At 52.0% G+C, this 138,436-nt stretch overlaps 5 protein-coding genes and 2 long non-coding RNA genes across 18 annotated transcripts; 3 read left to right on the forward strand and 4 right to left on the reverse strand.

The window, feature by feature from the left end:
* Positions 1–8,228: 8,228 nt before the first annotated feature.
* Positions 8,229–43,479, forward strand: MED24 (mediator complex subunit 24). 5 transcript variants are annotated; one of them, XM_030540945.1, is made up of 26 exons: positions 8,229–8,268; positions 8,891–9,029; positions 13,245–13,327; positions 13,906–13,944; positions 16,747–16,820; positions 18,882–19,105; positions 19,717–19,828; positions 20,610–20,760; positions 21,245–21,358; positions 22,649–22,696; positions 24,284–24,366; positions 25,524–25,610; positions 26,144–26,255; positions 27,018–27,160; positions 28,998–29,035; positions 29,817–29,899; positions 32,986–33,164; positions 33,491–33,590; positions 34,440–34,615; positions 35,050–35,314; positions 35,636–35,817; positions 36,322–36,415; positions 36,839–36,938; positions 40,132–40,212; positions 40,822–40,970; positions 41,855–43,479. In XM_030540945.1, exons 2-26 carry the CDS (start codon positions 8,900–8,902, stop codon positions 41,969–41,971), a joined length of 2,964 nt encoding a protein of 987 aa, XP_030396805.1. In that variant the 5' UTR covers positions 8,229–8,268; positions 8,891–8,899; the 3' UTR covers positions 41,972–43,479. The 5 variants fall into 5 exon arrangements, with proteins under 5 accessions (XP_030396805.1, XP_030396804.1, XP_030396806.1 ...); XM_030540944.1 differs by having other exon boundaries at positions 8,230–8,306; XM_030540946.1 differs by having other exon boundaries at positions 8,230–8,306; positions 40,135–40,212.
* Positions 43,480–49,393: 5,914 nt separating this feature from the next.
* LOC115638900 lies at positions 49,394–50,963 on the forward strand. Its single transcript, XR_003997540.1, has 2 exons — positions 49,394–49,687; positions 50,810–50,963. It is a non-coding gene; the product is annotated as an uncharacterized LOC115638900 (long non-coding RNA).
* A 4,314-nt stretch (positions 50,964–55,277) lies between these two features.
* On the reverse strand, positions 55,278–62,720 carry CSF3 (colony stimulating factor 3). 4 transcript variants are annotated; one of them, XM_030540954.1, is made up of 5 exons: positions 62,109–62,720; positions 61,224–61,393; positions 59,206–59,313; positions 58,092–58,238; positions 55,278–57,650 (listed from the first exon to the last, which is right to left on the reverse strand). In XM_030540954.1, exons 1-5 carry the CDS (start codon positions 62,263–62,265, stop codon positions 57,477–57,479), a joined length of 756 nt encoding a protein of 251 aa, XP_030396814.1. In that variant the 5' UTR covers positions 62,266–62,720; the 3' UTR covers positions 55,278–57,476. The 4 variants fall into 4 exon arrangements, with proteins under 4 accessions (XP_030396814.1, XP_030396817.1, XP_030396818.1 ...); XM_030540957.1 differs by having other exon boundaries at positions 62,025–62,112; XM_030540958.1 differs by lacking the exon at positions 62,109–62,720 and adding an exon at positions 62,037–62,107.
* An 8,601-nt stretch (positions 62,721–71,321) lies between these two features.
* PSMD3 (proteasome 26S subunit, non-ATPase 3) lies at positions 71,322–81,725 on the reverse strand. Of its 2 annotated transcripts, XM_030540950.1 has the most exons (12): positions 81,530–81,725; positions 79,916–80,106; positions 79,279–79,416; positions 78,591–78,727; positions 78,186–78,376; positions 76,238–76,341; positions 75,641–75,755; positions 74,403–74,522; positions 74,033–74,136; positions 73,328–73,483; positions 72,276–72,326; positions 71,322–71,905 (listed from the first exon to the last, which is right to left on the reverse strand). In XM_030540950.1, the coding sequence occupies exons 1-12, from the start codon at positions 81,708–81,710 to the stop codon at positions 71,828–71,830; spliced, it is 1,566 nt and encodes a 521-aa protein (XP_030396810.1). In that variant the 5' UTR covers positions 81,711–81,725; the 3' UTR covers positions 71,322–71,827. The 2 variants fall into 2 exon arrangements, with proteins under 2 accessions (XP_030396810.1, XP_030396809.1); XM_030540949.1 differs by lacking the exons at positions 71,322–71,905; positions 72,276–72,326; positions 73,328–73,483 and adding an exon at positions 73,491–73,899.
* A 254-nt stretch (positions 81,726–81,979) lies between these two features.
* LOC115638899 lies at positions 81,980–88,743 on the forward strand. The gene is made up of 3 exons (XR_003997539.1): positions 81,980–82,246; positions 82,979–83,124; positions 87,160–88,743. It is a non-coding gene; the product is annotated as an uncharacterized LOC115638899 (long non-coding RNA).
* Positions 85,395–98,341, reverse strand: GSDMA (gasdermin A). Of its 3 annotated transcripts, XM_030540951.1 has the most exons (11): positions 98,115–98,341; positions 93,493–93,733; positions 93,067–93,256; positions 92,549–92,714; positions 92,351–92,444; positions 92,076–92,117; positions 91,482–91,511; positions 90,117–90,262; positions 89,514–89,664; positions 88,750–88,823; positions 85,395–87,231 (listed from the first exon to the last, which is right to left on the reverse strand). In XM_030540951.1, exons 2-11 carry the CDS (start codon positions 93,704–93,706, stop codon positions 86,989–86,991), a joined length of 1,350 nt encoding a protein of 449 aa, XP_030396811.1. In that variant the 5' UTR covers positions 93,707–93,733; positions 98,115–98,341; the 3' UTR covers positions 85,395–86,988. The 3 variants fall into 3 exon arrangements, with proteins under 3 accessions (XP_030396811.1, XP_030396812.1, XP_030396813.1); XM_030540952.1 differs by lacking the exon at positions 88,750–88,823; XM_030540953.1 differs by lacking the exons at positions 88,750–88,823; positions 89,514–89,664.
* A 3,472-nt stretch (positions 98,342–101,813) lies between these two features.
* Positions 101,814–120,891, reverse strand: ORMDL3 (ORMDL sphingolipid biosynthesis regulator 3). 2 transcript variants are annotated; one of them, XM_030540959.1, is made up of 4 exons: positions 120,817–120,891; positions 112,306–112,511; positions 108,812–108,963; positions 101,814–107,218 (listed from the first exon to the last, which is right to left on the reverse strand). In XM_030540959.1, the coding sequence occupies exons 2-4, from the start codon at positions 112,477–112,479 to the stop codon at positions 107,083–107,085; spliced, it is 462 nt and encodes a 153-aa protein (XP_030396819.1). In that variant the 5' UTR covers positions 112,480–112,511; positions 120,817–120,891; the 3' UTR covers positions 101,814–107,082. The 2 variants fall into 2 exon arrangements, with proteins under 2 accessions (XP_030396819.1, XP_030396820.1); XM_030540960.1 differs by lacking the exon at positions 120,817–120,891 and adding an exon at positions 115,907–116,005.
* Between the last annotated feature and the right edge of the window lie 17,545 nt (positions 120,892–138,436).

Consider the following 138,436-nt stretch of genomic DNA (forward strand, 5'->3'; position numbering starts at 1 on the left):
GGGACTGCGGGTCGGGAGTGAGGGGCACCGGCAGAGCTGGGGTAGGGGGGAGCCCAGGGCTGGGCTAGCAGGGGGCTGCGGGTCAGGATTGAGGGGCACTGGCAGAGCTGTGGGGGGAGCCCAGGGTCTGCAGGCAGTGAATGAGGGGCACTGGCAGAGCTGGGGTGGGGGGAAGCCCAGGGCTGGGCTAGCAGGGGGCTGCGGGTCGGGATTGAGGGGCACCGTTTCCATTTCCAGAGGCCATAGCTGGGGTCCATTTCGGGTGGGCTCAGAGATCTGGTTCCCGCCCCAGCCTGGACACTGACGCTCCCAGCTCCTCTTGGCTGGTTAGTGCTGTGAAATCCCAGCCCCCAGAATGAACCCAGGACCCCACCCCCTTGTTCCCCCACTGCCAGATCCACGTCAGCCCCTTCGGCTGGTACCCTGTGTGGGGCTGGGGTGACCAGAGGTGTCACCCTGCCGGCCACAAGAGCTGAGGAGGCATTTTCCCCACGTGTCCCAGGGAAATTTCCACCCAGAGCGATGTGCTGAACGGGAGTGACGCCCCTGGGAAATAGGTGCTGCCCCGAACACCCAGGCACAGCTCACCAGCAGGGTCACCTCAGCACTGCTCATCCCCCTACAGCCTGGGCTGGCCGAGCCCCACGCCTTGGGGACCTGCTCAGTGCTGGAATGGGGGAGCAGCCAGGGAAACCCTAGGGGCAGCCAAAAACAGGGTTGGTGTTTGGAAAGGGGGCGCTCTGCCCTCTGAGAGGGGCTGACCCCAGAGCCGTGCTGGGGGGCGCTATGCCAGGGGAGGGGGTGTCTCCCCCTAGCAGCCAGGCCCAGGGCCCAGCACTAGTGGGTGTAGTTTGGCAGCCCTCTCAGGACGGCTTTGTTCATCCTTCCTGCACTGGGAACAAAAGCTTCCAGGCCCTTTGCGTTTTCGATGCCTCTGGTTTTGTTTCTGATGCCGATGTTGTAAACGACCCAAATATTTTACCCCCGGGCTCCGCATCCGGCTCCCAGCTGTTCGGCTGCTGACTCTGCGGAACACGCTTGATGCTGGCCAGCTGCTCCCAAGCTGCTGACCCCGGCCCTCTCCTGGGTGTTGGGGCCCTGGATCTTTCGCAGGCTGCCAATGCTCCGGGATGGCTTCCACCCAAAGGGCTGGTGGGTCAGCCAGCGGCCGGACCGCAGCAGCCCAGACAGGCTCTCTCCTGGGTGAGACCACAGCTGGGTCATGGGGCTGCGCCTTTCCTGTCCCTGAAGCTGAGCACCGCTGGGTGGGGGCAAGGACTAAGTCTCATCAGGACCCCTGTGCCCGGCTGTGGTGCTAGCAGGCACCCACCTCTGCCACTGTGACTGCATGGGTGAGTCCCCCTGCCTCAGTTTCCCCATCTGTAGCACTGATACGGTGCCACCTCTGCAAAGCACTTTGAGATCCTGAGCTGCTTCCATAAATGCAGGATCCTGAGTAACTATTCCCTCTCCCCTCTCTCTCCAGCTGCCCTCGAAGCTACGAAGGGCCCAAGGGTGTGGTGGCGAAGGGGGGGCCCCTATTGGGCATCCGGCACCCCTTTTATTCTGAAATTCTTTCCCTGTTGATTCAGCTCCTCCTGTCGTTGCCACGGCCTCTCCCCCCAGCACAGATCCCTCCTGGCATTGGGTCCCTCTGCCACCACGCTGGCAGCGAATCAGTCCTGGAGCCGGAGCAGACGCTGTGCAACAAAGGGCCAAAAGCCAGTGTCACTTGGGGTAAATGTCTGCCCCCCCCCGGCCTGGCAAAGAACGTGGACGGGGGGAAGCACCAGGGGCACCTGCTCACTACCTCTTCTAGTCCTGGCTTGCCCAGGCGTTGGGCTCCAACCTGCCGCTGACATGGTACAGCCGGGAGATCGGTCGCCCTTAGCCCTGGACAGAGGAGCAACAACTTCGCTGAACTTGGCTGGAGATCTAGTTTGTGCAGATCCATGTAACACAGGGCTGGGGTAGCAGGGGTCTGCGGGTCAGGACTAGGGGGCACTGGTACAGCTGGGGGGCTGGAGGGAGCCCAGGACTAGGGTAGCGAGGGATGCTGGGATAGCAGGGGGCTGCGGGTCAGGATGGGGGGGGGGCACTGGTACAGCTGGGGGGAGCCCAGGGCTAGGGTAGCGGGGGGTGCTGGGATAGCAGGGGGCTGTGGGTCAGGAATGGGGGGCACTGGCACAGCTGGGGGCTGGGGGGAGCCCAGGGCTAGGGTAGCGAGGGGTGCTGGGATAGCAGGCGGCTGTGGGTCAGGACTGGGGGGCACTGGTACAGCTGTGGGGCTGGAGGGAGCCCAGGGCTAGGGTAGTGAGGGCTGCTGGGATAGCAGGGGGCTGTGGGTCAGGATTGGGAGGCACTGGTATGGCTGCGGGGAGCCCAGGCCTAGGGTAGCAGGGGATGCTGGGATAGCAGGGGGCTGCGGGTCAGGATGGGGGGGGGCACTGGTACAGCTGGGGGGCTGGAGGAAGCCCAGGGCTAGGGTAGTGAGGGCTGCTGGGATAGCAGGGGGCTGTGGGTCAGGATTGGGAGGCACTGGTACGGCTGTGGGGAGCCCAGGCCTAGGGTAGCGGGGGGTGCTGGGATAGCAGGGGGCTGCGGGTCAGGAATGGGGGGCACTGGCACAGCTGGGGGCTGGGGGGAGCCCAGGCCTAGGGTAGCAGGGGATGCTGGGATAGCAGGGGGCTGCGGGTCAGGACTGGGGGGCACTGGTACAGCTGGGGGCCGGGGGGAGCCCAGGGCTAGGGTAGCGGGGGGTGCTGGGATAGCAGGGGGCTGTGGGTCAGGATTGGGAGGCACTGGTACGGCTGGGGGGAGCCCAGGCCTAGGGTAGCGGGGGGTGCTGGGATAGCAGGGGGCTGCGGGTCAGGAATGGGGGGCACTGGCACAGCTGGGGGCTGGGGGGAGCCCAGGGCTAGGGTAGTGGGGGTGCTGGGTAGCAGGGGGCTGTGGGTCAGGAATGGGGGGCACTGGCACAGCTGGGGGCTGGGGGGAGCCCAGGGCTAGGGTAGTGGGGGTGCTGGGTAGCAGGGGGATGCGGGGTGGGCTTGAGGGGCGCTGGGGAGATGGAGGCAGTGCAGGGCAAGCAAGCTGCTGGCCCAGGAGCCCTGGTGAGCGCGGGCTGCGGATTCTGGCATCGCCAGGGGCAAGCGGATCCTTCCGGCCCAGGCGGGGCCGTCGGTGCCGTGGCACGAGCGTAGGCTGTTTCCCGGCCTGTTGAATGGCCCCCACAGAGCCATGCTGGACAGACGCCAGCTCAGCTGACAGCTGCTGCCTCTCCGCAGAGGCTCTCCCCCCGCCCGCCCCGGCTTCGACAGCCTCTTTGGGAAGGAGCTGGGCTGAACAATAAACAAGGGCCCTGTGTATGTGGATGTGTGTGGGGGGGTACAATGGACCGGGTGCCAGGGATGGCCAGGGGCAGCCCAGCACCCTCTGCTGGCCAGAGTGCAGAATCCCTTGGCCGGGACCCATTTGGGGGGGTAACACTGTGGATTACAGCCCCCCCAGGGCACTGGCAGCGGCTGCTCACGTGCGGGCAGCGCCAGCATGGTGTCAGCTTGGGGCAGGGCTGGGCTTCCACAGGCTGCGGCGGAAGCTGGCGTGTGCCAGAGCCTGAGGCCAGGGCCGTCGCTTGTACCCCCGTGGGATCCCAGGGGCACCCCACGCTGGCTGGGGGGAGCCAGGCCAGGGCCCTGGCATAACGGGGCGCAGGGCCCCCCCATCCCTCCCTGCTGTTCAGCAGCAGCGGCTTTTCCAGGCGAGGTAACGACCTAACCCAAGGCAGCGGGGTGTTGCCTTCACATCACAGCACAACGGGGCTGGGCCCTCAGCCCCCCGGAGAGATCCAGGCTGCTCTGGCACTTGCAGTCCTGGGCACAGGCTCAGCCGCCTGGGAGGGTGGTGCCCTCTGCTGATGGCAAGGGCAATGCAGGCCGTGGCAGGGCCAGCGTCCCCTAGCCTTGCCGGCGCACCCCAGGTCGAGGCGAGACGTTGCCACAGGCCTCTCCGCTGAGGCTGCCCAGGACGGCCCTGCTGTGGCTGGGGGCTGGGTCCCATATTCACATCCTCGCTGCAGAATGGCACGTTCTGAGCTGGGTTATTATGGGATCGGGTAGCAGCGCGCTGAGCAGGACTCCTGGGTTCTCTCTGACTTGGCATGTTACCTCAGGGGAGTCCTTTGTGCCTCCGTTGCCCTCTGGAACAGGGAGATCACAACGCTCGCCAGGTTAGCCTGTGAGCACTTGGGTTGGGGCAGCCTCTCCACTTATGTGCTGCCCGGCACGGCAGGGCCCTGGCCGGGTCTCGGGGTTGTGTTGTCATACAAGCAGAAGGGGACAAGGCAACGTTATGTGCAGTGAATGGAGACAGGCCAGGCCAAGCCTGCAGGACGGTCAGGGCTGTTTGAGGATTCCCTACGCAGGCTCTCCCAGCCATGCTCTGCTCCATCTTCTGTGCGTGGACTGGGTGGGGAGGAGGGTGTCCCAGGGCAGCAGACAAAGACCCTGGAGGGAAGAGAGAGGGTTTCTGAAACCACATGTGGGCTGATCATTATTCTAAGCCTGTGTCACCTGCTCCCAGCCACTGGGGAAAGAAAAAGAACAATGTATTGCTCAGCCACAGGAGAGGAAAAGAGAGGCGAAGAGGTGAATTGCTGCTTTCATGGGAGAAAGGAGCTTCCTAGATAGCTCACGGGGACTTGGAACTGCCTGGGGCTAGATCTCAGAGCAGCACCGAAAGCCCTTGCACGGCCGCTCAAGGGGAATCTCTGTCAGCGGTGAAGGGCCTATGACACACAGCCGAGAAGTTTGCGATTCCATCCAGCAGGGGGCACTGGTGAATCAGCCACGCCCACCGGTTGGTTGCCGTGCTGTGCACGGCCATGGTGCCGTTCATCCCATACATCCAGCGCTTCACAAAGGGAGCGATCAGCCAGCAGCATTGTCAGCATTTTGCAGATGGGAAAAGTGCAGGTCAGAGGAGGTGGGACTCGCCCCAGGTCATGCAGGGAGTCAGTGGCAGAGCCAAGAATAAAGCCCAGGAGTCCTGGCTGATGGCCCCCAGCTCAGTCCACTGCTCCTACAGCCAAGCTGGGAACTAGGTCAGACTCAGCTGGCTTCAGCTGTCGTTGCAGAGAGACAGGGTCCGAAGTGCAGAGAGACAGGGTCCGAAATGCTGAGCGCCCGCAGGTCCCGCCAGAGCCAACAGAAGTGCCAGGTGTCCGGCACCTCTGAAAACCAGGTTGTGAACTTGTGCTCAGAGGCCTTTTCATCACAACCCAGGCCTGATTCTGAGCTGGGCCCAATCTGCTTCTTTGCCTTGCCGCCGGGTGGAATTCGCTCAGCCGACGGCGCCTGTTCTGCACGCTCGAAATGCAGGCTCCTCGGGGACGACACTGCAGCGAGGGGCCAATCCCACCCCTCACTGGCATGCCCACGGTACCAGGGCCTGGCCTGGCCCAGCCCAACACATGCCTGCAGCCATGTAAGTGCAGAGCGCCCACATGGAGCTGGCAGCTCACTGGGTTAACGCTGCCAGGAACGCAGCTCTTCCTCCAGGTTCCCTTCCAAGCCACTGCCCAATGACCCTGGCAGATGGCGAATGGCACAGTTCTCTGTTGCGAGTGCAGGGCACATGACTGGGAGACACTGGGTTTTGCGGGAGGGGGATCAGGTGATCTGGGCACACCAGCCAGCAAGCCCGGGAAGGTGGGTGGCACTTTGTGGGGAGAAACAGAGGCCAGGAAAGAGAGAGAGAGGAGAGAGAGCTCAGCTCCCGCTGCCGCTATCCTGGGGGGAAAGTTCCCTGTTTCAACTCCCACAAGGCCAGGGAATCCCCCTATGCAGCTTCTATTGCAGTAAAGAGCAGGGTGCGCGGGCACGGACCATCCAGGTGCACCCTAGCGGAGCCTGCTACGGGGCACAAGGCCACTGCGGGGCTGGGGATGGGCCCTGCTGGCGAAATGCAGCTGTGGGGCTCGGGGGAAATCTGGAAGGGGCTGCACTAATCAGGGGTGTGTGTGTGTGTGTGTGTGTGTGTGTGTGTGTGTGTGTGTGTGTGTGTGTGTGTGTGTGTGAGAGAGAGGGAGAAAGACCATTGCCCCCTACTGGACTGAATCAGAATGACACAACTGGTGTCATAGCCCCCCCTACATAGGTCTCCCCTAGCTTAAGCCCTCTGGGATCTGGGCCCCCCAATGAGCTGATAGTCTAGCTAGACTAGGAGTGGGGGGACCAGGCCCAGAGAGGGAGCGTGTCACGCAGCAGGTCACAGGAAGGGACACCCCTCTCCCCGCAGCTCTTTGGAGTCCCAATTCTCTGTCCTAATCACAGGATTATCCTGGATCTACGTCAACCCCCCTCCCCAAAACACTCTGACCAGGAGCCCCAACGAAGCAGTAAACAGCAAAAGGGCTGGGGCTGGGGAATGAAGAATGAATCAGGTGCCCGTCAGCCCCGAAGCCAGCCTGTGCTGGGTTGCACCTGGGAGCGGGTAGCCAAGAAGGTGGCTTTGATTCTGTCTTCAGCGCCAGGGTTGCCAGCTGCAGCTCCCAAGGAGAACATGTCCCAGCCTGAGCCTGATCAGGGAGGCAACACACTGCCTTGATCTGATTGGTGAGGCCCACGTAGACAATGGGTCCCCGCACGTGAGTCAATCTGTGGCTTTGCACAAATATTTTGATTGTGCATGTGGCAGCAGCAGAGCATTTCCATCCCAGCATTGCCACCTCCCCTCGAGACGGGGAAGGGAATGAAGATGATCCAAAACCATCTGCCAGGCCTGCCCCTTCAGATGGCCTCCCTCAGCCGGAGGGCTTGGCTAGAGATGTGAGCGCCAGGTTGGAAAGAGAGAGCTTTCCCCTTACAAACCTGCCAGTTGTCCCAGAGAACGAAAGAACGGTACCTCTGTATTTGCAGTAAGTAGAGAGAGGTGCAAGGGATTGGTGCAAATACTGGAGTATTCCAATTTATTTCGGAAAGGGTCTCCCAAATGTTCCCTCTTGTGGATAGCCCTCCTCCCTCATCGTATTTATTATCTGTATGGCCCTACCACCCCTCCATGGTGCTGGGCTCTGTACAGACACAGAAGGAGATAATCCCTCCCCCAAAGAGCTTACAATCTAAGTATAATATAAGAGACAACAGATGGATACAGACAGGAGAGTATAAGGGAATCTCTCCTCCCGTTGCTCAAAGCCTGGCCCCCACCTCCTTTCCCAGTCCCTATCACATCCATCATTGGCCATTTTAAAATCAAGCTTGGATGGTTTTTTTTTCTAATACAGCTCCTCTAGGAATTATTTGGGGATGCTCTGTTCTGTTACTTGTTCTGTTCATTCCCTCTGGGGCACTGGCACTGGCCACTGTCAGAAGACAGAACACTGGGCTAGCTGGACCTTTGGTCTAACTCAGTATGGCTGCTCTTATGTTCTCTGGCCTATGTTACACAGATGGTCAGACTATATCATAATAGTCCCTTGTGGCCTTTGAATCTACGGATATTGAACTTTACAGCTGCCAGAGTGACTGCTTGCTTGGGGAAAGTAACATTGAGTGAATTATTAAACATGCCGCATCGTTTAACATGGTGTAGCTGTTGGAAATGAGGGGAGCCCAGCCGACCCCAATGCCCCACCTGCCCAGAGCTCTGCGCAAAGCCAGCGCCAGTGCCCAGCCCGTTACTCGGGGGCCACGGTTTGAAACCCACTGACTGGAGGAGAGACAACCCCTCAGAGAGTGAGCAGGTGCCCGCCTTCCTGGGTGTTTGGGACGTGCCTGGCACTTGGCGCACACTGCCGTAAACGAAGAGTAAATAACCGTAATTAAGGATGCATGCTGAATCTTTGCTGGGGTGGGATGGGGGCAGGTCACAGCCCCTCTGGCTGCAGCGCCCACCCAGGGATTCAGCCCCATTTCTCCGCAAGCTGCTGGGGGGTGGGCAGCACAAATGTCTGTTTATAGATTCCTACTGGCAAAGGGGCACCAATAAATAACCCTCCAAACAACAATAAAAAAAATAAACCCCACCATTTTCTATAGGCTGGAAAATACCACCGCCCCACCCGCCACGTTAGAGGGGCAGCCCCGGTGTCTCTGGCTGGGACCGGTATTTGTAAGTGTTGAAACACCCCTCGACCCCAGGCGAGAGCAGCCAGCCTCAAAAAACTACCGCTCCCAGCAAGCTCCGCGGCGGGCGGCGCGCTTCCAGCCAATCCGTGGAGGGCTTGTTGGTGGGTGCCAAGATGGCGGGGCCCAGGGGCTGAAGGAGGTGCTGTTTGGCTGCTGGGTGCGAGGGCCCCCCCCCGGGTGTGTTTCCAGATGGGGGCCCCGGGGGGGGCACCTGGGTGGACAGACCCTGGGTGTATTTCCAGGGGCTGCCCCTCCCCCATAAGCAGGTTCAAGGGGTGCTAATAGGAGACGGGCTCGCCCCCCCTCCCTCTGGGGTGCCCCACTGGGGGGGTGGGGGGCTTCACTCCCCCACCTCTGGCCACAGGAGCCTGCCCCCTCCCAGGGCTGGGAGCGGAGCCCAGGCGTCCTGGCTCCCATTCCCGTGCTGTAAACACGGGCACACGTGTTCCCCAGAGCTGGGAGTGGGAAGGGAACCCAGGAGTCCTGCCCCCCAGCACCCTGTGCTGCCTCCCAGTGCGACTCGAACCCAGGAGCTACAGTCTCTCCCTTATAATGGGAATAGAGCCGCGGAGTCCTGGCTCCCAGCCTCCTGCGTGAACCGGCTGCCCTACCTCCTGCTAAGTGAATCTTTTATTATAGAAATAAAAGATGTTTAATTTATAGAGCCCCAGGGGTGATCTGCGGGGGAGCTAAGTCTGTGAGAGGAATGGGTGCGAAATGCTGTTGTGAACAAGCTGCTGTATCTTCTCTCTCCCTTTCAGAACGGAAAGATGAAGGTTGTCAATCTAAAACAGGCCATTCTCCAGGCCTGGAAAGAGCGGTGGAGCGATTACCAGTGGGCCATAAACATGAAGAAATTCTTCCCCAAAGGAGCCACGTGGGACATACTTAATTTGGCAGGTCAGGGTTTGGTTTTGTTTTATTGCTTGGGTGCACATGTCCGTTTGTGTTATGTGCATGGTACAAAGTGAGACAAACATATGATCTGGAAAAGCAAACCACAGCACTTGTATTATGTTCAGTGTTATTTCTCTGCCCTAGTTATCAGGGCTGAAAAACTTCCCAACTGCAAACTTTGGAAATGAAGGCTCCTGCCCTCCAAAGACTTATACATGTGTGGAGCCCTTCACTGGGGCCACTCGTGCTTAAAGCCAAGTATGTAAATCTTAGGAAGAGGGGGGTATATAGCATGATTGTTGACTGCAATAACTTGCTGAGCTATTACTGACACAGAGATGTAGCTTGGCTTAGTGGATAGAACACTAAGTGGGGACTAAAGAGACCTAGGTTCTCTTCCCAGCTGTGCTGCTGGTTTCCTTGGAGACCTTGTGCATCCCCTTGTGCCTCAGTTTCCTCACCTGTGCAGTGGGGATAATGATCCTTATCTCCCCTGTAAAGTGCTTAAAGATCTGCGGATACAAAGCGCTGTATAGGAACTAGGTATTTCTGTTCTTATAAGCGTTAGGGATTATTGTTTGTTAAGAAACTGAAAGCATCTTCCGGCCCACAGATCTTATTAGAATTTGCTTTTCTCATCCCAGTTCAAGAAGGGAGATTGACACAAATCCTGCTAAATGGTGGTACCTGCTGAGTATACATAGGTAAAATAATTGCTAGGCTTTTATGCCAATTATGGTAATGTTAGTTTTTCCTGTGTCTGGTGTGTGTTTGAAAGTCCTTTGTAAACTAACACAAATCACTTGTTCTTGAGTTGATGTAAAGGAGAGGTTTTCAGGGGAAATATTCCCCATTCAAACCAACACGGAGAACTGGACTGAACGTCGGAATTATGCTAGATGAGAGTTGGCTCTCCCATAACCTAAGATCATATCTTCCCCACATGCGATTCCATTCATCTGGGTCCATTTTCTGTTTAGTGAAGGGTGGGGAATCTCTTTCACTTGTGAGATCCCATTTCTGTTCCTTTCAAAAGTTCTTTATTGGTGCATTAACATAGTCTTATAGAATTTACCAGACACCTACTGGCCAGAGAACTAACGTGGAATCTGGATTGCAGGGACACCAGTAAGGTCCCAAGGCTGTGGGTGGAAAGTCCAGCTCAAACCTGCTGGGTAGAAGGAAGGTACTGTAATGTTATGCCCGGACATTGCCTGAGAGTACCATTTTTGTAATCTCATTCTCTGGCTAGAGGGTAATTGCTAAATTTTGAAGCCTCACCTTGCCTGCTGGTATGGAAAAGAGTTCCGCTTTGCTTGCCCTCCAATTGTAAGCTTTCTGTAAAGTGAGGTATCTGCTACCCTACCCGACCCCATCTTCTCAGCTGCTGCAGAGGGTGTATTCTTCTGCTACAGTCGCTGTCCCCAGTGAGTAGCTCCATTTTCTGCTTCTGCTGTTAGCCATCTTGAGCAGCACAAGAGTAAAATGGCCATGATTATTTTCACAGTTCTGAGCTGCTTGGAAAAGCTCTAAGCAGCAGCAGCGGCACTGGGGCAGTCTGCAGGCTCAGGAAGACAATGCTGTATTTATATTTGGCGTGTGTTCTTTACAACTACTAGGATTAGAAAGGTAGTGTTTTGAGAGCTGCAGAAATTTATCATTTAGTGCTCCCCTCCCCTAATTATAGAAAGCTTCCCATTCACCAGTGGTGAATAGATTTTTGGTTTTAAAGACCTGCATGATCTGATACTTCTCATACAAAGGAATTTACTGGGTACCACGTGATCCACATGGAAGATCTGTGACTCTGAGTTACCACTTATAACTGTTGTGTACTGCAAATCAGTCCCAAGATAAAAATCATTCAGATAACATTGTGATAGGATATAGCTAACCCCTTTCCCCCTCAAGTTCTGAAAACATAACTGTAAAAATGCACCTATATTGAGAGACTAACCCGAATCAGAGCTCTGCCACCCCCAGCGGCCTGTATTCCTCCTCCCAAGCCTACGCTCCTCTCTGCCTATTGTTTACTGCCTTCACTCCTTTGTCTGTACTTTATCTTCTTAGATGATAAGCTCTTTCAGGACAGAGATTCTGCCTCCTTCTAGGCCTTGACCATATTTAGCACCGTTGGGCACGGTGGCTAGGGTGACTAAAGGGCAGGGGGTGAGGGGTAATAGGTGCCTATATAAGAAAAAGCCCCCAAAATCTGGACTGTCCCTATAAAATCGAGACATCTGGTCACCCTAATGATGGCTACTATTTTCAAACCCAGGTACCTAAAGTTAGGCGCCTACGTCCAGATTTAGCCATGTTACATCAGCTCTGTTGGGGTAGGGGAACTGCAGCCGTTCAGAATTGTTGACATTCAGGGCACTTCCATGTGGTTGCCAAAATCTGCATGCGGGAGCTTGACTCTAGGCTCCTGGGTTTGAAACTTTTGGCTCATGTCAATTATAACAGAGTCTCTCTGTCATCTGTAGAGTTTGTGTAGAAATGAGGCAGCCCAGGTGAACCAGTGATTCCCTGTTATGAAGACGCTGACCTGAGGGGGGTGGGTGGCAGTGGAAAGGCACTAAGAAGACTCTGGAGACTTTGGTTTTAGCCCTAGTTCTGTCACTGCTGTGCAGCCTTTGGCAAGTCCGTTCCCCTCGCTGTGAACCTGTATTCTCTTCACCCATTGTAGGGTAAGGACTGTCTCTCACAAGGTGTGCGTAAAATAGGCCGTTGGTCTCGACTGCAGTTTCTAGTAGTGCTACCTTAATACAAATAATGACAGGGTTGCGGGAGTCCAGGGAGGACTGGTTTGTCACTGGGAATAGCTCTGATGATCATCCTTGTCTGTAATTTCGGATGAGGTGATTTCCTTTAAACCCCCTGTGCATTAGCCCTAGAATGGGTCATTTTTAACATTCAGACACGGCTTTCAAATCCGAAGACCAAAGGAAAATATCTGGCAGCGAGATGCCAGAACAGCCCCAGTGCCTGGCGGAGCTGTAGTGATATGTACGTGATGGATCATAATGTCTCGTCTCGGTTGTGTCCTGCTCCCTGGTTACAGGATGACAGGAAGGGGAAAAGTTACCATTAGAATTCTCTCTCTCTCTGGTGAGCAGAAAGATGCATTTGGTTCCCAGTGTTTGTAATTGCAGCCAACAATTCTTATTATTGTCTGGGGATTCAGACTGGTGCACTATTTTTGAGCAGTTGCCCTCCAAGAAAGTGAGGGATGCACTTATTTAGAGATTCCCAAACGGCAGCTTCCACCTCCAGCGTCTGGGTGTCTCAGACTAATTAAAACAAATGCTGCAAAATATGGGTCTGTCTTTGTGAGACAGCCTCCGTGCTCTGCTGCAGTAGTTCAAATGATCAATTAAAAGCTTGACTGAACAGATAGGACATACTCTGCTCCCGTGAGCTGCCAAACCCAGGCGCTGGCAGATTGCCCGGGGAAGTGGGTGCCAAAAGTGCATGGGCATTCTCCACAGAAGGGCCATTTGCCAGGCCTGGAGAGTTCAGGAACCAATAGCAAAAGCCATCCAACTGTGGCAGCAGCCAAGAGATGTGTGAGCAGAGGTTGTCTCCCAGATCACTGGGCCCCAGTAAGTTGGAAGTAAGTGATGGGATGTTAGATGGGATGATTCTTTCCTGGGTGTCTGGCTGGTGAGTGTTACCCACGTGCTCGGGGTTTAACTGATTGCCATATTTGGGGTTGGGAAGGAATTTTCCGTCAGAGCAGATTGGGTTTTTTTTCACCTTCCTCTGCAGCGTGGGGCATGGGTCACTTGCTGGAGGATTTTCTGCACCTTGAAGTTTGTAAACCATGATTTGAGGACTTCAATAGCTCTGACATAGGTTAGGGGTTTATTACAAGAGTGGGTGGGTGAGATTCTGTGGCCTGTGTTGTTTAGGAGGTCAGACTAGACGATCGTGATGGTCCCTTCTGACCTTAAAGGCTATGAGTCTAAGAAGGGCCCAAGATTCTCTGCAAGAGCAGAGTTAGCGGCAGGATACTTTATGCTTCCTAAGTTATTTATTGTCCTCTGCTACTGGGAATGGACAGTTGTAGGATTTAATTTAAAGAAGGTGTTGTGCTAAATCTTTGGGATCAGCAATATTTTCTTTGTCTCCCTTCCTGCTTGTGGAATGTGCTGACAATGAGAGATCATGTGTTAGCTGAACTGAAATCTCCGGCCTTTCTTGTTTTCATTTCAGAAGCTCTCCTTGAACAGGCCATGATTGGCCCATCACCCAACCCACTGATCTTGTCCTACCTGAAATATGCAATCAGTTCCCAGGTAACAACCTCCATAGCACTTCTCCTTTTCAAGTGCCTTACAGACACTGAGGAATTACCCTTCCCAACCCCGAGTTAGGGGACCTGTTGCTCCCGGGAAGCCAAGGTTCAGAAGTTAAGTGACTTGCCTAGATCCACAGAGGGAGTCAGTGTGTGAGCCAGGATTGGAATTCAGAATTTTCTGTCTCCCAGTGTGGTACTCGATCATGCTTCTCTCCTCTGCAAGGAGATAATGGCGGAGCATCCCGCTGATCAGTACGTGCCAAAGCAGTGAAGCTTCTGATGGTGGCCCAGAGGCGGGCATAGAGATCCCTTGCCCTCTAGACAGTTCCTCAGCTGCCAGACACTCTTGCTTTCCTTAGCTTGTTATTTAAAATTGTAGTTTAATGTAAAGTTTGTGTAAAGCAAATCAATGATTACCTAAAAATGTCTCTTTAATTTGTGCTGGGTCACTGCCAAAGCCCCGTTTTAAGAGACAAGTAGCGCAGCTGTAAAATGACCTCATTATGCCTTGGCAACAGCAGTTGCATTTTAAAATGTTAGCTAATAACTTTCTTGCTCTGTCTTTTTTGTTCCTAGATGGTGTCTTATTCCACTGTCCTGATGGCCATCAGTAAGGTAGATCTTGACGGATGCTGTCTTTCATTTTACCTACAATCTATGCATCCATTTTTGTCCCACTAACTCCTGCCAGATATAGGTCAAGCGGGGAGTGACATCCTTTGCTGAGTCAGCAATGATCAGATGGCACAAATCGAAGAGATTACTTTTCTATGTCCCTGCTCTGTGGAACAGGCTGTACACCATCAATGGAAAGAGATCACTTTGCCTTTCCTTTGGGAAACTGCACGCAGTTCCTTGCGAGAGAAGTTTAAAAGCCTAATCATCTAACGTGGGTACAACACGTTTAAAACCACATGCTGGCACATCCTTCTCACTGCAGTCGACCACTCCAGCAATGGTGGGGGAATTCAGAGTTAATACTTAAAACCAGCAACATGGAGATGTAGCGCTGCCAGTTAATGCAGTGTCATAGCCAGAGACTGCTGTTTTTTCTCTTTGAATCAGTATTAACATCTTAGCCAGTGTAACTTGTATTAAATGTCCCAGGACCTGAGGTTACACATGAAGGGTCAGTTTCACAAGTACTCAGCATCCAGCAGCTCCCGCTCTTCATGGATGATAGGTCCATCAAAGGCTATTTGCCAGGATGATCATGAATGCAACCCCATGCTCTACGTGTCCCTAGCAGGGGCAGCTCCAGGCACCAGCGCACCAAGCACGTGCCTGGGGCAGCAAGCTGCAGGGGGCAGCCTGCTGGTCACCGTGAGGGCGGTAGTCAGGCTGCCTTCAGCAGCATGCCTGCGGGAGGTCTGCCGGTCCCACGGTTTCAGCAGCAATTTGACGGCGGGTATGCCGACGGCGCAGGCACGCTGCCGAATCCGCATTACCAGCGGACCTGCAGGTGCGCTGTCGAAAGCCGCCTGACTGCTGTGCTTGGGGCGGCAAAATTCATAGAGCTGCCCATGGTCCCTAGCCTCTGACTGCCAGAAGCTGGGAGTGGACGACAGGGGATGGATGACTCAATGATTGCCCATTCTGTTCCTTCCCTCTAAAGCACCTGGCATTGGCTGCTGTCAGAAGACAGGATGCTGGGCTAGACAGACCATTGGCCTGACCCAGTCTGGCCATTCTTACTGGGCAATGAACCATTCTGAAAATCTGTCCATGGCGACGTTGTGTTTTAGTGACAGAGGGAAATGCACTCCCAGCACAGGCTGCTGTGGGTAATAAATGGTTCATATGAAAGATTGCTAGTGGTTGCTAGAGTAACTTAGCTGATCAGTGTTCCTCAACCTTTTAAGGTGGGGAGCCCTTGTTCTCAGTCAGAAATTTTTCACGAGCCCTTATGTTTACTGTAGGAATAAAGGGAAGAAAGGATCAATGATGATGATGCTTTAATATTTATTTGTGTGTGTGAGAGTCGAGAGGTTAGGTTGGGGGGAGGGATTGCTCAGTGGTTTGATCATTGGCCTGCTAAACCCAGGGTTGTGAGTTCAGTCCTTGAGGGGGGCCACTTAGGGATCTGGGGCAAAATCAGTACTTGGTCCTGCTAGTGAAGGCAGGGGCTGGACTCAATGACCTTTCAGGGTCCCTTCCAGTTCTAGGAGATAGGTACATCTCCATATATTCTGAGGTTGACAGAGATCACGTGAAGGGTAAGAGCATGTGGGCAGTGGAGGAGTGAGATTTTCTTTGCTTTAGATTGTAATAAAACTTCCAACCCTTGGTGGTCCCCTGACTGCCTTTAATGATACCCTCCCAGCAGGTCGTGACCCACCCATTGAGAAACATTGACCTAGAATCATAGAAATGTAGGACTAGAAAGATCTTGATGGGTCAGGTGTACTGAGGCAGGACTATGTATTATCTAGACCATCTCTGACGGGCGTTTGTCTAACCCAGTGATAGTCAGACAAGGCTTGTGAGCTGCAAGTGGCTATTTAATGTGTCTCCTGCAGCTCTTTGCAGCACATGATATTAAAACACTGAGTGATTTAATTATTAACCAATCAGGGTGCTTTTACTGTGTTGTTAACCAGTTAAGTTATCAACTTGTACTAAGTTATTAACTTATTTGCTATGAGAATAATATATATAAATATTTCCCCTGTCATACTGTTTACATCTGAATAGCACTACAGTAAATGAGACAGTGAATTCACATGATTGTGGGTCTTTTGGGTAATGTTGATCACTAATTTGGCTGATGAATCACTGAGATCTGAGATTCACTGCTCTAACCCGTTCTTAAACATCTCCTATGATGGAGATTCCGCAACCTCCCTAAGTAATTTGTTCCAGTGCTTAACCACCCCGCCAGGAAGTTTTTCCTAATGTCCAGCCTAAACCTCCCTTGCTGCAATTTAAGCTCGGTACTTCTTGTCCTGTCCTTAGTGGAGAAGAACAATTTATCACCCTCCTTTTTATAACACCCTTTTACGTACTTGAAAATTGTTATTGTGTTTCCCTTCAGTCTTTGCCTCTCCAGACTAAACAAACCCATTTATTTCACTCTTCCATCGTAGATCATATTTTCTAGACCTTTCATCACTTTTTGTTGCTCGCCTCTGGACTTCCTCCAATTTGTCCACATCTTTCATGAAGCCTGGTGCCCAGAATGTCTCATCGTGCTGAGTAGAGTGGTAGAATTACTTTGTGTCTTGCCTACAACATTCCTGTTAATACATCCTTCATTTCTGAGTAGCTGTGGACGAGCTGCCAATAAACACTCTTGGCTGGGAGCCCTGTCCTATCCCAGAGCGGGATTCAGACGATCTTCTAAAGTATCTGTTTAAAAACCAAAATCTGTATTCAGTGCGTCTGGTTTTAAAATCCCCTTGTATTCCTGTGTTGTAGTTCGATGACTTCTCCCGAGATCTCTGCGTCCAGTCCCTGCTGGAGATCATGGATATGTTTTGTGATCGGCTCAGGTACCATGCTGCTTCTGCTCTCTTCTGAAGGGCTGGGTGATGACACTTTGGGAGGAGTTGCTTTAATGCCCCTGAAAAGCAAAGATTGATAACATTGACGAGCCAGGAGTAGTGAATATGTGGGACCGCGGTTCTCAAACTGTGGGTCGCACCCCCAAATGGGGTCATGCCATCAGCCAGTGGGGTCGCAGTGATCCCTAGTGTACAGAGGATGACACTTGGTGACCTCGCATGTATGATGCACGTGAGGTCATGCTGCATGGAGGACACCATTTTGTTCTACAAAGTAGCATTCCTCTATACAGCGTGACCTTGCACGCACCATATGTATGAGGTCACGCTGCATGGAGGACAAAATGGCATTATCCATGGTGTGTGCTTGGTCACATTCTGCAGAGGATGCCTTTGCTGTTGAAAATGACTTCGTCCTGCTATCTGGCGTCCCAGGAGGAAATGGTTTGTTACAATGGGGTCATGCTGAACAAAAGTTTGGCAACCCCTGGTGTAGGAGCTGGGCAGGTCACTCCCCTCAGCTCTACCTGTGCACTTTGATTGGCAGCTCTCCTGCTAGTCCCGTCCTGGATGCCCCACACAGCTGCGCTAAATGCAGGGAATATAGGAACTGCCAGAGTGGCTCAGACCAGTGACCTGCCCAGGCCAGTGTCCTGTTGCTGCCCATGGCCAGTGCCAGCTTTGTAGGAAGGTACAAGAAACCCTGCATCTGGCATTATGGGGTAACCTGCTTCCACTGAAAGATTCTTCCTCAGCCCCAGTAGTTAGAGGTAGGCTTAAACCCGTCAATGTCAGGGATTATATCCCTGCTATTGCATCTCAGTCCTCACCTGCGGCACCTCCTGCTCCGTGGTCCTGGGCTGCGCACACCCAGCACTGCCAATGCACCTCATTGTGGCAGCCCTTCCTACTTGTGTCTCTGAACACAGCAGGCCATTCTTGCAACCTTGAGCATTTGCGTTGGTGCAAGTCAGTAGGCGTTTGCTGTGACGCTGCTGAGACTGTGTCCAGAGAGTGAGCGAGGGGCTGATCTTCTATCGATGATTCAGGGCAGTAAACAGTTTCTTGAAAACCCAGAATTCTTGTAGTTTACCTTAAAACCCAACTAAACCTGTTTAAAGGCATCAGTGATATTGCTGAGTTTAGTGTGTGCAGGGGGAGTGAATAGATGGGGTAGGAACGCGGAAATAGTTGCTCTTATATTTCATGGAGCAGAATTGCAACAATTAATATTAATTTGTCACCAGCTGTTGGCAAGGAGTTGCCGCTGGCTGAATACAAAGCTGGCCGCTTCATCCAGTCCCCGGTTAATTTGATCCTCCATTTAATTAGATTCAAACCTCTGATTTGTGCTCCAGAAGGAGAACCCCCACCTCGTAATTGATCAGTGCTGATCACTTTTGACAAGATAATTCAATTGGGGGCTTAGAAAAGTATCCCTGTAATTAAAAGCCCAGAGAGGCCAGGAAGACCCCGAGATGGTGAGATTTTTCAGCCATACTGGAGGTGATAAGCATGACAAAGTGCTTTGTGCGAGTCGAGGAGCGAAAAACAGTCAACAGGTGGATGAAATTCAGCCACATGAATAGGAGGAAGAATGGTCCAGTGGTTAAGGTGCAGGGCTGAGCCTTGAGATGTTCGGGGTCAGTTCCCCAGCTCCCTGTGGGACCTTGAGCGTCTTCTTTTGGGTGCGTATACACTAGAAACGTTGCAGCAGCACCACTGTAGTGCAGACCCTTCCTCCACTAACAGACGAGGTTCTTCCCTCACTGTAGTAAATCCAGCTCTCCGAGAGGTGGTAACTAGGTTGACGGATGAATTAGTCCCTGGGCCTAGCAGTGTCTACACCAGAGCTTAGGTCAGTGTAACTACGTTGCAGAGGGGGTGTTTTTTTCACAGCCCTGCAGGATGTAGTTAAGCTGACCTATCTGTAGGATCGTTAGGTGTTTGGATGCTGCAGTGGTGGGGACACGTGGCTAGCTGGAATAAGGGGAAGGTCCCATAATGAGACATTCAAACCTAATCTTTTCTTCTGCTCCCCTCTCTCAGCTGCCATGGCAAAGCGGAGGAGTGCATTGGCCTATGCCGGGCCCTGATGAGCGCCCTCAACTGGATGCTGCGCTGCGCGGCCTTCTATACGGAGAAGTTCAAAGAGGTGCTGGACCAGGTGGCTGCTGAGAACCAGCTGAAGATGTGCCTGGAGCGTCTGGAGAAGATCCTGGGGAGCACCAAAAACCGAGCCCTGATTCACATTGGCAAGCTGGAAGAGACGTGTATGTCGCTGGGCCATTACCGGTGTAGCACTGTCCATCCCACCCCCTCACCTCGACTTGTCTTACTGGTGTCTCTGCCATGGCCAGACCTGAACTCCTGAGCTTCCCTCCCTGTTCTCTCTTGCTGCCATCCCCTGGGGGATCGTCTTCGACGACTCCTGTCCTTTACCCCGCTCAGCCAAGCCCTGCAATCACTGCTTCCTCCTCCCTTAGCCCTCTTTGTCTCTGCTGCTCCAATACCCGCTCCTCTGCTGTCTCAATCGCTGTAGCCACCTGCTCCCTGACATGGCACCCACGCTGCCTGCCCTCCAGTCCCTGCTGCCCCGGAAGAGGAGTAGTCTTGGCATGAAGGCTAGGGGAGCTAATGGCTGCTGCAGACTGGCTCCCTTGCGGTCTGGCTTTCCCCCGCACACCTGGAGAGGGTGCTATGCAAAGCCAAGCTGTGTCCCAGAGCAATTCTGAGGCAGTACAGGTCTCGGCTGGGATTTCCACAGGCACCTCATTACCATTGAAATCCTCTCAGCTGTACAGACCTACCGGGACTCTCATATACTCCCTGGGATCCCCACTTTGAAAATCTTACATTTCCCGCCCCCCCCTTTTCCTTCCAGCTTCGTGGAGCGCCATAGAGCAGTCGCTGATCAAACTGGGGGAGAATCTGAGCATCCTCAGCAACCCCCAGCTGCGCAGCCAAGCGGACGAGTGCATCTCCCTGATCAAGAGGTAGCTCCACGGTTTTCCTTCCGGGCTCTTGGGGTGACGAGTGTGTGTGTGTAGGGGGGGTCTGTGCTGGGACAGCAAGGGTAGCTGTGGGATGAGTGGGCGGCTCACATTGGCACATCCCAGGAGGGCTCCTTTCTGATGCCTGTGGGCTCTGCTCTCACACTTGTTTGCGTCCCTGCTCCTCTGCTGCTGGCCAGAAGAAGCCCAAGAGGTCAGAGAGCCTCATACTTCTTGCAGGCATCTCCTGTGCCCATTGTACAGCTTGTCCTGTCCCCCACACCCCAAGTCAATGGAGGGGTTGGGAGCTGGCAGCGGGGAAGGAGGATGCTGGGCTAGGTGGAACTCAGTTGCGTCCCAGGCTGGAAGCCCCACTCATAGTACCCCCTCAGCAGCCCTGCCCCCTTTACCTCTCTGGCCTTGTCTACATGGGAACATGGCCGGAATAGCAATTCTGGAATAAGGCCATGTGGACTCTGTTCTGTACTAAGAGTGTCCATGCAGGGAGCTAGCCAGAGTCTTTAAACTCGCACCCGACCTTATTCTGGACTCATTTCCCCATGTGGCCAAGCCCAGGGTGTTAAACACCAATGACCTAGCCAGGGCCCAAAGGTTCATCTGTCAAACCAGAGAAGAGTCGAAGGGCCGTCGCCTGTCCTGACCCAGACGTGGCAGCAGCATAGAGGAGGGTTGAAACCCAATGACTTTCAGCTCTGGTGGGTGTAGGGTCTCCCCCACCATCACCCAAGCCCCCTGCCCAATTACCACTTTTCTTCTTTTGCAGCATACCCACCATGCTCTCGGCCCACTCCGAGCAGTTGAACAAAACCGGCTTCCCCACCGTGCATGCCGTGGTGCTGCTGGAAGGAACCATGAACCTCACTGGAGAGACCCAGCCTCTCGTGGAACAGCTGATGATGGTGAAGCGGATGCAGGTACAGCGAAGGAGCAGCAGCATGTTTCCTCCCTTTCCTGGGCGAATCCTGACTCAGAGAGGCAGCGTGGCCTAGTGGGACCAGAAGCTGGGCCTTGTGAGCTCTAATCCCAGCTGTGGTGCTGAATCTGTCTGGCCTTGGCAGGTCACTTCTCGTCTTGGTGTCCGGCTTGCACCGGGGAGGGAGTGAGCCTGATGCTGGCCCCTGATTTCGGACAGAAATGCAGGGAAGTACGACTCCTTCCAAATCCAGTTGTGCGTCACTCCCATTAGTGCCAGGTGGGTCTGGCTGGTCCGTGTATGAGTCGGCTTGTGCCTCTGGTGAATGGAGTTACTCCTCCAGCTCAAGCAGCAGAGGCACCTGCTTTTAAATCAAGAGGCTCTAGGTTCGATCCCCGCTGATGACCCATGCAGTGGGTGGGGGGTGGAGTGGGTGGCATACCTTAGACTCTCTGGGTCTGACATGTGTTCCATCCCACTTGTAGCGCATTCCTTCGCCGCTTTTTGTGCTGGAGATCTGGAAAGCCTGCTTCGTGGGCCTGATCGAGTCCCCGGAGGGGACGGAGGAGCTGAAATGGACGGCCTTCACCTTCCTTAAGGTAACCCCTTGTCATGCATCCCGCCACTGCCGAGAGCCCAGAGTCTGTCCCTGCCTGGACCCTGCTGAGTGTCAAAACCTGGCACAGCAATTATCTCTCCTCTCCCACTGCATCCTCCACCGGGGACCCTTTTCATGCCCCAGCTGTACAGAGCATGTTATACTGCAGGCTCAGAGGCCGAGCCCACAGGCAGCATCCCTTTGCACAAGCCACCAAACGTTGATATGTCGGGCTTATTTTAGTTTTGCAAAACAGCTTTCATCTCACTTTGTTCCTGGCTGTGGGACGCGGTTGGTCTTGGCTTAATGGAGAACCTGCGCCCTTGTGGGACATGACATCAGCTTGACTTGATCCAGCTGTATGCAGAGATGCCTTGATCTTATTTGTCAGACAAGAGCTGGCTTAGCAACGTGGAGATGATCCCAACGTTCAAACCTCAGTCGTTTCTCTGCCCCACCTCCCCACACACACACTCCCCCATGCCTCCTGCGTTTCTCCTTGGAGTTTTTGGTCCCGGTGTGCAATGTGGGGATGGTGGTTAACGTGCATGATTGAGAGCCAGGAGACCTGGGCTCTGTTCTTAGCGCTGCCATGTTGCTTTGGCCATGTCCGCCTCAGTTTCCCCATCTGTAAAGCAGGGGATCGCCTTCCAGGAGGGCTATGCTTGCAGAATGCCTTATAAATGCTAAGTGACTCTCTGGATTAGATCACAGGGCGAGGTAAGTGTTGTGTTAAGCCCCCTGGTGCTGTTGCTTTTTCACATTCCTCCTTTGTCCTTGGCAGACTGAAAGGTTGTGTGTTCAGCTTCTTTCTTCCCCCCTCCCCAATGTAAACAGCAGCAGATGGCCCTGGATCCCCTGTCCCAGCTCTTGTCCGCTCTTTTTAAGAAAAATAAAAAGGACGGGGACTGATTCCCCAGAACAAGCTCCACACATTACAGCTTCATATTCCTCCATCTCGTCCCCTGTAATCTCCACTGGGACTGACAGGGAATCGGGGGCCTTCTGAGTGATGGGGACTGTGACATTTCCCTTTTGTGCGGGTCATTCCATAAATGTCCACTAGAGGGCTTTCCTCCCACCTTCCGTGGGAACAGATGCTCCCAGGGCATTGACTAGATTGATTGCTGGGGCAGTTCTGGGGGGCAGCTTTGAGGGGTATTTCCTCTAGGGCTGGTGTCTTCTGCCAGGACTCCTGAGTGGGAGCCATGTGTCGTGCTGCACGAGCCTGAGTCTCTGCACCCAGGATCTCTTGGGCTAGATCTGAATGTTTTAAAAAACTTTCTTTCAGATCCCTCAGGTTTTGGTTAAACTAAAGAAATATCCCCAGGGAGAGAAGGTGAGTTGCTGTGACTGTTTGTATTTAGTATTGATCATTTACAGTGCACTCGCGCGTGTGTGTGTGTGTGTTTACACACACAATACACACACACACAGATCATGTTTGTAATGGAGGTGCCAGGGGACCACATGAGATGGAGGCCCTATTGTGCTCGGCGCTGTACAGTCACTTCCCCAAAGAGTTTACGGTCCAATAGCCTGGGAGGTCACGTGTTTTGTACCTTGTGTTGTCTGTCTGAGCTTGTACACACCAGGGGCTCCTTGCATCCCTCCCCCAATTCCTCAGTGCCACCTTCCTACCTCCCTCTATTTCAGGGACTTGCTGAAACTCTGCCCCTCTGCCTGGGGTTGTGTGTGGCTCCCGTACCAGAGTCCTCCCCCGCTGCAGCAGGGGCTCTGTGTAAACCCTCACACACACCCCAGCCAGTTGGGGCCCTGTTGTTCTAGACACTGTACAAATACAGACCTCACTCCCTCAGAGACATAAGCCCATGCTCAGCTTTGCACCAGGAACGATCTAATTGGTCAGCAGGGCCCCTCGTGTCCATAACCATGAGCATGTGTGTAAATCTCGGCAGCATCGGGGCCGTGCAGCCAAGGGCAGTGCCTGCCCCAAGGAGCTTACAGTCTAAAAGACGAGAAGTCAGCGGGGGAGGAGCCACATTCCTGGCCTCGGGGATGTGATGGGAGGACAGGGTACGACTGTAATAGCTGCTCTAGGCTGACACACCTTGGGGGAAGGTTTATAGCCAGTGGGCCCAAGTCGTCCCTGCTTGGCTGCTGTTCTACTTGCTGTGGGTGATTTTGTTTTGAGGGGTGGGAACTCCACAGTAAAGCACCAACCGAGCCTGTTTCTCAGGATCTCCTCCCTCTCCTTGCTGAGCAGTGGATGTCAGCTTGTAATGCCTGAACGGAGGTCGGGGCCCGACTTTCATGGCCAGCGTCAGCAGCTCCCGTTGGTGCTGAGGATTGTGTTCCTGCAGTGCTGTGACTTCAGTGGGAGCCAGCACCTCTGAATATCAGAGTCTGGCTGCCCAGCCTTTCCCCCATGTCCCGGAAGCACCATTGGATAATTCAGGGGTTGGCAACCTATGGCACATGTGCCAAAGGCAGCACGTGAGCTGATTTTCAGTGGCACTCACACTGCCTGGGTCCTGGCCACTGGTCCGGGGGGCTCTGCATTTTAATTTAATTTTAAATGAAGTTTCTTAAACATTTAAAAAACCTTATTTACTTTACATACAACAATAGTTTAGCTATATTTTATAGACTTATAGAAAGAGACCTTCTAAACACATTAAAATGTATTACTGGCACACGAAACCTTAAATTAGAGTGAATAAATGACTTGGCACAGCACTTCTGAAAGGTTGCCGACCCCTGGGATAATCCGTCCCTTTGCTAACGTGTCACTGACTGGCCAACGCTCTGTTGGGCCACCCGGTGAAGTTGTGCAGAGTTATTCAGCTGATGGGGAAGAATTCAGCCCAAGTTTCTAAGTGGCTTTCTTGCTTCAGCTGAAAGAATCTCATGTACCTTGTGAAGTGAGGTCTGAGCCAGTGCTTGCTTGCTTGTGTGGCTGCAGGATTTCACCGAGGACGTGAATTGTGCCTTTGAGTTCCTGCTGAAACTCACCCCTCTGCTGGACAAAGCTGATCAGCGATGCAAGTGAGTCCTCCTCCCTCCCGTGTCTGACCTCGGAGCACCCAGGGGAAAGGGCCTAAGCATATGGAAAGGCACAGCTGCTGTACGCCATGGGCAGGGTCTTTCCTCCTCCTCACTGCCGTGGGAATGACTGGATTCTGTTGAGCTGCACACAGAACCATAGGGACAGCATGTCCCTCATGCCGGAGGAGCCCCACAGCCCTGAATGGGTAAACTGGCCTATGTCCTAGGCTTAATACCTAGGCCTGGTCTACACTGGGAGGGGGATTGATCTAAGATATGCATCTTCAGCTATGAGAACAGTGTAGCCAAAGTCGACGTTTCTTAGATTGAATTAAAATTACTGACTTTGCGTCCTCGCGTCGTGGCTCCCCCATCAACTTTGCTTCCACCTCTCGCCGAGCTGGAGTTCAGCAGTTGACGGGAGAGCGATCAGGGATCGATTTATCGCATCTACGCTACACACAATAAATCGATCGCGATCCGGCGGGTAGTGTAGATGTACCCCTAGTAGAAAACTTGGATCCAATTTAACTTTTAATCCCTGGTTTCTGAGCACTGGATCTGTGGCGGAACGCCCAGCCCAGCCTTCAGTGTCCTGGCTTTGCTCATTGCCGTTGAGGCGGTATTGAACAACTGCTGGCATGTTTCCCGCTGGCTGGTCATGAGGCTGGCGTACAGCCTGGAGGGCAGCTTTTCTCTCCCCACGTTTCCCGTTCCTCATTTCCCCTCCCACCAGCCAGTGTTTAACAGCTGAGTCCCATGTTAATAACGCTTTCCGTTTCTGAGGCACCTTACAAACACACACACACAAGCTAGCATGCCCCTCTGTGAGGTGGGTAAATATTGTTAGCCCCGTTCTGACAGAACTAACCTGCCCAGTGGTACAGTGGCCTGACACTGCCAAAGAGAGAACCCCATTCTGAGTCCGTCTCTTGTCTGACTCACTGGGCTCCCAACGTCTGCCTAAAAGTGGGTCTGGAACCCCAAAGTCCTGACCCCGCACTTCACAATGCCGTCTCCTTGGCTTTGGTCAGAAGCAGGAACGCTCTGGCCTCTCTGAAGTAGCTGCTTTCCCGCTCCCGCCTTAACTGTGGGTCAGTGAGCCCGTGCGTGTGTAGGATTCCTTGTGCCCTTAGCTCCATCTCTCTCCATTCCAGCTGTGACTGTACCAGTCTGCTCCTGCAGGAGTGCAGCAAACAGGGACTGCTGTCTGAGGCCCACATGACCAACCTGGTCGCCAAACGGTAGGTCCCCAGCTCTGCTGCCTCGGGAGTTCCCCTGTGAAATCCCTGCACATCAATAGCAGCTGGGTCTTGTTGCCATCCCTTTCTCCCAGGGAATCACTGGCTTCTGGGGGCTCTGAGTGTCTTAACTTCCTCACAGCGGAATAAACGGGACAGCTTGGATCCAACCAGCCATCAAAACCCTAAAGGAACAGCCAGAGAGGCATGGGGCATAAAATACCCTGGATGTCCCAGCTTGAATAGAAAGGTCTTTGCTGGTCTCTGCTGAGCACACTATGGGGACTGGGAGGGAAGGGGGCCTTGTCAACCCAGGGAACTGCCTCCTCAGCTCAGATCTGCTGGTCTGGCTGGCCACAGGCTCCCTATGTGGGAGGGGTAGGGGTGCTGCATTCCCACGGGCTGTACTAACCCTGACCCTCGTGGTGTAGACGGCCCTCTTGGAGAAGGGAGTGGGGGATCGCATTGTTTGGAAAGCAGAGGAAGAGGGGCTCCTCCTCTCTGATTCCCTCATCTCCGTGCATATCCCCCCCCAGGACGGCTGACCGGGAACATGCGCCACGCTTGAAATCGGCAGAGAATGCCAACATCCAGCCTAACCCAGGGCTCATCCTGAGAGCCGAGCCCACTGTCACCAACATCCTCAAGGTAACTTCCCCAGTACCCCCCGTCCCAGACTGCTGCGGACACCTGGGACCCTTGATCGCTTGTGAGCGGCTGTAATGCTCCAGGTTCTCTCCCGGTGCTGGGGGAAAGGCGGCGCCTCTAGCCAGGCTTGGGGGCAGGCTCACTGGGGGCGGCTGGCCGCCAGCAGCCCTATGCTGCGTCATTGGTATCTACTGCTGTCCTGTTCCACTGTAGTGGTGCTAAGAGTCAGAGGGGCTGTGCCCCATGCCAAACCATTCCTTTAGCTGCGTCTGGAAGCCGTGACCTTATGCAGCATGTTAAAGCATTGGGCTGTAACAGCATGACTCAGGCCTTTGCAGGCAGAGAACTCTGTGGCTGTCCTGCTCCCAGCTCCTTTCTCTCTGGCTAACGCGCACACAGCTCACGCAGGCAGACGCAGTCTTTCCCTGCATTGTTATGGCCGCCACGCTCCCCAAGAGTGCGTAGGATCCCGAGCTTCTGAATCAGCAAGTACGTTTTGTTCCGCAGGTCGTGCTGGAGCCGCAGCGGTGGTGGATTATGGGTCATTACAGCTGTCCTTGGGGGCTGGCTGAGCAATGCTAGAGTCCTGTCTGGCAGGTCTGATCTCTCGCTCATTTTCTTACGTGGCGTCTGATGATGACTGACTTGCATATGGTGTTACCGACAGCCAATCAGAGAGCTCCAGTCGTGCCCAGAGTTCTACAGCTGCTTTATAACACTGTTTAAAACTGCTTTGTTCCCCGCCCCCCCTTTTTTCACTAGACCATGGATGCAGATCACTCCAAATCCCCCGAGGGGCTACTAGGCGTCTTGGGCCACATGCTGTCTGGGAAGAGCCTGGATCTGCTGTTGGCAGCTGCAGCAGCGACGGGGAAGCTGAAATCTTTTGCTCGAAAGTTCATCAAGTGAGTGACTTCAGAGAGACTGTCTGTGCTGGGTTATCGCTGGGCGCGGGGTGCCGTGGCAGCTGTGTAGCATGTTTGTGCCTCTGACCTCCCACCTCTGAGCAGAATGAGGGAAGCAGGTGGCCGCAAACATCCAGGAGATGTGATGAGGCTGGATCCATCTATTTTTTGTGTTCTCTCACATGATGGGTGCAGCGATGCAGCCGGTGTTGGCCACGCGTTGGCCTCGGCTGGCAGTGGGAGCAGTACAGCAAAGCGCCCTATGGTGCTTTTCTGCAGTCCCTGGCTGGGTCTGCAGATGTTCAGAGCTCGGATCATTATGCGGGGGGGTTGTTAGCCTCCTGTGCTGGAAACATACAGTCCAGGCACAAAATCCACCTGCCCCTGCCATGATATCGAAAACAAACAGCCCTGCTACAATCCCTCGCTGTCCCCAGGCGGGCAGGGGAAAAGCTGCGGTGTTGGATGGTGCATTAAAAATAACGAGCTAGAATTGTGGGGTTGCACTCGTGTACTTAAAAACCAGCTGATGTGGGAGTGCATGTGCTAAGCCAACTTGAGGCACTCAGGCCCAGTGGGCAGGGCATACACTTGGAATCAGGCCTCCTGGGTTCTATTCCCAGCTTTGTCATGGACTTGCTGTGCAACTTTGGGTAAGTCCTGTCCCCTCCATGCCTTTGGTAATGTCTACATTACAAAATTCTGCCAGGGTAGCTACGTCAGTCAGAGATGTGATCCCTGAGCCGCCTAGCTGTACCAGCAGGAGCCCCTAGTGTAGACGCAGCTCTACTGACAACGCTGCGCTTTTACAGATATCGCCTGTTTTGTCTGTGCGGGGCGCTTTTACTGTACCAGGAAAGCACAGCTTTAACTGTGTCCATGCTAGCCATGCTTTCCTGGTGTGTATATGCTGGAGACGAGGGCTTAGTCTATTTAGATTGCGAGCTCTGGGGCAGAGGGATGCGTCTCACTAGCTTTCTGTGCAGCACCCAGCAAAATCCAAAGCGGGCTGTCCGAGCATTACAGTAATATACATAAGCAGGGCCTTTTCCTATTTCGACATGTTAAAGCCCTGCCTGTCCGCTGGAATCGTTCTTGAGAATTGTTGCTATCATCAGACCAGTCTTGGGCAGAACCCAGGCTGGGGGTTTGGAGTCATTTTTATTTTGCACACATGCAGCTGGGGCGTGATAGAGGGTCAGGCTGATGTAGTGCCTGCTTCTTGGAACAGGTGTGCATGTGTTAATGTGCAGTGTGCCATCTCTTGTGTTAGCCTGGATTCCCCCTGTTCAGTGCACCCAGGGCAGATGTGGTACGTGCAGTTATTCTGCTAGGATTGATGGCTGGAGCAGGAGTGGCTAGAGGCCCCAGCCGAGATCAGGGTGTGCTGCACTGGTACAGGGAGACGGTCCCTACCACAGGGGCTCCCAGGCTAACCGGCAGATTAAGGGTGGGGGAGAGCAAGGACCCTGGACAATGGAGGCCTTGAGAGTCGAAGCAACGAGAAGACGCGTCATTGAGCTGGGAACTGAACCCAGACCTGCAGAGTCCCAGCCCAGCGTCTGGTCTCCTTCTCCTTCCATCTTTAGACTGGGTCTGCGCCATGGGCCCAGCAGAGAAAGGAGCCGGTGGGAACTGGGAGGCTGGCACTGGTTGGGGATAGGGTCCCAGCTGGGCTTGAGCTACTGTGGCAAGCGAGGGTGGAGGAGGGTTGGCAGGGAGCAGCGTGCATGGGCAGCCTGCCCTGCTCTGGGGATAAAGCTGTTTCAGTTTCACCAGCCACAGAGACCGAACCCACAGCTATGGCGCCTCATTGCTTCTTTCTTCACCTCTTCAGGCTGAATGAATTTACCAAGCACATCAGTGGAGAAGGCTGTAAGTGTGACATGGCAGCTTGTACGGTAGAGCCCCTTACTGCTGAGTGTGGAGGAGCTGTGCCAGGCCCGTTCAGAGAGCACCCCCGGTCTGGAAGGGTTAACGTCGTAGGGTAGCGGTAGCGAGCACTGTCCCAGCTGCCTGCACAAGGGGGCATTGATTCGCTCTGGCAGGGTGCAGAGCTCACTGAGGTTCTTTATCCTCTCCGGTAGCACGTGTGCATTACCCTGCAGCCCCCACTGTTCGTCCCCCACTCATTCGCAGGTCAGGGGGCTCTGTGCTGGGGGGGGGTTGGCGAAGAGATGAGTCCCCTCTTCCTTCCCCTGAACGGGGAGAGGGGATTGGCCTGCTGCCTGTGCCCCTTAGCCTCTCCCTCTTTGGAAGGGGTGATGTCTGAGCACAGGGCCCAAGATAAGGATTCTGAATATATTTGCATGTGATTAAACATGTGAAATGCTCTGACCTTCCGTTGGCTGGCGGGAAGGCTTAGCTCCAGGCTCAGAGCAGCAGGTTCTTGGCCTAGGGTGTGGGGTGGGGATTAGTTACAGTTCCAGGCCTGTGGACGTGTTGGTCCCTCAGGTGAGGAGATCTGGGCGGTGTGAGCACTGCCCTGCTCTCCCTGCCAGTAGGACTGCCGGGTGCCCCGGGGAGGCAGCATGCGCCAGTGCAGTGGGGTCGGGGGAGGTCCCTCCACAGCATCCCACTGGGGCCTCGAGGGAAGGAGCTGGGTGAGCTGGGGTTGGAAAGCTCCTCCGGTAACAGCTTGCTTTCTCCTCTGCAGCCAAAGCCGCCTCCGTCAGGGCCCTGCTGTTTGACATTTCCTTCCTCATGCTGTGCCACGTCGCCCAGACCTACGGCTCTGAGGTAGGCTCCCCCCGTCCGTGCGGCTCTGCGGGCTGGCGTCTCCGAGAAGCCTGAGCTTGTGCTATCTAGCTAGGAGATCCTGAATGAATAAACACGAGCTCAGACCATGCAGCGCGTCTACCGCCCAGGCTAATGCACGGTGACTCTTGGTGCCCCTCTAGTGGCTGGATCACATAGAGGGTGCGGCTAACGGAGCTGGGTCTTTTCATTTTGGCGGCAGAAGCTCCTGCCTTTGGATCCAAAGGTGGTGGGTTTGATTGCCACAGACGGTGACCCCCTGGGGGTATCTGTGCAGAGATCATCTGGTCACTTCATTTCACCAGCTTCCTTTCAGCTTGGAAAAGAGAGGGTTGGGTTTGGAAAGAGCATGAGTCCTGGTATCTGTGGTGACTCCTGTTCTGCTCTCATGTCAATGGATACATGAAATTAACTTCCAGCCAATCGTCTGTCAGTGGCTGCTGACTTCAGCTACTAGCCAAGGGCCTGATTGTTTTTTTCCCCTCCCTAGAAGCATTGAGCACCCAAGACTCCAGTTGAAGTGAACTGCGGGTGCTCAGCACCCGTTAAAATCAGATCAAAGGGCTGGGCGCCCCCAAACTGAGGCCACCCCCATTATCGGGCATGACAGAATGTTTCATCTGCTGCAGGGATCTCTGGCTGAGCTCTGGGGCTGTGTCCTGCAAGGTTAAATCAGATGATCACAGCCAGCCCTTTTCACCTTGAAACCTGTGAACCTCTGAAAATCAGTGGCCGCTCCTAACTTTGATTTAACCTGCCCGTTCGTTCGCAGCTCTCACGTTCCTACTCCCCCTGCTGCTTGTGTCAGACCCACAAAGTGCGGGCGTTTGGTGTAACCTTGTAACATCACAGGAGGCGGAGATAGAAAAAACCATCCCCTCCCACTCCTGCTTTGTTCCCTAGAGCTGTATCCGGATTAACTTCTGGCGAGACAGGCTCAGGGATCGACCATGTCTCTTCCCATCTCTGATCCTGTGTCCTCCTGCTTAGTTTTGATATTCAGGCAGAGGTTAATATATAAAGATGCCCACCTAGGGGCGCTGTGCAACTACAATTAACATTGCTGATGCTCATGAAAGAAGGTGCTAACTCTGGGTCAAGCTCTGTCACTTGTCCATGTCCATGTCCCTGTTGGATTCTGGTGGGGGTCTGTTTCTTACCCATTTGCCCCCAGGGTCCCAGTTGGGTAAGGATGCAGTGTTGTAGTAGCCTGTATGAATACCACACAGACAGCTCTAGCAATGAGCAGCTCCAGGGGTGGTTACGAGGAACTCTCTCGCTGCTATTAAACACGTTTGTATTTGGGGAATTAACCACCCTATCCTGGGCACGTTCTCATTCTACCTTCGTTTTTCTAACTTACAGCAGATAAAGCTTAGGACAGGGGAGTCTGGACTCCTGGGTTCTGTTTCTGGTTGTGCTACGGACTCGCTCTGTGGCCTTGAATAAGCCACTTCCCTGCTCTCTGCCTCTGTTTCCCAGTCTTTAATGCCCACCTCTCAGGAGTGTGGTGAGAATTAATTCACTATGTTAGGAAAGTCCTGGTGGATCCCTTGGGGGAAGGGATAGAAAGGAACGAAGGATTGCTAGTAAACACACTCTGTGACTTCAGCTGGCTTTGTTCATTATTTTCCATCCTAAACTCTTGTACAGCTTGGCTAGGTTCTGCTGTGTCACCCCAGAGGTGGCTGCATTTTGGTGCTGCTTAAAGTAATCCTAAAATGTCTCTCTCCAGGGGCTTGTGGGCCTTGCTTACTGTTTGTGATGTCGTAGAGGGCTAGGGAAGTGCCCAGGAATATTCCTGTATACTCGGTAGGGAAATATACAGGTATTCTTGAATCTCCGCGGCTCGGGAGCCAGCCATACTCCACAATCCAACCCCACTCGTTGTGTCAGTGCACAATCCAGCCAGTAGCCCAGGCAGCAGCCTCCTGTATTCTGAACAGGAAAATTCACAGCCGTGTCTCCCCCTTGGAGATTCGAAAAGCCAAACTCCACTGTGCGGGGTTGGACTACAGGCCCCCCGTGATGGTACCATACAGCTAATGAAGCGGCAGTGGCAAGGAAGGCAGTGCAGATGCTGGTGCCTGTTGGGCTACTTTTCCCATGCCTGCAGCCTAGCAGTTCAGTCCTTTGGCGTGTTGCACACGCCTAGATCTGCTTCCAGGGAATGTTAAAGGGGGCAGATAGCTGGGCAGGGGAATTGGGTGGCTAGTGAAACAGCTCTTTTGGGGGGCGTGACTCCTCCCTAGACAAGTTTTTTTGGTTTAACCTTGTGCTGTGGGTTGGTTCAGCTGGAGTCCCCGGCACTCAGCTGCATTTGCATTCTGGTATTTCCATGCTTTATTTGACCTGCAGTGCAGCAGAGCCTGCTCCTGGTCTGCTCCTCCCCCAGCCCTGCTTCCACACGTGGGTTGTGAGAGTCTGCAGGGTGCTGCCCCAGCTCACTGAACTGGGGGCCCTAGGGGAGGCTCCACACACCAGCAAACCAGAAATGAGGCGGCCAGCCTGATGCAAACCTCCCGGCTCCTGCAATCCTTGGCTTCCTCGCTGCTGGGATTTCCTGTGCACAGGTGTGGCGGGGAAGTCCTTGGCCCAAAACACTACCAGGGACCTGGAGTGATTGGTTTGTAGGGAAGCAAGGGACGCACCCTAGGAGGGTGTGGGGGCATTCTGCACCTGAGGAGTTGGCCAGACAAGAACCCCTGCTCGGGACAGATATGCCAGGTCCCGGTGGCAGTCGTGTTTGCCTTCCAAAGAGCACTTCTAGAGGTTGATGCAGGGTCTGCTTCCATTCTGTCACTGAAATGCAGCCATCTCTGGGGTGGAATCTGCAGTCTGTGCACAGCACAACAGGAAGGGAAGGAGAATCCCGTGGGAGAGTGACGCTTCGAGGGCAGAGAGTAACTCGCCTCAGAACCACAGGGATTTGCCTTGCCATCAGGAACAGTCCCCTGACATTAGCCACATTGGCCACTATGTGTTGCTGTTGCTTCAGCTGTGAGCTGTATGTTGGCTGGGCTGCTCCGTGTCTTCTTAGGATGCCTTTGCTTGGGGCCTCTTTCCAGGTGATCCTCTCAGAGTCCAGTCCCACTGGCGAGGTGCCATTCTTCGAGACCTGGATGCAGACCTGCATGCCGGAGGAGGGGAAAATCCTCAACCCAGATCATCCCTGCTTCCGGCCCGACTCGACCAAGGTGGAATCGCTGGTCGCTCTGCTGAACAGCTCCTCAGAAATGAAGCTGGTGTACGTAGTGTGTGTGTGCGGGTGTGTGTGTGCGGGTGGGTGTGTTTGGGGCGCGGGGGACACACGACTCCCACCCATACTCCAGCCTGGGCTGAGGTAGATTCCCAGCTGAGCAGTTTGCTTGAGCCCGTTCTGCTCTCAAACAGTTACCAGAACCCAGCCTGGGCTGAGGGCCAGCAGCTTGGCTTGCCCGTGGGACCCATGCTGCCACCAGTACTTGACCTGCCTCTTTGGGCTGGTGTGGTCACAGTGTGTGAGCGTTTAAAGGTACCCTGTGCCCCTGACCAGTTTTCCCTCTGTTTCTCTCCCCCCTGCCCCCTCGGCAGGCAAATGAAGTGGCACGAGGCATGTCTGAGCATCTCGGCGGCCATCCTGGAGATCCTCAACGCCTGGGAGAACGGAGTGCTCACCTTCGAGTCGATTCAGGTAGCTGCTGCGCAGGCTCGTCCCCAGGCACCTTAGGCGAGCCCTCCCCGCTGGGGTAGAGCTGAGGCAGAAACCTCCCTGGGCTGGTTGTTTCCAGGAGGGTTTGTTAAACAGGGATGTCGGTCTCTAGAATGGCCAATCCAGCATCTTTCACCAGCCTCCAGCTAACACAAAGAAACCATGTTTGGAATTTCACTGCTCACCATGTGTGTGTGATCCGTGTGTCACGTGCTCAGTGGTACCAGCCTTCACAATGCAAGTGTCTAATGCCAGCGAAGTTGGATGGAGGTGTAAACTCTCGGTTACGACCGAGTCCAAATCTCCCTTGTCCTGCATTGCAGGGCCCAGATTCTGCTCGTTTCTGGGAGCTCTCCCCACCAGGCACTTTACGCCTCCAGAGGTCGAAACTAACAAACATCCAGCCCTTTGGTAGGAGGAGACGTACAAAATCCTGTCCTGTGGCCTGGGGCAAGGTGCCGTGCCTCTCTGTGCCTCAGTTTCTCTATCTGTATTGGGGGATCTCAACGCTGACCCCACTCCCCTCTGTCAATTGCTCTGCGGTCTAGGGAGAAAGATCATTGTAGAAACACTGCGTATGACCATTTGCTTTCAGCACTTGCCTCCAAGGGGCTGGTCGAAGCTTTCCCCTGACTTCCCCAGGGATTGGGCCAGGCCCTGGGGCTAGACCCACTCCCCTGAAACGAATGGAGTTGCACCTGGGGTGGATTTGGCTCTTTCGCTTCAGGACCCCCCAGCGACATGAGACCGGACGGTGTCTTTGGAACAGGGGCGGGGCTGCATTTATGTCTCGTGCAGAACTTCAGCTGGCTGCCTGTGTCTCACCCTCAGAAAATCACGGATAACATCAAAGGGAAGGTGTGCAGCATGGCCGTGTGCACCATGGCCTGGCTGGTGGCCCACGTCCGCATGCTGGGCTTGGACGAGCGAGACAAGTCGCTGCAGATGATCCGGCAGCTGGCCACGTCCCTGCAAAGCGAGAACACGCTGCAGTTCTACAACGAGCGGTGAGCGGGGCGGTCACGTGCCTTGTCTCCGGAGGGGAGGGGGCTCTGTTACTAGAGAGGCATCTAATACTAGCTTGGGCAGAACTCTGACAAATAGACTGTAGGGAATGACCACGCTCTGGCTGGGTGCGTGGAGCTGGCGGCGGCGGCTGCTCCTCCTCTCCAGCTGCTGCAGGCAAAGAAGCATCAGTGTTTTCCAAATGTTACCTGCCCCAGGAATGTTTCAGGGGAGGAGCTGAGCTGTCCTGGAGCCAGTCCCTCCGTTAGAAGGGGAGCCAGGCTATGGAAGTTTCCCACCCTGGCTCGATTTCCTGCCTCTTGTAGCTTTAAATCTCAAACTGGATGTTGCAGGAAGCAGGTGTCTGCAGAGAGCAGGGTGTGGGTGCGGGGCGCCCTCTCATTCCGCCCCCTGCTTGTGTCTCTTCGCTTCCCAGCGTGGTGATAATGAGCTCCATCCTGGAGCGCATGTGCGCCGACGTCCTGCAGCAGACGGCGACACAGATCCGGTTCCCCTCCACGGGGACGGACCCCATCCCTTACTGGAACCTGCTGCCCCCTAAGAAGCCCATCAAGGAGGTCCTGATGGGCGTGTTCACCAAGGTGCTGGAGAAGGGCTGGGTCGATAGTCGCTCCATTCACATCTTCGACACGCTGCTGCACATGGGGGGCGTGTACTGGTTCTGCAACAACCTGGTCAAGGTACATGCTGGGGCATGGGCAGAAGGAGGCTGTATGTAGAATGGTGCTAGGTTTGCAGGTGGAGAAATTGAGGCACAGATGAGGGCGGGGTTTGGAGGAAGTGGCAAGTTGATGTCTGAGTTGGGAACAGAGCCCAGGAGTTCTGATTCCCAGACCTTTGCTCTAACCATTGCATTACGCTGCCTCCCTTTTGCTGCGCATAGGTGATGTGTGTTGCTTGCAGGAGTGACAGCCATGGCCCCCAGAGATCCCCGTATCCATGGCAATAGGGGCAGGGCTGCCAGTCCACTCCTTGATTTGTCCCCCACCATCTCCTCCTAGGAGCTGCTGAAGGAAACCCGCAAGGAGCACACGCTGCGGGCTGTGGAGCTCCTCTACGCCATCTTCTGCTTGGACATGCAGCAGCTGACGTTATCCCTGCTCGGCCACATCCTGCCCAGCCTGCTCACCGATTCCTCCAAGTGGCACACCCTGATGGACCCGCCTGGCAAGGCCCTTGCCAAGTAAGGGAACCTCCCGGCCTGCCTCAGCCTGGGCCCTTCGACAGACATGTACCGCCAGTGTTAGGAGCCCTGCTTTTAGAGCTGGGGGGTTGGGGGAGCCCTGCTGGAGGTGACCCATGCTCTCCTGGCAAGTCAGTGGCATACCTGGGTATAGAACCCAGGCATCCTGCTGCCCGACCCCCTGCTCTCGACACCGTCTCCCTCCCTCAAAGCAGTGACTAAGCAAATCTGGCCAGGCTAGCAGGAGGCAGGAAGTCTCCTGGATTGTGTGGGGGGGGCTCAGTGGGTAGAGCTGTGGGGGCTAGGGGGGAGCGATAAGCTGCCGTGTCATATTGGGAGGCTCATGCTGACGATGATGCTACCCCCAAACAATGAACCAGCCATGGAGGCAGGAACCCACATCCTCTTGAGCATCGTCTGCCATGCTGCTGAGGTGATACTGAATCCAGGGAAACCGCCCCCTGCAGTTCACGCTGCTTTCCTTTCCCGTGATTCTCATGCTAGGCTCTCTGTCTGGTGCGCCCTGAGCTCCTACTCCTCCCACAACAAGGGCCAGGCATCAGCCAGGCAGAAGAAGAGACACCGAGAGGACATAGAGGTACGTGTGTGTATGTGCGGTGCATGGATCTACATCCTGTGGACAGTGCACATCTGGGCAAACCTATCTTAAGCAGCCACTCAGGATGGGCCAGAAGTCGGGTTGTTTTCGAGAGAGCTGGTTTTCTCAGAAAGGGAAGGCTGCCACCTCGGGGATACTTTGGGGTTGGGTGGTGAAGTTTGTTCGCTTGACCATTTTCGCACGCACACGTGTGTGCGGTGATTCCTCCACACAGAGCTGGACCACACCTCCGATTGCTGCCATGCGAGCTGCGGGTTAAAATCCCCCACCTGGCCACACGCCTATCCCTTGATTTCATCCCGTCGCGGTGCCCCCAGGGAAGGATGCGGCTGTGAGGTGCTGTGGGTGCTCAGTGAGCGCCAGCTCAGCCAGGCCTGAATCTTCTGCTTTCCCCCTCTCCAGGATTACATTAGCCTGTTCCCGCTGGACGACACCCAACCGTCCAAGCTTATGCGCTTGCTGAGCTCCAACGAGGAGGATCCCAATGTTCTGTCCAGCCCTAGTAAGTGAAATTGTGGCACCAGCTTCCCAGAGGCAGTGTGGCTTGGGGGCTGGAATTGGGGTGGGGATCTGGGCATCAGGAGACCCTGCTTCTATTCCTGCCTTTCCGACATCAATGATACCTGGCCTCGGCCAATCACTTCATTGCCTCTGGTTGGTCTGGGGCTATTAATACTGACCCGCCTGCCTCACGGGTTAATCGCTTAATACTTGAACGTGTCAATTGCTGTATCAATGCAAAGCGTTCGTTTTATTCATGATCTGTGCAGCTGACGTGGCTGAGAGTGGAGGGTGCTCAGCACTTCATGGATTCAGGCTTTCTATGTAGCGTGACTGACCAGTGGGTTTACAGCATTCTCTGTGCCCAGCGGTGCAGTGCAGCCACCTCTTGTTTGGAACACAGCTGTTATTTAACAGTGATCAGCAGATACTGCACAATATCTTTAGAGGTGAATTGCAGAAAGCCGTAAGCAACGGCTGGGATGCCCCCTGACCCCAGTTCGTGGATTAGATGGAGGAGGAGTTGAGGAAGGTTTAGAGACTTCACTGAAGAGGCTTTTGTGACTTGAAGCCATAAAGGTGGGAAGCAGGAGCGAAGGCTGGGCTTATGCCTAAATTTGCTTCCTTATGATGCATGAAGGACCTGAGTGGCGATGAGGGTTAGGAAGGCCGCCTTGCTTGTTAACTCCAATGTCTCACATGCCCTTGGAGACAAGGGCGTTTTTTGATAATCTTCATCACTTCTGCCCTTTGCGTAAGGGGCAGGAGAGCTCTCTGTCAGCATCAGAGACCCCCACCACATGCTCCAGCCGAACTAGTGCCAGCAGGAGCTGACATTACTGGTACCACTCAGGTAAAAATGGACGTGTGTGGAATTTCACTTGGCCGTGGCCTTCATTAAAGAAGCAAAATGAAGCTAATTTTAAGAATTCCATGTAATGTAACATTTGATTGTTACTGGTGTATGGATGAATAATCGTTGCGACAGATCCAACAGGAAACGCATTCTGGGGTCTTGGCTTATATATAGCAGGATGTTACAGGTCAGAAATATGCTCGCTCAGATTCGTCTGCAGTGAATCAGCAATGCCCTTGCAATTCTCCAGCCCATCAATCTGAGTAGTTTCCTTTCAGCACGTGTCCTTTAAACCGGGGGTTTCTGATGGTTTTGTTGCTGTTTAAACATGCACGACCATCTGTGTGGTTTTCCCCTTATTTCACCGTCTTTCCTGTTCTTCCTTTCAATGTACCTTTTTCTCCCCTTTTCCATGACATGTTGGATTTTTGAAAATTTGCTGTGACGGAGCAGTGATTTGGAAATCCTGCTTCCTGAGTTTACCCGTAGTTCTCGAGCAGCTTGCAGGGGAATATGCTTTGCATTGGCATCCTTTGCTACCTGTCCGGTCCTGCGTGAGATGTAAACCCGAGGGTCAGACCGCCTTGGCTAGTGTAGATCCCGTTGGTCCTTTTCCCGAGAGTTGCAGTGTTAAACTCTGGTGTCTTGGCCACACTTCAACGCCGATGATAGAATTCTGCCTTCTAAAGAACAGGGCGGTTAGGCTCTGGAACAGGCTTGCACAGGAGGCAGTGGACTCCCCCTCACTAAGATTTTTAAGAACAGTTTAGACAAATGCCTGTCTGGGTTGGTCTGGATTCAGTTGGTCCTTCCTCAGCAGAGCCGCTGGACTTGATGACCTCTCAGGGTCCCTTTCAGCCCAACGTGTCTATGAACCCCCCTGTCCTCAGTTATGACATTTAAGTGAGTGGTCAGTAGCACCCTGCCCTGTCAGACAGCATTGTTATGAGGCTGTTAAACAGCTGCCATATTCCACCCCAGAGCTGGCTGATTTCAGTGCTGGTGATGTGAACCGTAAGGACAAGATGTGCATCAGTTTAATTTTGTCAAGTACTTTGCCCAAAAGGCACTATATAAATGTTTTACTGCTTTACGTTAATCATTATTTTACTGAGTGTCTGTTCAGAGCCATTATTCAAACCAAATCAGACGTGGATTGCTGGGGAAATGAAGACGGATACATCGTTGTAATAACCACTGTTAAGCTTTGCCGGCCTCACTGGCTTTCAGAAAGCACCATAAACATCTGGGCTTGTACAACAGTGAAGCACAGTGATGTATCCAAAAATTAGTCATGGCATTTTTAGTCCAATCCCAGAATGCCAAAAACCCTGTGATATGTCCAATTGACCTACAGTAGTAATAACGATAGGAGCCAATGGGCATAATGAATCCGTGTGGTGATCAACATAGGAATCCAGGTGATGAGTGCAAACTGTGTGTCTGTGGGTCTGCATTTCGAGCGTGGTAGCAGAAACCACGCTCCTACCCCAGTGTTGCAATGGACTAACATGGCGTGTTGTCTTCAGAGATCATCTTAACACCTCACATTTGGAACCAGCTTTGGATCTTGCTCCAAACCTCTTAGCTCACCTTTCTGCCTGATGGGCTGGAGCAAAGCCCTGGATCCAAACATCCCCAAAGGCTGGGAAAGCTTTGATTGTATCAGAGCAGTGATTCTCCAACTGAATCTGGAGAGCCGCAAATGGCTCTTTAATGTGTCTCTTTGCAGCATGGGTAAATAACTTGGATTGATTAATAATTACATCACACAGTCAGGGTGCTTTTACTATGTTAACCAATTAAGTCATCAACTTGCACTACACTATTAACATATTTCCTGTAAGAATTTTTATATATATATATACGCACTGCATATAGAAAACTAAATATTTCTCCTGTCGTACTGTTTAAATATGAATACATAGGATTGTAGTAAATGAGACAATCATTCACAGGACTGTGGCACTTCTGCGTAATGTTGATCACTAATTTGGCTCCTGAACCACTGAGGTCTGAGTATCACTATATTAAAGACAAAATTGAGGGTTTGGGGAAGGCATGTGCCCCTCCATTGAGGGTGGAGGGAGACCCCTCAAGTGGCAGAGCAAAGCACACCTGCAGGTGGGCTCGGAACAGCAGGAGTTTTCTGCTGTCCCTCTCCGCAGGAATGGAGCCGCATTTGGCTTGGTTTTCTCCATGGTCCTGCGGGGTTAAGATTAGGAAGGGGCAGCAGTCCCTGATCTTGCCTGGGGTGGAACGTCGACAGCTGTGGTTGAGCGCAGTACACGGTGGGGTTATTGCAGCTGCCCTCCTGACCGGGGTGTGTTCTCCGCAGCAGATCGTTCGATGAGCAGTTCGCTGTCTGCCTCCCAGCTTCACACCGTCAGCATGAGGGACCCTCTCAACAGAGTCCTCGGTGAGTCCCAACCAAGTGGGAGCTGTTCCCCAGGCTTGATAAGGAGGCTTGCATGGGCTGTACAGGAGCATAGGCCTGGATCGGATCAGGCAATGGCCTGTCAGGTCGAGTGTCCAGCCCACAGTTCCCTGTGCATCAGAGGAAGGTGGAACACCCCCTGCCATGCTGTGACGCACCTGGTCAGTTGCAGTGTATGGGCTCCCCGGGGAGATACCTTTCTGAACTGGACGCTTTCATAGTCACTGCTCCTGTTGATTCCCCTCGGCGTGGACCTGGCTTGCGTCTCTGCATGGCAGGCTCGCAGCATGGATCCCATCCCACTGGTGGCAGCAGAGCACTGGCTGGTCTCCCTAACACAGGGGTTTGGTACGTTTCCTGCTGTAAAACCGTTCTGGTGCTGAGTGAGCCCGTATTGCTTTTGCTGCCTGACTCTTCTTGAGCAGCCTGACAGAGTCAGGTGCCCTGATACAGCTTGTGCCCATGAGTGGGTGAGCCTGGTGCACCACAGCCCTTTGGAAGGAGATCCCAGTCCCCAGGGGTTGGAGGCACCACCCGGCCCTTTGCCAGTCCTGAGGCTACAAATACCCGTTCGTTTCCCTTCCTCCCCAGCGAACCTCTTCCTGCTGATCTCCTCTATCCTGGGAGCCAAGACAGCTGGCACGCACACCCAGTTCGTCCAGTGGTTCATGGAGGAGTGCGTGGACTGCTTGGAGCAGGGCAGCCGTGGGAGCATCCTGCAGTTCATGCCCTTCACGATGGTGAGTTCTGCTCCTGCTCCTGCTCCGCAGTCCCTGCTGAGATCTGTGACCCAGCCCCCCACGTGGCAGACCCACGTGCTTCACTCTGCAGGGCCTGGGCCTGGGGCTGCTGTGGTGTGGAATTGGGGGCAGGCTGCTTGCCTCTGGAGCAGCGTGGCACAGCGAGAGGCCTAGTCAGACCTATCACGCTTCACCGCGACAGAGGGGAGGGGCTGTTCGGGGAGGTGGATGGTCAGTAACGGCACTGTGGGTGACGTGGGTGATTGCTAGCGTTTAACTGACTCGGGAAGCCCGTTATACGGAGCAGTGTCTCCTGCCAATATTCTGGGCCTCGGCCTAACGACGAAGGCTAAACTGTTATAGCAGCTAAGTCCCGTCACTTGGGGCAAAGTTGGTCTTGTGGTTTGAAGCCTGGCACTAGGACTCAAGAGATCTGGGTTCTGTTCTCAGCTTTACCAGTGATTCATTGTGTGACCTTGGGCACCTAGCATGCCCGCTCCCATGCCTCAGTTTCCCCTTCTGAACAATGGGGTTAATTCCCGCCTTGCAGGGGGTTGTGAGGCACAAAGTGCTTTGAGATCCTCTGATGGGCAAGACGTTGCTGCTGTTATGAGAACCTGATTTGCTAGCACCGAAGAGCAGCCCCGTAAGTTGCCTCCAGCTGCAGGAGGTTGTCTTGGGGCTCAGATTCCTGTATCTTAACCCGCTGGCAGCGGGGTCACCTCCCTTTTCTAGTCTGGCTCATGTCCCACCATCTGGCTCAGGTGACCTGCATGCTGGTAGCTTTTTCACATGTGCTGTTCTGAGCCCTCTCTCCAGACCAGTGGCGCCTCCAACGCTGACTCGAGGCATCCGTTTTTCTCCTCCCCTCTCTCTCTGGGCAGGTGTCAGAGCTGGTGAAAGTGTCCACCATGTCCAGTCCCAAAATTGTCCTGGCCATCACGGATCTCAGCTTGCCCCTGGGTCGCCGGGTGGCTGCCAAGGCCATTGCTGCTTTGTGAACACGGCTCCCCCTTCCGCGATGCTGCGTGAGGGGAAGGCTGGACAGAAGCCGGGGGAGCTAGGAAAAGCGGACAATGGATCGTCTCTGGCTGCATGGATCCTGCCTGTTCTCCGTGCCAGGGGGGCACCATTGCAGTGGACCCTGAGTCTAGCAGTGCCTCATTCCCAGAGAAGCAGCTTTCCCCAGCACTAGGCATGTTAGAGGTACCATTCTCTCCGGCCCAGATGGGATTGTGGTTCCCTATCGTTGTCTGATGCCGAATGCTGTTTGGCTGTTGATCGGATCTTTTTTCCTAATGTTTTAAGATCTAGTTTTTTATTCTCATAAAGCCCAGATGCCTGGTTCTTTCCGAATAGCCTTTGTGCCAAGGCGTGGTGTCTCGGGAGACTGATGATTTCCCTGGGGCTTGGTAGCTGGCATATTTCTCCACTTGCTGTTGGGTCTGCGGAGTTGTGACTGAGTCCTGGACTCCTGATGAGCAAAACGTCCTGCACACGGGACCTGGAGCTGACGGAATGGCTATGGGGACCCTATGACTGCTCAATGCCTTCCTGCCTCCAGCACGTGCAGCTTTGTCTGCTTCACCCATGGACCGGTGACTCTGAAACAAATGTATCAGGGGCCTTCATCTCCAAACACCCAACTGAAAAGCAGCCACACGACATCTTGTCTGTAGCAAAGGTGCTACCTGCTGTGACTTACAGATCACAGGGGTTTCCGAAGTGGTATTTTAAAATCTATAGGGGATGCATAACTGGTATTGCTAGATAAAAAAGGGGGATGTTGTGGTGATTTCTTCTGTAACCTTCTCTGGCGCGATCCTCTGCTTGTTTGGGATTCTTCAAAGTCCAACTTTGCAGCCACCGTGGCTCTGCAGGCAAAACGTTGCAGCAGACAATTCATACTTCCCTCCTGTTCTGATTAGCTCCATCCGGTAACGTCGCCCACCCCATGTCGGCAGAGAGTGCACAGGTTCCTGTGGGAATACAGCTCTGAACCAGGGCTCCTTGCTAGATTTACCCTGTCTCCTAAGCTTTGCTAAGATAAGCAGCTAGAACAGATATGGCATCTCTGTCGCAGGGGGAGGAGGCGCCAGTTAGCGCTTGTGGAAGACAGCAAATAGTACTGTGTCTTGGAGCCAGCTAGCTGATGGGCCCGCTTTCCCCACGCCGCTCTGCCGATGCCGCCCAGGTGCTGCCTTTCAATCCAGATATCCCTGCGGCTCTACAGTACATGCCCTTGCTGAGCCTGGGCAGAGATGAACCAAACTCGCTTCTGCCACGTGGCACAAGCTGAGTTCAAGTCCGAGGGCATTGCTGGTTCATCCCATGTGATGCCAGAAGGGGGATTTCAGCACAGAATTTGCCTTCGTGCCTTCATAGGTTGAAAAGCTTGTACGCCTTCTGCCGGCCAGTGTATTTCTGACACGCTGTAAGACGCCTGTCGTGTGCTATGACTGACTTGTACCATGGGCTTAAATAAACCTACAATAAACCCCTAAGGGCAGATCGCTTTCTGTGGCATTTCTCTCCCGTCGCCAAGGAACTAGCAGTTCTGAAATACAGTAAACTGAAGCGCGAGCACACCTTACAACTTTCAAATGCTCCTTCTTCCTCTGTTCAGCCTGGGGCTTTTCTCCCCCTTCCTATAACTCAGCCTTATTGTGCTGTGGGGCTTGCCTGCTTTTTCCAGCTGCTCATGAAGCCAGCCTAAAACCTGCCCTTTCCTCTCTCCCGGTGGAATGCATCGCGACGGGAAAGCAGGGTAGAATGATTTAATTCAATCTTAATGTAAGGGAGTCCGGAGCTTGCCTTCCCCAACCAGAGGAAACCAACATTGCTTGCAAGAAGAAAGGATTCTTACCCGTGCTGAAGTCTTGCCCTGCATTCTACCCCAGAGGCAGCAGCATTATCTCAATCTGTATCATCTGTAATTCCCTTTGGACTCTGTTTTGTATATTTTATCCATTCCTGTTGCTTTCAGATCTGCGGTTCATGACTCTTCCATATAAGATAGAGAGGTCTTTTTATTTTTAAAATCAAAGGAGAGAACAAGATCTGTGCATAGAGTGAAGTAGAGTCCCCAAAACTGCCTACCTCTCCTAGGGATGCAAACAGACTTCCCCATAGCTCTGACTAGTGCTTGGAAGCCAGAGCACTCTCTGAAAGGTACTGTGAGCCTGCCTGGGCAGAGCGCTTCTGATAAGCACCGCATGTCGTGCTGCTGGAAGGTCTGGGGTCAGGGTCCAGCTGACTCTCGGTAGCAGTCAGGGATGCTGGACTCAGCTATCCTAGGAAACCCCTGTGAATGAGTGAGTGTGACCATGACTGTAAGTTCCTTTGGTTACAACGCTCGCGCGGCAGTGCTGCCGTGAGAACAGAGCTTTGATTCTGTGCAAGTCGTTTGCCTGGAGTAAATAGCGCCTGCTCCTTTTGATCACCCAGCCCTGCGCTGGGTCAGACTGTGACGGTGCTGGGTTGCCTGGCGTATTATCTCATCACCAACAGGCTGAGTGGGAGCGGTTGGCTTTGCTGAGTTTTTGCTGGTTTGTCTTTTCTTTGCTCATGTGTTTTGCTCGAGACAGAAAAGTGAAAAGAAGGGTCGTTGAGGGGCTCCTTTAGTGTAACACTTGGCTCTCCCTGTTAGCATTTCTGTAACTGGGCCCTTCCCCTTAAGTTCCCTGTGTCCCCAGGCTCTGATCCATCCCAGCTGCCCTTCTCCTGTGTGCCCTAGGTTGAAGTGCAAGGTGGAGCTTGCCATGTGGCTATCCCGACGCGGGGCTCTCAGCCCGATTCCAGCCAGTGGTGCAGCTGATCTGGTGCAGACCCCTAGTACAGATAGGCACCATTGACACCTGCTTGAAGCTGGAGTGAGCAGCTGTGCCGATTGTGCCAATCCTTGTCTACGCCTAGGGGCTGCCCCAGTGCAAATGCTGTTGGCTGGGGGAGGGTCTGTTAGATTCCCCTCTGGCCAATTTCTACAAATCTCTGCTGTGTTTACTGGCCCTTAACCTAGAAATCCTGTCTTATTGTGTCAGGCCGCAGATCCTGGCTCTGAAACTGGCTAGCCACTGCCTGTTGAGTGGGGAGGTGAAAAGTTAGCACCTGGCTGGCTGGGCAGTGTTACCCAAGGGGGGGAAGGTTGACAGACTCCTCCTTGTTCTCTGCAGCCATTTGCTGGTCAGGCGGGTGGCAGATTTACAGCGAGAGACTCTCCCTATACAGGTGGCAGTTCTGGCACTCACCAGCATTGTCATCTTTGGGAGGAGTAGCTAAGGGCTAGCTCAGGGCATGACCTGACTCTTGTAAGCTACCTTCCTAATGATCTCCACTCCCGCTCACAGCTGGCGCAAACCAGGCCAAAGACATCAGTGCCATGAGTAGAGTCTCCAAATTCGTCCATTTGCCTGAGTCTGTCGTTCTAGTTTGTCCTCAGCAGCTATGGGGTTGTACCATAGTTGAGAAGATGGACCCCTGCTCTGGAACCTGCTGTAGGGACCTTTCCATGCAAAGCAATGTCCATGCAACATGCCTGGAAAGCAGATTCACCGCTAAGCAATTCCATTTAAAAGAATGTACAGAAATTCCTGCCGGGAAACATCCATTGGGATTCTTTGCTGAACACCCCATGTGACTCACGCACGGTCTGATTCAGGCAGTGAGCCATTGCTGAGACAGCACAGCCTGGAACAGAACATACCCCTGACGCAGCCCTGCATGGGAAATTCAACTCCTATCTCGGAATCGGCCTCGCCAAGCAGAGATTGCGGGGAGTGGGGATCAAGGGCCTTCTCACCAGCAGTTTGCTTTCGCCTCAGTCCCTGCTCTGCTCTATGCCTGCCACCCCGAGCAGCAAGCAGGCAGTGTGCCCCGAGAATTCACCAATCCACCGGAGGTTTGCCACCTGTAACCGGTGGTGGCCGTTTGTGCTTAGGGAGACAGTGCAACTGCTCTTGCAGAACGGCTGCCTTTGAAACTAGTGGGCATCTTGCCATCGCCTGGGATTCTGCATTGGCCTTAGCATGGCTGGCTGCAGAGTCAGCTCAAGAGCTTCCTTGAGAGACTCTCGGCTCCTGTGGGATTGGGTAAGGGAGCACCATGTCCTAGAAGCCTGATGAGCATTTCCTTCCTGTTTGGCTGTCGCATGGCCCCACCCGCCAGCCCATAGTCATTGTGTGATGTCGGGGAAAAGACACTGTGTCCGGGTGGAAGAACCCGTGGCTGACAAGGAATGATAAAGGGAGAGTTGGGACGCAGGCTTCCCAGCCGAGCCAGCTCCGCTGTGCGTAGCAACCAGGCTGGGCTGTTGTCCGCTGGCTTTGCCAAGTGGATTCAGAGAGCAGTGCCATCCAGCCCGGGGCTGATGTAACCTCGTTATGTAACGTGGAGCGACTCACCCCACCCTCATTTTTTCGGGGGGGCAGGGCAGCCATAAAGGGGGCTCGTAAATCACCTGCGGTGACTTTCAAGTGGTTGGGGCACTCGGGGCGGTTGAGCAAGACTCCTGCCAGCTGACGTAGCGAAGGGAGGAGAGGGCTGCGGAATGGTTGATAGGGCTCATTGGCATGTGGCTGTAATGATGACATAATCATTCCTGGAGCCTGAGGGGTGGGCTGGGAACAAACCCTCCCCCGGCTACTCTTCTTCCCGTGATACAAAAGTAACGGGCGCTGCTCTTGGGGAATGTGTGCAACTCCCTGCTGCAGGAGGTTTATCTTCAGCACCTTGTAAATGAGACAGGAGTGGCTCAGCTTAGCATCCTGAGAGGCAGGAGAGGAACGAGACCCGTCGCTCCTGTTATAGAACTTGGTGGGAGCAAATAGTTCCCGTGGATGGCTCAGAGTTGCATAGGCAGGTCCATTGGGGGTTTTTATGGCTTCCTCTAAAGTATTTGCCCTGGGCTATTGGCAGAGGCCACTCCCCCCTCTAGGGTGACAGCTTTCTAAGGCATCCTGCCTGGCATCCCCTTTTATGACCCGTTATCGTTGCAGCAAAGCAAATTGTTCTGACCGCCCCGGCACACACCCATCCTGCCGCCAACCCAACCGTTGCCAGTTTTGCAAATATTTGCCCTGCCTTGGAAGGGCCTCCAGAGCCGCTGCAGCCACAGCCCAAAGTGGGGCAATCCCAGCAGCTCAGTGCCAAGCAGCCGGCTTTGCCTGACAGGAAGGGAGCAGGGTTTGGAGAACAGGTTTCCTGTAAATGCTGATAAGTGGGGAGGGTGGGGGCTGAACGAATGAGCTCATTATCTCTGTATGTGTCCTAAAGCTTGTGGGTGGGACGAGCCCCAAAAGAGCAGTGGCCATCAGCGATATTGTCCAGGCAGTGAGCTGGGATCGTCTCCCCCAGCAAGGGGACGGGAACCCCAGCGCTTGGGACGTTTAAAAATGACTTTGAACAAAGCAGTGGAACACACTCACTTCAGGAATCTATCGTGCCACAGCAGCAAGGGGTGGTTTAAAGGGCCCCATAGGGGTGTTCCAGTTCTCAGAGCCGATTTCCACTAGGGTTGACTGGTTTTGGAAAATGACGAGGGCGTGGTGGGGGGGCGTTTAAAAAAGGGAAACCCTTTGCTCATGGGACAGTGAATGATAGAAACTCTTGCATCACTTTCCCTGTGTCATGCCCCCCACCTAACACCTACAGCAGGGGAGTCTGGGGGAGGCTGTGGCAGGATCATAGGATGAGGGGAAGCGTTTCTGGTGGTTGGGAAAGTAGCTGCTGTTGTAATACAAGGAATTGGGGGAGAGAATCATAACTACAAAATACCCCTGGAGCAGGAATGAGGAAGAGATGTCAGCTCAGTCCATGCCGTCATAAAGTGACGCAAGAAGACTGTCCATGTCTCTTCTGGAGAGCCTATGGTAGTGTTAACCCCAGTCAGAGTGACCAGCTTTTTGCTAGGTGGGGGAGTGGACTTATTTCAGGCCAGCCCGATCATCCTTGGTGGACTGGAAAGATTTTCTATGGTGAAAACCACAGTCCGCTGGGGCAGAATCTCCCTCTGGAGCAAAATCACCGTGTGGCATTGGGATTCCCGTTACCTGAGATTAGGGAAACTATATCATGTGGGCCTGGGGACCAGACATCGCTGTTGGTGCGAGCTGTTGCAAGGCAACAGAACTTCTGGTGAGGTGAGGGGTAATATGTCATGTTACCTTGGGACTGACTCCTGAGCTCTCACAGGACAGCTGCTGGTTGTTGAGAGTGATGAAGTTTATGTGTGTGTGTTAACAAGAGAAAGCAAGGCCTAGAGAGCTGAAGTGACAGCGCAAGCTATGCAGAGAGTCAATAATGTACCTGACAACCCAGACATCCCCTGCCTCAGTTTCCCCATCTGTAAAATCGGGATAACGATCCTGACTGCCTTTGTTGAAGTGCTTGAATATCCGCTGATGAAGAGCAAGGGTCTGTGATCATCATACTAGTCCGGCCCACTCCTGAAATAAATCCCTCTCACAGCAGTAGTGAAAGAGGAATTTGTTGGGCTGGAGTCCCCCACACGTCATGCCAACCCGTGATGTGACCAAAATTGAAAGTGACAGCAGAAGAGAAGGCAGGGGCATGACATACTGGTGGGTTACTTTGTAAATTTCATTATTTGAAACCAGGCCAAGCCCTTCCCCCAGCAATTTTAAGGAGCCATGTGGTAGAGCTGTGAGTAGTTGTAAGGTAACTGTATGTTATGTCCCTCCCCACATGACTTTGTTCTCTGAGGACACCAGTCTACCACTGCTGCCTGCTGATGGAGTTACTCCTTTAGTCCAGGCAGTAGAGGTGTGTGCCATGGTGCTGACCCAGCAACTTGTGCCCATTGTGTGCTGACTGGTGCTAAAGGGCCTTGTGAGAGGCTTCCGAGAGAGATGTTGCAATCGATGGAAAAGCTGTTGTAGCACAGGAACCTGACAGGGCTGGGGGCTGAATTTCTTCTGCAGAAATGTTTCCTGTTCGCATCAGTATTCCTCAGTCATTCCCTAATGTCATAGAAACGGGCTGGAAGGGACCTCAAGAGGCAGGACCAAGTGAGCCCAGACCATCCTTGGCAGATGTTTGTTCAATCTGTTCTTAAAAACCTCCAGTGAGGGGGATTCCACAGCCCCCCAGGAAGCCTGTTCCAGAGCTTAGCTACCCTGAGAGTTAGAAAGGTTTTTCCTAATATCTCACCTAAATCTCCCTTGCTGCAGATTAAGCCCATTACTTGTCCTACCTTCAGTGGACACGGAAAATAATTGATTACTACCATTCTCTTTATATCAGCCATGAACATACCTGCAGACTGTGATCAGGTCGCCCTCAGTTGTCTTTCCTCAAGACTAAAGGTGCCCAGTTTTTTAACCTTTCCTCATAGGTCAGGTTTTCTAAACCTTTCATCATTTTCATAGCTCTCCTCTGGACTCTCCCTAATTTTCTTAAAAACAGGGTGCTCAGAACTGGACCCAGGACTCCAGCTGAGGCCTCACCAGAGCCGAGTAGAGCCGGACAATCACTTTCCGTGTCTTACATCTGACACATGCGTTGCTGCAGCTCAGACTGATACTAACCTTTTTCACAGCTGCATCACATTGCTGACTCATGTTCAGTTTGCACTTCTCTGTAAGCCCTAGATCCTTTTCAGCAGGACGACGGCCCAGCCAGTTATTCCCCACTTTGTAGTTGGTCTCGCTCGCTTGAGAAGAGAGTCAGTGTTCCCTTGGTGTTGGACAGCTGAGAAATGAGTGAGTGGCTCCAGGATTACCTGGAAAAGCACCAGCTTGCAAGGTCAGGGCCCAGCTGAACCGATGTCCAGGTCCAACCATCTGTCCTGGGGAAGCTGTTCCACTTTGGATAACTGGTGACAGAATCATTGGCCCAGGGAGAGCAGGTGCAAACATGAGTCTGGTGCTTGGAGCGCTCCCCTGGGAAGTAGGGTGGGGGGGACCCAGCATTCAATCCCTCTGCTCCAATGGCTTTTCATGATTTATTATCCAAAGTGGAACAGCTCCAACAGGAGTCCACGAAGGAGCCCTGCATTGGACGATCCCCTCACCCCATTGTTGGGGCATTCACCAGAGAGGTGACAGAGCCCAGTTCAAATTGCTTCTCCCCTCTGGAGGAGGGGGGACATGAACCAGGGGTCTCCCACATCCCAGCTGAGAACCTAACCACTGGGTGGCAGCTGCTCCTGCTGCCACTGCTTCCTTGTGTGTGCAGGCTCGCCCCAGGGGTCTCATCCGCTCTGTGAAGTTGGTGCACGCTCACTGGGTCTGGCCCGGAGGGAAGTAGGTGAAAGCCCATCCACCCCGGTTCGAGTGTCGCTCTGGGGCTTATCCAGCAGCCTGTGGTGGGGTGGGGCTGGGGCTGGGGCTGAAGCGCTCGTGGTCAGAGGCAGAAAGGTAGCTGGGAACTTTCACCGCCACAACGTAGGTGCTCAGCCATTGTAGGCACCTTCAGGGTCATGTGAATCCTGGAGGAGCCTGATTCTGGGTTTAGATTTAAAAATGTTATTAAGGCTAATGTTAAAAATTATAAAATACAGAGGTTGGGGAAAGAGTGTCTATACATCTAGGTATGGTGCTTAGATTATCCACAAATACAAAGTCACTTGATACATAGAGTACGTAATCAGCAAAAACCCAAATGTGTGTGAAGAGATTTAACAATACAGTTTAGAATCCAAATACTCTCGTACATCCTTCATGAAAAGTTGTACAGAGATTTGCTTGTGGGAAGTAAAATATATCAGTGAGTGGAGATTGTCCCTCAGTAACTGAGAATTAGGTTGCTTTTCCATTTAGAAAATACAATCCATGAGGAAAGTATTTGTTACTTTCCTGACTGCGCTTTTCATTGGCCTCCAGCTCGTCCTTCCTGGTATTGCCGATGTCCGGTGAAGTGTTCTATGTAGATGTCCCTTGACCACCTGATGGCGTCCGACACCATGAATTGCCGCATCAGCCAAGTGTAGCGCTGACCCCTTCTGGGTTCATTGAATACTAGCTTGTTACTGGGGTCCCATGTGCCTAAGGCTCTGACGATCAGTGTGTGTGTGTCTGGACCTGGAACCGTTAGCTCTCAAGGTGTTGGCCAGAAGGGCGTATTTCTCTGCCTTTCGAAACTGGGCATCGTGGAAAGCACTGTGACTTCCACCATGACGATCTTCCACCTCGGCGGTGGTGGTGGTGATGTCTGGTCGCAGTTGGCTGTCGGCGGGGGCGGCTCCAGGCATCAGCACGCCAAGTGCGTGCCTGGGGCAGCAAGCCCCGGGAGGGGCGCTCTGCCGGTCGCCAGGAGGGCAGCAGGCAGGTTGTTTTCGGTGGCACGCCTGGGGAGGGTCCGCTGGTCCCGCGACTTCGACGGACCTCCCGCAGGCGTGCCCCCGAATCCGCAGGATGGGGAATCTCCTGCAGGCAAGCCGCCGAAGGCAGCCTGCCTGCTGTGCTTGGGGCTGCAAAATACCTAGAGCCGCCCCTAGCTGTCGGTTCCGGGGATGGCGGAGTTCACGGGCCCCCCCGGGTGGCAGGACAGCTCTGGCCAGGCGGTCTTGGATGGTGGTGTGTCGCAGCTGCCAAGCTCTTGCATGGGGCTTGCAGCTACCCAGGACGTGGGGTAGCATCTCGTTGACGTAGCCGCACTTCCTGCATCGCTTGTCCCGATTCCCATGGCGGACGGCTCCGTTCAGCGGGACGCAGTGCTACTGCGGCTCCAGCCCTGGCTGCCTTTCTGGAAGAGATACTTTAACCAAACACACGGGATTGGGCTCAGGGCAGGGTGCCTGTGTTAGAAGTGGGTCCTACTGAGGGAGACCTACTGGCTCCTCCTGGCCTTAACCTCTATTAGCATTAGGCCTGGGGGTACTTATCCTAGGAGGTCTGCTTCAGATTCAAATGCAAATGGGATCTCAGGCTTAGGCAGAGGAGCAATCCCCTTATCTGCATCCCCTCCGGCTGGCCCTGGGGGAGGGGAGGTGGTCCAGACTGTACAGGAGGGGCTGTCTTTACGCTGGGCCATTAGAAATCAGCCCTGGGCTCTCTCTGAGCTCTCCGAACAGCTGGGAGTTGGTGAATAATGGCAGGGGAGTCCCCCTCTTGCCTTTATCTTGAGCCAATGGTCAGGCAGGAGTGTAGCAATAGTGGAAAACTCTCCGCTTCCCAGGGGAAAAACCCTCCCGCCTCTGCTAGATGTACATCACAGCGGCCTTCCCGAGGGGACTGGGATCTACATGCCTGGGCAGCAGCCTGGCCCTGATATTATCTCCCTCTTGATCATCCCCTGGTTCTTGCTCTGGGTCGTCCCACCCTGCTGACTTTTTTGGTCTGCAATAGTTTAATCGCCTGCAGCCGCAGCCCCATTGGTTTATCGCTGCGCTGAGGCCTGAAGCGGCCGAGGCAGAGCTGCTGCTGAGGAGCCTACTCATGCTGGTGTCCAAGAGGGAGCAGAAATCGCTGGGGAGGCCTGTTTGCTGCCCAGCCTAGCTGTGCAGTGCCCAGAGAGTCCAAAGCCCCTCTGCTTGGTGGGGCTGTGGATAACGTGTCAAGCCTTTGCAGCAGTGGGTTCCAGCAGTGGGTTGGGGGATGAGATGTAGTGAAAGGTAAGGATAGTCCTTGCTTTGAGTAGTTCATCATCTGAAAGTCTCCTAACCTGTGTTCCCCGCCCCTTTGTGCCTCAGTTTCCCCATCTATAAAAATAGGGCTAATGATCCTGACTCTGCTTTTGTGATGTGCTTTGGGATGGTGGGGGGCAGCCCAGGAGCTAGGCATTGTGATTAAACTGCTGTGGTGCCCACCCACCCAACATTTGGTGTTTCACGTAAAGGGCTCGGTCCTTGAAAATGAGAGACCATGGGAGAGCCTCACCTTTCATTAAAAAAAAATAAAAATAAAGTCAAAAGTCCAGATGCTCACAGGTTCTTCATGTCTGGGCCCAAGTCCTTTTGCAGACTGTGGTTGGTGATGTTGATTGATTATTTAGGGTTTGAGCCAAGCAGCAGAATAGGACATCGTTCCAGATCAGCCTGCCAGTCCCCAAAGGCTGTTTTCAACCCCCGACAGTTTGATCCAGCCATTAAGCATGTTGCAGGGGGCGGCTTTTTGTCCTTAGCGGGTGATTTTTTTAGGTGCAGTCATTCTGCTGTCAGGAGGTGGGGTGGGGGGCAGAGGCCAGGTCACTTGCCATACCTGCACTCAATGAAGGTGCCTCTGGGACTGGTTTGGGAAGCAGACCCCTTGGGGGGCACAGACCAGCTTGTCCTGTTATGTTTTGATGGCTTCTGATTCAGCTCTCGAGTCGCTGGATTGGCTGGCTCTGATTGCACTGAGTGGAGATTTGGGGCACGCCTTATGTGACACTGTATGGAATCTGAGGGACACTTTAGGATATTATGAATACCAATATTGTGAAATTGCAGTGAGATATGCCATGTAAGATATCTGCAGAAATGTTATCTGCCAGATATGACGAGCTCATTTGCGTTTGTATCACCTTTGTACTGTGGATTATACCTGTATTTCAAAACTTGTGTGATGCTTCTGGATGACACCCCCAGACAGTTTGGCATCAGCACTTTCTAGCCTGCTTGATGACCCATTAAGGACCATCAGCTACACAGCTGACCCGTTGGGGGCGGGGGGCCATGCCAATGGACAGAACTTCAAGGCTTCCAAGCCATGTGCAGGGCAGCTTGTATTTGGAACAAAGGAAATCAAACTGCATGGCAAAAGACTACAAAAAGCAGAAGCTGGGCGAGGCTGCTGGGGCTAAGCTCCCTACCTGCCACGCTGACCAGTATAGTCTCCCTGGTTTCTTGCACTCCACTGGCTGTCTTCATCTCTTGTCTTGTACTTAGCTCGTCAGCTCTTTAGGGCCGGTATGGTTTTGTTCGGTGTCTGGACAGCACCTGGCCTGAGGGGGTCCTGGTCCAGGACTGGCGCTCCTGGGCGCTGTGGTGATATCATGGTGAGCTGAGGGTCAGCCCCTATGGAGTGGAGGGAGCGCTGAACCCGAAGGCCTGAGCTGAAGCCCGTTGGACTCGAGGCGAATATTTCACAGGTGGAGATGGGCTTGCGGCAGCCGGGGGGCCCTAGGCTTGTGGTGCCATTCAGCCCAGAGGGCTCCTAGGAAGCGCCGCCTCCCTCTGCCCTCCATGACCGTGATGGGAATTGAGGGCCCTGACACCTGGCAGGTTCAGACCCCAGGCCTGGTGACGGGGAAGAGTGGGGGCTGAATGCCTGGAGCATCAGGTTTGAACCCATCAATCTCAGCCAACTTAGCGGAGCCCATTGTCCTGAGTCCGGGTAGCTGAGCACTGCACCACGTACAGGAGGTGGGAGTGGGACCAGCACCCTCTCTGCCCTGGTGGACATGAGAGCCTTGTTCCCACGCTTCCCCCTCGGCCCAGAGCTCTGCCCTTCTCACCCTGTCACGCTGCATGGAGCCACGGGAGCACCCACTCCAGATCCAGGGAGCCCTTCTCTGAGCAGATGCCCCAAGAGCAGGGGTGTTCAGGAGGGGGGAGAAGGATTTGGGATACTGCAGAGGATGTGAGAAAGATTCTTATCTCCTTCAAGCTCTCCTTGGTCTGGTGACAGCTTTCCCCTCCCTGCTCCTGAGATGTAGTCAGGTTCCTATGCCCCCCAAAGCATGGCAGTCAGGCAGCTTTCGGTGACATGCCTGTGGGAGGTCCGGCAATCCCACGCCTTCGGTGTACCCGCTGCCTAATTGCTACCGAAGCCGCGGGACTGGTGGACCTCCCGCAGGCATGCCGCCGAAGGCAGCCTGACTGCCACCCTCACGGCGACCGGCAGGCCCCCCCCCCACGGCTTGCCACCCCAGGCATGCACTTGGTGCGCTGGTTTCTGGAGCCGGCCCGGTCCTTGAGCTGTTGAATTGCCTTCCATGTGGGCTGGAGCTGGAGCTCCTGCTCTCCCTGAAGCTTTGGGTATGAACTTTTTCAAAGGGGTCAAAATCCCATTGGGGGCTGGCACCAACTCCTTAGTCCCCTTTGAAAATCCCCACCCAGCTCTGTCATGGGCTGAAGGGTTAAACGGCTCTGGCCTTCGACCAGGCCTTGCGTCTGGTGCTTTGGTTAAGCTCGGGGCAGTTTGTGTTTAGTATTTGATTAATTCTCCATGGCTGGGCCATGTCCGGCAACAGGCCTGTGGGCTGGATGGGCTGGCTTGAAGCACAGCGCTTTGAACAAGTAAAGAGAATTATTAACTAACCCCGCGGGGGCCTCTCTGCTGTCATCCTAGATAAGGGACTGGCTAGCGCTCGGACCACGCCTCCTGGTACATTCAGCCAAACATACCTGCTTTAGAAGGTACCAAAATATTTTATTTCTCTGTTTTAAATAAAAATACAAATCGATTTGGTCTGAGCTAAGCCCAGCCGCAGTAATAAATAGAACACATTGCAATATAAACCAGTTCAAGACAATTACAGAATATCGCACTCTGCTGGGCATTTTGCCAAGCTAATAGGCAAAACTCCAGAATTTGTCAGTGAAGATCTTGCCTTTGGTTTTTTTAATTAAACTCCAACCATTCAAGAATGGACATTCTTCATCTGGATCATCCGGGGAGGTAGAATTGCACAGTCTCCGCTAATCTAGTACAATGTGACTTATATTGAAATTCATGTGGGCTGTCTGTTGGTGACAGCTTTGAAACATACAGGCAACGCCAGTCCCTCCAGTCCAGTCCACACTGGGTGGATTCAGGGTAGCTGGAATTTGAGCCAGGCAGAAGTCGGGTAGGATTCAGGTCTGAGTCATTCTCGGCAAAAAATCATTTGAAATTAAAGGAGTGATAATAGTTAATAGTAAGAATTAAGATATCAATCATTAAGTTAAATTATAATAAATAAAATTAGTTTGACATGAATGTAAATCTCATGGGTGAACGAGGAGGAACAGTGGATTGAAAAATATAAAGCTGGTTTTCTGGGAGGGTGAGCTGGAAACCTCCCTGTCATTCAGTGAGAATGGCTGTACATAAACAATTCCCCAGCCAAGGACTTTGCTAATTAAGGAGCCTGCCCTCCTGCCAAGTCTGTTAAATAATAATAATCCGTTTTGCATTAATGCACTGTCATAACAAAAACAATGTTAGCCAATTCTGTCCCTGCACTGCCCACAAGCCAGGAAGGAAAATGCCATTTTAAAGAGCCTTCATCTGAGGATAAAAGGGATTATCCCTCTTTATAGATGGAGAAACTGAGGCAAGGATAAGGGAAGCAACATGCATAAGGGCATGCAGCTAGTTGGTGGGTGAGCCAGGAATAGAACCCAGGAGCCCTGATCCATTTGCTCACCCACCCAGCAGGCTTGTGCTCAAGCAAGGAGCGAAGTGGCTTGTATTGCGTGCTGCGTGCTTGGGGCCTAATCCAAAGCTCTGGAGGCTTTCCAGAGCGCAGGCTTCTCCACGCTCTGTGGCCGAGTGCTCCCAGCAAACCCTTCTCTGCAGGTGCTCTACCATCCTACTCACTCAGACCTTGCCCTTGGCTGGACAAGGGAAAATTAAGCCTCACACCAGCTTTGTGAGGTAGGTAAACATTAGCATCCTCCATTTGACAGATGGGGAAACTGAGGCACTGATTGTTAGCCAAGATCCCACAGGGAGTTGGGCCAGGAGCTTTTGGCTCCCAGCCCTGTGCTTGGTCCAGCTACCAAAGAGCAAACATCTGGTACTGGAGACGCTCATTTGTTTAAATATTAAACAGTAAGTACACTGGGCACGCACATAAAAATGCACGGCCAGCATCCCAGGCCCTGCTCCTAGATTTGCTGATGCTGCAAAACATTCGAGATTGATGCCCGTGGTTCGTTATAAAGGGAATGGATTTTGACTTTAAAAACATATCATGAACCAGATGCACTTAAATACTTCTCCCACCAGGTTCCAAACCCCTATAAATATATTAAATAGTGATAAATATTAAATAAGCCGGGCAGTGCTTGCATTGGGGCTGCGTGCATGGATGCACCAACCAGTGGTGAAGCTCACAAATGAGAAATAAATAACCTTTAAATAGCATAGGGTGACCAGATATCCTGAATTTGTAGGGACAGTCCCAGTGTTTGGGACTTTGTCTTATGGAGGGACCTATTACCCCCCAACCCCATCCTGATTTTTGTGACTTGCTATCTGGTCACCCTAAAAGAGAACCATGCCCAGCCTCAAACCCTGGGGAATAGTAAACAGGGGTTTGGGGCAGGGTTTGCCACTGACCCAAAGAGGGAGGGGCAGCTGCTGCTAATATCCCAGTCCTATAGTTAAGAGCCTTGGTTGTTGCTTTGCAGAGTGGAGGTGGTGGTGGGGAGGATGGGCTGGGAATAAGGGAGAATCCAGGCTGGATGAGCAGAGCATCCTCCGGCTGGGAGACACTGCTCTTCTCCCGGCTCAGAGACACCCTCCCCCGTAAAGCTCCCCCTTAGGTCTCAAAGCCCAGAGCCTCCCCAAGGCATGGGGCTTCTCAGGCGCTGACACTGGGCCGGAGGCTGCGGTGGGGGAAGTGCGTCCCTGTGCCCCTTTACACCAGCGTGAGGTGGCGGAGGGCCCGCAAGGACATCTCCAGGAAGCGCTTGAAGTTGGCAGGGATGATGAATCCGCTGGCTTGTCTGTCGAAGTTGGACGAGAGGCTGGGGAGGGTGCCCTGGCCCTCGGCCTTGGGGTACGTCACCGTGTTCAGACCCAGATCCTCCATCTAAGGGAGCGGGAGACGGCAAGCAGCATTAGCAGAAGCCCAGCGGAGCCAGCGCCTGACGCACCCGGGGAAGGTTGGTCCTGCTCTGAGCCCGAAGCCTCAATCTAGTCACAGGTCAGGGCCAGCTGCGGGGCGAGCTCTCTGCACCCTTGGAGGCCCAGCTGTGAGGCTGAGGGCGAGTCGCTCTCCCCGTCCTATTCAATCCTGCGCACAAGCTGCCGGCATCGGCCAAGCGCGTCGGGCCCAGGAATGCAGCAGGGCGATGGCAAGCAGGGATTGGCTTCACCTTTGCTGCCAGGCCCTGCCCTGGCTGGCTCGCCACCTGACCCGCTTGATCTGGGTGAATGCCGCCAGGATTCTGGCTGCATCCAGGGGCCCTGCCCCCTCCCCACCCCGAGGGCCTGATCCCACCCACCGGGGGGAGCAGGCAGAGTGGTGTACCTGCTGCTGGATGTTAGTGGACAGGTTCGAGACGTCCAGCCGGAGGGCATCCACTCGGCTGGAGTGAGCCGGCAGGACCTGGAGGAGGAGGGCGAGGTGGCCGTGGTAGATTTGGAGCCCATCCCGGATCTGGCTGAAGCAGGCATCCTGTGGGCACGAGAAGGAAGGAGTTGAGAGAGGAGGCCTGAGTGGGGACGCGCGCTAGCTCTTTAGTGACCCAGTTGGCATCAAGTTTCCTGTGCAGTGTCTATCCCAGCAAAACACCTTGGCTGCGGTGACTGTGCAGCACAGAAGGGGTTAATTGTAACTGCAGAGGGCCAGCTGTTCCCTTTCCCCCTGCTCCCGAGGGGTCGGAGATTCCCCTGGGGCTCCTTCCTTGCCAGGGACTCCCCTCGAGTCATGGCTCTAGAGCAGGGCTGGAAAACGTGACCATCGAGCTCAAGACCCTGCAAGGACCGGAGATTCCCCAGAGCCCCGGCTGACAGATCCGTGAAGTGCAGTGAGGCAGCACGAACCTGGGCCTCTCCCTCCCTCACCGCCGGGCCGGCGCTGGGGATCACCGAGGGCGGGAAGTGCTGAGTTGCAGCAACGTTTGCCAGGGCTGTGAGGAAGCCTCCTCCTCTTTCTAGCTCGCTGCCCCCGCCCGGGGCCGGACTGTTCTTGGGGTTGAGTTTAACAGCCAAGCCGTGGCCTGGGAGCCCAGCTTCGGACGTAGCCAAGATGCCGGCAGCTGAGCCACGAGAGGCCGTTGGGTTGTGGGAAGCCGGCAGAGGAACAGAGTTGAAGTGCTTCCATTGTTCTTGTTGTTTTAGAGAAGGCTGCCATGGCTGGAGAGAAGCCAAAGCTGAGAACCAGCAGCTCATTGCAGGATGCCTTTCCTTCGCCCCCGGGCTGGGAAGCACAGCGAGGTGCTGCACCCCTCACCCTGTTAGAGCTGATCCTCACTCCTGACACAGGCAGACCTGCTGCTGGAGTCAGTCCAACCCTGCGGCTGCCACCGGCAGCTTGGCTTCCTCTGTCGGTCAGAACAAGCTGGGGCCCTTAGGCCGCAGCCCAAGGATCGTTCCCGCCCCCCCGCCCTGCCCTTGCTGTAGTCCCTTGCGGTCAGACTCACCACTTGGAAGGTCTTGCTGTGACACTGATCCAGCGGGGCCTGGGAAATGCCCAGTTTCTGCTTGACAAGCATCAGCTCCTCCTCGTTGCAGAGCTGGAGGGTCGTGCACTGAGGTGGGATAAGAAGAAAAGGTACAGTCAGGAGGTGGGAACTCTAAGCCAAGGATTGCCTCGGCAACAGCTAGCGATTGGGGACCCCAGTGTATGGTGAGAATGCGATGGCCAGGATGGGTTCCAGACACCATCCCCAATCCTGCAAACACTCCTGCGAGTAACTTTACCCACTGAAGTCAAATGCAAAGTTCTACACTTAGGAAGGAAAAAAAAAAATCCAATGCACAACTGCAGGATGGGGATCTAGGCAGTGGTATGAAAAGGATCTGAGGGTGAGTCACAGATTGAATATGAGTCAACAATGTCATGCTGTTGTGAAAAAGGCTTATGCTCTTCCGAGGTGAAGAACAGGACCGTTGTCTGTAAGACACGGGAGGCTTCAGATGTATTGTCTTTATAATAACCTTCAGGGATCAATTGTTCTCCGTGTCCACTGAGGATAGGACAAGAAGTAACAGGCTTAATCTGCAGCAAGGGAGATTTAGGTGAGATATTAGGAAAAACTTCCTAACTGTCAGGGTAGCTAAGCTCTGAAACAGGCTTTCCAGGGAGGTTGTGGAATCTGCATCATTGGAGGTTTTTAAGAACAGGTTGGATGGTCTGCGTTTGCTTGGTCCTGCCTGGAGTCCGTTCCAGCCCTGCCTTTCTCTTATTCTGTTGTTCTCGCCTGCCTTTTCCCAAGCAATGTTTTTCTATGTTCATTTTTGCATTGTCCTTTCCTTTGCCACGACCCCGGGAGCAGCAGGAAAGGAGCTGCACATTGGCTGACATGGTCGTGCGAGACCTTGGAAACTGGACCAAAGCAAACAAATCCCCTGGCTATGTGAATAAGACTCCCTGCCTCACGGTGTTAAAATACTGACAAGAACTAGCTGTAATCTCCAGGAAACATACCCATTCGGATCCCCCGGGCCAGCGGTCTGGCCAGCGGCTGCTTCCCAATTTAACATGATCAGGGCAAAAAACTTTTTTGGGCCCAATCTTGAAAACGCCTCAGCGTGAGAGTAACATTGAATAAACAGGGCTGCTTGCCTGAGCAGAGAGACCTGCAGAAGTGCATGAGGATCAGGCCAAATGAACTGCAGTCCAAAGCCTGAGGAGGAGGATTCACCGTCCTCAAATCTACTCTCTGCCTGCATCAGGCAGGGGCAGAGTGCACTAACTGAGTGGACAGATCCTCTACCTAGCGGCTGGGTAAATTGTCAGGCCTGGTCTCTGAGAAGACACTTGTCCAGGAGAAGGAGCAGCCTGCAACTCCTCTGGGAGGGATGGGTCCCTGTTTCTGGTTCTTGCTTTGAGAGAGGCGAAGATGCACAGTTCCTCTTGCTCCTGTTGTGTATTTCGTGCCGGGAGTTGAAGTTCGCTGGATCAGACGTCTCTGACCCTGCCAGCTGGAGGTAGTGGGGACCTGGTCAGGGATCTGTCCCTGGGGAAGATCAGCACAACTTCATGCTGCTCTACAGCAAGGGGTCTGATGCCACGGAGTGGTCTCCCAATCCGTCTCGTCCTGCTGCTTGTCCTACTGCCCAACCCAAGGCACAGCTGCTGGGGAAGCCTGTCTATCTGGATCTCTGTCTGTCTGGGAGCCTGGGGCTGAGATCCTCAGCAGAGATGAAGCCTCCCGAGCAGAATGTCAGGGCCCCACCCCTGAGTGCTCAGTGCTGGGCTCCCTTGTTACAGTTTAACCCACTGTGCAGCTCTCCCCTGAGTCCCCTCGAGCCAGGCTGGAGACCCCAAATCGCCAGGGAGGGGTGTAGCTGCAGCTTTCTCGTCAGATGTCAAGAAGCCCTTTTGTGCAGGTCATAGATGAGACTCTGGGTGCATTGCACAGCCCATCCCCCACCCCTACCCCAGACCTCGGGTGCCCTCAATGCCTCTCCCCCTGCTTTGTGTCGAGCGACTCACCACGAGCTCCTGCACCTGAGCGACGTCCCCTTTGATTTTGCGGATGTATTCCAGGTCCTTCTGCAGGAATTGCTGGAAATCCTGATCCCCGGAGAACTCCGGCAGGGGAGCTGCGTGCAGCATGGTGCATCCCAAACACAGCACGGTGCTGACTAGCAATGGCAGAACAGCTGGGGACGAAGGAAGGAGAGAGAGGAGCAGAGTTAGTCAGGTAAGTGCATAGGAATCCAGATGTGGCCTGAGACACAGAGCGGGAAAAGCACTCTGTGTGTTCAGAGGAGATAGGAAGGTTAGTGCAGAAGCTCCAACTGAGGTTGGGGGTCCCGTATGCTGGACACTGCACATACATATAGTGAGAGACAGGCCATGCCCAGGAGAACTTCCAGTGGAAACTGTTCTCATGTAAGCATCACCCCAAAGTGTGTTGGTTTCCCCAATCTCTGTGTTTATTTAGACTAAGCTCCTTGGGCAATCTGTACATTAAAGCTTTTATAGTTAAAGTTAGAACGAGCCTTTGATTTAAATCCCCTCTGCTATCAGATGCTCGTAATTTTTTGTAGCGAGGCAAACTGACCCATAACTTGCACTAGGTAAACCCCACCTGTTTAAGACATAATCCAGCCTGTATAAAACACATGCCTCTTAAATGTGGGGTATTTGTCCTCACGTCTGTTCTTTTCCTGGTTATACTGTAAATAGGCAAATATACCAGGAAGAAGGAAGAAAAAAAAATATTTTTTTTTTAAATCAAACAACACAAACAGCAACTATAGACGTTGCTGTTCCCCAAATCACACTTACCAGCCCCCTCACCTAGAATAAATCCAAGCACTTAGGAAATCAGTGGCTATGGTATCTTGCTGTCGAGTGAAGGTTCATACTTACTTTGGAGAGATCTCATTCTAAATGCGTGGAATCTTCTGAGTATCTCCTCCCCTTTTGAGTTTATGACGGTTACCGGGGATGTGAATAAGACAGACGCAAAAGCTGCACTAGTCCCTTTCAGTTCACGAATGCTGAACCTCTCATCAATACAGGGCATTTATAGTCTTGTCAGGGAAAATTCACTCTGATGAAATGATGAAGTAAGTGTGACAAATCGCTGGGCATATCAACACCAAATTCCTAGAATATTTGTTTTCACAGATTTGTATTTTCAGATTTTGCAAAATGTGGGGTTTTTAATGGTCCCAATTGGTTCTACTTGGGACCCCAATCTTAGACTACTGGACCTGTTCTCCAACCCACTGGGCAAGATCAATAGACACTCATTAATTCTCATTGCTCTTTAGACCCCAGAATGCCCCCAAAGTTAGCCACTCCCCAAAAGATCAGCTGTTTTTTATTCCCCATCAGAGATTTAATTGTGAGCTAACAAGACATCTCAGTCCTGATCAAACTTCGTTATCCTTACAATATAGGCAGCTGCTTTGTTCTTGAGCAACTTGGGTAGAGTGTTTAATTTAACCAAGTAATTAAGTCATTATGAAGAGAGAAATCACCTTTACATTCCTTTTTCTTTGTAGCTGTGTTCACTTGCCCTCAAGTGGAACCACTAACATTCTGTCATGGGATGTGTGCTTTGCCTAGAATTAAAACAGCATGTGTCTGCTTGCTGAGAGATCCTGTGCCATAGGTCGGAGGGGTCCACACCAGCTGTTTTAATCTGGGCCACAGACAGTCATTGACTGTGATCCTCACAGCACCACCTAGGGAGATAGGGAAGGATCATTAGTCACAAATGGGGAAACTGAGGCACAGCAAGGCTTTAGGCCACTTTTCCAAAGTGGCTAGTGATGGTAGATACCCAACTCAAGACCCTAAAATTCAGGAATTGTCCTATGAAGATCTTCATAGAATATTGGGGTTGGGAGGGACCTCAGGAGGTATCTAGTCCAATCCCCTGCTCAGAGCAGGACCAATCAAATCATCCCAGCCAGGGCTTTGTCAAGCCTGACCTTAAAAATCTCTGAGGACGGAGATTCTACCACCTCCCTAAGTAACCCATTCCAGTGCGTCACCACCCTTCTAGTAAAATAGTGTTTCCTAATATCCAACTTAAACCTCCCCCTCAGCAACTTGAGACCATTACGCCTTGTTCTGTCATCTGCCACCACTGAGAACAGCCAAGCTCCATCCTTTTTGGAACCCCCCTTCAGGGAGTTGAAGGCTGCTCTCTTGGTGTAAGGGATGTGACCGAGGTCACATGGAAAACACGTGGCTGGCTCTGGCCTGCCTTGTCCATTTAGATAGTGAGCTTGTTGGGGGCATGGACTTGCTGTGAGGGAAAGTCAAGTCACTGGGAGTCTTGCCATTGATCTCAGCGGGCCAGGATTTCACCGTGTGTGTGCAGCACCTTGCTCCCAGCTCCGCTGGGATACAGACACCGTGAGGAATCTGAATCGGTCCCACGCCTCTTTCCACTAGCGTTAGCTGGCTCATGGTAGGAGCTCCAGCACCCTTGGCAAGGCCCTGACAGGAGCGATCCTGCGCCGGTCTCCGGGAGACGGCGATTGTTTCCCAAACTCGGGGGATCTGACGCGGGCGCTGCTTCCGAACTCCTCAATGCTCTTTTGTTGGCAGGCTGGTGGGGAAAACCCGAAGCACACTTCCAGCTTGGGCTGCCTGGCCCGGTGCCAGCTGAACCAACTCCCAGCTGGGGATAGGGGGACGATTGCTCAAAAAGGGCACTGGGGAGGAGAGTCCAAGCTGGGCAGGGGGCCCAGCTTTGACCCCAGCCAGCCCCTTAGCAAAACGGCTGTAGCGCTTAGTGGGATGGCCTGGAATAGATTGTCCTGGCTCCTTTTAACCGCAAGTTCCATGTTCTACCTGCCTGGGAATGAGGAAATGGGATTCTGGGCAGGTGCCAAAGAAATGAAAAGTCCAACCCACCTCACCAAATCCCGGCATGGGGATTTAAACCATCTGTCCCAGCATGCCGGCTTGGAGAGGCAAAAGCTGGGGGAAGAGGGGGAACCAGATCCTCCTCATGCTGCCCTCCCCCCCCCCCACACACTTCCCCTCTGGGGCCTTGGTCAAATCACTTCACCTCGGGATAATCCGCTGGGCTTGGGGTGTTCCATGGTGCCTCAGATGCTGCCCTCACTGCCCCCACCTGGGCTCTCCATAGATATCTGATCCCGGCGGGTGTAGGTCAAAGGCAGCGGCCTGTGCTGATTTACACCAGGGAATGGTTGCGAATGTAACTGTTACACCAGCTGAGTGTAAGCTGAGCCAGCCAGCCCCAGGCATGAATCAAGCCATCCACCTCAATGGGGTGTTAACTGAACCCAAAGGACCACTGTGACACTGTCAGTAGCATTCACTGTTTTGCTGCTGATTAATTCTTGCAACATTGTCTAACTCCTGCTTGTTGTGCTCTGAGCTGGAATTGCTGCTTTGGAAAAGGGCAAACTGAGGAACAGAGCGAGTCACACAGTGGGTCAGTATACGGGGGGTCAGTATACTTCTGGCTCTGTCAGCTCTCAGCTACCAGAGATGGCCCCTTTAAGGGAGCTGGGTGGTGCCCCACCTGCTTCCCAGATGGTGAGATGAAAGACCAACAAGCAGCTAACTTGGGGAAGAGCGTAAGGAGGTGGGAGGCATGGGGCTTGCTACGCTCGCTGGGGGAAGGAGCTGGCAGGGGTTCCCCCATGTCAGGCAGCGCTGGCCTGGGGAGGAGCAAGGCCACTGTTTGGATTTGTGGGTCTGGTGACAAATATATTTGTGGGTCATCCTGGGGGCAATGGAACATGGCGTGGGGGGGTTGGTCCCTGGAGCGAGGGGCCAGCCAAGGTTAATCCGGCCCTGCTGAGGAAGAAAGGAGAGAGGTAGTGACGTTTGCCAGGGAGCGTTGGTCGCTGAAGGCCTGAGGCGGGCAGGGATCCCATGGACTGGTGTCACCTTTTTGGAAGTGGTGAAGATGGAAAATGCTGTCGCGGGTGAATGGCTGGGTGTGGCCAGGAGTCAGCAGGCTTTTGTTTTCAAGAAGCAGGGCTATTAAAAAGAAAAGAGTGAGTCACAAATAGGAAGTCGTCACTGTTTTCCATGGCAGGAAGTGGGCGTAAGCCCAGAAACTCTGGGGATGGGTGCGAGAGGGCCTAGGAATGAGCTTTGTCTTGGTTACTGAGAGTGGTGGAGTTTCCACCAGGCTTGGCCAATGTGCATGGGAAACTGTGGCCTTTCTTAGCGCAGCAGCCCCCTGTGAGCTCCATTTTAGCTGCTCCTGTCCTCACCCCGGCAGGAGGTGCTCCTGGATCTTGGCCCAAGGCTGAGTTGAGGTGGGGCTTGCCCAGCACCATGGAGCGAGAGACGCGCTCTGCGCCCTCCTCCACGTGTGTGGGACTCTCTGAAAATGGACTCCCATCCTGCCCCCAATGCCCACACCTGCCCACAGAGCAGCGACTCAGCCTCCTGAACGCGACCCCATGCAGCCCACAGGGTCCTCTCAGAGGAAGTGGCTTGGTACATCCCTTTCAGCCCATTCTCCAAGGGCGTCACTCAGCCCAGTTGAGCTGACCCCAGCGCCGGGATGGCTGCGTCTCCTGGTGCGATCGCTGTCTGGCTGGAGAGCTCACTGCTTGGAGAGGTCCCTCCTGAGACCAGGTCAGGGTAGGCCTTTGGCCTTGAGACAGTCTCTGTTGTGAGGCATGAGGCCCCTCTCCGCCCCCAAAGGCCGGGGTCCAGGCAATGAATAGGATTCCCAAGGGAGAAAACGTTTGTGTGTGTCCTGGGGGCGCAATTATGTAGAAACCTGCAGGCCAAGGTCTTCCTGGTTCCACTGCCTGGGCCTTGCTCTTACCTTGCCCTGGGGGGATCGAGGGCAGGATGTGACCCAGCCCGGTTTGGAAATCCTGGATGCTCTTAGATTTCCCAAGCGGGAGGAGCTGAGATGAGCTTGATGTGAAGAAACCACAGACACGTCCATCGCACTTGGACGGGTTGGTTCATTCTCCCGGTTTGTCACTGCAAACAAATCCAGATGTGCTAGCCCTGGGCTCTACCTCGACTCCTCTGGAAAGGGAGGAAGGCTGGTGCAGTGGTTAGGGCCCTGGGACACAAGAGACCTGGCTTGAGTTCACAGCTGCTTGTGCCCCCTGGGACGAGTCACCTAGCCTCACTGTGCCTCAGTTCCCATCTGTGCAATGGAGACATTAGCCCCATTCTGCCCCACGGAGGGTGTGAGGTTACAGCTGGTGAAGACTGAGAGGTTGGGGACCAGATAAATCCCATAATGAGCTAGAAAGTGCTGCTTTAATGGCATGGGCAGGGCAGAGTCAACCCAGACCTCTGCCCCCTGCAGACAGGCACATACTGAACTGTCCGGCTTTACAGGGACTGTGCACTGCACAGGACCAAATCTCCCCTTCTAGTTACAGTATTTCACGTTCCCTCAGAAACTACCCAGCAGTGCTGTGTGCTATTCAACTGCAGTGCTTCACCCCAGAGCTGGCTGCATTTTAGTGGAAGGTGAGGTGAATCCTCTGAAAGTGTGTGACTTGTAAAGCATCTGAGGTCCCTTCAGGATGAAAGTCCCTGTTATCTGGCCAGCTAGGCTATACTGGCGCCTATCACCAGAGTATTTGGGCTCCTCATGTCAGATGCTGTGAGATGGGCCCCTGGAATGTGTTTTCTGAGAGGACCCCTCCTGGGTGGAGCAACCTGCATTAAACCTGAATGGGAGGGATCCCTTCAGCACCCTGGGGGAAGATTCAGACAGTTCAGAGAATCATAGACTATCAGGGCTGGAAGGTACCTCAGAAGGTATCTAGTCCAACTCCCTGCTCAAAGCAGGGCCAATCCCCCAAAAGCAGTTCCTCCCAGAGCCTGACGGGGTGGGTGAAACCCAATCCTGGAGCCCCGGCCGGGCCTGAGGGGCAGTTCTGGCTGGTCCCTGGGGCCTGGCTGCAGCGCTTGCCCGCTGGAGGCTGGAGCCAGCCCCTGGATCTCGCTTTTCAGACTCTTCTCAATTGGGGGGTGTCACCGATAGTGAGGCCAGGAGCGGCCGTCTAGTCTGAGCTGCAGCAGAGCCCAGGCTGGCGCCCCCCCCGCCGCCATTCCTGGGGCTCAGCGCATCTGTCTTCTGCCCCGGCAGGTGCGTCTCTTCTGGCCTCTCACCTGGGCAGTGGCCCTGGACACCCCCCAGCTGGATTAAGAGCAGTGGGGCACAGCCTGGCACTGCCCTCCTGTGGCCATGGCCGGGATGACACCCACCAGGTCTTGGCCAGCACACCTTGCCCCAGCCGTCCCCATTCAGGCCTTTGCTGGGGAGAGGTTTTCAGCACCACCCTGGACTGAGGCCACCTGAGGCACAGATGGGATGAGGCCGAGTGGGTTTTGAAGCAACCTCAGCAAAGCCGGGAGTCCTTCCAGGGGGTGGGTCAGGAGGGTGTGGGGCTCATGCCCTGACTCAGAGGGGAGAACAGCAGCATTGGCTGAGAAGTCCTCCATGAGCCCTGAGCCAGAGGTGCAGGGCGGGGGTAGCTGGGGGCTGCGGGGGCGGGAGTGAGGGACTCGCCTAGCAGTTGGGTGCAGGGTGAAACTGAGCAGCACCAGGAGAGCAGCCGGTGGTGGCGTCTCAGGACTGGCTGCTCAGGAGCGATTGTGTGTCCGGTGCAAGGGCCACTGGCAGAACTGTGTGCGGAACCCAGGGCTGGGCTAGCAGGGGGCTGCAGGCCAGGAGCAGGGGGCACTGGCAGAGCTGTGTGGGGAGCCCAGGGCTGGGCTAGCAGGGGGCTGCAGGGGGCACTGGCAGAGCTGTGGGGGGAACCCAAGGCTGGGCTAGCAGGGGGCTGCAGGCCAGGAGCAGGGGGCACTGGCAGAGCTGTGTGGGGAGCCCAGGGCTGGGCTAGCAGGGGGCTGCAGGGGGCACTGGCAGAGCTGTGGGGGGAGCCCCGGGCTGGGCTAGCAGGGGGCTGCATGCCAGACGCAGGGGGCACTGGCAGAGCTGTGTGGGGAACCCAGGGCTGGGCTAGCAGGGGGCTGCAGGCCAGACGCAGGGGGCACTGGCAGAGCTGTGGGGGGAACCCAGGGCTGGGCTAGCAGGGGGCTGCAGGCCAGACGCAGGGGGCACTGGCAGAGCTGTGTGGGGAGCCCAGGGCTGGGCTAGCAGGGGGCTGCAGGGGGCACTGGCAGAGCTGTGGGGGGAGCCCCGGGCTGGGCTAGCAGGGGGCTGCAGGCCAGACGCAGGGGGCACTGGCAGAGCTGTGTGGGGAACCCAGGGCTGGGCTAGCAGGGGGCTGCAGGCCAGACGCAGGGGGCACTGGCAGAGCTGTGGGGGGAGCCCTGGGCTGGGCTAGCAGGGGGCTGCAGGCCAGGCGCAGGGGGCACTGGCAGAGATGCACGGGGGAGCCTTTGCAGGGTGTGCCCTCCCACTTTCCCTGGGCCGGGCTCCAGCCAGAGCCGTCCCTCCCGCCATTACAGGACACCAATGCCTGGCCTGGCGCCCGGGGCTGTGGCTGCGGTAGCTTTACTGCTGGCTCCTGCGGGTCGTGCCCTCTGCCTGCTGGCAGCACATGTGCTGCCCTCCTGGGAGGCCAACGGCCCCTCAGGCTCAGGCCCAGCGGCAATGGCTCGGGGCTACTGAAGTGCCCATAGTCTGTGCCCAGCGGGGCTCTAAGGATCGTGCCTCTGGCTTGAACCCATTGCCCAGCTTGCCCAAGGCGGCGGTGGGCATCCTGCAGTCACGTGGCGCCCTCTGGTGGCGCAGTGTTGTCAAGGCACATTACTCACAGCAGACAGGGGCCGAGTGCACCAGCAGCTAGATGCCCTCCTCTCTCCCAGGCTGTAGGAATGGCTGTGCACACCACACTGAGCGTGCACCAAGTGCATTACTGGCTGTGCACACCACACTGAGCGTGCACCAAGTGCATTACTGGCTGTGCACACCACACTGAGCGTGCACCAAGTGCATTACTGGCTGTGCACACCACACTGAGCGTGCACCAAGTGCATTATTGGCTGTGCACACCACACTGAGCGTGCACCAAGTGCATTACTGGCTCTGCACACCACACTGAGCATGCACCAAGTGCATTATTGGCTGTGCACACTAAGCGTGCACTAAGTGCATTAATAGCTGTGCACACTGAGCATGCAGTGCATTAATAGCTGTGCACACTGAGCGTGCACTAAGTGCATTACTGGCTGTGCACACCACACTGAGCATGCACCAAGTGCATTACTGGCTGTGCACACTAAGCGTGCACTAAGTGCATTATTGGCTGTGCACACTGAGCGTGCAGTGCACTAATAGCTGTGCACACTGAGCGTGCAGTCCATTAATAGCTGTGCACACTCAGCATGCACTAAGTGCATTATTGGCTGTGCACACTGAGCGTGCACTAAGTGCATTATTGGCTGTGCACACTCAGCGTGCACTAAGTGCATTATTGGTGCAGTGGCACTAGAGGAGCCGTCCCTCGGCAGTTTCTGAGAGAGGGGGCAGGACTGGAATAGCAGGGGGCTGTGGGTCGGGATGGGGTAGAGCCCCCCTGTTGTGTAGAAAGGGGAATCACTCCCAGACTGTCTGTGGCTCTGAAACCAAACACGAATCATCCACGGAGCCACAACACAAGCCCCAGAGCGACTGCAGCTGCCCGAGCCAGCAATGGCAGCTTCTGCCAGGAACTGGGATTAGGAGCCCCTCAGCACCTGGTTTAGATTGGTGCAATCCAAGCTGTGGCTTGAAGTTAGTCCGGGGCTGTTTTGTGTATCCTGGCCCTGTTTCAGGCCAGGCCTTTAACGAAGTCCTGCCCGCCCTCCCGCTGCCCCTGCTTTCAGTGACCCTGCACAGGCCTGGCCTGGCGCTGCAGCACCCCGCTGGTTACAGGCAGCAGCACCATTACCTTGGGCTAGCATGTAAGATTCCAAAGTTATTGGTATTGAAGTAATGACTACCGGCCTCAGTCCCACAGAGCCTAAAGCTGTGGGATAAAGAACCCTGATCACCAACTTCCCTCGTCTGGCCCAAGGAACTCTGCACCGTAAGGGTAAAGCTCATCTGTGCTGATACCAGAACTTTCACATGGCTGGCCTGAGAGCTGAATGAGCCATCACAAACCACCCACCTCCTGCTACGAGCACCTGGTGTGTTTGTCTTCTCCCACAACCCCAGGGCATCGATACTAAAACCCGCCAAACCAAGCCATTCTCCGGCACCGGCTTCTCCTGGGGAGCGGAAGGGAGAACCACCGTGACAGATGTTAAGCAACATGACTGATGCACAACTGCAAGGCACTCGTACCCTAGAGGCGGGAGCAGGGTAGAAGAACCACTATGGAACAGAACTAGTCTGTGCAGCACAACACTAGTTTTGAGGGTTGCCTGCTGCTGCCTTGAAATGTTTTCTTCTAGCAGAGACACGGCAGAGGGAGAGGATGTCAGAGCATCAGACCACAGCCATGTATGTGGAAAACAAGGGAAAAGGCAGGACCTCAGAGAAGCACTTGCTGCTTTCATGGGCAGTGCGTTCATCCACAACAGAGGCCAGTGTATTACCTACAAATGAGGCAGAAGGCAGGCAGCAAGGAGCAGTTTCAGGGAGACTTAGCAGGTTCATCTAGTTATGTAGGGCCTCATAACCCTGGCTCTTGTCCCGCAGCACAAAGGCTGGCACCGCTTCCCACATGAGGAAAGCCCAGGCCCCCTTAGAGGAGGGGAGTATTGCAGAAGGATCAGTGCTGCACAACACGGTATGTGATATCATCTGTATGCATGATGCCTAATTAGTGGTTGAGGTTCTCAGCCCTGTGCCACGCAGGTCAGATTAGATGGTGGTTGTGGTCCCTTCTGGCAAATTCTCTGAAGAAACCTGAGGGTTACTCGATGGAGCTGACAGGAGCTTTGGAGCTGACCAGAGTCTTTTTTTTTTAACTAAAAGCCTGCTCCTCCACCACCACCCAAGCCCTGCAGGGAGCTGGTTCCAGTAACTAGAGCAAGGGAGACCAGGAATCCCAATTGCTGCTCTCAGGAGAAAGATCTCACCTTGTGAAAGATACCTCCCTTCTCACTGCATCAGCATCTGAAAGCGTTGGGATTTCTAAGCGGTCCCACCTCCCCCGCCGTGAAACTTAAAGCTGCAAAACCACACACACGTGCGAGGTTTTTTTCCAACTTTTATTTTAAAAGTCATAATTGAATCTTAACAAAGTCTTAACCCATTATTGTTCTGAGAGCTGCGGCTCAGACATGGTCTGTGTAGCAGTAACCACCAGCCACCCAGCAGCAGGTCACACACCACGCACCCAGAAGCGGCTAAGAGGTTAGTAGGTTTAATTCATTAACCCCTTGTGTGCTTCCCACGCCAGGTGCAGCAATGACATCCACCACAAGCAACCTTAAAAGAAGTTTTATTGGGAATTGGGAGGGTGGGTTTCCCTTAATATGCTGATCTCTGGGGTGCTGGTTGTAGGGGAGCACTGCCCTCTGCAATAGGCAGAGGGTGATATAGAACCTGGGAGTGTCTCCCCTTCCCACCCCAATACGTACATGCAGATAGTTTATAAAAGAAAGGCAGACTCTGGGTTGTAGCCACCAGAGGATGGTTTCTATCAGACAGGATATTCCCTGTGGGAAGATAAAAATAGACTGCAGTCCCCAGAGGATCATGGGAAACCGTCATCGTCATCCTCTGCCATTTCCTTCGCGAATTCCAGGTCCTGCTGCTCACGCTCCCGGCGCTCCTGGAAGGCAAAGGCAGGGCACGTTCCTAACAGGCTGATGGCAGCAGTGGAACTGGGCTGGCTCAGGGCACTGAGCTGCTCGGAGAGGCTGCCAGGTCAGCAGTGACCGAGAGAGAGTGGGAAGTGATGGCCATTCATGTGAAATGAGTGATGAGAAGGCTCTGTCCAAACCACAGCTGGCACCAAGGACTGACAGGGGCCCTAGCTAGAACTCCTGACTCACCACAGAAAGGTTCCCACCAGGGCAGGGATGGGGGTCTCAGCCCAGGCTAGACAAGGGTACACAGCACTGGTTGGGAGGCAAGTGTCACTCCCAGGGAGGGTTGCTAATGGGGTGCTCAACCCCCTCTCCCCACAGGCAGGATCTCACCTCTGCAGACTCCAAGTCCTTGTTGTAAGACTTAGGTGGGAACCTCATGGCCTGGAAACACAAACAAAAGGGGATCAGTGAGGGACCGCCAGGGCCAAGGCAAGGAATCCAGAGGCACCTCCCAGGCTGTAGCAGACATTTCCAAGCATGCATGGCAGCCAGGGGTCATGCTCCTTGCTCCATCAGCAAGTTCCAGCACGGCCAGGTAGGTTGCCTGACTGACATGCTGACAGGACAGCAACCTTCAGATGCACCTCCCAGGGCCGTGGAGCTCAGGATGTGCTCCAAGGTAGCGCATGTTTCGAGGCCTTGTGAGCCTACCCAGGGAATCCGCTCTCGCTCCCAGCAGCTGGAGCTAGAGTGCAGAGAAATTTGCCAGAGATCAGGCCCTTTCAGCACAGGCTTTCACAGCATATTGGCATGAATGAGGCCTCCCAGCGCCCACATGGGGAGCTTGCTCTTCTCCCATTTTACAGAGGCAGTTCAGTAGAGTGACAAACAGAACCCAGCAAAGAATCCTGTGGCACCTTATAGACTAACAGACGTTTTGGAGCATGAGCTTTCGTGGGTGAATACATCTGAGGAAGTGGGTATTCACCCACGAAAGCTCATGCTCCAAAACGTCTGTTAGTCTATAAGGTGCCACAGGACTCTTTGCTGCTTTCACGGATCCAGACCAACACGGCTACCCCTCTGGTACTAAGCAGAACCCAGGAGTCCTGTCTCCCAACCCTCAATGCAGTGCACTGTATTAGCAGCCAGAGTACAGAATGGGGTGTGTTTAGATGAGAGGAGAATGTAGGGAGCGCATGGCGGGCAGGGGGACCATGCTTTGAACTGGTGCCCCAACAGAGGATTTGAGAGTGCAAGGGAGAGGAAGGAGAAGAGCCAACCCATCACCCCAGAGGGGCCTGGAACCTGCTGGGGGAGCTTCTGAAGGCCCGAGGCTTCTAAATCACCCCGCTGCACTCACACATCTCAAGAGAGTGGCCCCCAGGACACCTGACCCAGCACCCACACAATGGGCAGAGCCTGCGCCGCAGCCTAGCTACCTTGACAGACATGTTGTGGATGTCGAGGCAGAAGGAGATCCTCTGATGGAAGGCCAGCTGGGGCTCCCGTGTGGAGTAGATGTCAATCATCTCTTTGGACTGGACGTAGCCTTTCTCGTGGTTAATGCTGGCTTCAATCACGCCGTCCCGGATAGCCTACAGCCCGGAGGCAACAGTCATGGCAGAGGGCCAACCTTGAAGGCTGGTGTTCGCATGCGCAGAGTGCCCGGGGGTCAACAGCCAGGGATGGCAGTGTGAGCACTTTGCACTGGTTCCCACAGGACAGCGACTTGGTCTGTCTGGTCTCTCAAGCCCTGAGCCCACATCCCTTTTCCACTCACTGGGAACACGTCAAGTTTTTCTTGGTGCAACATCCCTTGGTAACAATTGCTCAAGGAAATGACAGATGTAGCAAGATGGGTAGGGATAAGGCTACGCTTTGGGTCAGAGCATCCTGGCATGAAGGGGTTAACTGGGATGCAGGCCCTTGGAGCTGCTGATGGCCCAGATCCCAGTAGTAAGAGGCTGGTGACAGATCCTTTTGGAGGAGCAGAGAGCTGGTTCAGAAGGGCCTGAAAGATACAGGACCAACCACTCAGGAATCCAACGGTTAGCTCTGCGGTCCCTGAGCACCGCAGGGAGAAGGGGCTAAGGGCTAGATTTCCTACACTGATCCCCGAACCGTACTTCATCCCAATGACCCACCTTGGCAACAATGAACTCAGCATCCTCCGGACTGTCCAGCTGCAGTTTCTGAGCAATGTCGGCCAGTGCGATGCGTGAATAGGACAAGCTGATCATGCGAACACCTGGAGGTGGAGAAGGAACAGGAGCTGGAGCGTGTCATGAGACCACACACTGAGTGAGGTGGGAAGTGGGTGTGATAGCGAGAGGCCTTTTAAACTAAGAAGCACAAGGAGACTCAAATGCACACTGCTCTCCTTTGTTGCATTAAATGATAGGAACAAGCCACAGGGGCTAGTTAGCCCAAGACGTCTAGTCAGCCACGACAGCCCCACACTGCATCGAGACAGGATGTTCAGGCGCCAACAACATGGCACTGGCAGCTTCTTACCTGTTTTAATCACATTGTGTCTCAGCCGGATGATCAGGGTATAGGTCCCATCTGCCTGAAATTTGTCCGCAAACTGATCCAGGACCTGGTTGAACTTGGCTAGGTTACCCGTCCGAACAGCTGTGGGAACATACAGGAGACGGTTGAGAGTAAACAGAGAGAGAGAAAAGATCTGCTGAGGCCACACAGTGAGAGCAGGAACAGAACCCAGGAATCCTGTACACCAACCACTCAACAAACTCCTTCCTGACATGTAAATGTTACAGTAAGTGGAATTTTGAGGTTAGATTCATAAATACCAGAAATAAAACAGGAGACAGTGCCCTTTATTGATGAAATGTTAAAAATGTTAAAAATATTTTGCTCCTTCAAAGAGCAGAACATTATATCAATTTACATCTAGTCTGACCTCTGGTGTAACAGAAGCCAGAGAACTTCCCCAAAATACTTCCTTTTAAACTGGAGCATGTCTTTAAAAAAAATCCAATCGTGATTGAAAAATTGCCAGTGATAGAGAATCCACCACAACCCTTGGTAAATCATTCCAATGGTTAATTACTCTCACTGTAAAAAGTAAAATTTACTCCCCCAGCCAGGGATCCAGTGAGATTAGAACCCAGGACCATGGGCACTGGAAGCAGGAGCAGTGTCCCTTGGTCATCAAACCAGTTAACAGAGCACAAAGTTACTGAAAATTATCTTCCATTCTGAAAAATGTGCACGTGTGGCTCTGGAATCAGAAGCTGGCCACAGCAACACTAGCACACATTTTTTAAGTGCACTTTTATCTTTGCGCCACTATTTTGCTAGTCTAGAAAAATCTAACCAGGAATGTGACCCTTGTTTGTGAAAATATGGTTATGTAAAAAAGAGTCTGAGTCTTATGTAATGAAACTGTCAATGTTCTCATTGTCCATACTAATGGCTAACCTTTTTTAAAATCAACCTATACTTTTGGTCTCTGATGTCTTGTGGCCATGAGTTCCACAGGTTCTGACCTGCATTTCCTTATAACTACATCTTTCAGTTTCATATAATTTCTCTTTGTTCTTACAGTATGCGATAGCATAAACAAGAGTGTGCAATTTACCTGTTGATGTCACTATTTGTCATTTTACATGACAATTTGAGAAGCTGTAGCAAGACCAAATGGTAGGGCACACAACAGAAAGTTAGGGGTTCCTGGATCATCCAACAACAGATCATGAAGCTCTGGGAAGCAGCCAGAGCATCCTTACCCTGCGTCAGGAGGAAGTAGGGCATCAGTGACCTCTTGAGGGAAGGCTGTCTGAACTGGAGTCTGTCCGGGATCTCACCCAGCAATAACTCCACCACGATGAGCAGCTTGTGGACCTTAGGCAGAAAGACAGACACAAGAGACTATAAGAACAAGGAGTACTTGTGGCACCTTAGAGACTAACAAATTTATTTGGGCATGAGCTTTCGTGGACTAAAACCCACTTCATTGGATGCATGCAGTGGAAAATACAGTAGGAAGATGTATATACACAGAGAACATGAAAAAATGGGTGTTGCCATACCAACTCTATAACAAGACTAATCAATTAAGGTGGGCTATTATCAGCATGAGAAAAAAACTTTTGTAGTGATAATCAGGATGGCCCATTTCAAACAGTTTGAATCTCTTAGAACTGCCCGAGACACCCGAAGGAAGCAAATTCTTCATTAGAATAGACCAGCCAAGAAGCTGGTGAGACCCAGATCCTACCCTGTCTCTGCTCCTCTCCATGGACCTGATTACGCATGGTGCCTGCACAAGTGCCTGACACGCATGCACCCAGAGGTGCCCCCTGGATGATCACGCACCCACTCACCGTCTGCTTGAAGCCAACCGCTGTGTGCTGTGGTGCCTTCCGCAGGGCATTCGTCATGGTCCTCCGTGCTTCGGAGTACTCCAGCTGAATGGCTTTGATGCGACCTGGCAGAGAGAGTTATAGAAACTGTTTCAGGGAGAAGTTGGTTTAACTGACAAAGCCCAGCCCAGGCACTGGCATCTTCACCCTACCTGGCACAAACTGCCAATCAAACCAACTGCCCATGCCTTGCTGGCTGTTTGGCTGCTTTAGTTTGGTGCAGTTTGAGACTGAGAGCACTTGAGGTCACGGCAGCAACAAACAGATCTGTGTTCAGCTGCCTCAGCTCCAAATGACTAGAGGAGCTCCAGTCTTTCAGAGATCACACACTTATGTACTCTGTGTCGTGGGGACTGTGACAGACCCAAACCAGTGGGGTACAGGAGTCTGGTAGAAGGCAAATATACTGGTCACTGGATGAGCAGTTTTCTGTTCCCTGAGTGACCAGAGCAGGGGCTGCACTAGAGTAATCAGGAACCTGCTAGAACCAATTAAGGCAGACAGGCTGATTAGATCACCTGCAGCCAATCAAGGCAGGCTAATCAGGGCACCTGGGTTTAAAAAGGAGCTCACTCCAGTCAGGGGAGGGAGAGCCAGAGGAGAGGAAGTGCGTGTGAGGAGCTGAGAGTGAGAGGCTGTGCTGCTGGAGGACTAAGGAGTACAAGCGTTATCAGACACCAGGCGGAAGGGCCTGTGGTGAGGATAAAGAAGGTGTTTGGAGGAGGCCATGGGGAAGTAGCCCAGGGAGTTGTAGCTGTCATGCAGCTGTTACAGGAGGTACTATAGACAGCTGCAATCCACAGGGCCCTGGGCTGGAACCCAGAGTTGAGGGTGGGCCTGGGTTCCCCCCAAACCTCTCAACTCCTGATCAGACACAGGAGGAGCTGACCCAGACTGTGGGGAGGATCACTGAGGTGAGCAAATCTGCCAATAAGCGCAGGACCCACCAAGGTAGAGGAGGAACTTTGTCACAGGACATTCTCAGCAAGGACAACAGGATGCGAGCAATCTTTACCTCACGCCTTCCCTGCCCAGGGCAGCAATGTAAACACCTCTTTGCACATACATAGCCCTTCCATCAGCTCTCAAAGCCTCACACCTACCTCTGCTCACTAGCATGCTGATTACTACCAAGGCCCCATGCACTCCCTGGGAAGACGGACATGGTCTGGAAATTGGGGCAGCTTCATTTAAATTTTAGAACAGATTTTGAACATAATTAAACATGAATATTAACATGATTAGCACAGCGGCCCCTCCCTTCTCCAGTTTCCATTCAGTTCAGTTTTACTTTCCCCACTTGCCGATGTTTGTTTTACCAGTGACGCTGAACGGCACCGAAAGAGTCCACGGCAAAGCTGGAGGTTTTGGCAGCTGCAGAGGGGGCTGTTGCGGATGGTGGAATTGGGCACAATAGCAGCGAAATAGTGCTGGCATTTCCGCCACTCCCTTTGTGCGCAGTTATCTCGCAGTTCAGCCCCCTCAGACCAATTGTTTCAGACCTGCAGACAAGACTATCACATTTTATCCTTGGTGCATGTTGTCCAGTGTTTTCTTCCCATTTACTAGGGCAGGATGTATAGATTCCAGAATACAATTCTGTGGCAAGGAGTGGATCTTGTAGCAAATTCCGCTGCCAAAGAATTGTGACACACACATTGTCTTAAGTATTAGCCCATTTTACAGGTGAAGAAATGGAGGCAGCGATTATGCGGTTTTCCAGAGATCGTGGGGTCAGTGGCAGAACCAGGAGAAAACCCTCAGAATCCGGACCCTGGCCCTAACCATTTGATCAGACTCCTTCCCTGGCCCCAGGAACAGAACCCAGGAGTCCTGATTCCAGTCTCCTGTTCCAGTCACTAGACAACACAACAGTAAAGCAGTGTGCGGTGGCACTGCTGCATCTCACCTGTGTAATAGAGGTACCTGGCCCACTCATTGTTATTGGCCTGCTCAGGAAAAACTGATTTGGAGACGAGCTTTTCCGCCTGGTCGTAGAGGTTATAGTGAAGGTAGTTCCTCAGCAGCAGGTTCAGGAGGGTGGCCTGACCATCTGCGTCATGACGGAGGGTTGCCGTCCTCAGACGGGCATGCAGGAAACTTCAAAAGAGGGTGAAGAGGAAAGAGTGCGTCAGAAGGGAGGGAGGAAACTGCAAAAGGGGAGAGCACAAATGTCCCAGCAAGGTTTCGATCCTAGCAAACGGCTGCCATTAGGCACCAAGGGGCCCTTTCATTTCTGTATAGGCAGGCTCCGGGAGAATGCAGCACACAGGACTGCAACTGACCTATCGGACACAGGAGCAGCCAGTCCTACCTCCTGACCACATCAAGTTTATTCAGGAACTCGTAGCTGCGGGAGTGGTAGTAATAACACTTGGCCACCACCAGATCGAGGGCTCGGCGGTTCTGAGGACTGATCTTCTGCATCAGGTCATCAGACACTTTCTGCGCCTGGGGAAGGGAAAGAGGAAAGTCAAAACAGACAAGGCTACACCCACACCCACAGAGAGAGAGAGAGACACAGAGAAAACGAAGACTCGCTTGTGAGGAAACACAGGAGGGGAAACAGTCAGAAGCATTTTGGCTGTGAGAACTTCCATTAATCTAAATCCCCTGTCCCTAAAGTATTGGTAGCTTCCAAGGGCTGCATCCTGGCCAGTCCCTTTGGGGTGCAGTTAACATAACGCCAGGGAAGCTCTTCTAGCACAGCAATAAAACGTGAGGTAGCTAAATGGAGGCAGTGGTATTTTGTTTGCTGGCCAGCTATTAAGCCTCCACCTGTGCTAGGCTAGGATGGGACACAAAACTTCTCTGCTCTGAAGTTCTGCCACCATCTACCTGTACTCAGCTCATGGGAACAGGGAGGCAATGTGGAGAGCACTCAGGTTTGCCAGTTTATTCGTCTGTGTATGGTCTCATGGGCCATACACACCCAGTACTTGGGTTTCAATAGCAGGCTGGATCTCCCCAATGCAGCATGCAAGACAGTCCTGGGGTTTTACCTCTGGGTATCGTTTACTGTTCATCAGGTAGATGACCAGGAGCAGCTGGAGATAGGTTTCTACCTCTGGCAGGAGGGGGGCTGAGGCTGCCTTTCCTGTCCGGGGACGGAACTGCAGCTCTGCTTCTGTGTCCATAGGCTATAGAGAGAGACCGAGATGTGCTGGATCCACAGCTCTGAAGTCCTCTAGTAATTCACAGAGGAAACTCAACATGGATGTGCCATACCCACCACCAATGCCCGTACCAATTTCCCTGCCCACCCAGCGTGCCTCAGTCTTGACTTGGAGGGACCACCTCTAGGAACAAAGGAGGTCAGTCTCCATGGCCCACTCAGTCTTTGCTCTCTCTCTGCTAAGGATGCCAACACAGGCCAGCAAATACCACTGCGATTTTTCTTAGATACAGAAACAAGCCAGCTGGGAACTGGATCGAGTCACTGCCCTCAAATCACTTCCCAGGCACTCCTGAATAGTCAGGTTGTAATGTTTGAACGCTCCCTTTGGTGTCTCTGCTCCCCCTCCCCTCCCCTCCCCTCCCTTACGACAACATGTTCTCTGCTACTAAGAGTCCCAGCATCTGCCAAGGCAGAGTTGCCACCAACTTCAGCAGCCTCCTCTGCACCCACTGCAGACTCACCTCCTCCAGAAAGCCCAGCAGGAAATCCCGCACGGTACTGTTGGAAGTGAAGAAGCCATTGATGGCTTTATGGAGCACGTTGGGGTTGAGTCGGCGGGACGTGGAGGGTAGAGCCCGTAGGGCACGCAGGACATAACGAGGCTCCTTTCCAGACACAGCCTTCTCAAGCTGCTTCACATGCTCTTTGATGTCTGCATCGGCACAGGGAAATCCTGCTAGCACTTCGCCTCTGGCAAGTGCTCTCGCAAAGGAGGCAAATCCTGATACCTGATAATCATACTGGTGATACCCCTGCTTTCTGTCTGAAGACTGATACATGCTTCTACCTGCTCATTTTAATATAATTCTAAGGAGAAAGCCTCAATACCTCAGGACATAAGCCACTCTCTAAGTTGGGGGTGGAGGGGAGGTTAGGAAGAAATTTTTCCTGGAGGCAGTTTATCCTACATCTGTCTACTACAGGTTTCTTGCATCTTCCTCTGCAGTCCCTGGTGGTGCCAGCTACAGTGAGAGAATATTGGAATATTACAATATTGGATACTGGAATATCACAATAGTATCTAGGAGCCCCAATGTTAGACAAGGACCCCACTGTGCTAGGTACTGCCTTCATCCTAATTACAGAGCAATTATAACAATCTCACGCTTAGGTAGCTGCTTTCACACTGAACTGCCCCACTGCACTTTACGAGAAACCTGACTAAGCTAAACACTGGGGTCACTTTATGCGCCACTTGGGGTGGAGGGGACACAGACGATGCTGGCTGGCACCCAGACCGACTCTAGACCTTCTGTCACCTTAAGCGAGCCACTTGGGGTCTGATTTTCAGGAGCGCTGAACACCCACCACTCCAGCTGAAGTCAATGGGAGCGGACACTGCTCAGCACCACTAAAGAACCAGTCCTTGTATCTCCCCAGCGACAATGACACTTCCCTGCCTGGCAGCGGGGGCCAGGCGCTATGGTGTGCGGCGAAGGGGACCTTGGCCATGCCGATGCCGTTTCCCAACCGAACCATCACTCAGCATCATCCCAAATACCCCTCTCCCTACAAAGTCTTCCCCTGGGACTCAGAGAAACGGGGCAATTCACACAGCAGTGGGGAGGAGCCCACGGGGAAGGGACTGGGGCTGGCATTGGCCTCCCAGAGGAAAACAGCCCCTATGATTTGGTGGGCACCGAAGCCCAGCCCTGCTGGGTCGCTCCCCCGTCCCATTCCCCTCGGCTCCCCCTCCCCCAGCCCATTCCCCTTTGCTCCCCCTCGGGTCTGCCTCCCCCCATTCCCCTCTGCTCCCCCCCTCGGGTCTGCCTCCCCCCGTTCCTGCTCCCCCTCCCCCAGCCCATTCCCCTTTGCCCCCCCTCGGGTCTGCCTCCCCCCATTCCCCTCTGCTCCCCCCCCTCGGGTCTGCCTCCCCCCGTTCCTGCTCCCCCTCCCCCAGCCCATTCCCCTTTGCCCCCCCTCGGGTCTGCCTCCCCCCATTCCCCTCTGCTCCCCCCTCCTCGGGTCTACCCCCCCGTTCCCCGGGTCTGCTCCCCTTCCCCCAGCCCATTCCCCTCTGCCCCCCCTCGGGTCTGCTCCCCCTCCCCCCCGGGCCCGGCCCCTCCCCACCTCACCCTCCAGCGTGACAGCGTCGAGCTCGCGCTGCTGCGGCGGCTTCTCCCCGGCGGCGCCGCCGGCCCCGTCCGCCGCCTCCTCCTGCATCTCCACGTCCGGGGGCCCGGGCGGCGGCTCCTCGGGGGGCGGCTTGGCCTTGTCGGCGGCGGGGCGGCGGCGGGACGCGCCCTCCTGCTTCATGGCGGGGGGCGGGGGGGGAGCCGGGCCGGGCTCGCGCCGCTCGCGGTGACGGTGCAACAATGGCGGGAGGAGGCGGCCCGCTCCGCCGCGAGGGGTGCTGGGAAAGGCCAGGCCCGGCCAGCCGAGCCCAGAGAGCGGGGGGAGGAGTCAGCAGGAGGCTGGCGAGCCGAGCGCCGAGCGGGATCAGGGACCGCCTCCCGCCGCTGGGACGTCACCGCTCGGCCCGCGCGCCTCGGCTCAGCCCCGCGCTGCCGCCCGGCGTCTCCGTAATCGCTCGGGTGTCTCCGTCATCACCTCGGCTATTTCCGTCTCAGCTCGGGTATGTCCGTCATCACCTCGGCTACTTCCGGCTCCGCTCGGGTATCTCCCGCCTAATCGGTTATTTCCGCTGTGAGGACCGAGGAGCTTGGCGCATGCGCGCCGCGGCATTTTCTCTGGCTGAGGCGGGCTCGGGCGGGCCTAGCGAATTCGGGCGAGTCACGCAGACACGGGGTGTCCCCGGTGCCCCCCTCTGGCGCGAAACCTTCTCTCTCTAGGTTAACCCCGTGTGCGCCCCTCCCCCCTCAGAGACCCCCATTCCCCCCCCCGGCCTCCCCTTCACCCCAGGGACCCCTCCCCTTAGACTTCCTTCACCTGGGGATACCCCCCTCAGGGACCCCTCCCCTCAGAGACCCCCATTCCCCCCAAGGCCTCCCCTTCACCCCAGGGACCCCTCCCCTCAGAGACCCCCATTCCCCTCAAGGCCTCTCCTTCACCCCAGGGACCCCTCCCCTCAGAGACCCTAATTCCCCCCCCCAGGCCTCCCCTTCACCCCAGGGACCCCCCTCCCCTCAGAGACCCCCATTCCCCCTCAAGGCCTCTCCTTCACCCCAGGGACCCCCCTCCCCTCAGAGACCCCCATTCCCCCTCAAGGCCTCTCCTTCACCCCAGGGACCCCCCTCCCCTCAGAGACCCCCATTCCCCCTCAAGGCCTCTCCTTCACCCCAGGGACCCCTCCCCTTAGACTTACTTCACCTGGGGATACCCCCCTCAGGGACCCCTCCCCATAGAGACCCCCATTCCCCAGGGAAGACCCCTTCACCTGGGGAGATCCCTGCAGGGACCCCTTCCCTCCAGTGACTCCCTCTCCCACAGGAGGATTCCCCCCCTCCCCCCCAATTACCCACTTTCCTCAGGGGAATCTCCGCAACCTCCACTGCTGCTCCTGGTCTCCAAAAGGGTGAGGAACTCCTGGTCCCGCTCCCCTTTCACCTTCTGTTTGTTATCAGGGTTGTGCCCCAGCCTGACCACGGCCCCATTGTGCTGGGCGCTGCACAAACACCCAGGAAGATGCAGCCCTTGCTCCAGCAAGTTTCCAGTCTGGGTCTCAAGAAGAGCTTGGTGCCTCCGCCCAAGGCAGCAATGGCACCGAACAGTAAGGGCTCGTGGGTGGTACTGTCTGCAGGCATTAGAGCCATTATTAGGATATGTTTTTTCATCTGGGTGCAGAGCTTTGTGTGCTTTTCTGTAAAAAATAGAAGAACGGCCAGACTGGGTCAGACCAAAGGTCCATCTAGCCCAATATTCCGTCTTCTGGCAATGGCCAATGCCAGGTATCATAGAGGGAATGAACAGAACAGGGAATCATCAAGTGAGCCATGCCCTATCGCCCATTCCCAGTTTCTGGTAAAGAGAGGCTAGGGACACCATTCCTGCCCATCCTGGCTAATAGCCATTGATGGACCTATCCTCCATGAACTTTAGTTCTTTTTTGAACCCTGTTATAGTCTTGACCTTCACAACATCCTAAAATTGGATGGAGTCCCAATTTTGCCTGGCCTGGGATGGTGCTGGAGTGAGGGGATGCAGGGTAGCAAGTCACCCCCATGCCAAAAGAAGCAATATCAGAATGTTACACTCCTTATGGTCTTGTGGAGCTTTGATCACAGCTTCTGCCCATGTGTCATGACATATTGTAAATATGGCCTGATCTATGTTAGAAACGTTATGCCAGTGTAACTGTGTGGTTAGAAGTGTGACTTTTTGTAAACCAATATTTTTATACCAAAGTAAGTGCTTGTGTAGACAGTTATACCAGTATAAAGGTTCTCAAGAATGGTATAGCAAATTTCCCAAACCAGAAAAGGCTATACCAATATAAACCCTTTAATACTGGTATAACTGCCCACACTTAGGAAGGGTTTGCTCCTTTAACTTTATGGGTATAGTTAATGTGGTGAAACTTTCTAGGATAGACAAGCCCATGGGGTGCTTTATACAACAGACTTGAATTCACCTCCCAAGGACCTCAGGCCCTCTTCTTCACAATATTCCCAGGGGTCTTGGAAGGAGTGCAATGTGTGATTAGACAGGTCTAAGGTTCCTGGAATTCAGAAGTAATGTAACATTAAAATATTTTGAATTGCTCAGCTTATCAGTGAATAGATACTTGTGTTTAAAAACATCTGCCATAACCCTACAGAAAGGGATTGTTTTTATTTGTATTGTAGCAGTGCCCAGAGGCTCCTGTCAGGATCAGGGCTCCCTGGTATACAAGCAGTCAAAAAAACCACCCCAGCCATATAAAAAAAAAAAACCCCAAAACCCAACCACCACCAGTGCTGTACAAAAAGGAGGAGGATATAGAATGTAAAAGTAACTTAGAAGGTTTTCATATAGTAGTGTAAACACAGACAAAGCCTATATTTATTGAGTATTAGTTAAAGGTCAGTTTGTTTGGCCTTTGTTGTCTTATGATTCATTTGGGGTGCAAAATGCACTTGTTACTAATAACAGGTTCGTTTTTTGGCAGCTACTTAGAGATTAAGTGTGAAGAAGATTGTTGGTGACAAACAGAGACATTGTTTTATTAATACCATAATCAAAATCACAGAACTAGAAAATTGTAGAGTTGTAGCTGTGTTTATCCCAGATGTCAGAGACCAGGTGGATCAAGTAATAAATATCTTCTATTGGACCAACTCTGGTGGGTGAAGGAGAGAAGCTTTCAAGCTACACAGAGCTCTTCAGGAGAACTCTCTGTAGCTTGAAAGGTTGTCTCTTTCACCAACAGAAGTTGATCCAATAAAAGATATTACCTCCCCCACCTTATCAGAACTAGAAAAACAGGATAAAGATGACATGAGAATTTGCATCATGTATACACTTTCAAATCTTCAGGGCTGTGGGTTTCCATTAAGATGAGATAATGTGAAGGTTGCCAACATTCTGTCATCCTAAGGACCTGCTGAGGGTCATGTTTGGTTACTTTTTATGCACCTATTACTTACACCATCCATTTCTTACACCCACCTATTTTTGAGACCATATTTGATTAAGTATTGGCCTCTTGTCCATGTTTGTCATTACTGCTATCCGGTTTTGGGGTTCAACTGTTGTCGCAAGCATTTATGCTAATAGGAATTGTCATGCTTCTTTATGCAGCGCTGTTAGGAAAGTACCAAAATCTGGCTAGATAAAACCTGAACTATTACTTTGTGCTCTAACAGTCTACCACAAGATACATATTGCTGAATCTTCTGACCCAAGGTTACTTACTTATGCTAACTTATATTAGACTTAATGTGGCCTTATGCTCTCCTTCTCGTGGGAACAGAGAGCAACAATACCCAAACTCCGAAGGTGCAAACAATTTGTTGTTTATTGGGGTGAACTTTCAGCAAGCTTAAATCCAAATTCCTTTTCCCTTATTTTCAAATCCCCACTTACTTCCTGTTTGTCCCTAATTTATATAGTAATATTCTCAGCTATACCTTCACCAGTCATTTTACTGAAATTTACCTAACCAATCCTAATGTATTGTAACATGATTGCTTAGCTAGTTATATCCCACCACCTTCATTAGTTTACACCCAGCAAAATTAATTATACAGCAGACAGAAACAATCACAGAACTAGATAGAGACCACGCAAATAAACAATAGCAATTATAATGACAAAACAATACAGAAGAGAGGATTTCACAACTACATCTATAAAGGCATAAGGGCTTCCCAACTATGTCTATTGGTAAGTGAGTTCTTACCAAACAGAAAACTATCAAACTAAATTTCCTTTTACATCTTCTAGGCTCTTCCCTTTATCTGGAGGTGATAGATCGGATCCCCTTTCTAACAGCCCCATATTGCCTTATTTCAATATGACTGGTTTGAAATGTGTGATGACATGACACTTTCCAGTTTATGGCTGCTCCCACTGCTTAGCCCAAAGGTCTTAACTTAAGAACAGGGCCTCAGACTGTCACAGTGAGAAAAGGCCCTTACACCGGCAGACAGTGATTTTGATTCTTTTATATTTCTGTAACTAGCGAAGTGATAAACATATACCTAAATTCTTAAAGTATGGGTGATTACAGACAGGCCTGAATATCTATATCCTAACACTCCACCTTCCTTTTTTCCCCCCCTTTTCTTTTGGGATCCTTCTGCCCAGGTATCCCTGGAAAAGCATAGGACATACGGCGACACACTTCCTGATAGGGCCAGGCATTAAGGTGGAAGGTGTTGATGCTCCATCTGCCTCTTGTGTAGTACTGCACCCTGCACCTTCTCATACAGGCGTACCACGCCTATTCCAATTAGTGTTCCAGACTTCCCATTATAGTGGGCCTGAGAAGGTTGGGTCCAGGTTGTCTGCTAGAGTAGGGGGGGAGGGCTTACTACATTATTTACCGCTTATAATTAGTGGCTGTTCTCTAGGGGGTTGTGCCCCCCGATCGTTTCCATATGCAGTGTAACATTAGGGTTGGGATGCGGACTTACCTCCAGCGGCTCCCAGTCAGCAGTGCAGCTGGGGTGCCAGAGACAGATTTCCCGCCCGTCGTGGCACTGCGAACCGCGCTGCGCCTGAAGTGGCCAGCAGCAGGTCCAGCTGCTAGACAGAGGCACGCAGGCGGCTCCGCACAACTCTCGCCCGCAGTCACCACCCCCCAGCTCCCATTGGCTGGTTCTGCCAAAATCAGGCAGACAAGCTCATGACATCCTGTGCCATGGGTTCTCATGAGGGAGCCTGTTGTAATTTTTGGTTCTGGTTTCTCGCTTCCTTTGGCTGCCGGCAACTTGCAACAATCCCCTTCTCCCACCCACTGATCTAGAAGCAGCATTGAGGAGATATGATGAGAGTCTCATCCAGATCAAGGAAGGTTGCTACAGTGTGTGGGTGTGTATAAAATTTGGGATTCTTTTTGTAGAGAAAAACTCACTTCCCATAATCAACCTCAGGAAATATTTTTTCAGTCTTTCTATTGACATCCCTTCTAGTGTGAGGAAAGGTGTCATGTCTAGTCTGATCTAGACAGAAGATGTAAAGCATACAAGGCTACATACAATGCACTGAGGGCTGAGGAAGCAGCCAGGTCTCCAGTCCCAGTGAAAGAAGGTCCATTTCTCTGCAGTGTTACTCCACCTCGCTCTATCATTGCCTTGGTTATGTTCAGTTCCTCCTCTTGCAGGCAGGAGAGCAGCTTGGCATCGAGGCTGAAAGCGTGTTTCAGGTGGAAATCTTGCTTCAAGATGCTCTTGACCTTTGCAGCAACAAAGAAGCAAAATCAAAATATTAAATCTCTGGCTGCTACAGGAATAAGCCTCTGTCAGAAATCACCTACAGAACTCAACCAGCGTCACTGCAGTGGATGAATAAATGATCTCTGTCTTTCAGTTTGCAAAGTGCTCTGAGATCCTTCCAGGTGAAAGGTGCTGTGTGTAAATGTGCATTATTAGAACTAAGATTCTTATTTTCTGTTAAGATCATGATAAACACATATTGATTTCCAATTTTTCCTGGATTAGTTGTTCCCTAAAAGTGAGTATTTTGCCTTTAAAGCAGGAGCGTGACATACAAATGCAACCCACAGCTAGGTTCTCCCAGTAACTGCTGAGTGAGGTAAAACTGGGTGTGATGGGGTGGACTAGGTCCTGAGGCCCCCTGCTGGAGGCCTTGTGGCCCTGCCACATCCCGCCCCAGAAAGGGCAGTAGATAGGTCCTCCAAGCTGCCCAGAGCAGCTCTGTGGGAAGCTGCCAATCAGGGCCCAGCAGGGCAGTATAAGAAGAGCTGCAGGGCCAGAGCGAGTTTAGTTCCTTGCTGGAGAAGGAGGAGAGTGGCTGGTGCTTAGGGCTGGCCGCTGGGACTCTATGAGGACAAGGCCTGGAGGTAAGGGTGAAGAATGTGCAGGAACCATGGGAAAGTGGCCAAGGGAATTATAGAAGCAACACTGTTTATTTCAAGGGACCTTATGAATGGCTGCTATCTATAGGGTCCCTGGGCTGCAACCTGGAGTAGAGGGTGGGCCCGGGTCCCCCCCACTAGCCACTGGGAAAGTAGCCTGGACTTTGAGGCACCCCAGAAAGGGAACTGAACTGTAGTGGCCCAGCTGAAGAACTGGGGCTAGAAAGGCCCTGGGAGGGCAAAGACACTGTCTCCAGTATTCTGGAGCAGGGACAGCCAGAGAGACATTATCGAGGGCACTGAGAGAAGCCCTGTTAGATTTGTACCCCCAAAAGGGTTTGCTTTGCTTTTAATCTCACAGACAGACTGTGTATGACTTGGCCAATGACCCACCACAAACAGAGAGAGAGAGAAAGCAGGCACTCGGGCAAGGGGTGCTCACGTGAGGTGAGTACAACCCCGTTACACTAGGCAACAGCATAGCTAGAACGTGCTGAATTCAAATTACAAACTGATTTCTGTTTGTCTCTTAAGGAGAATAAAAATTCCAACAATTGGTAGGGTTGCTTCTGTTCAGTTTTTTAGGCATATCCTGTATCTGCAATCTAGGTGCCACCCATGGCTTCCTCGGTTGATGCCATGTGGCCCTCAGTGTCAGAAAATTTGGGCCTCCGTGTTTCAGTGGATCTCTCTGAAAGTGGCAGCTACGGTCCGGGCCTTGTTTGAAGCCTGTAGTAACCCTTCCTCCTTGCATCACTTCAAGCTGTGATATTGCTGCTTATGCCCTGATCTAATCATAGCTTTGCTTTAAAACCACAAAAGGGAAGACTCATTGAGAGCTGTGTGGTGCTGTATTTCACTGGCGTTCTCTCTCACCAGCTCGAGCTGTTTGGATACAATCTGCTTCTCCACAGACTGTGCCAGCCGTAATAACTGATCCTCAGTTAGCTCTGGAAAAGAAGAATTCATGTGAGAAAAGGGTTTCTTTCTGGGAGGTAAGAGGGCAAGTGCAGAGGGTGGACAAGCCCAGGTGGATAATCATCAGTTGTCTGCACTCCTTTCTGAGGATCTTAAAGCACTTTAATAATTTGACTAAATTAAGTTTTACTATCCTTGTGAGGGGGTGAGTGATTGAAATTACTATACCCATTATACAGATGGGGCAGCAGAGGCACAGACAAGGGAGGAAGTGGCTTGCCCAAAGTCACAGAACAAGCTGTGGCAAAACTGAATAGAACCAGAAAGTCCTGATTCCCCCACTCCTGTTACTTAGCCACCCTTCCTCAGGTTCTTGCTGAGGTTTCAGGTCCTCTGTGTGCCATATTCTGGGGTCCCCAATGCATTGCGTTTCCAAGTGGGTGCCTCAATATGAGGATTCTGCTAGGATGCCATAATGAGATGCAAACTCCATCACAATGCTATGTCTGGCAAATGGTACACTGTGTTAGCTGGCAATGGCTGCCAAAAGCAGGTCCAGATTCTCAGCGGACTCTGCACCCCGCCCTAGCCAAGAATCTAAGGAATGTCTGAACCATGCGAGTTCGCCTTCATCATTCATTCTGTTCTTCATAGGCAGACTTGTTTCTTGTATTCTGGTGTGGTTGGGTGCCCCCATTAAAATATCCAGAACTGATTCTTACCACCAAGTGCGTGTAGAGTGTAGAGAACCGGCCCAACAAGGTAAAGATGTGTGCTTCCTTCAGAATCCTGTACATTGTTCAGCAGGTCTTCCAGGTCTGGATTCTCACTCTTTAGCTCACATTTATCAGCATCTTCAAAAGCCTCTTCTAGCTGCAGGTTGGGGGGGAGGGGGAAAGCTTCAGTATGCATCTGACTGTGCTGGGAGGAAAGGAGTGCTGGGTGACCACGTTTTCTCTAACGTCAGCTATTTACTGTAGCACAACTGGGGATTGAGGGAGTTGAATATTCACATTTGCTGCTGTAAGATACAGGATACTGGATGAAATGGTCCACTGGCATATTCAGATGTAGGAATATCTGTGCTCCTTTGTAAATTATACTCATAGAAGTTAGATGGAAGAAGCCTACTGAATCATTCTGTCCATCTTCCTTCCAGAGCAAGGCTGGGGTTGTGCATTTAGTTTATCTACTTATATGGTGATGGGGGCCAAATCAGAAGGTGCTGGACTGACAGATGGTCACAGGATAGGAAGGAACTCCGATTGATAGTGGTCTGGGGGAGGTCTCTAAATCCATAATGACTGAAAAAAAAATAGCTTTACCTTGAGTTTGAGTTCTTGCAAGAGGTCACTGTTTATTATCACGGCTATGATTGATTTTAAGAACTTGGCACGCAGATCTGTGGACAACTGAGAGAGCTCTGCACATTCCTTTTCAACGTCGCTCTGCAGGCCTTCCATTCCTCCATCTGAAAACAACGGAGGAGAATCATGGAGACCAGACAGCAAATGTTAATCGGGACAGGGGTGGGGGGGTAATAGAGCCTCTATAAGAAAAAGACCCAAAAATCGGGACATCTGGTCACCCTATGCTTGTCCGGTTCAAAAGGGTCAGATAGGACTCAAAATTTAGATGTGGAAAACAAATTTGGAAAGGCATCTGTGAATATTCAGAGAATCACCCAGTACTTTGTTCTCAGTTAATGCCTCCTATGCAAGGATCTGGATATGTTTTCTTATTAAAGTGAATATTTTTCCATGTTACAGAAATAACTTGTCCAAAGTCACATGATGAGTTAATAACAGAGACTAGAAAAAGTCATCTCATTCTAATTCCTTCACTGAAAAAAAGATTAGTCCACTAAATTATTTCCAAGCCATAGTTTAAGGGTAGCCTATATGAAATGCACAGCAGCATAAACTGTTGCTTTGTCAAGGAATTTTGTATGATTGTCAGGTTTACACCACTTTACATTAACAAGTACAGTGAGAGATGAAATTGTTACATAATGACAAATTTTTGTTTACAGACATTCTGATGCTGCTTTCTGATCAATGAGAAATACCCAAATCACATGAAAGTCAACATAAATTGTCACTGGCTTATGTATGCCACTTAAACTGTCAAATTTGATTTTCATGCTGTGTCATTTGGTGAAATTTCAGATCCTGCATATGAGATCTCTGTATGATTGATGACAAGAATGTACCTTGTGAGCACGATTCCCCATTCCTTTGAACCTTGTGTCATCACTTACACCTGTGCAAAACGTACGTAAAAGATTTCAGTGGGTATGAGTAACTTCTGAATTGGTAGTATTTTACATCCATTTTGCACAGATTTTTGTAACTGTAAAGGTGCAAAGTTGGGAAGCAGTAAGACCCTGAAACTCAGTATACAGTCCAGAAACAAATCTTTATAAACTATGTGGTGCAGACATCAAGCTCTGGAGTAATATTTTTCAAGCTGTGGGGACCTTTCTGGTAGTTTAGAATGAAATGTTCTGAGAATCAAGCAGTGGGATGAGGATTTCTTTGTTATGAAGTGCTCTGCAGAGTGAAATATCTGGGAAATCTGTGTATCTCTAGGTGGCTTCCCTGAGCAATGGCTCATAAGGTCAGAACACCCTGAAAGGATTTGGCTACATTGTATCCTGTCAGGTGAGGATGTTATAAAGAGCTGCCTACCTGGAAAGTAATCAGATTCCGCTGTTACACCTGTGAAGGCAGAGAGATGAAGAAAAAGTATCATAGAAGTTGAGCCCTTATAATTATGAGTTGTTGTCAACACCAACATGCATTTATCTTTACTCCACTAAAAGGACTGTCAGTATAAAGGATACCTATATTTGAGGAAAGCCATTATCCTTGTTGACAATTTTAATTTATTATGAACTGACTAAAATAATCACTCTGGAGCCTTGTTTACACTATGGAAATTTTCAAAAAAATTCCCACTGTTGCTAAGATTGGTTCAGCTACATCTGTATTAGCAACACTGGGGGCTTGTTTACAGACAGATTGCACTGGTTTAACTTAACAGAGAGTTTAAAAACAGATGAAACTGGTGCAAAGCCCTGCAGTGGTTTATAACTGGCTATATCAATTTAGTTTGCCCCTATAAACGTATGGTGCAAGGTAAACGGCTCTAAGCCAGGATTAAATTGATATGAGTGTCCATAATTAAAATACATAGTTAAAATAGTGTAACTTAACTGATTTAAAAGTCACGCTTTAGAGAGAGAATTAACACAAATGAAGATGGCAAAATGTTCTGTTTACCGTCTGCAACAAATGTTTTTTCATCTGGATGATGAGAAATACCTGGGAAGATAGAAAAAGGGAAATGATCATTTATAACCTTTGAAGAGTTATTTGATGCCTCAGGGGGTTTCTTCTTCCAATTTTGACCAGCAGTATTTAAACCTGAAAATACCACTACCCCACTTCCAAATATCTGTAGCATGCACGTTTCATCTTGGGAAGTTCATTTCTGGTGTATTGTTTTTTCCCCCCCCCCGTAGTGGAGGAGCTGAAGTTTTCTGGATGATGCTTACCCCATGATTCACTTTGAATAATTAGCGGCTTGATTCTGAATGCCAGGACACAGTCCTTAGGGATAACTATGACACTCTTGCTGCCTCTGGTGCCCTGGTTCGTGGAAAGAGGAGTTAGCGAGCTCCCACAGCACAGAGATGCGCTAAAAAGAGGAGGCTATCCCCCTCGTATTTCCTGAATCTAGATAGAAATCGAACCTTTAATGAAAAATGGACACAGATGTCATTCCGAATGTTGCCTTCCATGGTGTTGGCTTTGTATAATGTGGTCTCCTCCAAAGCCTGAACAGCCTCATTGATCACATACAAGTTCTCTCTGTGCTTCCTTAAATCCTTAATGAAGGAATGGTCCATGTTGATTTTCCTAAAAAAAGAAGTGGACTCTGCATCACTTTTGAGTTTCTTTCTGTAGGTTAGTGTAGAGTCTTGACACTGGCTCCCCTTATTCTTGCATTTGCCACTTGGGGCAGAAATCAAGAGGAACGCTGGCTTAAGTGTCCACCAGGGAATTGCCCTGATGTAAGCAGAATCCCTGAGTTGCACCGAGCCATGGAAGCTTTTATTCCATCTCCTTTCATAGTACTAGTGAGAGGCGCAGCCAGGGGAAATGAGATGTGGCCCTGTTACAGCTAGTCTCAGCAGCTGATGTGGGCCCATGGGCAGCTACTGCATAAGTTAGAGCGGTCCTCTCTTCTCCCCATTTCTGCCAGCCTCACCTTTCTTTTGGTAGAATCTCCAGGGCTGCTGGGCTGACCCGTGCTGTTTTCATCTTGATGGACTTCACTTGGTAGGTGCTGGCAGCTCCTGTCACTTCCATACTCACAAAGTCTTCAGGCATCTTAATAGTCCACTCTACTCTGCCATCAGAGCAATCCTTAACAGTGATTGTGTGTGAATCCTGGACGTCTGTGGGGAGGGGGGAGAGAGAAACCCTGCAAGAGTTAACATATTCTCTTTGTACCATTAATATGTAATTACGGCCCATAGCTCCTGTGCACACAGGAAGGATGTGGCCTGACAAAGCTCAGACACAAGCAGCATAATTCCCTGGCCAGTCACTGAAAGAAAACCCCCTCAAGCCCAGGATGCTGTAGGCAGTGTTGCCACGCTGGCTGGGTAAATAACGTGGGAAGACGCATTACCTAGATTTCTGCTGTCCTGTCCAGGTACCAGAATGTCACTGAGCCTAACTCCTGTTTTGTAGTAGCGGTGATGAGTCATCCAGGATCTCTTTGGTTTCCTTCGAACGATGTATAGGGGTCTGAAGTGATCTTGGTCAATAAGGCTGCTAACTGGGAGCAGATCTCCATCTGGAGCCAACTGCTTTGCCAGGTCTTTGGTTGCCTTGTGAAACATCCTGGCTGCAGCCTGATGTACCTTGAACTGAAGCAAAATGTACTTTTACCTTAGGAGGTGAAGACAAGTGAAGCAAACACATTTGAAATGTGAACTGGGGCTTGCAGCAAGGTGTCTTGCTCTTTGACAGTAAGTTTTACCTGCTCAGAGCTCTTAAAAACAAGCAAAAAACCCAAGGCCATGTTGACCAACATTGTTGATCTAGTTTATGCTGGCATATAGCCACTGTCATTATTATATCACTTGTGTGAGTGCACACTGGGGTCCGTGTGTCAGCAGTGTGTGTCCTCAACAGGAGCGCTTGCATTGATTGTATTGTCGGGGGGGAGCATTGAGAGACTGCTCCTGGAGACCAGTAACAGTTGATGTAAGCAACACAGCATCTGCGCTGACACTGCGTTGGCCTGATTGCACTGACTATGACTCTACGCCGTTGGTGAGGTGCTGTTTCTAAATTGGCGTAGAGACGCACTTACAGTGGTGGGAGCCAAATTTACGCGAAGACACTGCCAGAGCTAGGTCGACACAAGGCAGTGTAGACCAGGCCTGAGCTCCACAAATGGCCTGTGGGCCGGGCTGCTGTTGTTACACCCAGTCAGAGAGAGACATGATTTGCCCCAAATCAGGTACAGTGAGTCAGTTCAAGAGCTGTGAACAGGACTAAGTAGGTTCACTTACTTGTATCCTGTCAAACGTATACTTTCTGATCATGGGCAGGGAGTGGAGCCCCCCTTAGGGGAAGTTAGCCCTGGCTCTGCCTGCCCAGGAACTCTCCCCACAGCCAGAGCCCTGAGACCCCCTCCCCCATAGCTGGAGCCACAAATCCCTCCTTCTCCCTCTGCCTGCTCAGAGGAGCCCCAGGCCAGCTCCAGCCGCACCTCCCATCCCCAGGCCCCAAGCCGTCCCAGGGAAAAGCTTCTCATTCTTGTCCAAAGACACTTTTGATATGCCCCATGCAGGTTCTGGGGTGGCTGAGGAGGGGTATTTGCTGCTCAGCTTCCAGAATTCATCAGTAATCTCTCCCAAATCCAGGGAGATTACTGATGAACCTGGGAAACTGAGTAGCATATACTGCCTCCTCAACCGCCCTGGAACCTTCATGGGGCATAATAAATCAAACACTTCCCCCAAAATCCTGCAAGCGAGGATCTGGTGGCACCAACTGCACCAGCCCTGGCCTATTATACCTGCCGCCCATGTTTTTGATCATGTTGATTGTTTAGGGTCAGAGAATGAAATTAGTTTCTAAAGGAATTTGATCATTACTCCCCCGTGATGAGTGAACAATACAAATGAAATTTCTTGAATATCAGATTAGTTGAAGAGGATTCCAGACAATGTTGTCCTCTCCCAGTGCTGGGACTCTAGCAGACCACTACACCTTATCTTTAAAACCAGTTGCCACCAGCAGGCATTCAGATTGAACCATCAACGTCCATATTTCACAAAATACAGAGCTAGAGATGTTTCTTGCTGCAAAGAGCTTATGATCTAAGGAAGGCAATAATTAGCTAGTATGCAGGTACTTTTCATCAGTAGCTCCAAGAGCACAAAGGCAGGTTGCTGTCACTGGCATTTCACAGAGAGCGAAACTGAAGCACCAAGTGGAAGTAACTTGTCCAAGGTCACAGAGGGAGTCAGTGGCAGAGCTGGGAATAGAACCTGGAAGCTTTCACTACTGGCATCTTGCTCTAACCACTAGACCAGGGGTTGGCAACCTTTCGGAAGTGCTGTGCCGAGTCTTCATTTATTCACTCTAATTTAAGGTTTCGCGTGCCAGTAATACATTTTAACGTTTTTAGAAGGTCCCTTTCTATAAGTCTGTAATATGTAACTAAACTATTGTTGTATGTAAAGTAAATAAGGTTTTTAAAATGTTTAAGACGCTTCATTTAAAATTAAATTAAAATGCAGAGCCCCTCGGTCCGGGGGCCAGGACCTGAGCAGTGTGAGTGCCACTGAAAATCAGCTCACATGCCTCCTTTGGCATGTGTGCCGTAGTTTGCCTACTGCTGCACTAGACCCAGACCTTCCAGAGCTAGCACTCCACAGCCCAGTGCCCTAGGGAAAGGCAGAGTAGTCAGAGATGTGGGCCAACAAAGACTGATGAATGGATGCTGCCTATAATAATTCCATTACGGAGATTTAAAGAAATGTTTTGAAAATGATTCAGTAGTTTCTTGTTGGTATGGTAGAGGGGAAGTTCATAAACTCCTCACACAGGTCATCTCAGATCTGCGTAGACTTCATCGGGGAAGTTTGAGTCACAAGACTGAGGTCCCAGTTATGCTGGTACATCCTGATATGAGATTTGGACATTGGCCTATGACCTGAACTCTAAAGGAACTCTTTGCAACGACAAAGCTCACCTTCTGTGCTGTGAATCTGAACCTCAATTGAACTCCTGTCTGCATGTGTATAGATCTCTTCACCATGCTCTCTCTCTCTTGTTTTTTAATAAATTTTAGTTTAGTTAATAAGAATTGGCTGTAGCATATATTTCGGTAAGATCTGAAACATTCAGTAACCTGGGATGTAACGTGTCCGATCCTTGGGGATTGGTAGAACCTTTTCTTTTATATGATGAAATATGATTTACAGAAGCTTTCATCATATTTGACGTGTGTATCTGGATGGAGGCCTGAGGCCAGATCACTTGAAGGGAACGGTGTTGTTTGGACTTCTGAGTAACCAGTGAGGTATTATAGAAGTTGTTTTGTGCTGGCTTGGTAAATCTAAGTATTGGAATATCTACCCGCTTTTTGGGGTTTGGCTGCCCCATTCTTTGCAGTTCACCCTAAAGGAGTGACCATAGCTGGCTCCCCACTCGGACCCCCGTCACAGTGGCCTAGTCATGCTTGGATACACATTGCCACAGGTTAATTGGGTTTTTGGATCAGAACCACATGCTTATCAAAATTTAATTTTGATACTGGAGAGTTTAAGGATTAAAAATCAGTTACAGTGGGTGACCTATGATCAAGATCCTGATTGAAAAAGCCTGGAAGAATTGTGCTTACAGATAGGGTTGTATTTTAAGCAAAAGGTCGTAGAGCAGGAACTGAAAAATCTGTTAATTGCCACTGACAAGGAAGTAGACCCACCGAAAATGCTTGCAGTGCGAAACCAGCAGCTAGAACTTGAACAAAAGCAAAAAATAGCTGATATAGAAGGAGAAGTTGTGGAAGGAGAACACCTGAGTTTCGAACATGAACAAAAAATGGCATCTATTGGATTGCAGGAACTAGAAGCTAAGGCAAAAGTGGACAGACTTAAGCTCCTACTCAAGAGAATGAATGAACATCCTGACTAACGGTGTCATCCTGAAAAAATAGCTCCTCTAAACAGCAAAGATGGGGATAAATCTTTCCAGTGTGTAACAGGGTTGGTATGTTTGACTCTAAGCAGTTGTCTGTGTCTAACTAGATTTACCCCAACACTGCCAGCTTTTATGTAAATGGTTTTACTGTGAGCTGGGTGAAGGTAACCCCAGAACTTGAGCAGAGAATGTAAAAGTCAACGGGAAAAGCTGTTGAGGGCAAATTATAGCTTCTGACATCACTCTTGTTAAAGCAGAACTTGTCAAAGAGGAAGATTATTTACCACCTAAGAGTGTGAATATTGTAATCCTCTGAGTTCACTGTACGTGTGCCTTTAGCCAGAATCCACCTTGAATGGAACGGTGTTAAACATGAAGTTATAGCTGGGGAAAGAAAGTTATTGCCTTAGGATCTTTTGACTGGGGAGGATATTAAAGCTTTGTTCAATCAAGTTGATGACCTAAACCAGTCACAGGAAAGAAATAATCCTGAACCTGTGTCTGCTAGGGGCAAGGATTTGCCTATGGAGGGTTTCTCCAAATGTTTGTGTGAAGAAGGTCGCTCTCTATCTGTGCAAAGAAGCAGTGCCTATGTGGAAGAAATTCCTGAGTGTCAGTCTGGTGTCTCAGGAAGATGTAGTAGGTTCTGTGGTGACTCAGGGCGAAGGAATGTGATAGTGATTTACAAAACGAAACTTGCCGAGACAGAAGAACGTTACTGCTTTTTCTCTGTCCCAAGTGAGATTTCCCCTCAGGGCTAGGATTCAGCTCCTATGAAGGAAGGGTTGATCCTCCCCACATTTATACTTCAGGTTAATACTGTCCACCCCTCCTGAAAAAACAAATCACTGTTCTTTTCTTCCAGTGATACACAGACCTTGCTTTACTCATAGCCCAGAAGCGGTGGTTCTTTTTAAAACCTGGCGCTACAGTAGAAAGGATTTGTTTGAAGAGCAGAAAGGTGCTGATTAGAAACCAGAGCAAGAACCGGCACAGAGTCTTTTCTTTTTTTGTGCTCCAGTGGAAAAAGGAACAGCCTCCCCCATCGGGATTACCCTAATTATTACAGTCACTTGATTAAACACTTACCACACTGTCTGAAGACTGGAAGAAAGGAGGGTCTCAGAAGTAACTAACAGGCAGCCTCTGTGCCTGCTCCTCTCTTACTGTAAACTCGCTTCCCCAGCAATATACCGAGCCCCTGTGTTTCTTGTCCTTAAATGAGGTCTCGTCTTAGAAACAAACTTGGCGGAACTGTTTGTTAGCGCTGCGATCAGCTATGTCTCTCGGCATCTCAGCATGGCCTCTTAGTTTCGTTTTTCAGCAGTTGCAATAAAAAAAACAGATTCCTCTGTACTTCCTGCGACGGTGCAGGGGGGGGTTGCCTGAACCAACCTGCCCAAGGGTATGTTTTTTGCTTTTAATTCTGCCTCCAAGCAGCTGGTTCTCTCATTTTTTTCCATCTCAACATTTTGACAGATCTTCTGTACTTGTGGCAAACTCCTGTTTGGCATTGCTTGTCCCATGCCAGGCCCAGAGACTGTACAGTGGACTTGGACAAGTGCCTCCTCCAGAGTTCTACAATGCCACTTTAGGGTGTCATCTACAGCAACTATAGGCCCCAACAGCATGCAAAGCTCAGGATGGAGCCTTGTGGGAGAAGTGGATTGTATGTTTTAAACCCCATGTTACATATACAACATTATGTGCACACTTTATACTTTTGGAGGGACATCATGTAAGAAAAGAACCTAGACAGATTAACTCATCCCCTCTGCAGCCTGTTTGACTCTTTACATGGGCAAAAACTGGACCCCCAAGGTGAAAATACCCCCAGGCTCAGATGGCAGAGGCTGTGTGAGGGGTGTTTACTTATGAAAACAAAAATTTCTCCAGCTGGGCAGGGAGGTGAAAAGCCAGCTCAGGAACCAGCGTGCAGTTATGATACTCATTTCCGTGTTCTCCATTATCAAGGTCTTAGACTCTGAACTGTTTGTACAGCCCCCAGTTACTGCTGCTTTCCCACCAGTCCCACACAGACTTGCCTCCAGCTGTAATGTCCAGCAGCCTCAGCCTGTTCTACATGTGGCTCTGCATCCGTTCCTACCTCCAGCACAGCTCACAACAGAGTTCGGGCACTTCCTCCTTCACCACCCTTCCCCTGATCTGGCCAGTGTCTTGGGGAAAGGGACACGCCATGGGGTCTGGTGGGAGGTGTAGTCCCCCACATAGACCCAGCTATGTCACCCAAAAGCAACATCCAGGATCAGGCAGGGGATGCGGCAAATTCATGCACTGGCTCCATGTATCACACAGTGTGAGAAGAACAAACAGACCAGAACCAGCAGGAACCCAAACAACATAAGGCAGGAGGCATCTCCATTAAGCAGGGGGCCTGGTTAAGGGTTATGGCCCCAGCCCACAACTGAGGGCTTGTCTACATCAGAAAGTTGCAGCGCTGGTGAGGGAGTTACAGCGCTGCAACTTTGAAGGTGTACACATCTGCAGGGCACCACCAGCGCTGCAACTCCCTGTTTGCAGCGCTGGCCGTACTCCCGTTTTGTCTCGGGTGTAGAGGATCCAGCGCTGGTGATCCAGCGCTGGTAATCCAATGTAGACAGTTACCAGCGCTTTTCTTGACCTCCGTGGAAGGAGGAAGCCTCTGGTAATCAAGCTGGTTTCCTTTCCCGGTTTGCTCTCTCGGTCCCGGAGCCACCCAGCAAACCGCAGGGAAGGAGACCTGCTTGCTCGGGGTTCCGGGACCGAGAGAGCAAACCGGGAAAGGAGACCAGCTTCGCCGCGGTTTGCTCTCTCGGTCCCGGAACCCCGAGCAAGCAGGTCTCCTTCCCTGCGGTTTGCTGGGTGGCTCCGGGACCGAGAGAGCAAACCGCGGCGTTCCCGGTTTGCTCTCTCGGTCCCGGAACCCCGAGCAAGCAGGTCTCCTTCCCTGCGGTTTGCTGGGTGGCTCCGGGACCGAGAGAGCAAACCGCGGGGAAGCTGGTTTCCTTTCCCGGTTTGCTCTCTCGTCCCGGAACCCCCCTTGAAGCCGCCCAACAGCGCTGCAGTGTGGCCACATCTAACACCACTTGCAGCGCTGGTTGCTGTAAGTGTGGCCACTCTGCAGCGCTGGCCCTATACAGCTGTACTAATACAGCTGTAACAACCAGCGCTGCAAAATTTTAGATGTAGACATGGCCTCAGAAAATATTCGTCAATGAGCCGGGTGCCCGCCCTCCCCCCTACACACAACTAACCAGCCTGGCTAGGCACTGGGTAGAACTTCCGGTCTGCCCCCACATGCTGCCAGAGGAGGCTGATCAGACACGTTCCTCTGAGCGCCAGGTTTCAGAGTGGCAGCCGTGATAGTCTGTATCAGCAAAAAGAACAGAGGAGGCCTTGTGGCACCTTAGAGACTAACACATTTATTTGGGCATAAGCTTTTGTGGGCTAATGAAGTGGGTTTTAGCCCATGAAAGCTTATGCCCAAATAAATGTGTTAGTCTCTAAAGTGCCACAAGTCCTCCTGTTCTTTTTGTTCCTGATGAGTGTAACTTCCCAGGCTGCTAACTCAATTCTCCTGGGTTAAATAACTTCTCTCTTGCACCAGATGTGAGCCAGAAGGCTCCATGCTCATGCAGGCATCATCCAAGGTGTGCTGTGTTCCCATTGTGGATTCTCAAGAGATTTGCATCCACCCATTAACCCAATGGCCTGATGCATTGTAACACCCCACCCCCTCCTGCCACTTTGTACCTGTCAGAGATCTGCAGGGTGCATACATTTCTGATTCATTTCAAGGCACTGACTTGTAACCTGCAAAGCACTCTAGGGCTTTGGACTGCTGCATCTTTTCTACCTAGTATGTGCAGGGCCACGTTTTGTTTTGGAACTCTTGGGGGAGTTTTCTCAGGACCACCCCTTTCTGCTGCCACACGATACCACTGCAGCTGGGACCCTTGAATTTGCCCTCCCTCCCCAGTTAAACCTGAGCGAGCTGGCAGCAGGATATTGATATTGACAGCCTGGATTTGCCAACACTCAGGACCTGCTGCAACAGGCTTTATCGCTGCTTCCAGGCCTTTCCTGAGAAGGCAAGTTGAACACAGCCTGGGAGCAGAGGGTGGGGTCCAGCTTTATTGTGGGCTGGGGGTTGCTTTTGCAGACAGGGAGTTGAGCTGAGTGTCCGTAAGCATCTTCCCAGTCTGTGAATCAGCCGGAAACCAACTAACTCACCTACCGATTTCAAACTGAAGATCAGACGATAATCCCAACCAGGACTCTATACGTTTCTGCCCCTTCTATGTGGGCCTGGTGTGGTGACTGCCTCCAGCTGCCTAGATTTTTTATGGCCAGCAGGGCCAATTCTGACCATCTAATCAGACCTCCCGCATAGCACAGGCTAGAGAATCTCTCCCAGCGATTCCTGCCTCCAGCTCAACAAGTGGTGACTGAACGAGGACATCTTTAAAGACAACCACTTTCCATTTGACAACTCCAAGTGATGGAGAATCCATCTGATCTTTCATGGATCTGTTCCAAGGACTGATTATCCTCTCTGTTAAAAATATGCATCTTATTTCCAATTTGCACACCTCAGCCTCCAGCTCTTGGATCTTGTTATGCCTTTATCTGCTAGGGGATAGGAAAAGCCAGATTCAGTTACCAGCATAGGTTTGCTAGCAGATACTCATTTGCCATTTACTGTTTTTTCACTCTTGGCAGTACAGTTTGCGATTAAAATGAAATCACTTCACATAAATATCAAATGTAAAAAGCCCACACAGGTTGTTACATGAATACTGACCTTTATTAGTTTCTCTTAGAATACTGTACAAAGGAGTAATAAAAATAATATTCACACTTTGTCTTAGAAAGTTCCTCTAGATGAAACTTCTTTGTATACCCAAAAAAGAGAAGGAACTGGAAAAAACAACTAAACTTCTATGTACAATGCAAGAATGTTCCATACAAAACTGATTTAGCCCACTGAAATTGATCCAAAGAGTGTATTATGTGCACACACTTAAAAATATATCTATTTTATGCACGATGGTAAATCGAAGCAATATATCTCACTGCTATTAAAGAAAATCATATGATATGCAATACGAGTCTTGACTGTGTGCTACTGCCAGCAGTGATCTGTCCCCTCTTCAAGGACCAGGACCGTTCTTTTAATATTTAAATTATTTTTAAACTGTTGCTGCTGCTGTTTTTAAATAAATGCTCATTGATTAAAGAGCCTTAGATCTCACGGGGAAGGGGAAAGGCGGCTCCAATCTTGCACTTGGACCATGGAGAAGGGTTGTATAGTGTCGGGTTAAAGATCCAGCTGTTGGAATCCAATTGCAAGACTGGGGCCGTCACTCAGCAAGGCCAAGCTGTTCTGTATCTTCTCCAAGCGGGAAGATGCCCTTTCTGTGCTATATGGACAAGCAGACAGTTCTCTCAATGGCTGATGAAAAAGGCTTCACAGCAACAGCAGCAGGCAACGCAAATGGCTTGAGTCAGGCCAATGTCTGTGAACTGGTCTATTGTTACAGATTTTAAAACCCTTGGTTTCTTTATTGCTTCTCTGTATCCGCAACAGACAAAACTACAATGAGAAGCATTGGCTGTACTGAAATTCACACTGATCGCTATGCAGGAAGCCAGCACAAGGCCTGGGTGAAGATTTTCCCAAGAGCCTAAGTGAGTTAGGCACCTACATCCCATTGAAAGTCAAGGGGAGTCCAGGGTCTAATTCACTTAGGCACTTTACACAAGGGTTGAATTTCACTCTGGGATCACCACCACTCTTGGCTGCAGCCATATTTAAATGCTCAAGACTCTCCAAATTCCTGCAAACTTCCCCAAACTGAGGTGCATGCAATCCCTCTTCTGCCCAAAGCTGGTTTTTTATCCCCAAGGAGCTTCCTTGGTGTGTTTGCTGTTTTCTCCAACTCTCCACAGCCTGAGTGGCCCTTCATCATTTGTCTTGATTCAGAACTGCCATGTCTGGCCCATTTCACACCCACCCGTTCTATAAAAGTGGTTTCAATGCAACATTTCAGGAACTCTACAGCGTGGTTTGTTCCGTAATGTTTGGACTAGCGTTTCATTGCTTTGTCTCCCAGATCACCTGCAAGTGCCTAGTGAAGGGGGCTGTTGCCCCTCACTGCACACTCAGACTCCCCCTTCTGAGTGACATTTTAATGGAAGCTACCTGTGCACATGGAGGGGGAACGGATCTCTGACACATAATTATGCATCGCTCTTTAAAAAAGTTAACAGTTTAAAAGGGATTTTGGTTAAGTCCTAGGGCCTGATTCCCCTCTCACTTGAGCCAAGGCCCCGATTCAGCAAAACACTTAAGTGTGTGCTTAAATTCCATTGACTTCTGTGTGTCGAAAGCACATGCTGCAGTGCTTCACGGAAACTCTTTTCACTGAATTCCTCATAAAAGAGAAATCATTGGACTTGTCTATGAATATCACGTCTTCGTAAACCCGTTGAGGAAAACGTGCACTCCGGGTTTTAAACTGCCCCACTCAAGGGTTCATGATTTTTATTTTTTTTTTACATTTCATCGTTAATTTAACAGAACTGATTGGACGTGACCAGTGTCACTGAACCCAGCAACCTGCAAGTGCAGGTCCCGACCCCAGCCGATGCAGGTCTGCCGAGCTTCACCACTCCACAGCGCCCAAGGGTCTGGTGCCTAGCGACAGCTTACATTTCTGCTACGCAATCACTCCAGCTTTGCATAATTTACATGCACGAGAGAGGGAGAGAAAAGGCAAAACCTACATGTATCCGGGAATAATGGTTTTAAGCAAATAAAGAAAAAGAAGGCCTTTTTGCAAAACATAAGGATAAAGTGATTCCTGCCCCACTTCTCTGGGTCGAGGTTCCCACCTTTAAAGTAATTTTGTCGTCTCTGGTTAGGTTTGTATTTGTCCCCAAAGCTAGATTAACACCACGCCACGTGTTCCATCTCTTTCACTGGAGAAGGTTCAGCATCAGCACTGTAATTCTCTGGCCTGCCAGACCTGAATTCGTCCAGCAGTGTGCACCTTAGACGAGGCACATCATCCCAGCCGTCTGGGCGAAGGTACGGTCACTGCAGAGTGGAAACCTGCAGTCTCCCCATTGCCACGTATCTACAATGTTCAGTTCTGAATCCACTCCGACATTCTGATCAGAAAATAGCACTAGCCTGAAACGGTTTTTTTCAGAAGTCACAGGCTAGTAGCTTGAAAAGCAGTCCTGGGGTATACAGTACAGTAACCAAAGCAACCCTCCACTCCCAACCATGTCAGGGATGGGGGTGGGGAAAAAAAAAAGGAAGAGCCTTGTATTAAATAAATGAACCTTCTATATTTGACAGGCTCCTTTTTTCAAGAACCCAAAGCAGGTTCCCTCCTCCTCCTCCAGCTAATTCCTCTCACCGTCTTCCTCTTCACTAATACTCACTGTAGCCTTTCCGTCTTTGAGGCGCTTAAGAGACAATGGCTAAATAAGCCTCACAACAGCCCTGTGAGGTAGGTTGATGATTTCTCCCCCCTCTGCGAGGTACAAATGGTGAAACTGAGCCAGAGAGGTTAAGCAGTTCACCCAAAGGCAGGTGAGGAGTCAGTACAAGGGCTGAGATTCAGATTTGGGAATTCCTGTCTCCCAGTCCTGTCTCGGACCATCAGATCAGGTCTAAACTCTCTCGATCGTACCCACTGTACCACCTGCTCAGTTCCAAAGCTACATCTGGCTAATGCAGGAACTAAACATGTCTTATTTAAAACGTTTACATTGTCAGAAAACTGAGACACAAAACACTAACAAACAAAAATCACCTTCAGGAATGTGCAAGGGTGTCATGAAAAATATAAACAAAGGCATATTTCAAATCAGCATATTGACCCTTGAGAAAATCCTATGGTTGCGAGGAGTGGACAGCTACCCCAGCCACTAGGGGCTAATTCTGCTGCTAACCCTTCACTCTAGCTGGCAATCTGGGGGGAGAGGGGGAGATTGAGTGTTGCAACTTTGCTTCATCCTCGGTTATCCAAACCTCCCTGTTATATTGAAAATGCCCCCCCCACCCCGTCTACTAATTACAAGCCTCTCATTTACCCCAAACGATGATTCTCAAAACTTTATTCAACAATCTCTTTCCACACTGGGATTATTGCATTTCTATTGCAGATTATAATTAAATTAAAAATCCCATATCGTCCTCCAGACCAGCTCCTGATTCCATGGATAACTAGCTCATCTGCTAACAGCCACTTAGTAGAAACACACACACACTTTACTAGGTAGGGCTCCCTCCCACCCGCCAATGCAGGGTGCAGAAAACATGATCGCTCCACTAAGCAGCCTGAAATAAGATCATGATGCATAAACAAAATCAAAACAAGAGTCAGAAACAGAAGGATGGTTAGCTCCCCTTGTGCTTTAACTGCCCCCTGCAACGCCCTATTGCCCCTCACTTTCTAGGGGTGCAAGTTCCACCTACTAACTGACATGTGCCGTACCCCACCTCTGGATCTAGCCACCAGATCAGGGGCAGAACGGCAGGACTTTGGATTTAAACAAGTACAACAAATCTGGATAATGAAGAAGTCAGCAAAGCAAGAGTTGCTTGTCTCCCTGCTGTGCCAGACACCTTCAGATAACCTTCTGCAGCCATGGTCTGGGGATGTGAGACTGCACATCTTGGATTTTCTCTGCCACTGATAAGTTAAATGCTTCAGTGACGGCTCAGACCCGTTGCCCTCTTGCCAGCCAGCCACATTTGCCCTCTGCTCCTGCCTTCACTCAGCAACGTGGCACCACTACAATATTCCTATTCTACAGCTCCTTTAACCTCGCTTGTGGCCCACAGTATGCTACTGACAAGTCATCAGGCCCAACCAGAAGTCCGAGAAGGGTTTTCTGCCTGGCCTGTCACATGTTGAGATGTGCCCAGCATTGGTATTTGGCAAGTGCCACTGATCTAGATCTAGACATTGGAGTCCTGGGCAAAGGGGGTGGAAGAACGAGACCCATTTAAACCAAACATGGTCACCTCTCTGCCTGTACAAGTACCCCATTACTGTACCTGACGACGCTCCATCCTTCACCTAGAGCAAACCTGTCAGTCATCAGCCTTTCTCCTCTCCCCCATCTCCACGTCAAGTGACTCAGATACCTCTCATGGGCAGTGTTAACATTTTTAATCACACAACTAACAACCAGCAGCATCACACCTCTTAGCCCTATGTGGCAGTAGGATTAAGGGTAACACTGCTGGGCTGCATGTGATGGGGGAGAATATCCCCCCCCCATCACACATGCTTTAAAATATAACCACTTCCACTTTAAACAAAGACAGACATTGGCTATAGTTTAAACTAACAGAAACACCTTGGAATCCATTTCCATCTCCCCGAATCACACACAAACTGTACCTTGGAAAATGGGAAAGCTCCCCTGGAAATGCCAGGTCACTCCTTCCTGTTTTCTCATTAGAAAAAATGATTCCCTCCCCAACAGGAGGAGAGAAGTTTAAGAATAAAATCCACCTCCCAAAATTAAAGTGGCCAACTAGTTTTTCACACCTGGGAAATCTGGCGATGCCACCCTTTAATTTCCCCACATAGCCCTTCGTGAGTGCATCTAACCTCAAAGAGGGCCAATGCATTTTAAAGTGCATTTTCCATAGTAATGACCACTAGCTCTTAAAGCTTTCTCCCCACCCCTGCTCTCTCCAGCAGTGTATTGGCCTCTGGATGAGAGTCTCTCCAGACACTGACTTACTTGTACCTCAACGTCTCAGTTTATCTGCATCTACTCAAGATACTGGAGCACAAGAAGTCCATCCCCGCAGTCTCCTGGCTCCATGCTACACTCTACTCAGGATTCTGCTACTCCAGAGTTTGCTTAGATTTATTGGGCATGAGGTTCCTGCATGCGGTATACAAGTCTATTGGATACTGCCTTTAAAGAGCCGCTGTGAAATTATAGCCCGGCCAGGAGGGAGGGAGGACTAAGACCACCGGGTTTCCCCTTCCACTTCAGCTCACTTCATCCAGGGGGCTCAATACTTGTTGATCCCAAAGATCCGGACTCCGTGGAGCTGGGGCAGCTTGGGGATCAGGACGCTCATCAGCGAGATGGTGTTGATTATGAAGTGTATCCGGTCATATTTCGTGTAGAAACTGGTGAGGAAATACCTAGGGGAGAGAGCAGCGGAAGTTGAATCACAGCTACCCACAGCTTCCATCACCCCCCAGGACCAGTGACGATCTGAGGAGAGAGATTGGTTGCAAGTGACTCTGACTGTGTTTCCTGCTACAACCCCATACCACTCCCTTGGTGTGTAAGTTACGCCCACTAGCCGACCCTACCTTGGAATCTAGCCACCAGCTCAGGGCAGACAGACAGGGCTTCAGATTAGCACAACACAGCAAAGCTGGCTGAGCCAAAATAAAAACCAAGGATCCGGTTTCTAGCAGCTAGTGAGCCCCAATTCCAAAGTGGATTTAGTCTCACACTGGGGGATCTCAGTCTCTCTCTCCTTCTGGCCATGAGCTCTGGTCCCAAAAGACTAACAACTGAGCATCTTTGCAGCAGCAGCTTGTGTGTGCTTTTGGCAACAGACACAGCACAGACCGGCCCTTCAGAAATATCTTCAGTCCGTGGTGATGAAGCCTACCCTCCACCCCTCGCACTGGAAATGGCTAGAAAACAACATTTCCCAGCAGTGATTACATCAGTCAGAACTGAAATGTGGGTGGCAGGGGAGCCAGGGGACAGAGAGGGGAGAAAAGCAAGATGTTCCCCTTGGTGATGTGATTTTACAGTCTGATCCAGACTCCACCACTTCACTGGGACTCTGCAGACTTTGGATGCTCTAAAGAATTTATCCATCACATTAAACACAAACTGCTCGTCTTTGCTTTCAGAGCCCTTCGCAGCCTCTCCCACCCTACTTCTCTCATTCACTCCTGAGAGGTTGACACCTGCCTCCAGCAAAGGCAGGGTGCCAGCCTTCACGGCCCATCTGTTAGATTTGCAGACGAGCAGCTTCATGCTTCTCCCTGCTGCCTCTTGTTCTGGGAATGAATTCCCCATAAAAATCCACAAAGCCCTCTCGTTGCCCTCCGCCAAATCCCTTCTGCCATGAGGCCAAATCCAATGCCCCTGGTCTGGGGGCTAGATTCAGTGGGGCCGTCAGTTAGTGAGTGTAACTTGACAACAGTCAGGCTGCTGGTGGGCTGAAACCACTGCCTGTCATTCTAGTCCATACGGGCTCATAGAGCTTGCCTCAAACCATCCCTAGAGTGTCCACTTTGGGCGTCAGGGACAGTCTTTTTGTTCTGTACCTGTGCAGCACCCAGCACAATGGGGTTCTGGGTCTGTGACTGGGGCTCCTAGCTGCTACTGTAATACACATAAATAATGTTAATATTAATGTTAATAAAGTTAATCACTGCCAGCCCTGGTGACTTGTGAGATAGTGGACCTTCGAAGCACATTATCAGGGCTGCACTGGTCTCTTTCTGACAGTGCTTTTTCTGGGCACTGACCCAGGTTGAATAGCACCTTGACACAAGCTCAAAGCAGATCCCCCAAGACATCCACGCCATGAGTGGTGGACAGCAGCACAGACACAAGCGGGCTATGGATACTGTGAATAAATCTGTTGTCGCAACATATGTGGATCTCCTTTTAGCACCGAGCGAGCACTGTTTTTGGAGGACAACGGAGGGTTTTAGCTTCGCTCGACAGGGTGCTGCTGTGACCAGCCCGCCCAAAGTACTCACAGCACGATGGGCGTGATGGTCAGGAACTTGCGCGATGCCGTGAACTGCACCCCATAGTCCATCTGCTCCCAGTGCGTGAGCAGCCGGGCTTTCCCCTGGTCCGGAGTCTCAAAGGGCGTTCCTTTCACGGTGTGCAGGAAGATGTACATGCTCTGTAGCAAACACGAGCAGAAGGTAAAACTTGTGCAGCCGTCTGAGAGCAGGTTGACCTTAGCCACCCACAACCCATGGCTAGGAAAGCTCTTACACTCGCAAGCTGCAAGCCAGGGCTGTGCCACCAGGGGGAGCTGTCATCCGATGAGAGGGTTTTTTTTGGCATTTGCAATTAGGGTCCCACCGGATACGAGCTGGTTACAGCCCAGCTAGGATGCCTGGGCTCTTGGGCTCCAGCTGTAGCAGCTCCTGCTTTTACCTCTGGAGCTCCCTGGTGCCCTGGCCAAGATGGTGACGATCACGGTCACATTAGGAAATTCAGATCCCCGGCATCAGAGGAGAACACACATGGAGTGGAATCAAACTCCAGTAGGGTGACCAGACAGCAAATGTGACCAATCGGGACGGGGTTGGGGGGTAATAGGAGCCTATATAAGAAAAAAAAAACCCAAATCGAGGCTGTCCCTATAAAATCGGGACATCTGGTCACCCTAAACTCCAGTATCACATCTCTTCCTGATGCACAGACTTTGGCATGAACGTGGCCATACAGTTGCACAGACAATACCAGGTGCTTCCTGCCTGTCGGCCAGGAGAAAGCCTTTGACATGGAACAGCCACAGACTCGCTGCCCTCAGCCCTGCGTTCCATGTGGGTGCTGAGAGTGGCATCGCCCAGGCTCTATTCCCAGTACTAACCTCAACCGACATTTTGTCCCTACGTGCCACAGTTCCCTCAGTTGTGAAACAGTGATAATATAGACCTCCACGCATGACAGGAGAAGGGTAACGCCTCGCTATTTGCAATGAGCGTGGAGATTCTAAACCGTACGGCTCTAGAGGAAGGCAAAGGCTTAGCAATATTATTTATGGGGAGTGGACACAACACTGCACTGGGCACTCAGGAACCCTGGCTTCTATGTCCAGCTCTGACCTTGGGCAAGTCAGCCTCTCTGTGCCTCAGTTTCCCCATCTGTAAAATGGGGATAATGACACCAATCTCCTGTGTAAAGGACTGTGAGCTCTACTGGTGAGATGCACTAGATAATAGCTGAGTATTATTGTAACTGAAACTTAAGCAATCTCCTGGAAAGGTTCCAGTGACACTCACTCCAGGTACACACAAGCAAGAAATCCTTGGATAAGCCAACGGCAAATCTGTTGGTATTGTTGTTTATGAACAAGTGCTGCTGGCTCTTTAAAAGCCTCCTGCTCCTAAGACTCACAGCTCTAAACTGGACAGAGGCCAAGGCAAGGAGGTCTGATTGGCACAAGAGCAGAGCACACCAGTGCTGATCTCAGCCCTTTTGCTCTCAGCTCCAGCTGCCGATTGCTAGAGATCTGGATGGTTTTTATGAGATGGGGCATCAGGAGCCCTGCGAGGGAATCAATTCCCGGTCTCTGATTAATCTCAAGCCGAGAATCACTTTAACCAAAGGGCACAAATAGACCAGCTGCTGCATCTGTGCCAACGTCTGGGTTTCTCTGATCTGGAAATCAGGGAGCAAGCTGCTGCATGGAGCCACGATCTGATCTCAGGGAGACACACAGACTAAAACAAGAGGGCAGTCAGGAGGGGAGAATACATCGTCAGTGAAAAGCACGGGGCGTTTTTCTCAGCCCCAGAGGAAAAGGTTCTGCTGAATGGCTGCAGTCCTGTCATGTCCCAGCAGAGGGCTGCAGTGCGTCCTCTCACCTGCACCCCACACCCATCCCCTGAAAAAAATCCACACACCCCAGCCCACACCCATGAGGAAAACTGACTGTTTCATTTCTGTGATACGCTCGAGTCAGTGACACCCCATTCACATCATGCACTTGCTCCAGAGACAGCATCATTAGACTCAGACAAATGGCCAACAACCCCCACCCCTATCCCTCGGCTTTGCACCCTGGTCCTCTCATCCGGGCCCATCCCACTGTCAGTTTACAAGTCAGCAGCTGATTTTTTAAACCCTCCACCCTGGGTGCAAAAACCCACCTTGCCCTTCCTGCCTCTCCCTTTATTGCCAGTAACACCAGAGGATTCCTGGGCAGCAGCAAAGTGAGCGTAACCAGCGGGCAGCAGGTCCCACTCTGGGCCTGACCCTCAGAGGATGAGAGGCTGTCACAGCTCCTAGTCCTTGATCCTTTAGCTCAAGCCGTAGAGATTCACACTTCCAACCCGGGAAGTTGCTGGTTCAACCCTCTGAGTCAGCCAAGAGGACAGTCGTCACACAAGGCTCCCCCACCTTGCATTGCTCTGCCATGTGTCCAGGGGCCAGACAGTAGTTTACACCCCACAGCCTGTTCCTGCTCTTCAGGTGGCTTTGGTGATGTGGACACTTGCCTGGATGGGAGCTGGTCTGAGACCCAAAAATTACCACCTGGGCTGGATTAGAACCCATGACCTCGAGGTGAAAGGGAAATGAGCCTGGGATGAACTTGGCTTGTTTAGCCTAACCAAAAGAAGGCTGAGGGGGGATATGCTTGCTCTTTATAAGTAGATCAGAGGGATTAATATTAGGGAGGGAGAGGAATTATTTAAGCTTAGTACCAATGTGGACACAAAAACAAATGGATATAAACTGGACACTAGGAAGTTTAAACTTGAAATTAGACGAAGGTTTCTAACCATTAGAGGAGGGACGTTCTGGAACAGCCTTCCAAGGGGAGTAGTGGGGGCAAAAGACATATCTGGCTTTAAGACTAAGCTTGATAAGTTTACGGAAGGGATGGTATGATGGGATAGCCTAATTTTGGCAATTAATTTTGGCAATTGATCTTTGATTATCAGCAGGTAAGTATGCCCAGTGGTCTGTGATGGGATGTTAGATGGGATGGGATCTGAGTTACTGCAGAGAATTCTTTCCTGGGTGCTGGCTGCTGGTGGGTCTTGCCCACATGCTCAGGGTTTAGCCATATTTGGGGTTGGGAAGGAATTTTCCTCCGGGGCAGATTAGCAGAGGCCCTGGAGGTTTTTCGGCTTCCTCTGCAGCGTGGGGCTTAGGTCACTTGCTGGTGGATTCTCTGCAGCTTGAGGTCTTCAAACCACAATTTGAAGACTTCAATAACTCAGACATAGGTATGGGGTTTGTTACAGGAGTGGGTGGGTAAGATTCTGTGGCCTGCATTGTGCAGGAGGTCAGACTAGATGATCATAATGGTCCCTTCTGACCTTAAAGTCTATGAGGCTGCCCAGTCAGGCAGACTGCATCCCTCACACTCATGGGAACTCAGGACTTGGTTTGATTTCACTGTAGGATCCCTCGGCAGTATCCCCTTAAGGGCTAACCACCCATGTGACCGACGAGCCCAGCTGGGGGTTCCCCATGGGGCCAGTTAGCCGCGGCGCCCCCTTACCATGTTGTGGATGATGTTGGTGAGAGTCCAAACCACGGGGACACTGAAGAAGGGGATGCTGAGGAGGATCACATGCAGCAGGCCAATCCCCAGCACGTAGGAGAGCCAGATGCCTCGGCTGTTCATGACACGGGTGTTGGGGTTCACCTCGCTGTGTGCCGTCCCCACGTTCATGCTGGCTCTTGCGTTGGATAGGCAGTCCTGAACTGAACCAAGAAGAGCAAGAGGCAGGTCAGCCCAGGAAGGCAGCAGACTCTGCCACTCCACTAAGCTGGAAGCTAACCAGAACCCTCCATGCAACGGCCCCACCCTTCCCTGCCCCTGCTACTCAGCCAAGACCAGCCCAGGATGGAGCACTGTCTTGCAGGTAAAGCAGCCGACAGGAAGTCAGGACTACCGGATTCTGTCCCAGACACTGCCACCCTCTCACCACAAAACCTTGGCCAAGTCACTTCACTGCCCCCTGCCTCAGTTACCCGAGTTGTAAAATAGAGACAATACTCTTGTGTGGGAGCTAAATCCACTCAAGTTTGAGATTCAGGTGGAAGGTGCCAAGGAAATGGGAAGCATCTCTACAATGGGGTATTTCTAACTCTGGTGGTATATTCTGGTGGAACCGGGGCACATGGACGATTTCAGTCCTGTGACTCTGCCTGTGAAGAGCCAAATGGGTAATTCCACAGCATAACATGGACCAAATTTTCTTTCGCAGGACACATTAAGGCCCTGGTCCTGCAAAATCAGGAGCATAGTTACCCACATGCTTAAGGGTTTGCAGGATCCAGGCCATAACATGTCCAGAGGAAAACTTCAGCCCTGATTCTGCAAAGTCTTAGGTGTGTGTAACTTTACACCTAGGATTAGCCCTACTGACTGCCCCAGGGTTCTGCGTGGCTGCAGGAGCCTACACACTGACCCACATCACAGAACTGGGCTCTTCTTTCGCAAGCAGGACACACACACACACACAAAAAGTCTCCCAATGATCTTTGGAAAGATCATTACAGCAACGGGAAGGAGAAATGAAGAGCTCCAGGAGAGAGATCCTTGACAGCGAGGTTAGAAAAGCCATGGTGAGGTAATGATGTAGGGAGGTCTGTTCACCAGGGCGTGTCCTACAGGAGAAGGCTCCCACTCTGCCGTGGGGTAGAACATGCAGACCCCAGGAGCGGCATGGAAAGAAGCATTTTCAAAGCAATTCTGGTATGGCCAGAAAGAGACTCAGTGCTGGAAAGGAGATCATCAATGGCTGGGCTGAGGTTGGATTTGGTGCCATACACAGCAATCCATGAAACCTCAGGGCCAAGGGCTGCTGCACCCATTCACCTGCACAATGAAACAGGTTCAGCAGCAAACACCAGTCCCAGGATTCAATATAGAGCATGCTGATTGAACCTCCGGCTAATGATGGAACACACAGGGGGCAGGAGCTGGACAGACCTATCTGCGGCCAAGGTTCGAACGCTGCCACCACCCTACAGGGATAAAAACCACCCTCACAAAGCGAACAGGAAATGAGGGGTTTCACTCACCCCTCAGCAGATCTCAGCTGGCACATTCCAAAGCTGGCTCCATTTGGAAGGCAGATTGTGATGTCATTCAGTCAGAGCGAGATCACAACCAAAAAAACCCTCAGATTCCAGAGACAGCCAAAATGTGCACGGGATGGGCCCAATCCTGTGAGCACATTGCTCCCAGACCGTGGGATAACTCACGGTACTGAGCAATGAAGTCACTGCTAAGCCAAGTCAGCAATATTTTCAGGCTCAGCTGGAGTGACCAGATGTCCCGATTTTATGGGCACAGTCCTGATATTTGGGGCTTTTTCTTACACAGATGCCTATTATTCCCAACCCCCTGGTTTCTTACACTTGCTGTCTAGTCACCCTAGCTCAGACCTTTGTGGGACTGAAGCAAGTAACCTCATCGCCATCTGTCTCCCAAAGGTGCCACACCTTCAACAGAGCAGCGGGTGTATTCTCCATCACTTGACATCACTCCTCCCTCACCACTTCCCAGGCTCAATGCAGGAATCACTGGGAGGGCGTTTTGGGGCTGTGAGATACAGGAGGTCAGAGTAGATGATTAGAAATGTTCCTTCTGGCCTTGAAACCTGTATGTGCCTAACCGTTTGGATGCAATGGCAGAGCTGTGCAGGAGACACCGGGAATGAAAATGCAGGGGGTGCTGAATAACTGAGGTATATTGGTAGGTGCTGTGGGTCAAGACTGAGGTGCACAGTCAACACTGACAATGGGAAGCCTGCCCAACCCCTGGCTTTAACCTCTGCAATTACCCCCCTCACTCCCAAGCTCACAGAGAAGTCTCTGAGAAAAGGGAAAACGCTTCAAATGTAACTTCCTGTTGTCCTTTCAGGAGACCAGCAACAGGCTGCACCCAGAGCAGAGCCAGTGCCATCCTTCCTGCACAGAAGAGGGATCTGATTCACGAGCTGTGGCTGAGGGGAACATGTCTTTGGCTCCAGCTGAAGCAGTGGAGAGATGATGCCTGCAGCCAGAATGTAGCAGACAATGGCTTTGAGCTGTTCTGCTCACCCCTAGTCAGATGGACTTTGGTTAGCTGCTTGATCAGCACATGGCCTGCTGCTCTCTGCATGAATGGCAGAGACAGAGGGTGGGACCATGTGGCCACTGAGTCTGTACCAGTCCCGTTCAGCAAACTGAATCCGCCCTAACATCCCAGCTGACAGCCTAGGGTGCCCAGACAGCAAGTGTGAAAAATCGGGACGGGGTGGGGGGTAATAAGAAAAAGACCCAAAAATCAGGACTGTCCCTATAAAATCGGGATACCTGGTCACCCTGTGACAGCCAGATCAACTCATCTCCTTTAACCTCTCACGCCCTTGAACTGACTGACATGCATCCTGCCAGGCAGTCCCCGTGTGACATGTAAATTGAGAGGCGTGGTGCCCCAGGGAGGCACTGCACTGCTGCTCACAAGGGGTCAAGTCTCTTACATCCCTTAATGCAATTTGTTTACTATGCTGCAACTTGTCTAGGGAGGCAAGGCGGGCGTATATCCCCTGCAGGAACATCTCCCCTGGGGAACCCTGCATGGCAGGCCAGCCCTGCAGGTCCATCTCCTCCGGAGAACCCGGCACAGCGCACAGATCACACGCTGAAGAGGCGGCAGTAACATCTGGGGTGCCATACAGAGTCTGACCTATTGTCTGGGGTCCCCACATCCCTGAAAGCGCTGGGGTCATGAACTCTCCTCCTCACCACACAGGATCAGATGCAGCTCTGGCCCAAAGCAAACATTCAGCTGGAAGGAGAGAGAAGTTTGTGCTGGCAAAGAGCAGAGCTCATCCTGGAGGGCAGAGAAGTGACTCCCAAGAAGAACATAAGAACGGTCATACTGGGTCAGACCATGGTCCATCTAGCCCAGTATCCTGTCTCTGACAGTGGTCAGCACCAGGGCTTCAGGGGTGTGTACAGAACAGGGCAGTTGGAGTGATCCACCCTTGTCCTCCCATCTTAGCTTCTGGCAGTCAGAGGTTTAGAGTCGCCCTGACTATGGGGTTGCATCCCTGACCATTTTGGCTAGTAGCTATTGATGGACCTATCCTCCATGAACTTACCTAATTCTATTTTGAATCCAGTTATATTTCTGGCCTTCACAACATCCCATGACAATTGCTGTGTGAGTAAGTACTTCCTTGTTTGTATTCATCCTCCATCTGTTAATTTCAGCGAGTGGCCCCTGGTTTTTGTATTATGGGAAAGGATTAGTAACAGTTCTCTATTCACTTTTTCCACATCATTCATGATTGTATAGACCTCTATTATATTGCCCCTTAGCTGTCTCTTTTCTAAGATGAACAGCCCTAAATTTTTAATCTCTCCATGTATGGAAGCTGTTCCATATCCTTGAATATCTGTGTCGCTCTTCTCTGAACCTTTTCTAGGTCCACCATATCCTTTTTGAGATGGGGTACCCAGAACTGCTCACTATAATCAGGGTATGGGTGCACCACTGATTTGTATAGTGATATGATATTTTCTGTCTTCTTATCTATCCCTTTCCTAACCCATTATTATTCTGCTTTCTGCTTTTGCAGCCTCTCTAACTTCCCATAACATTTCACAATCACTGTCCTCACCCTGGTCAGGTGTTCAGCAGTGTATTCCTACTGTTCTACTTTTTTTATTCAAGCATGGAATTTCTGTCTATGGAGAGCCCATGGTATAGTTTGTTTCATGTAAGAACCTTATTTGACTCTGTTTTCTTTAACATATAATGCCACTCCCTCAACCCACAACCTACACGGTCATTCCTATATATTTTACACCCTGGTATTACCGTGTCCCATCATTATCCTCATTCCACCAAGCTTCCCTGATGCCTATTACATCAATATCCTCATTGAATGCCAGGCACTCTAGTTCACCCATCAGAGAATTGCGATTTCTAGCATTTGTATAAAAGCACTTTATATTTCGCCCATATTCAGCTGCTTGCCTTCCTGCGTTATATTGAAATGGCACTCTAAATGAGAGCCAAATTAAACCCTGTGACTCTGGCTGAAGCCAGCAGGAGTTGCACCATCCCATGCCAGGGCCACACGGGGTCAAGGACTCCAAAGGGAGGGGCCTTTGGAACCAACACATGACAAACAACCCACACATTACGCAAGCCAGTATCTGGGAGATCGGGCTGTTAATGGGCCAACGAGGCAGTGAGCCATTCGCTGGGCGGATGGGCATGATGCCTTCAATATGTGTGGGCTGGCCACTGGGGAGCAAGCAAGCTCCCCACCCTCCTTAATGGGGATGGACGTGGCCTCCTAAAACCTGCTCTTCTCCCCAGCACCCCAGTTGAAGGGCAGCCCTTCCCAACACACCTGCCAGCCACAGGATCGGTTGGAAGGTGGGGACCATCCTACCACATTGTGTGAGGTGTACAGCGCCTGTTTGCTGCAGTGTTATATGGGAACGGGCTATGCTCCACCACTTGCCAAGGGAAGTACCAGCACCTCCACCGCCTGCCAGATGGACTCTATAGCTCTGGAGGAACGTAACAAGTCCTTTTACACCATCATGTTCATTTTCAAAACACTTAATATTACCTGATCAGTGCCAGCATAAATCTAATTTAGGTGATGGGATGATACTGAAAAACCCAACAGATCATTTGGGCTGCATCATCCACGTCTTAGCTCCTGGCATTGTCTTTTTACGCCCACTTTACAAAGGTAGGAATGACTAGAGGAGGAGTGAGGCTGTGGGGAAGTCAGGTGTGGGGTACGCTATGAAGTGCTTTCTAGATAGGTTGGAGTAGAACACAGTCAATTCCAACCCCAGCCACCCTGGGGAATCCCAGAATGACTTCTGTGAAGTCAATGGGATGATGTGGGGTTTACAGCAGCATCAGTGAGATGAGGCTCTGGCCTTACATCCACAAGAGCTCAGGGAATGCTTTGTTGCAAAAAGCCAGAGGATTTGAATGGTGTTTTGTACATGATCCACGAGTGCCTCAACATTTGCTCAAGCTGAGAGTGTGCAGACTGTCAGTCTGTTCCACAGGGTAGCAGGACCAGGGTCTACAGGATTTTGGAGGAGCGTCTGGAATGATAATTACGATCACACCCCAGATGCACAGAGCTCTCTACGCATTTACTAATCAACCCCTACCTGACAGCACCCCAAAGCATCAGCAGCCTCGTTCTATAGATGACGCCAAGGTTCTCCAGAGAGGGGAAGTCACTTGCTCCTAATCACACAGCAATCAATGGCAGAGCTCAGCTAAGGACTCGGGGGGTTTCCAGCTCCCAGTACCATGTTCACACTGGTTCTGCTTCAGCCAGGGTCTCCCAGCTGCACCCTCTTTAGCTTGTTAACTAGAGCAAAGGGCCTGAATTAAAATATACAAGCGGGATCAAATCTGGATCCGTAATTTACAGCTTCCAAGTGCCATTTCCAGAACACATCATCCGAACAATCTGAGCATTGGGGGAATAACCAGATCTCTAGTTATGACTGTGGGGTGATGTGGGGAGAAGGGGATGGTAGCCATCTGTGGTTGCTGTCATTTGAATATGGTTTGCTGTTATCAAAGCAAACACTGCACATACAAGCTTTCAATGGGAGTTCTCATACAACTGGTATTGCGCAGATCATCCAGTTTTATTCCCTGAGCCACCTGAGGGATGTTCATGTGGCCCTAGAGTCACTTTTGGGACCTGGGACTTTTCATCACTTTTCAATGATCTTCTCTCTTTGGAACAACAGGGGCTCCCACAGCATACAGCACAACTGCCAGCTGCTTGGGTTTCCCCGTGACAATAGCAATATGGCTGCACAATAGTAGAATTTACCTGTACGGTGGTAGCACCTAGAACTCCCAGGCATGGACAAGGACCTGGATCCTGTGGTGCTAGAAGCTGTACAAGCGCAAAAAAAAACCAGTCCCTGCCCCAAAAAGCTGGTAATCTGAGCAAAGCAAAGATTGCAGGCTGTCCAGGAGATGTGTGTGCCCTGAGGCCTCTTCAGCCCTGCTTGGGATGCAGGAGGAAGAAGAAATACATACCCAAGCCAGAAGTGAACCCACCATACAAGGCTCATGCCCCAGCTTCTCTCAGCCACACAGCATGCCTCTGCTGGGGATTTCCCACATGTGCGGAGATCCCCACTGCTTCTTGGCAGCGGGTATTGAGGGTTGCATTGCCTATGAACTGCAGAAGGCCTCTGCTCCCGCCCCCAGCTCCAGTTTCACCCCCTACCTTTGTTTGCACAGCAGAATTTGTTCCAATCTGCACTTTCCTCATATGCCTCCCACTATTAACCTCTTCGTGGCAACTTAGGGAGCTGTTGCTTCCTAGCTATGCCAGCTCATTCCACTACACTGTATTATAGGAAACTACTGCAGGAGCGGACGCCTTGCTCTAGTCGCACAATTTGATTTTGTCCGACAGCTCAGCTTTGAGAGAGTCAGCGAGGGGAGGACAAAGAGGGGTGCGACACTCAGTCTTTCACTCGAGCTCATGAGTTCAAATCCAGCTCAGGCTGGCAGAGCAGTTGGGCCTTTGGACAAAGACCCAGACCACAATGGAGATGGCAGCCTCAGTGGAGAACCAAAAGATGCTGTCAGACATAGGGACCAAAGGGCCTCTGCAGGTGAGTAATGCTGGGGAGATGTGGCTGGGGAGATGTGGGAGACTTCCCAACACTGCATCTGCTCTGTGGATAGCCAAGACTCTAGGGCTGTGAAGCCAGCAAGTCACCTCTCCCTGGAGACCTCCCTCCTCGCAAAAGCCTGGGATGCTGCCACTGAACACTGGGAATGCTCTCACATCTCCAGTCCTACCCCCCAGATCCCAGTCACCCCAAAAACTCAGCTCGACAGAAACAATACCTTCTGGAGTGCTAAGAGAAGGTCCGAGGGCCTAACTCCAGATGCACAAACAAAACCGTAGCCAAAGGTTGCAATATCCCAGCCCCACTCCCCACAACGTGGAAGCAGGCGCCGCTCCCAGCTGGCTTCCTAACGTTTCATAGCCCTAGACAGCAGATCCCCCCCATTCCACTTCCATCATCCAGAGTCCAGCACCCCCACACTCCCTTAGCCCCTTGCCCCTCCCATCACGGGGGCTTTCCCAAAGTCTTGCACCCCCCCAACTCTGCTCCTCGCCAGGTCTCTGCTCCCCTCAATGCCTGCCCCCCAGGTCCCTGCACCTCCTTTCCCCCAGCCTCCCCCGAACCCCCCTTGGCCCTGCCCCCCTCTCTGTTCCCCTCAATGCCTGCCCCCCATGTCCCCGCACCTCCTTTTCCCCAGCCCCCCCAGAACCTCCTTGGCCCCATTCCCTATCTCTGTTCCCCTCAATGCCTGCCCCCCAGGCCCCTGCACTTCCTTTCCCCCAGCCCCCCCGAACCCCTCTTGGCCCCGCCCCTATCTCTGCTCCTCTCAATGCCTGCCCCCCAGGTCCCTGCACTCCCTTTCCCCCGGCCCCCCCTTGGCCCCACCCCCTATCTCTGTTCCCCTCAATGCCTACCACCCAGGTCACCTCCTGGTCCCTGCACCTCCTTTCCCCCAGCTCCCCCCGAACTCCCCTTGGCCCCACCCCCTATCTCTGTTCCCCTCAATGCCTGCCCCCCAGGCCCCCGCACCCCTTTTCCCCCAGCCCCCCCAGAACCCCCTTGGCCCCGCCCCTATCTCTGCTCCCCTCAATGCCTGTCCCCCTCCAGGTCCTTGCACCTCCTTTCCCCTGGCCCCCTCAATGCCTGCCCCCCAGGTCCCCCCAGAACTCCCTTGGCCCCGCCCCCATCTCTGCTCCCCTCAATGCCTGTCCCCCTCCAGGTCCCTGCACCTCCTTTCCCCTGGCCCCCCCAGAACCTCCTTTCCCCCACCCCCATCTCTGCTCCCCTCAATGCCTGCTCCCCAGGTCCCTGCACCCCCTTTCCCCGGCCCCCCCAGAACCCCCTTGGCCCCGCCCCCTATCTCGGCCCCCCTGCAGACCCCAGGCCCGCCACACCGCCCAGCCCCCGCGCTCACCGCGCTGCGCAGCCGGCTCTCGGGCCGCCGCCCCGGGCTCGGCGTCGGGGGCCTCTCCCCGCAGCCCCGCTCCGCTCCCCGCCGCCACCGCCGCCGACAACACAGCAGCAGCAGCTGGCAGCTCCGCCCTCCCCGGCAGCCCCCGCGGCCGCGGGGCGCGCTGGGAAATGTAGTTCCCCTGGGGCGCTCGGGACTCCCACATGTCCCATGGCCCCTGGGGGCCGCCGCTGGATGGGAGCGGCTGGTGTACATTCCCTGTCAGCTCAATGCAGATAGTTTTTTGTGCTTGTTCATTTTAGTATATTTCTGTGCATTGGTTCTCATTCTCTGACTTGCTATTGTTTGCAGCACCTGTGATTCTCTCGTGAAGTGTCAGCAGCCCGGGCTTGTCCTGGGCTCAGTTATGGTTCGCTGGCCATCGGCGGCGTGCCCGACACTGCACGGTACACACAGGTACGGCATTAGGCTGGCAAAGACTACAGTCCTGATCCTACACAGGCTTCACTTTCCGACCATGAATAGACCCACTGAAATCAGTGTAGCTGTAAAGTTAAGTGTTGGAATAAGTGCTTGCAGAATTGGGGCTATATGCGTGTGCTTAAACTTTGTGTGTGAGTAAATGCACTGAATTCAATAGGGCTAAGCGCATGCTTCATTCTTTGCAAGGGACAGTGGCAAAACAGTCCCTGCCCTGAAAAGCTTACATGTTCTGTGAGCTCAGCCCCTTCAGACTCTCATGTCTTACTCCCATGAGCTAGCCTGGAGCTTGCAATGGAAACAACATGGGTGGATTCTGTTCCCAGGTGAAGCCCGACTGAAATCAAATGGGGCTTTGTATGGGCATGAGGATCCAATCACAGGAACAGGGGGCACTGAGAAATTAGATAAGTAAAATTATTCACATGTGTAAGCGTTTGCATGGCCAGCTTCTATTTGTCCTGTGTTTCAGCAAGAAGTACGCATTGCAAAGAAGCAGACACTGTGATATAAGTGTGTGATTTTGTGCTGAATAGAGAGGTGAGATGGACCTTATGAATAGCGAAGTGGACTGAAGCCTCAGGAAATCTGGGTCAGTTCTTGCCTATGTTAGTGATCTGGGGGCAAGTCTCTGTCCTCTGTTTCCCACTTATCTGTGTAGACTGGAAACTCTTCGGGGCAAACACTGCCTCACTCTCCTTTTTTCTCCACTTTCCTCCAAAAGGCTCTCCTGCTCCCATTCACTTCAGTCCTTATTTTCTCCCCCATGTTATAATAATTATTATGATAGCACCTCAAGGCCCCAGCTGAGATGAGGGCCCCATTGTGATAAGTACTGTATATATACATAATGAGAGACACAGAACTTACAGTCTAACTCAGCACACCAGGGCCCTGATCTTAGCTGAGGATGCTAGGCATCTCCTGCAATATTAGTACTAAGTATGATTTTGCATCATCAATAACGAATTGTGTAGCTGCCTAATAATCATTTGTCCTCTATCTTTTTTCATATGCTCACCCTTCATTTCCTTGGCGTGTAAGTTGTGAGGGCTGCAAAGCATTCTCAGGGATGAGCTGACTCATGCCTTTCTGAACCGTAAATTGCAGAGCTCACATGGGACATTGCCCCCCTCCACAAATGAGACAGCTCCCAGGCAGCTGCTTGTGTTGTTTGAATGAAGAGCCATCCCTGTCTTTCCGGCTGCTGGGCACAGTGTGCAACACACTTTAGCAAAGGCAGGCACTCACTAAACAGTTCTCCTTTTTTCTCCACTTTCCTCCAAAAGGCTTTCCTGCTCCCATACACTTCAGTCCTTATATTCTCCCCCAGATTATAATTATTATTATGGTAGCACCTTGAGGGCCCCATTGTGCTAGATGCTGTACATATATATATATATAATGAGAGACAAAGGACTTACAGTCTAACTAGACAAGACAGACAAAGAAAGGACAGTTACCTGCTTTGTACAGAGGGAAACTGAGGGCTGGAGAGATGAGATCACTTTGCCCATGTCACTCAAGGAGTCTGTGGTAGAACTGAATCCAGCTTGCCTGAGTCTTAGCCCAGGATACCAGCCTTTCCAAAACATCCAAGTTTCTCGCTTCCAGATAGTGGCAGAAATACACAACGGGGAGGAAGGAAATTTGGCCTAAGGACACTGGGCCAAACTCCGGGTCTTATGAAAAGTCTCTCATGGGTTCTTTCATGTCTGCACAGAGCAGAGTCTGGATTTTTAAGATTGTTTCAAAAGACACCCTGACCCCACCCAATGCTTAACTTGTGTGTCCCAGGCAGTTTTCTAGTTGTCTTTCTCTGATAAGACCTTAAAAACTGGAGCCCTGTCCTCTCTGCTTGGGTATTAAAGAGCCCATTGCCCTATTTTTAAGTGTGGGGAGTTGGTCTTGAAGTGTTTGGCCAAAATTCCCCTCCCCTTCCCACACTTGTGTTGTGTATTAGTTGGCTGTTGGCCTCCACCCCAGAAGTGGCTGCACTTCAATGGTGCCATGTACATACTGTCTGTATGGCACTTTGGGACTCCTGTGGGTTGAGAGGTGCTATAATAACATACAATAATGAACACCAGCTGTTAATAGCAATAATAATCACATGTAATGTAGCATACTCTGTGGGATTCAAGTATAATACTATAGGGGTAGGCATAACATGTTCACAGCCAGCTGCAAACTGAGGCTCTGATCCAGCAAACACTTAAGCATGTGCCTCATTTTTAAACCCAAGTGCAGTTGTGTTGACTTCCAGAGAACTACTCACTTGCAAAATATGAAGCAGGTGCTTAAGTGCTTTACAGGCTCGGGTCTGAGAGTGTGTCTGTGAATAACCATTAGCTAACCAGTGGCACCCATTGCGTTACTGTAACCCACATACCTCCTGAGTGTGGTGTTCTGTCCCATCTAGTGGCACTGAGACTACTTAAAGAGAGAGAGAAAATGAGTCCAGCCTTAGCCAGTTGGCTTTTAGTTCATGCAGTAGAGACTCATGCATTAAGCTCCAGAGGTCCCAGGTTCAATCCTGCCCTCTGATGACCAGGGTCTGTTGATGTTACACTACCAATCTCTAATAATCCTATAATAGTTGTATGTATTATGACATCGTGGGACCAAGGTCAGGATCCTGTCTCCACCTCTGAATTCTTTGGCTTGTGCATGGCAAGGGAGTCCTGCATTAGTCTGCTAAATAATCAAAGCTAAGTACCCTGCCGCTACAGCCCCTCCCTATGCATGGCTCATTTGCATGCTGGCTATATTTGCTTTGTGCAGCTTGTGAGCTTTTCCCACCAAGCAGCAGCAGCAGATGGGGGCATTCTGTTATTTGGAAACCAGCTCCCAGGATGAGTTGCTTCTCCGTCAGACATTTGGACTCATTGGTCTCTCCCTGGCACGGGCTCATTTACTGTAGTATCTGCCTTAGCTGACCAGGATCAGAGAGGGAGGTTCAGAAAGCTGAAGACATCAGTGCCCATATTCATTGATCTGTGACTTGATCAATCACTGCTCCAGCAGAAAGTGGGGAAAAGCGAATGTAACTCTCTGCTCAGAATGACTTACACATTCCCCTATGCGTCTGATCCACAGGGATGTAAATCTTCTACAGTCGACAGCTGCAGAACCTGCCTCTTTGGCTCTGGCTGTTTCAGCTCCTGCATTTAGCACTGGTATGCCTTGGTTCAGATCCCAGCTCAACCACCTGAGGGTCCTGCAGTGGTGGAGAGAAAATCCCTTCCTAAGGTCACATGTGGGGCTTGGTGGAGTATGGTGCATGTGACCAGAGTCACTGGAGCTTACAAGTTCTTCCTTGTTACCCCCAAGGTAGCTGCTTATCTCTTCCTCCGACCCTCCAGAGTGATGGTCAAAGGCTTGGGAACTGGGAGCTCAAGTGCCAGATGTGCCTTGGAAAATTGCATCCTAAATCCACATTTAGGCACCATAATAAAGTGGCCTGATTTTCAAAAGTGCGGCGTGCCCAGCAGCTCCCACTGAAACTCAGACTCTACATTTCTGGGGGGGAGAGGGTGTAATTGTCTTACCATGGCGTCCCCCTAATTACCACTCAGGTGGGCTCTAATGGGCTAGAGGAGTTAACGCTAGTGCACGTGGATTGCCATTTTAACCACTACCCCAGAGTTTGGAAAAACATTCAGACCCTCCCACTCGCTTTGCCTTGAGAACTAACCCAGCAGAGCAGCTCAGAGCCCGGGCTGCTGTTACCAGTCACTTCCTTTCCTGTTTTATAAGCACAGGCTGCCATCAGATGAATGTAGGTGAAGGTGCAGCTCCTGAGAGTGCGGGACTCCAAGCTCTGTATGGCTGGAGAGAGACCCATGGATGCTGTGCTAAGGTCTTGCACATGGCTCTGCAGATGCACCTCAGCCTTGACGCACAGCACCCCCTGCTGTTTTGATTGGGAGCTCCCTCAGGACTCTGTCAATGCACCTCCATGCTGACAGGCCATGCCATCTGATAGGCCAGTCCTGGGCCTCACACACACCGCTCTGCTGCACAGCACCTTCGGCTCAGGTCCTGGGTTCCTCCCAATCCCGACTCGCAGCCCCACCACTGTTCCAGCCCTGGGCTCCTGCACGCTGTACTGTCAATACCCCTCAAGTCCAACTTGCTGAATTTCATTGTAGCCCAGATTTTCATTTGATTTTTTTCTCCGCTCTGATTATGCAATAATTAGCCAGAAAAACCTTGTTTTCTTTGACTGGAATTCGAGCAGCAAGCATAAGAACATGGCGAGCTTTCCGGTGATGCTCTGAATAGAAGTAACTGAGGTTTTCCTGCGCTGTTACCAGCAATCAATGCCTCTCTGCCATGTTATAGCCCTCTAACTGCTCAGTGTGAGCACCCAGCCAGGCTCTCAGAAGCACATGCAAGGTGTCTGGCTCTTCATCTTTTCTCTCCGAGCTGTCAACTGGAGTCATACTAGCAACCTGAGCCAAAATAGCATGGCTGTTGATGGGGAGCAAAGTTTAATTGTGAGAAGAGTGTGTTTGTGCGAGTTAGTGTCTGAGTATGGGAGTAAATTACATTGTGTGTGTGTGAGACAGAGTCAATTTAATAGGTGTGTGAGTGAATGTGTGTGTGTGAAAGGTACATCTATTACACTGCAGCAGGAGGGGTAATTCCCAGTTTGGGTAGGCATCCCCACACCAGCTATGCTTGAGCAAGCAGTGTGGCCGCCACGGTCCAGGCTCGCCATCCGAGTACCTAGGGGGGTCAGTGAGTAAATATGTTTGTGAATGTATGCATGTGTGAGAATTGTGTGTGTGAGTGTGCACGCAAATGAGTGTGTTTGTGTGGCAGCACAGCTCTTTCCACCACATTAATTACACTTGACGTGACCTTTTTGATCTGGGAGATTTGTTTGTACCAACTGCCTAATTAACCCGCCTGCGTGATTAATCTGTAATATCATCCATTACATTGCGATTTAGTGCTGCCTGGGCTAGTGTTTTCTGTACTGTAAATAACTTTCCACTGAGAGCTGAATTGAGACCCCCCCCAAACCATCACAACTACTTCACTGAAGTGCCATGCAATGGAAATACTATTCTGGTTACTGCTGATGTGGGATGGATTTAAGCTGGTGACCCAGAGATGGCTGCATTTTTACGGCACGCTGGATGTACAGAGTGGAAAACTCCACGACAGCCTCTAGCACTACAGAGATATTATGTTGGCACCTCCTGCAGCTGCCTTCATTGGGCAAACCCAGAGCTATTGACGTCCCTGGTTATTATTAATTGTATTACAGTAGCAGTTAGAGGCTCCAACTGAGATCAGGGTCTGATTATGCTAGGCCCTGTATTATTCATAACGAGAAACAGTCTTTGCTATGCAGAGTTTACAACGTGAATAGACAAAAGGCAGGAAGGGAAACTGAGGCCCAAAGCTTGCCCAAGGTCACACAGCAGGTCAGTTGCAGAGCTGGAATAGAATACAGCTCCCCTGATCCCTAGAGCAGTACCATACCCACTAGACCTGGGCACTTCTGGGTCGCCCTAAATCTCTCTCGTGCATACTTTCTCCTTCTTGTAATGTTGCTAAACAAGGACCCTCAACTGTCTCTGGCTTCCATGATGCTAGGGCACTGGTTCTCCTGGAGTTCTAGTGCCTAGTTTTCTTCTATGAAGCGAAATTCAGGAACAAATGAAAAGACTGGGAGGGAGAGATAGCTCAGTGGCTTGCATCTTGGCCTGCTAAACCCAGGGTTGAGTTCAATCCTCGAGGGGGGCCATTTAGGGATCAGAGCAAAATAATCTGTCAGGGACAGCACTTGGTCCTCCTGTGAAGGCAGAGGACTAGACTCAATGACCTTTCAAGGTCCCTTACAATTCTGTTTAAAATGATGTTTATCTGGGATTGTTTTGCTGGCTTGCAGGAGCGCTGGAACAATTTTTACAGCAGGAGGGCTGAGAGCCACTGAACCACTCTGTAAACCCTGTATTGAACTGAAACCACTTCAAGCCAGAGAATTCTGCAGTATCCCCAGCACCCCTAGTTCCAGCCTCTCTTCTTGATTGTGAAATAATTGGTCCGAGTCTCTGATAAATGCTCCTTGAAGGGACTTTTGGCAAAATCCTCAGCTGGTGTAAGCTAGCCTTGTTCCCTTGAAATCAGTATAACCACAGTGATGGACACCCGCCCGAAGGAGCTGGCTCTCAAGTCATGGCAATCCCTGCCGGACTTGGACAGCTGCTGCATTCTCAGGGTTTGCCAAGAGATGGCAATACGCCCTATGGGCACTGCTGGGCTAAGCTCTAAGGAGGCTGCTAGGAATTGCTGGCGCGTGCATTACTCAGGATTGCCTAGTTTATCAAAGACTGGGCCTGCGTGGCAGTGCAGAGAGGTGACCTCCCTGAGGCAGAGATTTCCTCACAGCAGCAGTTTGTTTATGGCGTTGGCAATGTGCGTGCACAGCAGAGGATGCCTCCTGTGTATGTAGTTTTAAAGGAGGCAGCAGATGGACAAACTTGGTCTGTCGGCCGCGATGTCAAGAGTTGCAGGCTGAACGCACTGGTGGAGGTGGCTAAGGCTGCGGCACAGGAGTGCTGGAACAATATTTATAGTGTGGTGTGGGGGGGGTGCTGAGAGCCATTGACTCAAACCATAAACCCTGGATATAATGGAGACCACTTCAAGCCAGGGGGTGTGGCAGCACTGCTAATTCCAGCACCTACCTCCAGGTGGGACTCGCCAGCTGAGAGCTGAGGATCTTCCCCAGTCCACCCCCGTGATTGCAGCGGAATATCGTTGACTGATCGCAGCACAGCCAGGGGAGGGGCAGTAAGGAGCAATGAAACAAATTATGTCGACATAAGCTGTAGTGTAGACGTAGCTTCGTCACTGTCCCTCTGGCAGGGAACTGTCTCCAACGGGCCTTGTGCCCCACCCTCAGCCTGCTGCTCTTTGTCTATGTCTTACACAGCCCCCACCGTCTGTAAAGTATTTACTCTCACACGCCCCTGGGAGGCAAGGCAGGGCTAGTGTCGCATGGTACAGAGGGAAACTGAGACCAGACTGACTGACCCAAGGTCACACAGGGCATCTGGAGCAGAGCAGGGAACTCCAGGCACATCTCTGGAGTCACAAGCCAGCACCCTGACCCCGCAACCATCCCTTCTCTCTTTCAGTGCGCTTTGGTCAGACCCTCAGCTGGGGAAGTCGAGCAGCGCATGCAGATTTACTGAGCTGAGGATCTGGCTCATTTACTTTCCCTGCTGACATTTTGGACTCAGTTTTTTTTTAATTCCTGCCCTTGCCATGTGCGCACAGGGGCGTGATCCCAGCCTTACGGAACTGGAGGGTTAGATAACCATTCCTGCTGGGAGGGACCATTGTGTCACTGTTCACTCAAGCTCCACCCGATAGACACAATTACCAAGCACCATTCTTCTGAGTCCAGCTGTAGGCCATAAAATGGGAGTTTGCTGGTCCAGGAGGTCAGAGACACACTACAGCTTGATTGAGAAAACGGGGCTGGACAATTTTACTTCCAATAACAACATTGTTATATATGAATCTTGGTCCAGTTTCATGCTTCAGGGCATCAGCTGGTCACTGTAGGGGGCAAGAGGGAATCTTTTCCTTATGTGCAGGTTTGCATGATTGGCCAGATGCATTATGGGTTTTTCCTTCCTTTGAAGCATCAGGATTAGTCACGTGCAAAGGCAGGACTTGGGACCGGATGGACCTATGGTCTGACCTAGCCTAGCCTCGATGCTCCTCTGACACTGGTGTTACCCTGAAACGCCATAGACTTAATGGAGTTATTCCTGAGTTACACCAGCATGAGAGAGCAGACTCAGGCCCCCTGTTCATGTGTCTTTTTCGATAGCCTCTATGATATTGTCTGAAGCTTCTGCAACAACCTTTGTTGCTTTGCAAACTCTCCCGTTCCTGCCAGGCTTCATCCCTTGCAGTGGCTAATCTGCTTTATTTGCTTATTTCACTTGCTGAGAATCCCACACAGACCTAACCCCCCCAATTTTTTGTTCAGGGGAGCAGGCTGAAAACCGCAGGAGGTTAGACCACGATCTTCCCTCAGGAAGCTCTGTGGGTAGAACTGGGGACTAGGACTCCTGGGTTCTATTGCTGACTTTGAGAGAAGGTCTGAGAATCAGGACTCCTGGGTTCATGTTCTAACTCGGGGAGGGGAGGGGAGGGGAGGGGGCTCTTATGGTTACAGCAGGGGACTGGGAGTCAGGATTCCTGAGTTCTAGTTCCACCTATGAGAAGAGGTGTGGAGGCTAGTGGTTAGACTAGGAGGCTGGGTGTCAGGACTCCTGGATTCTAGCCCTGATTTGGGATAGCGAGTGTGGTTAGAGTCATGGGAAAGAGGGAGCCAGAGCTCCTGGATTCTGTTCCTGGCTTGAGTAGGGAATGTGAGGTTAGAGCAGAGGGCCCAGGCACTGGATCCTGCTTAGAGCTGGTAGAAATCTTCTCAAAGACATTCCAAGAGCTTGAAATGTTGCAATTTGTTTTTGCTTTTTATCACAAATCAGCAGAAAGGCTCCGATTTTGTGTGAAAGACCTACACCTTTCCCTGCTCAATTATGTATTGGCTTGGAGTATCTCTGCTCTAAAAGCAAGAACAGTGCAGGAATGAAAACAGAGCTGGTGCAAGAACAAAGGGGATGGCGCAGTGGAGGAGGACGTGTTTGCAGCAGAGCTGGGGGAGCAGGGCAAGGCACTGGCTTGCTCAACGACAGGGATGCCTGATTGTTCTTTCGTGGGGGAGGGAGGGAGGGAGCTCCCAGTGGAGTTTGCCCTGGTGTGTAGGAGACACATGTACATACGCAGAATCTATTTTTATCCCTTCTCCTGCCTGAGCGAGCAGAATCCCTCTGCACTGTGACATCTAATTTAGCAGCTTCCCCGCATCCCGCTGGCTCTGCACGTGAGTGGGAAACTCAATGCAGCAGCTATTTTTAAATCCCATAAATATTAATCCCCTTCAGTCATTCATCAGGCAGCCTGTCTCAGCTGCCTGTGTGTGAAATCACCAGGAGTCTCTCTCTCTCTCTGTATATGTATGCTGGGCAATCTGCTAGCACTTGCCATGAGAGGAAACAGCACCTTTCTCCAGCTGTACCCCACCCCTGCAACTGCATGCGAGGGATCCACCGGTGCTGGGGCAGCGGCTGGGGTTTAGGGAAAAGCAGGAGAGTTTTTTTTAATCTCCTGAGGGGTGGGGGAGAAGGGCCCTCATTTTCCCCCCACTTTATCTATCCCCTCATCTTCTTCCATCACGTAAAGGGCAGGGGCGGCTCCAGGCACCAGCACGCCAAGCGCATGCCTGGGGTGGCAAGCCGCGGGGGGGCTCTGCTGGTCGCCCAAGCACAGCAGGCAGGCTGCCTTTGGCGGCATGCCTGCAGAGGGTCCACTGGTCCCGTGGCTTTGGCAGACCTCCTGCAGGCGTGCCGCCGAATCCGCGGGACTGGGGATCTCCCGCAGGCAAGCTGCCAAAGGCAGCCTGCCTGCCGTGCTTGGGGTGGCAAAATACCCAGAGCCTCCCCTGGTCAAGGGGTTGGGTGGAGATGGAGGTGAAGATGGGATATGGGGGTTGTTCTATCATGGAGAGGTACCATACCAGCACCCACATAGTGGAAGCAAAGAGCATAGATTCTGAGCCGGAAGCACAGCTGGTTAAATTGGCATTGCCACATGGACTTCAGTGCAGCTGGGTTGTTTTACACCAGCTAAGGAGGAGGCCTTGGGTAAAGACATCTGGATTTATTGCAAAGACTTTGAGCCTCGCTGTGTTGGGGCAATAAGGAGGGGTCGTGGACTCTTGGGAGATGGAAAATAGATTGGTTTCCTTTGTTTGTTACATTTTGCTCTGTTTTCTTCTCCTTATATAGTGCATTGAAAAGCTCCCTGCCCCAAGGTCTCACTGAGGCTGGGAGCTTTGTCAGATTCCTTGCAGGATTAGACGTTTCTATGGAGAATAAGAACATCCACAGTGAAATACAAGAAGTGTATAAGGAAAATAAACCCTTCTGCTTCAGGGCGTCAGCCCAGCCACTAACTGCATGGGGTCAGGAAGGAATTTCACCCCTGGCCAGGGTCATCCATAAATGTCTGCTAGAGGGAAACTGCTGAGGCATCTAGTTCAGGTGGCTGTTGGCAACCAGAGGCCAGAAGAGATGGTCTGGATAAGGCACTGGAGCAAGAGGAGTAGCTGGAGCAGAGAAAAAAATATGTTGCTCTTTGTTATTTATTCTTTGTGTGGTGGTAGGTTCAGGAACCCCGTCATGGCCCAGAACCCACTGGGCTGAGAGCTGGGCAAACACAGAACAAACAGACCATTCCTGCCCCAACTCACTGATGATCCAAAGCCCTTTGGAGTCCCCAGGGAGGCTTTCTGCCGACTCCAGTGGGCGGTGGCTGACTCCCCATGTGACTCTACCAGTATTCAGCCGGCTGGCTTGGCCCCAAAGGGCCTCGGATCCTTCCCAACAGGCTGTGCATCGTTGGCTTGTCGGACTCAGCCAAGTGGAATGAGGTCAGTGGTTCATGCTGGGGGCAGCAGCTTTTTGGAAGTGAAGGGTGAGACCTGAGTGTCCCAGATCTTCCTAGGGTGGTGCCCCTGCTCTGCTAATGAGCGTCTCAGGTACATGCAGGCTGCTACTCCTAACAATGCATCAGCATCAGGGGATTAGAGACGAGGACCTCATGCCACCTCCCAATTCTATGGGCCAGATTGTCCAGTGGGGTAAACCAGGGCATCCCTAGCGCTTCAGTGGAGTAATCCTGCTTTATGCCAGCTGAGAGCCTTGCCCTACGCTCCTTCTCCCCCTTCCTCACTCAGAAGCATTCCTTTCCTTGCTTGCATTCCTTCCCAAGTGGCCACACTTCCCCATGTCCCCACCCCCGCCTCCTCCCCAGAGGTTGCCACTTCTGCTGCTGCTTGCAGTCTGGGTCAATAGGCTGCTATATTTAGCAGCAGCGCTTCAGTGAGAAGTCTGGTCGTCAGCTATTTTTAACCCGCTGCGGCCCTGTTTCTGTGCAGAGCAGGATCCTCGCTGCTGGGAACGGTCTGTGCTGGGATTGTACCGCACTGCAGGCTCGCATCGGGGGCTGATTTATCTTCTGGCAGCTGTCGGGGGCTTCGTGGAGCCTGTAATGAGGCTGCCAAGTGGCCATCGAGGAAAATAAATAACCGTAATGAACTGTGACTAGGGAAGTGAAAGCCCTCGGCACTAGCAGGGCTGTGTTGATGTACAGCAATGGCCAGTGCTCTCCAGGCAGGCTGGCTCCATGGCGTCAGAGAGCCAGTGCTCCATGCTGCCATGCAGGACACCTGGGTTCCGTGTATTGTTTCTCCCTGTGCAGGGGTAACGGTGCGACAGAGTCCCCACTGAGAGGTCTTACTTGGCAGCTCCCCCCGGGAGGCAAGGCAGGAGCAGTGCTCCTGAGATGGAAAGGGAGCCCCATCTCTCCTTGGAGAAGGGGCAGGAGAGAGAGGACAAACGCTTTGTTCAGGGCCAGGCAGGGCTCCGGTCTGGATCCATTGCCCTCAGTTTAAGGAGGGTTGGCCAGCACACAGCTATTGCCCCCTGTCCTGCAGCCTTCTGAATTGCTGCTGTCTGCCCAGTGCAGAGCAGAGGGATTCCCCACCGGAGAGAGGAATCAAGGCAGTGCTGAACTCTGACCCCCACCCCCAGCCTGCCCAGAGGCTCCCCAAGGCCTCCCCCTTTGCCAGGCTTAGCACTCTGCACTCGATTGCATCAGAGAATGGCATTAACTCTGCCTCACCAGCTCGCCTGCGCTGGGGTCCAGGCCATCGCGCCTTGGGTCTCATTTGGTGCGGCTGCTGCTGTCCGTAGCACATCTAATTTTGGCTCCTGCTGCCCAGGGGAAACAGGGCCGGGGGCTAGGGGCCGGTTCTTAGGATGGTTCACTCCTTGCAGGCTGGAGATTAACTTCTTGGTCAGTAACAATAGAGCTGAGAAGGACAAAGGGGAGATTTATGCAACACATGTCCTGCAGCCATACCAGCCCCTGCTAAGCTGGGCCAAGCTTGGATGGGGCCCTGTGAGGAAATCCCAGCCATCTGCAGGAAGACATGGCAGGGCTCCGGCTCTGGATGCTCTTCCTGCTGAGCCCAGAGGGTGCTGTGCTGCTGGTGGTGCCACCTCTCCAGTATGGTGTTAAATTGCCATCCTGACTACTTGCCCTAGGGCACTGTCCCCACGAACCAGGGAGGGGTATGGGTTGCTCTGCTGCTCTGGCCTGATTCCAGATGGGGTCATTGACATTTTCTTCCATGGTTTCACTTGGGTATGGGATTCTTCTTCACTTCCTGTTCTAAATAGCAGTCGTGCTGTGGTAGTTGCTGCATTTTGCCCAGAAGTGGATGCATTCCAGTGGCAGATCCTTATATCCTGCTCTGTCTATAACTAGGTATCTCATCTGTCTGTCCCTAGCTCCCTGTGCTGCTGTCTTTAGCGATCTATCACAAATATAATGCACCCATCACCATGGCATCTAGGCTCCCAGTTCTTCAAACTTCCCTAGGATCCCATCAGCTATGCTGCTGTCCTTTCCCCTAGGGCACTGAGCTGGATGAATTCTGTTAGCCAGCTGAAATGGAGGGTATTGCTATCAGGAGCTTTTCCCAGCCCTGCCCCATCTCATCTGGAATGGCACTAGGGGTCAACATCAGTGTTGGGGTGCAGACAGGTGCCTAGCGACAACCAGGTCCCACGGCCACCCTTTGCCTTGCCTCATCTTGCAGGGAAATAATGAGAAAGATTGAGTCACTTGGTCCTTATATTTATCAGGGAATTTGGGGCCCAGGGAATTGTTAAGCTAAACAAAGTTGTCTCACACCATCTCTCTGTCTCCATGGGTGATGCTCCGCTCTTGGACAGGTCTATCTAAAGGCCATGAGCTTCTCCTAGCAGTGCCGGGAGAAGCCTGCAGCAGTTGGATCTCTGGTGATACAAGATTGATCCTGCAGGCGCCTCAGTGCCAGGGTGAAGCCAGTCTTGGGTGGTGGGCCTAGAACAGCAGTGAGCGAGAGGGGAGGCCCCTTCGGACCCACACTTGGGACAGACCCAGAAAGAGTGAGGTGAAGCTGCTCTTTGGAAACAGCAGTGTGATAAGGGAGCACGATGAAGCAGGGAACAGACACGGGACTGGGAGTCAGGACACTGGGGTTCTAGTCCCACGTCTGCCCCTGACCTTAGGAGAGTCTCTGTGCCTTGGTTTCTCCCTCTGTAAAACGTGTCTGAGGGCACTGAGCTCTGCCAATGTCCAGCACATTGTGCCCCTGTTCTAGGGAATAGGAGCCCAGGCCCTGCTGTGGTTTGACGCTGGAGGAAACCTTTTGTCATGCTATGTGGGGTGGCACCATTGGCAGAAACCTACTTCCCTGGCTGCTGACATTAGCAACACCCAGAAACCAAGGAGGGCTGCCTGCTTCCAGAATTAATTTTCTGCCTGTTTAGAAGACATAGGGGCTGGAGATACCAGGTGCAGCAAGGGGTGGAAAGAGGGTGAGGGAAGGGCCAGACTTGCCCCTTTTCCCTGAGCACAGGAACTCGGGTTGCTAATAAATTAGGAGTAATAACTTCCAGGCAACCCCACCCTACTCCTAGCACCAGCCTTAGGAGCACCATGAAATGAGATGGGTTATTGTCTCTCCAGTGGGACAGACTGAAATGTCTCTAAGGCATCCTGCCTGCAGCCGGCTCGTATTTCCCAGCAAAGGGAAAACGGAGCCAAAGCCCCTGGCTTTGACTGAGCCTCCTGCTCCAGCCCAGCCCTACCAGAAATTGAAGCTGCTCATATGGCAGTCGGTTTTCCTCCTCCAAAATGAGGTGCAATTGATGGCTCCTTCTAATGGATACATGACAGCCTGGGTCAGGCCAAGGGCCTGGCTGGTGGTGTCCTGCCTCCAGGGACAACTGTCCACAAATCAAATCTCAACACTGGACCTTCTCTGTGGGACATTAGACAGGAGAGACAAATAAGGAGCATGCAGGGAACATACCCATGGGGGGCCAGTGTGGCCAGGCCTACCTTCCTATGCCAGGAGTAGGGGCATGAGGACACGGAATAGCTATAACGAAGGCGCTAGGGATTAGGGCTGAGGGGCATCTGTACAGCTGTGTGTGGGGACTGAGTGAGGTCTGGGCAGTGCCGTCACTTTCCCGGGCACCAACAATTTCCAGTTATTTCACTGAAACGCCTTATTTGGAAGGGAGGAATCCCCAGGAAAGCAGCCTAAGGGCTGGAAGGGTGCAGCTGTCCTGTCCAATTGGCAGTTAGGGCCTCCTGCAGGAATATGGGTGGAGCAGAGAGTCCCTGGAGGAGTCACAAAACCCAGGTCCTGCCTAACCTTGGGCACACTCGGGCTGGGGGTCACACTGTGTTCGGTGCGGTACGCTGTCACAGATGCTGCTGCGGCAGCCGAGCCCTCTCACATGGCAGCAGGGTGATGGCTCTCATGGATGCCCGGGGGGGAGCCGTTCACGCTCCTCCTGCGATAGAGCTGCTTCCAGCTGGCTGCAGACCTGCTTGGAATAAACATTGCTCCTGAATGATGCAAACCCAGCAAGGGAGCGCGGGGAAGGTGACGGATGGCCGCCTCGCTTAACCGTCAAGGGCAGGTGGGGTCCTGGAGAGCGGGTCAGCACGGAGGCTGCTGCAAAGAGAGGTCATTCAACCCCACCCCTTCTCTAATGGAGCACTGGAGTGCTTGCAGGTAGAAGAAAAATGACCACAGAGAAACACCTCAGAGGTGCAGTGTGGTGCAACCAATAAAGCAGTGAGTGGGGCATCAGGACGCCTGGCTTTTATTCCTGGCTCTGCCACCATCCTGCTGGGTGACCTTGGGCAAGTCCCTTCCTTTTGCTGTGACTCAGTTTCTCCTCCCACCCTCTGTCTATTTAGACCGTGAGCTCTGCAGGGCAGCGATTCTCTCGCTACGTGTCTGTGCAGTGACCAGCTCAATGGGGAATCTCGCTGCTGCCATAATCACAGTAGAGCAGAGGTGTTGCCAGGGGGTGAGAGAGAGTCTCAATCACAAGAACTTCCCCCAGTCTAGCAGCAAACACCCCCCATTTCCCAGGCAACAGCAGCCCCGTGGCCCCCATGATGAGCTCTCAGCAGGGGAACTCCAGGCATCTCAGAAGTGCACACTTGCCTGTTGCCAGGAGACCAGGGATTAGCATGGGGAGATCAAAAACTGTTTGTGCCTGCTGAAAGCCATCCCCCCTCCACACTTCCCCACTGCCCTGGAAATGGGCCAAGCCTGCTAAAAATAGCCAGGCTTTCAGTGGGACTGTGGGGAATAGAGGGAAATCCTAATGAGATTCTGCTAAGGAAACACCTGGGGCTTTAATTGCTCCATTTTTCATCTGTCTAAACAAAAAGAGAGTCAATTTGTATGAGCCTGGACCAAGGGTACAGCCAGATGGAGCCTCTCTGCTCTGTATCCCAGGTATGTCCATGGAGATGCACCTGCGTCACTGCTCTGTGTCCCAGGTATGTCTGTGCAGACATACCTGCCTCACCGCTTGTTTCCCAGGTACCTCCCCAAAGCACTTTGTTCTGAGATATTCTTGAGTGGAGACACCACTGCAGAGACATTTCCCTCCTCCAGTCCCTGGAGTCGGGGATATATTCTGACTCTGAAGCCCCTAAACTCCCTCCTCTCTGTCTTGGCTCATAATCATCTCACCACAGGCGCAAAGCTCTTCTCCTCTGCAGCTCTGAATTCCAGCCTGTTTGCTGACCAGGTGTTAGAGCAGCACCCTGTTCTGGCCTGCTCCTTTTGGCTGAGAAATCTAGACCCACCGTCATCACTTCAAAGGCTGAAGGGTTGTTTATTTCTTCCAGGACAGCTTCTTGTGAACATTCCGCAAATCGCAGGGATCTTAAATGAACAAGGCTCATTAGGGAAGATGAAGAGAGGTTTATATTAAAACAACACAGCTGCCAGAGAGACAGGGAGGCTGGAGGGACCTCATCCCTTGGATTGACCTTTTCTTCATAGGCAGCCGGGGTTTTTTTGGTTTTTCTTGCAAGTGTCAGTTTTTGTTCTTCTTAACTGAGCCAAGATCCAGGCCAGTCACCTGGTAAATAACGTATCAATTTATTGGAGCTAAAGGAAAGGAATATAAATACACAAAGCTTAAAATGTGCTTTTTGGAGCCGCATAAAGACTATCTAATTTCTGGGCTTCATTTCACCACCAATCTACAGTGAATGTTCATCATGCCAGGCTCTGTAAGGGCATAGGGCATGGAGCATTCTGTCAATGTCATTGCCCAGCTGCTGGGATTGTCTTGATGAGCTCCATAACACTTCCTTTTTGTCTGTTTCTCTGTGAGTGATGATTTGGGAGGGGAGGATGGTCTAGTGGTTACCGCAGGGGCCTGGGAATCAGGACTCCTAAATTCCATTTCTGGCTCTGGACAGGGAGTCACATCTGGTGGTTAGCCCAAGGGGAATAAGGGTCAGGACTCCTGAATCCTGTCTCTGGCTCTGGAGAGGAGCCCCGTCTGGTGGAGGAGTGTCCTATAAGATTCCCAGGCTGTGTTTTCCGCTCTGGGAGGGGAGCTGTTGCTCTGGCCTTGAAGGGCTTGCCCTGTACATTTTGCAGGATGGAATGTAACCTGACTGCAGGGACGTATTAATTCATTCCCTGATCTGCTTTATTTATAGCACAAAGTGTCCCAGCGAGGCATCAAAATCATTCGCCAGTGGCATGGGCAGATGGAGGCGCTGGGTTCACATTCCCCGGCAGTGGCACTTTTGACAATGGGCAACGCTTCTGCACTTGGCTCTTTCTCCTTGGCATAAGGGATGAGCAGGACACTTTGTTCTCAGTAGCCTGGCTCCCATCAGTGGCTGTCGTTCTCCATGGTTCTGAAAACCGTGGTGCGTTGAGGGTTTGCACACTCACTGGGGGTCAGGGAGAAAATGCTTTGGGTTAGAATGGACTAGCTGTAAGTGAAGCCAGAGGGAGTATTGTCTAGCAGTTACAGAGGCAGAAGGACTCCTGGGTTCTACTCCCAGCTTTGACAATGTCTCACTTTGAGTGTGTCTACACGGCAAACTCAGCTCGGGGCCGTGGGGCTTGGTGTTTCCAAGCCCATGC

This window comes from Gopherus evgoodei, chromosome 23 (genome assembly GCF_007399415.2).
Source record: "Gopherus evgoodei ecotype Sinaloan lineage chromosome 23, rGopEvg1_v1.p, whole genome shotgun sequence".
NCBI lineage: Eukaryota > Metazoa > Chordata > Testudines > Testudinidae > Gopherus > Gopherus evgoodei.

What these genes read in the sequence shown, in the direction of transcription:
- ORMDL3 (XM_030540959.1), bottom strand. Translation starts at nt 112,479, where the DNA reads ATGAACGTGGGGACGGCACACAGCGAGGTGAACCCCAACACCCGTGTC. An exon ending in CCAACATCATCCACAACATG is followed by an intron (nt 108,964 to 112,305) that starts GTAAGGGGGCGC and finishes TGTTTGCTACAG; the next exon opens with AGCATGTACATCTTCCTGCA. An exon ending in ACCATCACGCCCATCGTGCT is followed by an intron (nt 107,219 to 108,811) that starts GTGAGTACTTTG and finishes TCTCTCCCCTAG; the next exon opens with GTATTTCCTCACCAGTTTCT.
- PSMD3 (XM_030540949.1), bottom strand. Translation starts at nt 81,710, where the DNA reads ATGAAGCAGGAGGGCGCGTCCCGCCGCCGCCCCGCCGCCGACAAGGCC. An exon ending in CGACGCTGTCACGCTGGAGG is followed by an intron (nt 80,107 to 81,529) that starts GTGAGGTGGGGA and finishes GTGCCGATGCAG; the next exon opens with ACATCAAAGAGCATGTGAAG. An exon ending in CAGGTACCTCTATTACACAG is followed by an intron (nt 76,342 to 78,185) that starts GTGAGATGCAGC and finishes TCTCTCTGCCAG; the next exon opens with GTCGCATCAAAGCCATTCAG.
- GSDMA (XM_030540951.1), bottom strand. Translation starts at nt 93,706, where the DNA reads ATGTTTCACAAGGCAACCAAAGACCTGGCAAAGCAGTTGGCTCCAGAT. An exon ending in CACTCTACACGCACTTGGTG is followed by an intron (nt 88,824 to 89,513) that starts GTAAGAATCAGT and finishes CTTCTTTTCCAG; the next exon opens with AGCTAACTGAGGATCAGTTA. An exon ending in TATCCAAACAGCTCGAGCTG is followed by an intron (nt 87,232 to 88,749) that starts GTGAGAGAGAAC and finishes GTTGCTGCAAAG; the next exon opens with GTCAAGAGCATCTTGAAGCA.
- MED24 (XM_030540945.1), top strand. Translation starts at nt 8,900, where the DNA reads ATGAAGGTTGTCAATCTAAAACAGGCCATTCTCCAGGCCTGGAAAGAG. An exon ending in AAAGCTGATCAGCGATGCAA is followed by an intron (nt 24,367 to 25,523) that starts GTGAGTCCTCCT and finishes TCTCCATTCCAG; the next exon opens with CTGTGACTGTACCAGTCTGC. An exon ending in GACACCGAGAGGACATAGAG is followed by an intron (nt 36,416 to 36,838) that starts GTACGTGTGTGT and finishes CCCCCTCTCCAG; the next exon opens with GATTACATTAGCCTGTTCCC.
- CSF3 (XM_030540954.1), bottom strand. Translation starts at nt 62,265, where the DNA reads ATGCCCTGTATTGATGAGAGGTTCAGCATTCGTGAACTGAAAGGGACT. An exon ending in TAGAATGAGATCTCTCCAAA is followed by an intron (nt 61,394 to 62,108) that starts GTAAGTATGAAC and finishes CTTCGTCCCCAG; the next exon opens with CTGTTCTGCCATTGCTAGTC. An exon ending in ACAGCAAGACCTTCCAAGTG is followed by an intron (nt 58,239 to 59,205) that starts GTGAGTCTGACC and finishes TCGTGCCCACAG; the next exon opens with GATGCCTGCTTCAGCCAGAT.